At 45.4% G+C, this 114,240-nt stretch overlaps 3 protein-coding genes across 3 annotated transcripts in view; 2 read left to right on the top strand and 1 right to left on the bottom strand.

The window, feature by feature from the left end:
- Nucleotides 1–34,659: 34,659 nt before the first annotated feature.
- Nucleotides 34,660–58,481, top strand: LOC141173058 (phospholipase A2 inhibitor NAI-like). The gene is made up of 5 exons (XM_073657693.1): nt 34,660–34,815; nt 50,170–50,286; nt 51,088–51,237; nt 52,336–52,467; nt 57,600–58,481. The coding sequence occupies exons 1-5, from the start codon at nt 34,764–34,766 to the stop codon at nt 57,791–57,793; spliced, it is 645 nt and encodes a 214-aa protein (XP_073513794.1). The 5' UTR covers nt 34,660–34,763; the 3' UTR covers nt 57,794–58,481.
- A 1,877-nt stretch (nt 58,482–60,358) lies between these two features.
- XRCC1 (X-ray repair cross complementing 1) lies at nt 60,359–94,452 on the top strand. Its single transcript, XM_073655819.1, has 18 exons — nt 60,359–60,455; nt 84,685–84,742; nt 84,860–84,952; nt 85,039–85,146; nt 85,230–85,388; nt 85,473–85,547; nt 86,167–86,284; nt 87,342–87,448; nt 87,638–87,761; nt 87,957–88,185; nt 90,535–90,651; nt 90,900–90,993; nt 91,402–91,579; nt 91,682–91,739; nt 91,944–92,083; nt 92,536–92,626; nt 92,983–93,058; nt 93,501–94,452. Exons 2-18 carry the CDS (start codon nt 84,692–84,694, stop codon nt 93,612–93,614), a joined length of 1,932 nt encoding a protein of 643 aa, XP_073511920.1. The 5' UTR covers nt 60,359–60,455; nt 84,685–84,691; the 3' UTR covers nt 93,615–94,452.
- Nucleotides 94,453–112,721: 18,269 nt separating this feature from the next.
- LOC141172035 (uncharacterized) overlaps nt 112,722–114,240 on the bottom strand; it is a 19,043-nt gene continuing 17,524 nt past the window's right edge. Inside the window, exon 3 of the mRNA XM_073655818.1 lies at nt 112,722–114,240. This exon is cut by the window's right edge and continues 5,069 nt beyond it. The gene's annotated coding sequence lies outside the window, so the exon portion shown is untranslated.

The following is a 114,240-nucleotide window of genomic DNA, read 5'->3' as shown; positions in this document are numbered from 1 at the left end:
GGACCCCCCAAAAAAAATCACGTGGGGTCCCCCCTATTTTAATAGCTAGCAAAGGCTAGGCAGACAGCTGGGGGCTGATATTAATAGCCCAGGAAGGGTGCCATGAATATTGGCCCCCTCCCAGGCTAGAAACACCAGCTGTCAGCCGCCCCAGAAATGGCGCATCCAATTCTGGCACTTAGCCTCGCTCTTCCCACTGCCCTGTAGAGGTGGCAGTGGGGTAATAGGGCTGGGGTTGATGTCAGCTTATAATGCCAGCTGACATCAAGCCCAGGTTAGTAATGGAGAGGAGTCTATAAGACATCCCCATTACTAACCCCATAGTCAAAGTTACAAAAAAACACAAACACCCAGAATAAAGTCCTTTAATTGAAATAAACACACAATTCTTTATTGTTCTAAATTAAACCATACTTACCATCACGCCCATTTCAGCTGAAGCAAACGATCTCCTGCAATAAAAGAAAAATAATAAAGCAACATCATCCTTACCTTTCCATGGTTCCCACGACAGCTTCAGCTCTGCTACATCGAGATGACAGGCTGGACCGCAGCAGAACGCTGCCATCCAGCCTGTCATCCCGCGGACACTGAGAAGCGCAGGCTTGCTTGCGCTCCTCAGTGTCAGGCTGTGACGGCATGTTTCTTATTATATATGTGACTGACATGTTTCTATCTATCTAATCTATGTGTGAAGCTCTATTCTTTCTGTTCTAAATTGTCGGGTACCGGTGTATGCCGCTGCTGAATTGCCGGCTTTTCATGTTTCACTGTGAGCACTGTTCCCATCGATTTGGGCAACCACCTCCCCCAATACATTCTACATTATTGTTAGTTGTTTTCCTTCATGTAGAATTAACCTACAAGGAAAGAAAGGGTTTATTTTCCTTCCGATATTTGTGTCCCATTGACTTGCATTGGTTTCCGGTATCGGAATCGGCGATATCCGATACTTTTTGAGTATCGGCCCGATCCAATCCGATCTGATATTTCCTGATATCGGAAGGTATCGCTCAACACTAGTGACAATGAGGAACAGGAGGAGGAGGAAGGACAGGAGCTAGTTTCATGCACTATAGACGGTACTATCTGCACAGCTGTCATACAGTCTGTTCAGCGTGGATGGCCAGAGGACAGAGAGGAGGAGGAGGAGGAGAGCATGGTCAGTCATCCTCTTGGTGAGGACACGGAAGTCTTGCCTGTTAGTAGTCTGGCACATATGGCTGAGTTTATGTTACGCTGCCTTTCCCATGTCCCTCGCGTTCTCAAAATTTTGGGTGACAGTCATTACTGGTTGGTGACACTTCTAGACCCACGCTACAAGGAGAACTTTATATCTCTTATTCCTGAGGCGGACAGGTCTACAAAAATGGGGCTGTACCAGAAGGCCCTTGTTGCGGAACTATTAAAAAAATTCCCATCTGAAAACGCTGGCGGCAGAAGGCACACTTCGTTGGACAACCAAGGAGTACAGGCGAGAGAGACACAACGTCAATCCAGCAGAGGCAGGGGAACACTGTCAAAGTTCTGGGAGAGTTTTCTCAGACCCTCCTATCGCACAGACCCTGAGGCGCGGGGTACTCTCACAAGGAGTGCAAAGTTTAAAAAGATGGTAAGGGAGTACCTTGCCGACCGTACCAACGTCGTCCGTGATTCCTCTGTGCCTTATAATTATTGGGTATCCAAGCTGGATACGTGGAATGAACTGGCTCTCTATGCCTTGGAGGTCCTGGCCTGCCCTGCCGCTAGCGTTTTATCAGAGCGGGTTTTTAGTGCCGCTGGTGGAATTATAACTGATAAGCGCATCCGCCTGTCAACTGAAAATGCTGACAGGCTGACTTTTATAAAAATGAACAAGCGCTGGATTGGGTCAGACTTCTCAACACCACTGAATGATAGCAGCATAACATAAACTCAAATCCAGTGTCTTTTCTTGGGAGGTATATTGCCATGCACCTTTTCACACCCACACATGGGTATACGCTTCCTGATTTTGGCTATTTGCTTTCGTCCTTCTCCTTCTCCTCATCCTCCACCACAATATCACTAGGGTGACCGTGGTGCGTGATACAACACCCACATAATTTTTTTTATACAGTATGTTCATGAATACCCCACAGGGGTAAATGTTTGTCAGCCTATACACTTGTGCATGGGCATTACAAGTATAGGAGGCCCGCTTCTTTCTAATGAGAACATTTTTTTATGAGGTCCTCCTCCACGTCTCTTCCAAGGGGCATTGAAGTGCCTCCAAATTTTTGGCAGCCCTTGCATTCTCTGCATAGGCCAACACTATGGAAGACTCTCTCCTTTCTAATGGGAATTTGTCGTTACTGTGGCCCTTCTCTATGTGTCTTTAAATTCTTAGTGGGGTTTTTCCTAAAATTGTCAGCCGTTGGACTCACTGCATACCCTATAACTGTATAGCAGACCCTCTCCTTTCTAATGGGAACATGTCGTACTTGTTACTGTGGCCCTGCTCTATGTGTCTTTAAATTTTTAGTGGGGCTTTTCCTAAAATTGTTCAGCCGTTGGACTCACTGCATATCCTATAACTATATAGCAGACCCTCTCCTTTCTAATGGGAACATGTCGCACGTGTTACTGTGGCCCTGCTCTGTGTGTCTTTAAATTCTTAGTGGGGTTTTTCCTAAAATTGGTCAGCCATTGGACTCACTGCATACCCTATAACTGTATAGCAGACCCTCTCCTTTCTAATGGGAACATGTCGCACTTGTTACTGTGGCCCTGCTCTATGTGTCTTTAAATTCTTAATGGGGTTTTTCCTAAAATTGGTCAGCCGTTGGACTCACTGCATACCCTATAACTGTATAGCAGACTCTCTCCTTTCTAATGGGAATTTGTCATTACTGTGGCCCTGCTCTATGTGTCTTTAAATTCTTCGTGGGGTTTTTCCTAAGATTGGTCAGCCGTTGGACTCACTGCATATCCTATAACTATATAGCAGACCCTCTCCTTTCTAATGGGAACATGTCGCACTTGTTACTGTGGCCCTGCTCTGTGTGTCTTTAAATTCTTAGTGGGGTTTTTCCTAAAATTGGTCAGCCGTTGGACTCATTGCATACCCTATAACTGTATAGCAGACTCTCTCCTTTCTAATTGGAATTTGTCATTACTGTGGCCCTGCTCTATGTGTCTTTAAATTCTTAGTGGGTTTTTCCCAAATTTTGGCAGCCCTTGCAGTCACAGCATGGGCATTACCACTACAGGAGACCCGCTCCTTTATAATGGGAATTTTTTTTTTACTGAGACCCTCCTCTATGTCTCTTCAAAGGGGTATTAGGTTGCGTCCAAATTTTTGGCAGCCCTTGCAGTCACTGGATACGCAATAACAGTATAGGAGACCCACTTATTAATAATGGGAACAACAAAGCATAGCCGGCTGATGGCTCTCTAACAATAGGGAGGGCGGACTGCTGGCCTTTTAAGAATAGTAAGGGCCGTCTGATGGCCCTATAAAAATAGGCTTTATGACTTTCAGAGACCCTCCATCATAACTAAAACAGGATGTGTCTGATGATGTGTCACACACTACATAGCCAGATAAGGTTGTAATATGTTAAAATGACATTTCCCGGTGAATGCATTTGTCTTAAAAATTAACGTACAAAAAACAAACAATAGGATCTTTCTTTAGTATAAAAAACAGCGTCACCAATTTAACCTCAATGTAATCACATTGTTCAGCTCCTGCACCTCCTCCTCCATCTCCGAAAAGACCACATCAGTCACAAGCTGAAAGCACTGCAGCACTGCCTTGGCCAAGCGGCAACAGGATGTGCTGAAGATAACATGCTTAATGCTTAATTGACAAACCGCCCAGTGCTGCAGAGTTGTTGAAAGCTGTAACACAGCAGACTGATCTGTGGCTCTCACTGCTAAACATACAGCCAGGCATGGTCGTGTGTGACAATGGGCGGAACCTGGTGACGGAGAAATGACACCCAGAGTAGATACGGTTTCCCTCTATGCCAGTCCTTTCACCGAGCTAAATACAACTCTCAGCAAAAAAAGCTGTGGACTGGCTCCGTACCGTCCCTGGCCACATTCATCGGTCCACGTGTTTGTGGTTAGGCGGTTCTTCCCAGTAAGTGCACTGGGGAGGGCATGGGTAATGTTGTGGGACCCGTGCTTGTGGAAGGCCAAGACGACACCGGGAGAAACAGTGTCGGCTGGGGACCAAGTATGGACACCCGGCCGCCGCCGGCATGAGGTTGTGAAAAGCTTCCGCCTCCATGAGCCTAAAAGGCCATATTTCAAGTGCAAGCAGCTGCCCTGAAATCTGGCAGTTTAGTCTTGTGGCCTGTGGGTGGGTGGCTGGCTGCATACTTGCGCTTGCATTCCAAGTAACAGAAAACTAAGCAGATGGTGGCCTCTATCATCATCATGGCCTCACCTCGGCACTATGAACTCTCCTGAAGGAGAAGCCAGGGCCCACCGAAGGAGTCTCTGGTTCTCTGGTGGGCCCGTCCAACCCAGCTGGGAAGCAGCCCTGGCTCAGAAAAGTGTGTGGGAAGGGTCCCGGACACTCTATGGCTGCTTTTTTAATGTGGATCGGACATGCTTATGCATGTTATTTCTTAAACCACATTGCAGATCAGGCCATTGTTCATCTCTGTATTCATGAAATTAAATGCGCAAAGAAAGATGTTTGTGTGTCAAAGCACCATCGACAAGTGCGAGTTGATGTTGGACGGGCTGCCATTGCTTCTGCAACAAGTAGCATTAGAGGACTTCTTGGGAGAAAAGACACCCAGAGTAGATACGGTTTCCCTCTATGCCAGTCCTTTCACCGAGCTAAATACAACTCTCAGCAAAAAAAGCTGTGGACTGGCTCCATACCGTCCCTGGCCACATTCACTTGACCATGTGTTTGTGGTTAGGCGGTCCTTCCCAGTAGGTGCATTGGGGAGGGCCCGGGGAATGTTGTGGGACCAGTGTTTGTGGAAGGCGGATACGACACCGGGAGAAACAGTGGTGGCTGGGGACCAAGTATGGATACCAGGCCGCCACCGGCATGAGGTTGTGAAAAGATTCCGCCTCCATGAGCCTAAAAGGCCATATTTCAAGTGCAAGCAGCTGCCCAGAAATCTGGCAGTTTAGTGTTGCGGCCTGTGGGTGGGTGGGTGGCTGGCTGCATACTTGCGCTTGCATTTCAAGTAACAGAAAACTAAGCAGATGGTGGCCTCTATCATCATCATGGCCTCACCTCGGCACTATGAACTCTCCTGAAGGAGAAGCCAGGGCCCACCGGAGAAGTCTCCGGTTCTCTGGTGTGCCTGTCCAACCCTGCAGAGAAGCAGCCCTGGCTAAGAAAAGTGTGGGGGAAGGTTCCCGGACACTCTATGGCTGCTTTTTTAATGTAGATCGTACATGCTTATGCATGTTATTTCTTAAATCGCATTGCAGATCAGGCCATTGTCCAACTCTGTATTCATGATATTAAATGTGCAAAGAAAGATGTTTGTGTGTCAAAGCACCACCGACAAGTGCGAGTTGATGTTGGATGGGCTGCCATTGCTTCTGCAACAAGCTGCATTAGAGGACTTCCTGGGAGAAATGACACCAAGGGTAGATACGGTTTCCCTCTATGCCAGTCCTTTCACCGAACTAAATACAACTCTCATCAAAAAAAGCTGTGGACTGGCTCCGTACCGTCCCTGGCCACATTCACCTGTCCAGTTGTTTGTGGTTAGGCGGTCCTTCCCAGTAAGTGCACTGGGGAGGGCACGGGTAATGTTGTGGGACCCGAGCTTGTGGAAGGCGGATACGACACCGGGAGAAACAGTGGCGGCTGGGGACCGAGTATGGACACCCGGCCGACGCCGGCATGAGGTTATGAAAAGCTTCCGCTCCACGAGCCTAAAAGGCCACATTTCAAGTGCAAGCAGCTGTCAAAAAATTGGCAGTATAGTATTGCAGCCTGTGGGTGGGTGGGTGGCTGGCTGCATACTTGCGCTTGCATCAAATGGAATGGGGTAGGGACAACTGAACGCTGCACTGGGACAAAGACATGGACGGTGATTGTTGCAAGTCTGCAATGACAGGTGCATGGCAGGAGGCATCTTCACATGCGCTAAGGATCACTTATGATGGGCACACTTTTAGGCAGTGCCCTGGGAGTCAGAAATGCTTCCAGAGGTCTTCCCCATGCTGTTCCCATGTCTTTTCAGCACGTAATGCATGTGTCTGATGATGTGTCACATACCACATGGCCAGATAAGGTTGTAAAATGTTAAAATGACATTTCCCAGTGAATGCATTTGTCTTTGTTGAAAGCAATGCAAAAGTGCAAAAACGCATCAAAAACGCTACGTGTGAACATAGCCCAAGGTGTGGAGGAGTATTTTTGGTTTTGGTTATTTATTTTGCCTTATATACAAGTCAATACCCTGGAAAGGATGTTCCTTAATATATTTCCCAGGAAAATCCATTTTGGTTTTGTTTTTGTATCTTTTATTGTGAGTCCGTAAAAGTGGCGTAATACTCTGACAACGTTGTTGACAGCAGTGACCTGGGAGTCAGAAATGCTTCCAGAGGTCTTCCCCATGCTGTTCCCATGTCATTTGAGTACTGTTCCCATCGATTTGGGCAATTTTTAGGCCCTCTGCAGACCGCCGGGGGGAGCCGCCTGAAAAATGCTTGAGTTTCCCATAGACTTACATTGGGCTTGTTGCTCGGGTCGAGCACCCGAGTATTCCAATTTGCTCGACCCGAGCAACGAGCACCCGAGCAATTTAGTGCTCGCTCATCACTAGTGCCAAGTCCTGCTGGAGAATGACAATTCCATCTCCATAAAGCTTGTCGGCAGAGGGAAGAATGAAGGGCTCTAAAATTTCCTGGTAGATGGCTGCGCTGACTTTGGTCTTGATAAAGCACAGTGGACCTACACCAGCAGATGACATGGCTCCCAAAACCATCACTGATTGTGGAAACTTCACACTAGACCTAAAGCAGCTTGGATTGTGGCCTCTCCACTCTTCCTTCAGACTCTGGGACCTTGATTTCCAAATGAAATGCAAAATTTACTTTCGTCTGAAAACAACACCTTGGACCACTGAGCAACAGTCCAGGTCTTTTTCTCCTTGGCCCAGGTAAGATGCTTCTGGCGTTGTCTATTGGTCATGAGTGGCTTGACACAAGGAATGCGACACTTGTAGCCCATGTCCTGGATACGTCTGTGTGTGGTGGCTCTTGAAGCAATGACTCCAGCAGCAGTCCACTCCTTGTGAATCTCCCCCAAATTTTTGAATGGCCTTTTCTTAACTATCCTTTCAAGGCTGCGGTTATCCCGGTTGCTTGTGCACCTTTTTCTACCACACTTTTTCCTTCCACTTAACTTTCCACTAATATGCTTGGATACAGCCCTCTGTGAACAGCCAGCTTCTTTAGCAATGACCTTTTGTGGCTTACCCTCCTTGTGGAGTGTGTCAGTGACTGCCTTCTGGACATCTGTCAAGTCAGCAGTCTTCCCCATGATTGTGGAGCCTACTGAAACAGACTAAGGGACCTTTTGAAACGCATCGGAAGTCTTTGCAGGTGTTTTTTGTTAATTATTCTAATTTACTGAGATAATGACTTTTGTGTTTTCATTGCCTGTAAGCCATAATCATCAACATTAACAGAAATAAACACTTGAAATAGATCACTCTGTGTGTAATGACTCTATATAATATTTGAGTTTCACTTTTGGTATTGAAGAACTGAAATAAATTAACTTTTTGATGATATTCTAATTTAGTGAGAAGCACTTTTAGACAATAGATAAAGTTGAAACCAGAAGTTTCCATCCACTATATAAAAAGACACATCTGAATGTTTTTCTCAATATCTGACATGAAATCAGAATAAACCTTTCCTGTTTAATGTCAATTAGCATTACCATAATTTTTAATATTTACCAAATGCCAGAGTAATGAGAGAGAGAGAATGTTTTAAGGCACTTTTATTACTTACTGCAAAGTCAAAAGTTTACATACAGTACGATTACTATGCCTTTAAACAATTCTAGACTGCCCATATGATGATGTTATGTGTTTGGAGGCTTCTGATGTTTTTTGGCAACATCTGAGTTAATTACAGACACACCTGTGGAAGTATTTAAATGCACACCTGAAACACACTGCTTCTTTGTGTAGCATCATGGGAAAGTCTAAAGAAATCAGCAAGATATCAGGAAGAGAATTGTGGACTTGCACAAGTCTGGCTCATCCTTTGATACAATTAAAAATACCTGAAGGTGCCTCGTTCATCTGTACATACGATTATACACAGGTACAAACAAGATGGGAATGTCCAGTCATCATACCGCTCAAGAAGGAGACGGGTTCTGTGTCCCAGAGATGAACGTGCTTTGGTCTGACATGTGCATATCAACCCAAGGGCAAAAGCACAAGACCTTGCGAAGATGATGGTGGAAGCTGGTAAGATTGTGTCAATATCCACAGTGAAACATGTACTGTATCAACATGGGCTGAAAGGCCACTCTGCCAGGAAGAAGCCATTACTCCAAAAGAAACATAAAAAAGCAGATTAATGTTTGCATATGCACACAGGAACAAAGACCTTAATTTTTGGAGACATGTCCTTTGGTCTGATGAAACAAAAATTTTACTTTTTGGGCATAATGACTAGCGTTACGTTTGGAGGAAAAAGGGAGAAGCTTGGAAGCCTAAAAACACCATCCCAACTGTGAAACATGGAGGTGGCAGCATCATGTTGTGGGGTTTTTTTTGCTGCAGGAGGGACTGGTGCACTTCACAAAATAGTTGGCATCATGAGAAAAGAAGATTATGTGGTAATACTGAAGCAACATCTCAAGACATCAGCCAGGAAGTTAAAACTTTGGCCGAAATGGATCTTCCAAATGGACAATGACCTGAAGCATACTGCCAAAATGGTAACAAAGTGGCTTAAGGATAACAAAGTCAATGTTTTGGAGTGGCCATCACAAAGCCCTGATCTCAATTCTATTGAAAATGTATGGGCAAAGGTGAAAAGGCTGCGAGCAAGGCGACCTACAAACCTGGATCAGTTACACCCGTTTTGTCAGGAGGAATTAACCCAAATTCCGACCAACTATTGTGAGAAGCTTGTGGAAGGATATCCCAAACGTTTCACCCAAGTCATTCAGTTTAAGGGCAATGGTACCAAATACTAATGAAATGTATGGAAACTTTTGACTTTCCAGTAAGTAATAACAATGCCTTAAAACATTCTCTCTCTCATTATTCTGCCATTTGGTAAATATTAAAAATCATATTAATCCTAATTGACCTAAAATGGGAAAGGTTTATTCTGATTTCATGTCATCAGATATTGAGAAAAACATGCAGATGTGTCTTTTTATATAGTGTATGTAAACTTCTGGTTTCAACTGTATATCTATAGAGATAGATAGATAGATAAATAATAGATAGATAGATAATAGATACATAAATAATAGATGGATGGATGGATAGATAGATAGATAATAAATAATAGATAGATAGTTAATAGATAGATAAATAATAGATAGATAGATGGATAGATATCTATCTATCTATCTATATATATATATCTATATATATATACTGTATATATGTAACAGTTTTTTTTAGTATTTATTGTATAAACAATTATAAAAAAAATGCTAAAAAATTTAAATTTTTATATTTTAAAAGACCCATTTTCCACACCTGAAAATAGAGAAAGAAAATGTGAATGATATTTTTATGTGGGAAAAATTGGTCAATTGAAATTAAGAAATGTTATATATGTAACATTGTTTTTTTAAATTATTTATTATCTAAACAATTCTATAAAAAAAAATATATATATATATATATATATATATATATATATATATATATATATATATATAATTTTAATAAACCTTTTTTGCACACCTGAAAACAGAGAGAGAGGAAAAAAAATGTAAATGTTATTTTCAGGTGGGGAAAAGGAGTTGATTCAAATAAAAAAATATATATTTTTTAATATTTTAAAAACATTTTTTTATTAAATTTCTGTTTATTTCCCCTAGAGGGTTTAATGGTTTTTTGCGTGTGTTATTTTTTTATAGCAAACGGTAAAAATGCCAATCTGAAAGCCTAGTATGAAGCCCGGCCCAGATTGGTGTATCTTGAAACTCAAGGGTCCCAAGGCAAAAGCTTGAACGGGGCCCCCGATTATTGCAAGTCTTTAATAGTACTGTTTTTTTTCATATAGGCCAAAGGTTTTCCTAAAATTTCTGAACAGCCCCCCCATAGTTTATTAATGTGCAGCTACACTACAGTACCTGCCTCCAGCACCACATAACACCGGTCCGGTTATGTTGGTGTCTGCAAGCACTGACTAAAAGAAACCCTGTCTTTATTGCCCATAGCAACCAATCACAGCGCAGCTTTCATTTTGCCAGAGCAGCTTAAGAAATTAAAGCTGACCTCTGATTGGTTGCTAAGGGCAACAGCGACATGATAAATGAGGCCTAGTATGACGAGATTGATGTGAATGGCGATTTCTAGCCATTACTTATCCTATCCTAATTACAGCATCCATTCTCCTCCTCGGACATAACTGACAGAATAACTATCCGAAGACTGACCTCAAATCATCCCCTTTAATTGTGGCCAAAGGCAGCAGAGGTGTTTTTAGTGTTCACTTTCCCCTGTCAAAGGGGAATTCACATCTTACTCTTAGGATATGCCATGTCTTAAAGGGGTCCACAGAAAACAAGTTATCGCCTCCCCACAGGATAGCCGATTACTAACTGATCGTGGGGGTCTGACCAAAGAAAGAGAAATTTTTATCCCCGTTGGGTCACTTTCATCCCCGTTACAAAATGGAGCAGCAGATTGTATGGCTGACTGTCTCCCCATTCACTCACTATGGGGCTGCCAGAAAAAGCATGTACCCCTCTGGTATGTGCCCCTCAAGTATGTGCCCCTCCGGTTTGTGCCCTTTCGCCCCTCGAGCATGTGCCTCTCCTCTCGTATGTGCACCTCTGCTCCATTCCAATGGGGATAAAAGTGCCCCATTCTGCCCCTCGGGTATGTGCCCCTCCAGCATGTGCTCCCCCCGCCCCTCAGGTATGTGCCACTCCACCTATTGGGTATGAGCCCCTCCGCCCCTCGAGCATGTGCTCCCCTTGGTAAGTGCCCCTTCATCCCTCGGGTATGTGCCCCTCCAGCATGTGCCCCCCCGACCCTCGGGTAAGTGCCCCTCAACCCTTCAGGTATGTGCCCTTCTGCCCCTCAAGCATTTTCCCCTCAAGTATGTGCCCTTTCGCTCCACTCCAACAGGGATAAAAGTGTCCCGTTCTGCCCCTCGGGCATGTGCCCCTCCGCCCCTTAAGTATGTGCCCTTCCGCCCCTCGAGCATGTGCCTCTCAAGTATGTGCTCCTCCGCTCCATTCCAACAGGGATAAAAGTGTCCCATTCTGCCCCTCGGGCATGTGCCCCTCCACTCCTCGGGCATGTGCCCCTCCACTCCTTGGGCATGTGCTCCTCCGCCTCTCGAGCATGTGCCCTCCCCCCTCAGGTATGTGCCCCTCAAGCACGTGCCCCTCCGCCCCTCAAGCATGTGCACCTCCGCTCCTCGGGTATGTGCCCCTCCACCCCTCGAGCATGTGCCCCCAACCTGCCCCTCAGGTATGTGCCCCTCCGACCCTCAAGCATGTGTCCCTCGGTGCAAGTTCCAGAGGTCAGACCTTCCATGATTGATAAGTTATCAACTAACCTGTGAATAGGTGATTAGTACTAGATTTCCTAAAGGAGTAAGCGTAGTTAGATTTGATCAATTAGAAGGGTGAGTATCTATAGGAAATTGCTCACCAGATGCGGTTGTACAAACAGAGGCACAACTCCCGCTTGAAGTATGGATGAATTTGCGAAAGATTGTGGCCGACCTGGTGAGGTGGGATTGAACCCTGATACAGGCGTATCCCACAGTGAGGATGCCAAAAAGGAGAACCAGGTGATGGCGCTGTCTTTGCCACTGAGTGAGATGAAGGTGCAGGAACTTCAGGTTACTTGTAAGTAAAAATTTTTATCCACACTAATATAAAACAAATAAAAACTATATACACAACGTGTTTCGACTGCTTGCAGCCTTCTTCATGTGCAAACAGTCGCGTTGTGTATATAGTTATTTGTTTTATATTAGTGTGAATAGGACAATTTTACTTACAAGCAACCTGAAGTTCCTGCACCTTGATCTCACTCGGTGGCAAAGACAGCGCCATCACCTGGTTCTGCTTTGTGAATAGGTGAATAATTGTTTTCACCGGACAACCCCTTTAATGGTATTACATAGCCCACAAAATATATTAAATTAATAACAGACACTAACACAATGGAAGTGTAGCGCCCCGAGTGCTCGGTTGCTACAGGGGTATTGCACCTTACCCAGAGGTGTGATATTCCACTCCCAGGTAAGGATGGAGTGTGGACCAGGGCTCAGTTAGCTGCATGCACACACATACACACACCCCATTTTGGGGGGACAGCTCGACGGTGCTCCCAGCTGCGGGCACAACTGACCATGTCCCTGGCTGGAGTGGGGAGGGGGGAAGAGAACCCAGTGGTGTAGGAGCAGAAAGGGGGCGGTTTCTGGAGCACAGGAAGGAGCTCATTGGGTGCAGGTCACCTGAGCTCAGACACAGAGAAGCAGATAAAAGGTGGGAGCCATCTTAAGTCGGAGAGTAGGAGGAGAAGTTCAGTCAGAGCAGAAGGGAGAGAGAGCTGACAGGGAGCCGCGGCTCAGCCTGAGCTCAGCTCCCCGAGGCAGGCCTAGAGAGAAGGCCGGGGCCAGAGAGGAGAAGAGGAGAAGGAGAAGGAAGGAAGGAGAAGAGACAGAGGAGTGGAAGGGCTCCAGAAACAAGAGTGCAGAACGGTCAGCAACCATTGCATACCCCATTATATCGGGTGAAAGGGTCAGGTTGTGGAAAGGTACCGGATCCCTAAGTTGGTGGAGGCGAATCTACCCTCAGCCAAGAACCGGAGGTTGTGACCATTTATTGGTGCGACCCCCCCCCGCTAAACCTGCTAGGAAGGCACCATATAGGATAGCGGGAAGTGAAGGCCAACGCTTACCCGACACGGTCTGCGGTAGCCGGACAGAAGTCAGGACACTGGTGGGGCACGAGAGGCCAGAGAAAGGACAGAAGGGGGTCCTGTGGAATTCTCCTGAATTGCCTGGGGGTTGACCGAGCTCCTCACCTGGTGGACACAGCACGGCTCAGGCAGTCCTTGCTGACAGAAGTGACTTGGATAACAACTGTGAGTAAAAGACCCTGGACTGCATCATTGGACTCTGTGTGATTTCTGCTGCTCCGGCACCATCACCCCCAGCATCCACCTACACTGCCCTGAGGCTACACTCTTCCCGTGGGGAGTCATCCTACCCCTGTGCTGCACACCAACACCAGCCTCAGCGGTCTGCCTTGCAGCGGCGGTTATCCCTGACCGCAATCCACGGGTGGCGTAGTCGGACATTTAAAGCACTGATTGATAGACTGCCACAATCTGGTCTGACCACCCTGAGCCACGGGATCGGGTTGCCACTACTACCCCCAGCATCGTACAGAAGCCCGGTTCCGGGTACCCCAAGGCCCAGGGGGCGAGTCAGCTTTGGCGTAGTCGGCAGGATTCTGACCAACCCGCCACAAACGGATATTGCGTGCCTGAAAAAGACTTTATACATGCCTGAGTGAAGTTTCCTGCCATTCGGGGCCATTTCCCGCCAATCAGAGCCGTTTCCCGCCATCGGGCGCCATCTTCGGGACACCGCGCGGGACGAAGAGGGGCGTGGACGTCAAAAACGCGCGAGACCTGAAGCCCCGCCCTACGCTGAGACGCTGCGCAAGGTCCTGGAAGGAGATCCAGCGGACGCCGACGTCATCGCCGACCGACGCAAGGTCCTCGCCCAGAGCATCGCGAGCGGAGCCGCGGCCTACAGAAGAGGATCGCCGGAAGGTAGGCCACGGTTAACCAGGGGGGGAGGAAGACATCAGGAATGGAGACCAAGATGGCGGACCGGCAGCAGACTAAGCTGCCCAGTATCGGCAGTGCCCCAGCCGTCGTGGGTCCCGACCAGCGCCAGGAGAAGACGCGTGACGCAGGAGCTGGAGCAGGTAAGAGGAGTCTCCCTGTCCCAGATGCTGCCAGAGTCAGCCTGCTCCCCGGCCCCCTGGTGGAGCCGCCGATCCCGGGCGTCATCAACAGCGGCCCTCTCCAGGCCCCGCCGCAAGGCCTACTGCACCGCGGCGCAAGGGGCGGGTATGCCCTCAACATTCACCGGATGGGCGCAGAGAGTCACACTGCTGAGGACCCGGACGGGTCTGAAGATGATTACCAGCAGGAACAGTACCAGGAGCATTGCTACCCAGATGACCCGGATGGGTCTGGAGAGTATGGCGAGGAGGAAGAGCGTGCACCAGGAGGACACAGTTATTAAAATGTGAGTGCACTGTAGATAGTTGCCGTTAGGGTACAGAAGAGAAAGTTTACCCCGGATGGGGATTGTTGCCTGTATGTCGTTTGAATAATCAGCTGAGGACTGGGAGCAGCCAACTTAGTGAACTATCCGGCCGAGGACTGGGAGCGGTCAATTCTGTAAATAGTTGCACTTCCTAAAGTGCCCCCTACTGGTTTTATAAGAGACTACAACAACAACTGACCTCAGAACAAAAACCCGTTAGAGGTGGCCGAACACGAGGTCCAGCAGCTGGATCAGCTACGCCCTGCAGCCACCACAGGGCCTTCGTTGAGGGTTTACGAACGGGTCCCTCATGTTTGTGTTTACAAGTTTGCATTTTATAGAAAGATGGACACCTGGTCGCCAAGCGCACTGCGACCAGTTAACAAAAGTTTTACATGAAGAACGTTTATAAGAAAAATGTTTTATATGTGACAGATGTGGTTATAAAAGTGAAAAGAGTTTTATAATGTTTTATATATGAGAAGAAAGTCTTATAATATTGCTGAAAGAGAAAATGTGCCATTAACGTTAAAAGAGAAAAATCGCCTCCCATAAAGGGATGAGTAATAATGGTTTATAATTTTATATATGGATGCATTCTAAAAACTTGCATGTTTTTGAATTGTCTTTTGCTCTGTTCCAGCCCGAGGACGTGCTGTGGTTTACCAGGGGGGAATGTAGCGCCCCGAGGGCTCGGTTGCTACAGGGGTATTGCACCTCACCCAGGGGTGTGATATTCCACTCCCAGGTAAGGATGGAATGTGGACCAGGGCTCAGTTAGCTGCATGCATCACACACACCCCATTTCCGGGGGACAGCTCGACAGTGCTCCCAGCTGCGAGCACAACTGACCATGTCCCTGGCTGGAGTGGGGAGGGGGGAAGAGAACCCAGTGGTGTAGGAGCAGAAAGGGGGCAGTTTCTGGAGCACAGGAAGGAGCTCATTGGGTGCAGGTCACCTGAGCTCAGACACAGAGAAGCAGATAAAAGGTGGGAGCCATCTTAAGTCGGAGAGTAGGAGAAGTTCAGTCAGAGCAGAAGGGAGAGAGAGCTGACAGGGAGCCGCGGCTCAGCCTGAGCTCAGCTCCACGAGGCAGGCCTAGAGAGAAGGCCGGGGCCAGAGAGGAGAAGAGTAGAAGGAGAAGGAAGGAAGGAGAAGAGACAGAGGAGTGGAAGGGCTCCAGAAACAAGAAGGCAGAAGGGACCCTAAGAGTGCAGAACGGTCAGCAACCGTTGCATACCCCATTATACCGGGTGAAAGGGTCAGGCTGTGGAAAGGTACCGGATCCCTAAGTTGGTGGAGGCGAATCTACCCTCAGCCAAGAACCGGAGGTTGTGACCATTTATTGGTGCGACCCCCCGCTAAACCTGCTAGGAAGGCACCATATAGGATAGAGGGAAGTGAAGGCCAATGCTTACCCGACACGGTCCGCGGTAGCCGGACAGAAGTCAGGACACTGGTGGGGCACGAGAGGCCAGAGAAAGGACAGAAGGGGGTCCTGTGCCATACTCCTGAATTGCCTGGGGGTTGACCGAGCCCCTCACCTGGTGGACGCAGCACAGCTCGGGCAGTCCTTGCTGACAGAAGTGACTTGGATAACAACTGTGAGTAAAAGACCCTGGACTGCATCATTGGACTCTGTGTGATTTCTGCTGCGCCGGCACCATCACCCCCAGCATCCACCTACACTGCCCTGACGCTAAACTCTTCCCGTGGGGAGTCATCCTACCCCTGTGCTGCACACCAACACCAGCCTCAGCGGTCTGCCTTGCAGCGGCGGTTATCCCTTACCGCAATCCACGGGTGGCATAGTCGAACATTTAAAGCACTGATTGATAGACTGCCACAACCAGGTCTGACCACCCTGAGCCACGGGATCGGGTTGCCATTACTACCCCCAGCATCGTACAGAAGCCTGGTTCCGGGTACCCCACGGCCCAGGGGGCGAGTCAGAAGGTGAATAAAAAATTTATTGTAGCCACAAAATATAACATTAAAGACAATTAATTCAAAACTTCACTCTCTGCAGCTTAGCAAAGCTTAAAGGAGTGGTACAGCCTTAGGCGGCAGTAACTCTATGTGACTCACGTGCACCGCCGGGAACGGGCGGTCATGGTATGTGATTTGCATACTTCCGGCCACATTCCAACTAGACTTGTCCTGCCTCACTCAATTCACTTGCATAGAGCAAGGCCGTGCCCATCTAGTCGGCACATGACTGCATCCGTGCAAATCACATACTTGCGGTCATGCGCCCGCCGCTCCCAGTGCCGGCACTGAAAAATTCTCATAGCACGCAGTGACTGCAGACTTGTACCCTAAGGCCAGGCACCCCCTTTATTTAAATATTTAATTTGAAACATTGTCATAGCGAAAAATTAAAATCCATATGACATCTCCAGAGTCGGGACATATCACCCTCACATTGAACCTATGGGACTAACTATAACTGACGAAGAGAAAAAACTAATTAAAACAGGGGAAGTAAGAGAGAGATCAGACATTTCCATCTCCATTGAAGTAGGGGCCCCTGCAGTGACCAGGTAAGTACAGCAGGGAGATTTGCTGGGAAGAAGACAACGAGGCTGAGATTCGTTTACGCAGAGGTGGAGAAGTACTATTCCAAACCAAAGAGCTTCCTCTGATCAAAGAATCTTTCGCAGACCAGTGGGAGCCAGTGAGGAATATTGGGGCTAGCATCAATCTGATAATTATGCGAGATATATGCGATGAACAGAATGCATTCACTCACATCACCGTAAGGCTGGCAGAACTCCTCCAACTTAATAACGGACTGATGGATGACGCTATCCAGGCCATGTTTCATCATTTCCAGGGTCGGACTGGCCCAGCGGGACACCGGTACATTCCCCGATGAGCCCCAGGTCCTAGGGAGTAGGGGACTGCTGGCTTCATCTAAATGTGCGCCCGATGTGAAAATGGGGGGCCAGCCAGGCCAAGGGACATTGGGGGTCAGCCAGGCCAAGAGACATGGGGGGGGGTCAGCCAGGCCAAGGGACATGGGGGGGTCAGCCAGGCTAAGGGACATGGGGGGTCAGCCAGACCAAGGGACATGAGGAGCCAGCCAGGCCAAGGGACAGGGGGGGTCAGCCAAGCCAAGGGGAGCCAGCCAGGCCAAGGTACATGGGGGGTCAGCCAGGTCAAGGGACATGGGGAGCCAGCTAGGCCAAGAGGCTTGGGGGGCCAGCCAGGCCAAGGGACATGAGGGGCCAGCCAGGCCAAGGGACATGGGGGGCCAGCCAGGCAAATGGACATGGGGAGACCAGTCAGGCCAAGGGGCTTGGGGGGCCAGCCAGGCCAAGGGACATGGGGAGCCTGCAAGGCCAAATGGCATGGGGGGCCAGTCCATCACTGAGCACCGTATTACCCTGCCCACATCACTGATTCCAATCTTTCTGTGAACACTTTATATTGACAGAAAGCAGCTGATCAGTAGGGGGGTGAAGTTACACAGAATAGCAGGACTAGGAGGCACAAGACACTTAGTCCTGTATTGATAATCTGAAACATCGACACACAGCCTAGTAAGTGATACATCACTTTTAATCAGGGTCGCAGCCCGTACATCATGATGATCTCAGATTCCTTTTAACCCCTTCACGTCACGGCCAATTTCCGTTTTTTGTTTTTTTTTCCTCCCCTTCTTCCAAAAGCCATAACTTCATAGATGAGTGTTTTTTTGCGGGACAAGTTGCATTTTTGAATGACACCATTCATTTTATCATGTAATGCACTAGAAAGTGAGGACACAGATATCAAACATATATACTGTATATATAGTTTATTTTTATTTAAGTGGTGAAAATAAACTTAAAACTTGAATTGCCATTTTCTGAGACCCATAACGTTTTCATTTTTCGGGATCTGGAGCTGTGTGAGGGCTTATTTTTTACGTCTTAAGCTGACAATTTTACTGATACCATTTTTGGGTAGACACCATGTTTTGATCGCCTCCTATTCCATTTTTTTGTGTTGTTGCGGAGGTCAAAAAACAGTAATTCTGGCTTTTCAATTATTTTTCTATTTATGCCATTTACCAATCGGATTAATTTATGTTATATTTTGATAGATCTGACTATTATGAACGCAGTGATTCCAAATATCTGTGTATTTTTTTTTTTTGCTTTATTTTTAATGGGGCAAAAGGGGAGTGATATGAACTTTTATATTTTTTTCCACATTTTTATATATTTTTTTTAATTTTTACTGTATTTCTTAGTCCCCTTAGGGGACTTGAACCTGCCATCATCTGTTCGCTTGTACTATACAAAGCAGTGATAATTTTCTATTACTCATTTTTTATTATTTTTTTATCATTATTTTATTTATTTATTTTTTATTATTATATTTATATTTGTTATATTTTTTATTATTATTATTTTTTTGTATTATATTTTTTATTATTATTATTATTTTTCGTATTTTATTTTTTAGATATATTTTTATCATTATTTTAATATTTTTATTCTATTTTTTATTATTATTATATTTTTACATTATTATTTTTTGATATTTTTTTGTATTATTTTAATATTTTTATTATTATTATTTATTATTATTATTGTTATTATTATTATTATTATTATTATATATTTTATATATTTTTTATTATTTTTATTTTTTTGTTGTGCAGACCTCCTCTGCTAAATTTAGCTTTCTCTTCAGGTAAACGATACTCACCAGCTATCGTATCAATACCAATGCTTAGATACTCAATAGAGGAAGATAGGAGCCCACTCTTGTCCCATGCAATAGCAAACTCTTCTGATTGTTGTATTTTTACTGCATTTTTTTTTTGCATTTTCCCCTTTATTTGATACATTTTTAGTGCAAATTTGAAGCAGTGATTTTTTAATGCATTTTATTAGCATAGAAAAGGTTTTGATTCTGCGCTTAAAATCGCAACTGCGTCTTTAACATGCGTTTTTTTTTCCAGGCTCCCCATAGAAGTCTGCTGGATTGCACACAAGGATTCAGGAGCAAAGTCCATCCTTATTGATCCCATGTACTGATTTATGTATTGCACTAAGCATGGCGGCGTGCACTGCGGTCCCTCCGTGTGTTTCATATATCAATTTCACATGAATCTCTAATGGATTCTCATATCCTGGTACTGAATAGCTAACGAGATCACTTCTGAACATCACATAACGTTTCATGCCGAAAGACCTCATTATTTGACCGCACCGAGATCAGACAAACAGGACGCGGTCGTTTAATGTGATGATGTCATGTCATCTGCGCTCATGCCACTAGAATAACCGATGATGTCATCGGTGTGTGGCCTCGGCAGCGTCTCCACCCTCTCTTCGTAAATCTTTATCTGTATTTGTTTTTTCCCCTCATTACCCTTAATTACTAATTCATCACATCCTATAATAGATTTTTTCGTTAAAAAAAGATCTGTTTCTTCCCATAAATATGTAATTTTTTTCTACCTGATGTAAAAGCCGCTTTTCTCCTGAATCCGGCGTTATTTTTCTTTTGTTCCTGCGCCTCTCCGTTCCTGAGATATGACCCCTTTTTCACCTGTAGATAAATCTAGTCTTGATGGCCAAGTGGGCGTAGTGTTTTTCAGGAACACACCCGTTTGACTAATAAGACTAAAGACTAAAGAAGGCCATAACTCAGGAACGGAGAGGAGCAGGAACAAAAGAAAAATTTCGCCGGATTCAGGAAAACAAGGGGGGGAAATTACATATATCTGGGAAGCGACAGGTTGTCTTTAACCCATTCCTGAAATCAAAAAATATTGTGATGTGGAGTATGTGTTATGTGGGGAATGGCGGGGGACTACCATTATTAATATTGAGCCTTTAGAGAGTAAAGGATACGCTACAACCTATTCACAGGATAGGTGGCAAATGGGGATCCAACTAACCGGACCTCGAACAGTCACAAGAAAGGGTCCCTGAATGAATATGGTGGTGTTAAACAGACCAATGTATCATTCACTTTTTATTGCACTGCCTCAGTGTCACTTCTGCCAGAACGGAAGGGGAGGGATGCACTCTAACTAGGGAAAGATTAAAGGGCCACCCCTGAATCTTGCCCTGAGCTCCCTGACATTCCTAGATGGGTTCTTTAACCCTGGGCTGCGATCATGTTCCTATCCCTGTCTTGCCCTAAGTGTGGCCATGGCTAGTGCGTGGGGCAGCAGGAGCGCTAGTCCTGTTCTATAATACAGACACAAAGGGAGACAGGCAAGAGTAAAGAAAAACAGCAATGATTCTCAGGCTAAGGAATCTATAATATAATCGGCCAAGGGTCCCTCTGTCTGAAGCCTCGATAGACTACGCATGCGCGATGCGCAGTCTGGCTCCTGACAGAAAAACGCTTGGAGCCGTTACAGGTAAGAGGAGTGTGTATGGCGCCGGAGATCATGGTATGCGTAGACACTGAACGCATACCGCGATCTCCGGCGCCATACTTAGAAACTTACCTGACCGGGAGGAGCGTTGATGCGGCGAAACTCTTCGCGCCGGAGACCGGGGCAGGAGTGAAGGCGTCGGAATCGGCGCATGCGCATTGCGCTATCCGGTGCCATTTTACTGAAGACAAATTTACAGTGTGTCTTCAGCAAAATGGAGCCGGACAGCGTGGTGCTCCGGCGCCGCACTCCTCCCCCGGCCCCCGGCAGAACAGGACGCAGCAGCAGCACAGGGAAGAAAGGTGAGTATAAGTTTATTTTTTTTGTATGTGTGCAGCGTGAAAGGGATGAGGGGTGCCATACATACCAGGATTGGGGGATGAGGGGGCCACACATACCAGGATTGGGGGTGAGGGGGCCACACATACCAGGATTGAGGGGTGAGGGGGCCACACATACCAGGATTGGAGCATGAGGGGTACCATACATACCAGGATTAGGGGATGAGGGGTACCATACATACCAGGATTGGGGCATGAGGGGACCACACATACCAGGATTGGGGGATGAGGGGGCCACACTTACCAGGATTCGGGCAAGAGGGGTACCATACATACCAGGATTGAGTGATAAGGGGACCATGCATGCCAGTATTTGGGGTGAGGGGACCATACATACCAGGATTGGGGGTGAGGGGACCATGCATACCAGGATTGGGGGATGAGGGGGCCACACATACCAGGATTGGGGGGATTAGGGGACCATGCATACCAGGATTGGGGGTAAGTGGACCATGCATACCAGGATTGGGGGATGAGGGGACCATGCATACCAGGATTAGGGGATGAGGAGTACCATACATACCAGGATTGGGGGATAAGGGGGCCACACATACAAGGATTGGAGGATGAGGGGGCCACACTTACCAGGATTGGGGCATGAGGGGTACCATACATACCAGGATTGAGGGATGAGGGGACAATGCATGCCAGTATTGGGGGTGAGGGGACCATGCATACCAGGATTGGGGGTGAGGGGACCATGCACACCAAGATTGGGGGATGAGGGGGCCACACATACCAGGATTGGGGGGATGAGGGGACCATGAATACCAGGATTGGGGGTAAGTGGACCATGCATACCAGGAATGGGGGATGAGGGGACCATGCATTCCAGGATTGGGGGATGAGGAGTACCATGCATACCAGGATTGGGGGATGAGGGGTACCATACAAATCAGGATTGGGGGGCGATGGGACCATGCATACCAGGATTGGGGGATGAGGGGACCATACATACCAGGATTGGGGGTGAGGGGACCATGCATACCAGGATTGAGGGATAAGGGGGGCACATATACCAGGATTGGGGGATTAGGGGTACCATACATACCAGGATTGGGGGATGAGGGGTACCATACATACCAGGATTGGGGGATGAGGGGGGCCATGCATATCAGGATTGGGGGTGAGGGGACCACGCATACCAGGATTGGGGGATGAGGGGTGCCAAGCATACCATGATTGGGGATGAGGGGACCATGCATACCAGGATTGGGGGTGAGGGGACCATGCATACCAAAATTGGGGGTGAGGGTACCATGAATACCAGGATTGGGGGATGAGGTGTACCATGCATACCAGGATTGGGGGATGAGGGGTACCATGCATACCAGGATTTTGGGATGAGGGGTACCATGCATACCAGGATTGGGGGATGAGGGGTACCATGCATACCAGGATTGGGGGATGAGGAGTGCCATGCATACCAGGATAGGGATGAGGGGGCCATACATACCAGGATTGGGGATGAGAAAGCCATGCATACCAGGATGAGGGATTGGGTACCATACATACCAGGATTGGGGGATGGGGGGTGCCATACATACCAGGATTGGGATGAGGGGTGCAATGTATATCAAATTTGGGATGAGGGGTGCCATGCATACCAGGATGAGAGATGGGGTGCCATGCATACCAGGATTGGAATGAGGGGTGCCATGTATACCAGATTTGAAATGAGGGGTGCCATGTATACCAGATTTGAAATGAGGGGTGCCAGGGTGCCATTCATACCAGGATTGGGGATGGGGGGTGCCATGCATACCAGGATTGGGGATGGTGGGGTGCCATGCATAGCAGGATTGGGGATGGTGGGGTGCCATGCATACCAGGATTGGGGGTGAGAGGTGCCATGCATACCAGGATTGGGGGATGAGGGTTGCCATGCATACCAGGATTGAGGGATAAGGGGGGCACATATACGAGGATTGGGAGATGAGGGGTACCATACATACCAGGATTGGGGGATGAGGGGTACCATACATACCAGGATTGGGGGATGAGGGGGGCCATGCATATCAGGATTGGGGGTGAGGGGACCACACATACCAGGATTGGGGGATGAGGGGTGCCAAGCATACCATGATTGGGGATGAGGGGACCATGCATACCAGGATTGGGGGTGAGGGGACCATGCATACCAAAATTGGGGGTGAGGGTACCATGAATACCAGGATTGGGGGATGAGGTGTACCATGCATACCAGGATTGGGGGATGAGGGGTACCATGCATACCAGGATTTTGGGATGAGGGGTACCATGCATACCAGGATTGGGGGATGAGGGGTACCATGCATACCAGGATTGGGGGATGAGGAGTGCCATGCATACCAGGATAGGGATGAGGGGGCCATACATACCAGGATTGGGGATGAGAAAGCCATGCATACCAGGATGAGGGATTGGGTACCATACATACCAGGATTGGGGGATGGGGGGTGCCATACATACCAGGATTGGGATGAGGGGTGCAATGTATATCAAATTTGGGATGAGGGGTGCCATGCATACCAGGATGAGAGATGGGGTGCCATGCATACCAGGATTGGGATGAGGGGTGCCATGTATACCAGATTTGAAATGAGGGGTGCCATGTATACCAGATTTGAAATGAGGGGTGCCATGCATACCAGGATTGGGGATGGGGGGTGCCATGCATACCAGGATTGGGGATGGTGGGGTGCCATGCATAGCAGGATTGGGGATGGTGGGGTGCCATGCATACCAGGATTGGGGGTGAGAGGTGCCATGCATACCAGGATTGGGGGATGAGGGTTGCCTTGCATACCAGGATTGAGGGGTGAGGGGTTCCATGCATACCAGGATAGGGATCTGGGGGGGCCATGCATACCAAGATTCGGATGAGGGGCCATGCATATCAGGATAGGGAAGAGGGGTACCATGTATACCAGGATAGGGATGAGGGGTACCATGCATACCAGGATTGGGGGATGAGGGGTGCCATGCGTTCCAGGATTGGGGGTGAGGGGTGCTAAGCTAAGAGGTTAGTATTTATACCAGAGGGGAGTGGAGAAATCAGAACTGCTGAGATAACTCAGCACAGGAGAGCTCTAGGAGACAAACAGAACTGTTTACTTCTTGCAACAACAGAGCAAGTGAAATCTGCACAGCTTAACCCTTGCAACACCAGAACAAAGGAAATTTGCACAGTTAACTGGAAGGCAAAGCAGATCCAACCAGTGCAGGTGCAGCCAGACGCCGCGATCTTCTGACCCCTGAACTAGAGGAGACCACTCTCTGTTGTGACACTCAGCATCTAGAAGATATAGAGCAGTGGTCTTCCATGTGCGCTTCTGCTCCATTTACACAGGGGACTTTGTGGTGCCACTGTTCTTTTTATTGGTGGTGGTCTTAGTGGTCTGGACATAAATTTATCACCAAACCTGTTGATAAATCATCAATGTATTAAGTAGTAAAATTCCTTTTAACTTCCATAACTTGGGTTATATATTGTAAAATTGGGATCTTTCCTGCAAAGACGACTTGTGTTGCATGTCGTAAGTGCATTTATGGCCATGTAAAATTTTAGGAAAAAAATCCGACCAGAGAGGAAATTGGACTGTGACCTACTGTTTGCAGACTGTGCAGGCTCAGAGTCTATATCTGGAGAGTAATTCTTTTCTTCCGTCATGGGTATAAATTATGCATAGTTACTATGAGCTGCCTTATGATTATTTCCTATGTATTAGGATTGTCTGCGGTGCACTGTGTGGCTGATGGCTCCATGGTTATCTATTATAAAAAAACCAAAGTAGATGCCTTCTTATCAACAGCCCTCATGGTGCGCACTCAGATTTAGAGGGTCCTCATTAACAGTACCCCATTATGTCAGAGCTGAGGAGCAGAGGGCAGAAAAGTCACCACTGCTCTACTCGGGGCCGGCGTCAGCACCCGGGCAAGTCCTGGGGCCCTGGACCATCAGGGGGGCCCACTCACCATTGGGGCCCGGGATGCTCCCCAGAAGCTGTGCAGGACCGCTGGCAGTGCTTGATTGCCGGCACTTCACTAGACATGTCTGTGCGGCTGTGTCTGGTAGTAATGACGCGGCAGGGTCGGCACTGCACCTTTAATTGTGCTTGTGTGTCGCCCCTGCCGTGTCATTAGTACCAGACACAGCCGCACAGCGCACTGCACGCAGCCATGTCTGGTAAAGTGCCGGCAATCAAGCACTGCCAGCGGTCCTGCACAGCTGCTGGGGGGCAGCCCGGGCCATGACGGCGAATGGGCTCCCCTGATGGTCCAGGGCCATGTCTGTGACACACACGCCGGCGGTCCTGCACAGCCACATGTCAGAGGAGCTGGATGGGACACAGGCCAGGGGCAGGTGATAGAGGCTTGTTGCCAGCTTCCCCAATCCCCATATTAAAAATATTTCTAATGTGTGTGTGTGTGTTTCTGATGTGAATGTCTGTGTATGTCACTGTGTATATATGTCTGTTTTATACGTGTTTTTAAGAATTTGTGTTCAAATATGTATGTCTGTATATATATCTGTGTATATGTTTGCATGTGCATGTCTGCGTATTGTATGTGTGCATATTTGCGTACTGCGTGTATGTGTGTGTGTGCATGCCTGCGTACTGTGTGTGTGCATGTCAGCATGTGTGCGCATGTCTGCATACTGTGTGTGTATGTGAGTGTGTGCATGCCTGCGTACTGTGTGTGCATGTGTGTGTGCATCCCTGCGTACTGTGTGTGTGCATGTGTGTGTACTGTGTGTGTGTGCATCCCTGCGTACTGTGTGTGTGCATGTGTGTGTACTGTGTGTGTGTGTGCATGCCTGCGTACTGTATGTGTGCATATCTGCATGTGTGCGCATGTCTGTGTAGTGCGTGTGAGTGTGTGCATGCCTGCGTACTGTGTGTGTGTGCATGTCTGCGTAGTATGTGCATGTCTGCGTACTGCGTGTGCATGCCTGCGTACTGTGTGTGTACCTGTCTGCATACTGTGTGTGTACATGTCTGTGTACTGTGTGTACATGCCAACGTACTGGGTGTATGCATGTCTGCGTACTGTGTGTGTGTTTGTGCATGCCTGCGTACTGTGTGTGTGCATGCCTGCGTACTGTGTGTGTGCATGCCTGCGTACTGTGTGTGTGCATGCCTGCGTACTGTGTGTGCATGTCTGTGTACTGTGTGTGTGCATGTCTGCATTTGTGAAGGATGAGGGGGGCAGGCTGGGCCCTGTGTTGTATATATATATTTCTCTGCGGTATCTGCGCATCATGTATGTATGTGTTAACGGGGCCACTGAGACTCTTTCGCCCGGGGCCTACGAAAACCTGGAGCCGGCCCTGGCTCTACTGACCCCATAACTGCAGAGTCCAGACCTCTTCTAGTATCAGCACAAACACTGCACTCCCACCGAGAGCCTCAGACATGTCTTTTTTTTAATAATTAGGCAAAAATAGACACTGTGAACACAATGCACTAACCTATCCAGCTGAAACACATGCCCCCTACGGTTCTACTGGGGATGGGTTCATTACAGCTGCAGGTGTAGAGCTGCTGGGGCAATGACTCTGCAGCCATCTCTCATCAGTCTATGACTATTAATAAAAACAATATCTAGGTCTAAGTCAGGAATCAAATATGAATATCAGCAATATTAATGGAGGCCAGTGGGTTCCAATGCCCCCCTTTGATGTTAATATAAGTGGATACCTACGACTAGGTGAGCAGTGCCCATAACTATTATTATTAATACAGAAAGTAGCCAGTAGGGGGCAGGCTTCACCTAACTGCCAGACAAGACTGTGGGGGGCATTGTACTGTGTGTGGGAGACTCTGGGGGCAATATACTGTGTGTGAAGAACTGTAGGGGAATTATACATGGTGTGAGAAACTTTGGGTGCATTATACTGTGTGTGGGGCTTTACAAATATGTGGGGCACTGTGGGAGCATTATACTATGTGGAGGACTGTGGGAACATTATACTGTGTGGAGGACTGTGAGGTCATTATATTGTGTGGAGGACTGTGAGGACATTATACTGTGTGGAGGACTGTGAGGACATTATACTGTGTGGAGGACTGTGAGGTATTTTCTGTGTGGAGGACTGTGAGGGCATTATACTGTGTGGAGGACTGTGAGGACATTATACTGTGTTGGGGACTGTGAGGAAACTATACTGTGTGGAGGATTGTGGGAGCATTATACTGTGTGGAGGACTGTGAGGGCATTATACTGTGTGGAGGACTGTGAGGACAATATACTGTGTGGAGGACTGTGGGGTATTATACTGTGTGGAGGACTGTGAGGACATTATACTGTGTGGATGACTGTGGGGTATTATACTGTGTGGAGGACTGTGGGGGGACATTATACTGTGTGAAGGACTGTGGGGACATTATACTGTGTGGAGGACTGTGGGAAGACATTATATTGTGTGGGGGACTGTGGGGACATTATACTGTGTGGGCATTATACTGTGTGGAGGACATTATACTGTGTGGAGGACATTATACTGTGGAGGACTGTGAAGACATTATACTGTATGGAATACTGTGGGGGCATTATACTGTGTGGAGGAATGTAGGGACATTATACGGTGTGGAGGACTGTAGGGATATTATACTGTGGGGGCATTATACTGTGTGGAGGACTTTGAGGACATTATACTGTGTGGAGGACTGTGGGGACATTATACTGTGTGGAGGGACTGTAGGGACATCATACTGTGTGGAGGGACTGTAGGGACATTATACTGTGTGGAGGACTGTGAGGACATTATGCTGTGTGGAGGGACTGTAGGGACATCATACTGTGTGGAGGACTGTGGAGACATTATACTGTGTGTGGGACTGTGGGATATTATACTGTGTATGAGCGACTGTGGGGGACTGTTGTGTATTACACTGAGAGTAGGGGACTGAGGGAGGCATCATTCTGTGTATTGGGGACTGTGGGGGCATTATACTGTGTGTGGGGACTGGGGGAGCATAATATTGTGTGTGGAGGAGACTGTGAAGGCCACTGGCGGACAAAAAACAGGAAAGGGCCCCTGTGCAAGAACAGTATATGCAGTCCAATAGCTCATCATAATGCACAATTCCACCTGTTTTGGAGATGGAAATGGACCCCCTTAACTTCTGGGCCCCTGTGTGGCTGCACAGGATGCACCAATGATATGTTCGCCCCTGGTGGGGGCGTTATATTTGTGTGGGGACATCATACTGTATGTGGGGAGTATGTTGGGAGCATTGTGCTCTGTGTAGGGGGCTATGGGGGCATCATACCGTGTGGGGGACTGTGATGTTGGCATAGTGTAGGGGGACTGTGGGGGCATTATACCAAGTTGGGGGTGAATATGGGGGCATTCTACCGAGTTGGGGGTGACTGTGGGGGCATTCTACTGAGTTGGGGGTGACTGTGGGGGCATTATACCGAGTTGGGGGTGTCTGTGGGGGCATTATAGTGTGTGGCGAAGACTGTAGGGGTATTATATTGTGTAGTGGGGACTGTTTGGGCTTCATAATGTGCGGCAATGACTGTGGGGGCATTATAATGTGTGGAGGGACTGTGAGGACATCTTAATAAGTGGGGGAACTGTGGAGGGAATCGTAATGTGTGAGGAGGCATCATGCTGAGTGTGGGGGGCACTGTGATCATCCTCCTGTATGTGGTGAGCACATTGGAGGCATCATATTTGTGGTGAGCATTGTGGGGGGCATCATACTGTGTGGGAGGCCATTGTGGGCATCATAATCTGTCGGGGCCATAAAAGTGGTATCGTCACGTGCGGGAACAATAATGGGCTTCACTAGGAGCTGGGCAAGGTTAGGGAAGTGGCTTAACGTAAAATAAAAATTAGAGCGCTATGTGTTCCTCTTTCCTAACTTCCAAAGTTGGGGGAATGGAGTGGAAGATTAGCTGTACAGCGGTAGGCAAAATAAAAGTAAATGCAGTCAGAGACAGAGAAGTTCAGTTCATAAAGAGTTTCTATTGTTTTATATCGTTAGTGGACACAATAAATGCAAAATCGTTATATCCAGACGCAAAACACAAATTAACCCCTGCCTGGCTGAGCTCTAATTAGAAATTAGCTTCCCTGACCATACAGCTGGCACACTACCACCAGAGGAACAAATATAAAGAAACAAAGTAGGAACATCATTTTTTTAAGTGACTTTTCCTTCTTTGTCCATTTTTAATCAATGCGCTTCACTTTTGTTTGTAACCTTTTTTGCCACCTTTTAGTGCAGAAGGTAGCATTTTCCACTAACATGTTGCAAAATATCAAAAATGTGATGAATCAGCCAAAAACAACTTTAAAAAAAACAAAAGCTGCAAATTAAAAGAAGAAATAGGGGCAAATGAAAAACAGGCCAAATACATCAAAAACTAGCCCAAAAAAATGTTGCAAATGCAATAATGAATCAGACCCAGTGTGTTCTGGAGATCCTTGCAGACACCCTTGCAGTCTTCCTTACAGTCTCCCTTGCAGTCTTCCTTGCAGTTTCCCTTGCAGTCCCCCTTGCAGTCTTCCTTGCAGTTTCCCTTGCAGTCCCCCTTGCAGTCTTCCTTGCAGTCCCCCTTACAGTCTCCCTTGCAGTCCCCCTTGCAGTCCCCCTTGCAGTCTTCCTTGCAGTCCCCCTTACAGTCTCCCTTGCAGTCTTCCTTGCAGACACCCTTGCAGTCTTCCTTGCAGTCTCACTTGCAGTCTTCCTTGCAGTTTCCCTTGCAGTCCCCCTTGCAGTCTTCCTTGCAGTCTTCCTTGCAGTTTCCCTTGCAGTCCCTCTTGCAGCCTTTCTTGCAGTCTCCCTTGCAGTCCCCCTTACAGTCTCCCTTGCAGTCCCCCTTGCAGTCTTCCTTGCAGTCCCCCTTACAGTCTCCCTTGCAGTCTTCCTTACAGTCTCCCTTGCAGTCTTCCTTGCAGTCCCCCTTACAGTCTCCCTTGCAGTCTTCCTTACAGTCTCCCTTGCAGTCTTCCTTACAGTCTCCCTTGCAGTCTTCCTTGCAGTTTCCCTTGCAGTCTTTCTTGCAGTCTCCCTTGCAGTCCCCCTTACAGTCTCCCTTGCAGTCCCCCTTGCAGTCTTTCTTGCAGTCTCCCTTGCAGTCCCCCTTACAGTCTCCCTTGCAGTCCCCCTTGCAGTCTTCCTTGCAGTCCCCCTTACAGTCTCCCTTGCAGTCTTCCTTACAGTCTCCCTTGCAGTCTTCCTTGCAGTCCCCCTTACAGTCTCCCTTGCAGTCTTCCTTACAGTCTCCCTTGCAGTCTTCCTTACAGTCTCCCTTGCAGTCTTCCTTGCAGTTTCCCTTGCAGTCCCCCTTGCAGTCTTCCTTGCAGTTTCCCTTGCAGTCCCCCTTGCAGTCTTCCTTGCAGTCCCCCTTACAGTCTCCCTTGCAGTCCCCCTTGCAGTCCCCCTTGCAGTCTTCCTTGCAGTCCCCCTTACAGTCTCCCTTGCAGTCTTCCTTGCAGACACCCTTGCAGTCTTCCTTGCAGTCTCACTTGCAGTCTTCCTTGCAGTTTCCCTTGCAGTCCCCCTTGCAGTCTTCCTTGCAGTCTTCCTTGCAGTTTCCCTTGCAGTCCCCCTTGCAGCCTTCCTTGCAGTCCCCCTTACAGTCTCCCTTGCAGTCCCCCTTGCAGTCTTCCTTGCAGTCCCCCTTACAGTCTCCCTTGCAGTCTTCCTTAGTCTCCCTTGCAGTCTTCCTTGCAGTCCCCCTTACAGTCTCCCTTGCAGTCTTCCTTGCAGTCCCCCTTACAGTCCCCCTTACAGTCTCCCTTGCAGTCCCCCTTGCAGTCCCCCTTGCAGTCTTCCTTGCAGTCTCCCTTGCAGTCTTCCTTGCAGTCTCCCTTGCAGTCTTCCTTGCAGTCCCCCTTACAGTCCCCCTTGCAGTCTTCCTTGCAGTCTCCCTTGCAGTCTTCCTTACAGTCTCCCTTGCAGTCTTCCTTGCAGTCCCCCTTACAGTCTCCCTTGCAGTCTTCCTTGCAGTCCCCCTTGCAGTCCCCCTTACAGTCTCCCTTGCAGTCCCCCTTGCAGTCCCCCTTGCAGTCTCCCTTGCAGTCTTCCTTGCAGTCTCCCTTGCAGTCCCCCTTGCAGTCTTCCTTGCAGTCTCCCTTGCAGTCCTCCTTGCAGTTTCCCTTGCAGTCCCCCTTGCAGTCTCCCTTGCAGTCCTCCTTGCAGTCTTTCTTGCAGTTTCCCTTGCAGTCTTCCTTACAGTCTCCCTTGCAGTCCTCCTTGCAGTCTTTCTTGCAGTCCTCCTTGCAGTCTCCCTTGCAGTCCCCCTTACAGTCTCCCTTGCAGTCCTCCTTGCAGTCTTCCTTGCAGTCTCCCTTGCAGTCTCCCTTGCAGTCTTCCTTGCAGTCTCCCTTGCAGTCTTCCTTACAGTCCCCCTTGCAGTCTCCCTTGCAGTCTTCCTTGCAGTCCTCCTTGCAGTTTCCCTTGCAGTCCCCCTTGCAGTCTCCCTTGCAGTCCTCCTTGCAGTCTTTCTTGCAGTTTCCCTTGCAGTCCCCCTTGCAGTCTCCCTTGCAGTCCTCCTTGCAGTCTTTCTTGCAGTTTCCCTTGCAGTCTTCCTTACAGTCTCCCTTGCAGTCTTTCTTGCAGTCCTCCTTGCAGTCTCCCTTGCAGTCCCCCTTACAGTCTCCCTTGCAGTCCTCCTTGCAGTCTCCCTTGCAGTCTCCCTTGCAGTCCCCCTTACAGTCTCCCTTGCAGTCCTCCTTGCAGTCTTCCTTGCAGTCTCCCTTGCAGTCTCCCTTGCAGTCTTCCTTGCAGTCTTCCTTGCAGTCTTCCTTACAGTCCCCCTTGCAGTCTTCCTTGCAGTCTCCCTTGCAGTCTTCCTTGCAGTTTCCCTTGCAGTCTCCCTTGCAGTCCTCCTTGCAGTCTTTCTTGCAGTCTCCCTTGCAGTCTTCCTTGCAGTTTCCCTTGCAGTCTTCCTTGCAGTCTTCCTTGCAGTCCCCCTTACAGTCTCCCTTGCAGTCCCCCTTGCAGTCTTCCTTGCAGTCCCCCTTACAGTCTCCCTTGCAGTCTTCCTTGCAGTCTTCCTTGCAGTCCCCCTTACAGTCTCCCTTGCAGTCCCCCTTGCAGTCTTCCTTGCAGTCCCCCTTACAGTCTCCCTTGCAGTCTTCCTTGCAGTCCCCCTTACAGTCTCCCTTGCAGTCCCCCTTGCAGTCCCCCTTGCAGTTCCCCTTGCAGTCTTCCTTGCAGTCTCCCTTGCAGTTTCCCTTGCAGTCCCCCTTGCAGTCTTCCTCGCAGTCCCCCTTGCAGTCTCCCTTGCAGTCCTCCTTGCAGTCTTTCTTGCAGTCCTCCTTGCAGTCTCCCTTGCAGTCCTCCTTGCAGTTTTCCTTGCAGTCTTCCTTGCAGTTTCCCCTGCAGTTTCCCTTGCAGTCTCCCTTGCAGTCTTCCTTGCAGTTTCCCTTGCAGTTTCTCTTGCAGCCCCCCTTGCAGTCTTCCTTGCAGTTTCCCTTGCAGTCCCCCTTGCTGTCCCCCTTGCAGTCTTCCTTGCAGTTTCCCTTGCTGTCCCCCTTGCAGTCTCCCTTGCAGTCTCCCTTGAAGTTTCTCTTGCAGTCCCCCTTGCAGTCTTTCTTGCTGTCCCCCTTACAGTCTCCCTTGCAGTCCCCCTTGCAGTCTTCCTTTCAGTCTCCCTTGCAGTCCCCCTTGCAGTCTCCCTTGAAGTTTCCCTTGCAGTCCCCCTTACAGTCTCCCTTGCAGTCCCCCTTTGCAGTCCCCCTTACAGTCTCCCTTGCAGTCCCCCTTGCAGTCCCCTTTACAGTCTCTCTTACAGTCCCCCTTGCAGTTTCCCTTGCATTCTCCCTTGCAGTCCCCCTTGCAGTTTCCCTTGCAGTCCCCCTTACAATCCCCCTTGCAGTCTTCCTTACAGTCTCCCTTGCAGTCTCCCTTGCAGTCCCCCTTACAGTCTCCCTTGCAGTTCCCCTTGCAGTTTCACTTGGAGTCTCCCTTGCAGTCCCCCTTGCAGTCCTCCTTGCAGTCTCCCTTGCAGTCTTCCTTGCAGTCTCCCTTGCAGTCTTCCTTGCAGTTTCCCTTGCAGTCCCCCTTGCAGTCTTCCTTGCAGTTTCCCTTGCAGTCTCCCTTGCATTTTCCCTTGCAGTCTTCCTTGCAGTCCCCCTTGAAGTCTCCCTTGCAGTCCCCCTTGCAGATAATAGATAGATGGATAGATAATAGATAGATGATATAATAGATAATAGATAGATAATAGATAGATAATAGATACTAGATAGATAATAGACAGATAATAGAAAGATAGATGATAGGTAATAGATAGATAATAGATAGATGATAGATAAATAATAGATAGATAATAGATAGATGATATATAATAGATAGATGATAGATAATAGATAGATAATAGATAGATGATAGATAGATGATAGATAATAGATAAATGATATAATAGATAGATAATAGATATATGGATAGATAGATAATGGATATATAATAGATAGATAATAGATGATAGATAGATAATAGATAGATAATAGATAGACAGATGATAGATAATAGATAGATGATAGATAGATAATAGATAGATAATAGATAAATGATAGATAATAGATAGATGATAGATGATAGATAATAGATAGATGATATAATAGATAGATAATAGATATATGGATAGATAGATAATGTATATATAATAGATAGATAGATAATAGATAGATAATAAAGATGATAGATAGATAATAGATATATAGATAATTGATAGATATATAGATAATAGATAAATAGATAATAGATGGATGATAGATAATAGATAGATGATAGATAGATAATAGGTAGATGATAGATAATAGATAGATAATACATAGATAGAGATAGATAATAGATAGATAATAGATAGATAATAGATAGATAATAGATATATAGATAATTGATAGATATATAGATAATAGATAAATAGATAATAGATGGATGATAGATAATAGATAGATGATAGATAGATAATAGATGGATGATAGATAGATGATAGATAATAGATAGATAGATAATACATAGATAGATAGAGATAGATAATAGATAGATAGATGATAGATAGATAGATAAGAGATAGAGAATAGATAGATAGATAATAGATAGATAATAGACAGATAGATAATAGATAGATAGATGATAGACAGATAATAGATAGATAATAGATAGATAATAGATAGATAGATAATAGATAGATGATAGATAGATGATAGATAATAGATAGATAATAGATAGATGATAGATAGATAATAGATAGATCATAGATAGATAATAGATAGCTGATAGATAGATGATAGATAATAGATAGATGATAGATAGATGATAGATAAATGATGGCTCATACCCCAGTGTATTGATATGTGATTGGCAGCAGCGTGATGGGGTGTGATGGGCTGCAGTGCAGATCTGTCCATACACTGTTCTTGTATTTGTGACTAGTTTCTATCTTGCTCTCAGTTATGGGGGCCCCGTGTTGGGCCCTGAGCCTGTAGCTCCCGGCTTCCATTGCTCTCCCCTCCTCTCTCGCCCCCCGCCATCCTGCGTATAAAGCGCCACACCCTGAGGACGGACGGGCAGAGCATCCCAGCACCGCACAGCAGCAGCATGGTGGCCGGCGTCGCCCTCCTCTGCCTGCTGGCCGGCTTACTGGACGGAGGTGAGCGCTGGTGTGTGCAGTGATGCAGCAGAGCTGAGCCGCACAGGAGAGCCGCACACTCAGCTCTGCTGCATCGTGTGTCTGTAGTGCGCGGTCCCCACTCCCGGGCTGATCCTGCGTGACTGTGTCTGGGTGATGTCTGCCTGTGACGCGGCACATTGGAAGGAATTGGGAACCAGACAGGACCACGGACAGGGACTGATGAGGACGAGCCTATATATGGCGGCAACATACTCTGCAGCGCTGTACTGAGAGACAGTCACTCCCGTCATCCCTGTCCCCATGGGGCTCATTTTCCTGAATGATTATGGAGCTTATGACGAGACTAAATCAGCGTAGAGATCCTCATTCCTCAACATCATAACACACCTCAGCTGCTGCAGAACCTCATAACACACCTCAGCTGCTGCAGAACCTCATAACACACCTCAGCTGCTGCAGAGCCTCATAATACACCTCAGCTGCTGCAGAACCTCATAATACACCTCAGCTGCTGCAGAACCTCATAACACACCTCAGCTGCTGCAGAACCTCATAACACACCTCAGCTGCTGCAGAACCTCTTTACACATCTCAGCTGCTGCAGAGCCTCATAATACACCTCAGCTGCTGCAGAGCCTCATAATACACCTCAGCTGCTGCAGAACCTCATAGCACACCTCAGCTGCTGCAGAACATCCTAATACACCTCAACTGCTGCAGAACATCCTAATACACCTCAGCTGCTGCAGAACCTCATAATACACCTCAGCTGCTGCAGAACATCCTAATACACCTCAGCTGCTGCAGAACATCCTAATACACCTCAGCTGCTGCAGAACCTCATAATACACCTCAGCTGCTGCAGAACATCCTAATACACCTCAGCTGCTGCTGAACATCCTAATACACCTCAGCTGCTGCAGAACATCCTAATACACCTCAGCTGCTGCAGAACCTCATAATATACCTCAGCTGCTGCAGAACATCCTAATACACCTCAGCTGCTGCATAACCTCATAATACACCTCAGCTGCTGCAGAACATCCTAATACACCTCAGCTGCTGCAGAACATCCTAATACACCTCAGCTGCTGCAGAACCTCATAATACACCTCAGCTGCTGCAGAACCTCATAATATACCTCAGCTGCTGCAGAACCTCATAATACACCTCAGCTGCTGCAGAACATCCTAATACACCTCAGCTGCTGCAGAACCTCATAATACACTTCAGTAACTTCTAATCTTATTAGACATTTACTTGCATATTTTTAACCCTTCATAGCATATAATTAAAGGGGCGGCGCTGTACAGGAAAGGGCCGCGGCTTTACATAAGTGCAGTGACCCCCTCATTGTTAGGATGTTTGGGGGTCCTGGTGGTCAGACCCCCACTTATTTACACAGTAATGGCATCTTTTTTTAGCCTTTTGTCCGTGGTGGGTAGGTATACGCTGAGTGCAGGCGATGGCTGGGCAGCTTCCATTGCAGGTAGAAAGCTGGAGTGTAATGAATCTCTTTCCCTAAAATCCATGGCGGTGACCTCAGCCCCATTAGTGACGTAGCAGACGGGAGTCGGAACAAGTAATTGACTTCTTGATTCCCTTCCAGCCGCTCAGTAACGTTATATACTCGCTGTATATCGGGACTGGCCGGATTACGCATCGTTGCTGGACTGGGGGGCAGGGCTCACATTATCCAATGCTAACAGATGGGGGTGACCGGGCGACCAGCAGTCTCAGCCCATGGCCTCCAGCATGCCTGACTAGAGTAAAAACTTCCTGTCCTCAGGTACAAAAGAAAAATCAGCTTTGGATCACAAACTGCAGATGTAACATCCGATGCATAGACAGAGAAGGGGGCTGCTGTATGTCTGCTTATTCCTAAATCTGAGTCAGCCCCCTTCTCTGTCACATCCGATGCATAGACAGAGGAGGCTGCAGTTTGTCTGCTTAGTCCCATACCTGAGCCAGCCCCCTTCTCTGTCACGGACAATGCATAGGCAGGGAAGGGGGCTACTGTATTTCTGCTTATTCCTAAATCTGAGTCATCCCCCTTCTCTATCATATCTGATGCATAAACAGAGGAGGCTACTGTTTGCTTATTTCCATATCTGAGCCAGCCCCCTTCTCTGTCACATCCAATGCATAGACGGAGAATGTGGCTGCTCATTCCCATAGCTGAGCCAGCCCCCTTCTCTGTCATGGCATAAACAGGGAAGGAGACTGCTCTATTTCTGCTTATTTCCATACCTGAGATAGCCCCCTTCTCTGTCATATCCTATGCATAGACAGAGAAGGAGGCTGCTGTTTGCCTGCTTTTCCCATATCTGAGCCAGCCCCCTTCTCTGTCACAGATGATGCATAGACAGGGAAGGGGGCTACTGTATGTCTGCTTATTCCTAAATCTGAGCCAGCCCCCTTCTCTATCATATCTGATGCATAAACAGAGGATGCTATTGTTTGCTTATTTCCATATCTGAGCCAGCCCCCTTCTCTGTCACATCTGATGCATAGACAGAGGAGGCTGCTGTTTGTCTGCTTATTTCCATACCTGAGCCAGCTTCCTTCTCTGTCACATCCAATGCATAGACAGAGAAGGTGGCTGCATATTCCCGTAGCTGAGCCAGCCCCCTTCTGTCATGGCATAAACAGGGAAGGAGACTGCTTATTTCCATATCTGAGCCAGCCCCCTTCTCTGTCATATCCAATGCATTGACAGAGAAGAAGGCTACAGTTTGTCTGTTTATTCCCATATCTGAGCCAGCCCCCTTCTCTGTCACATCCAATGCGTACCTTTCTTAACTAAAATATATTAGAAGGTGGAATAAATTACTATTTAAGACACACTCGTACAAGATACATTTTTGCAACCTCGACCACCCCTTAAAAAAATGTTTGCACTTGGGCCAGTTATGATATAACCAAATCTGTAAAGCTGTGTTCACACTAAGATTTTTTTTTGCTGAGTTGAGCAGACACTCTCCAGCAAAACTTGTGGTTTTGGAAAATTTTTGCTCCGAAAACTCAGCCAAAAAAAACCTTAGTGTGAACACACCCTAACAGACGCAGGTCCCATCTCTGCGGAGAATGAGGGTCCCCTGATCTGCTTAGGCGGTGGTCACCACATCCAGGCGGAGAGGTGGCAGGACACCTACCCTGGTAGCCAGACTAGATGTCTTTAGCATCAAGTATTATTGATAATTTGCTACAATGTATCAGTCTGCTTTGTTTACAATGTATAAGTCTTTGTTTACAAATATTGTTTACACTGGATACAATTGTAGCAAAAGCTCAATAGAAAAATGTGTGGAATATACAGGTTTGCAGCCTCAGATTGTTCCCATTCCTGGAAATAGTGAATATTAGAAGCACAACATTTGTTAAAAAGTTGCAATTTTTGCCCAGAATTTTTACATCTGAGCTTGGATGGATGAGCTCATTCTATGAATCAAATGAAGAGGGGAAAAAAATCCATTTAGCTGCATTTCTTGGATTTATTACCAAGGGCGTCCTCGTTCTCAGTCACTTCTGGGCATTGTGGAAGACGCCGGAAATATTAATTGCAAAGGAGCCTTCTAAAAAAACAAATCCGGGAAAGCGCGGCCCCCCGCAGGACCCATAGTCTGCCATGTTTCTCCAGGAAAGCGGTTTTGTGCCTTTAAAGGGGACATCCACTTTATAAGCCTCTTAACTTGATCACGAGCCAGTGGTACCCATCACTCCAACCTAGGGACAGTCCAAGTAACTCGGGAAAGTTGGCAAGTAGGTGGCAGTCCATTCGAAAGGGGCCATTACAGTGCCCCTTTTTCAATATCGGTGTGGGTTCCCCCAAAGATTAACAATTTATCACCTGTGATATCTTGTCCAGTTGGGAATAATCATTTAATGAACGGATAAATAAATTCTAAGAGGGTTGGGACCAGTTACTGTAAACCAGGGGGAGTCAGGGTAAGACAAGCAGACTTGGACTTTGGCAAACAACTTGGTGGTTACAGTCTTTGAAACACAACTAAGCTATTAGAGTGTTTGCCATACAATTTGCCAGTTATAGTCTTTGGCACACGGCTGTGCAGTTTCAGTCTTTCTCACATAGCTTGGTACTTAGAGTGTTTGGAAAATATTTTAGTGGTTACAGTCTTTGGTAGACGACTTGGCGGTTACAGACTTTGGTAGACGACTTGGCGGTTGCAGTCCTTGGTACACGACTTGGCTGTTACAGTCTTTGGTAAACTACTTGGTGGTTACAGTCTTTGGTACACGACTTGGCTGTTACAGTCTTTGGTAGACTACTTGGTGGTTACAGTCTTTGGTACACGACTTGGTGGTTACAGTCTTTGGTACACGACTTGGCGTTTACAGTCTTTGGTACACGACTTGGCGGTTACAGTCCTTGGTACATGACTTGGTGGTTACAGTCTTTGGTACACAACTTGGCTGTTACAGTCTTTGGTAAACTACTTGGTGGTTACAGTCTTTGGTAAACTACTTGGCGGTTACAGTCTTTGGTACACGACTTGGTGGTTACAGTCTTTGGTACACGACTTGGCGGTTACAGTCCTTGGTGCACGACTCGTCTGTTACAGTCTTTGGTACACGACTTGGTGGTTACAGTCTTTGATAAACTACTTGGTGGTTACAGTCTTTGATACACGACTTGGCGGTTACAGTCCTTGGTACACAACTCGGCTGTTACAGTCTTCGGTACATGACTTGGCTGTTACAGTCTTTGGTAAACTACTTGGTGGTTACAGTCTTTGGTACACGACTTGGCGGTTACAGTCTTTGGTACACGACTTGGTGGTTACAGTCCATGGTACACGACTTAGTGGTTACAGTCTTTGGTAAAATACTTGGTGGTTACAGTCTTTGGTACACGACTTGGTGGTTACAGTCCTTGGTACACGACTTGGCGGTTACAGTCCTTGGTACACGACTTGGCGGTTACAGTCTTTGGTGCACAACTTGCCGGTTACAGTCCTTGGTACACGACTCGGCTGTTACAGTCTTTGGTAAACTACTTGGTTACAGTATTTGGTACACGACTTGGTGGTTACAGTCTTTGGTACACAACTTGCCGGTTACAGTCCTTGGTACACGACTCGGCTGTTACAGTCTTTGGTAAACTACTTGGTTACAGTATTTGGTACATGACTTGGTGGTTACAGTCTTTGATAAACTACTTGGTGGTTACAGTCTTTGGTACACGACTTTGGTTACAGTCTTTGATAAACTACTTGGTTGTTACAGTCTTTGGTACACGACTTGGTGGTTACAGTCTTTGATAAACTACTTGGCGGTTACAGTCCTTGGTACACGACTCGGCTATTACAGTCTTTGGTAAACTACTTGGTTACAGTATTTGGTACACAACTTGGCGGTTACAGTCTTTGGTACATAACTTGGAGGTTACAGTCTTTGATACACAACTTGGTGGTTACAGTCTTTGGTACACAACTTGTCGGTTACAGTCTTTGGTACACGACTTGGCGATTACAGTCTTTGATAAACTACTTGGTGGTTTCAGTCCTTGGTACACGACTTGGCTTTTACCATCCTTGGTACATGACTTGGCGGTTACAGTCCTTGGTACACGACTTGGCGGTTACAGTCCTTGGTACACAACTCGGCTATTACAGTCTTTGGTACACGACTTGGTGGTTACAGTCTTTGATAAACTACTTGGCGGTTACAGTCTTTGGTACACGACTTGGCGGTTACAGTCCTTGGTACACGACTTGGCGGTTACAGTCCTTGGAACACGACTTGGCGGTTACAGTCTTTGGTACACAACTTGCCGGTTACAGTCTTTGGTACACGACTCGGCTGTTACAGTCTTTGGTACACGACTTGGCGGTTACAGTCTTTGGTACATGACTCGGCTGTTACAGTCTTTGGTACACGACTTGGTGGTTACAGTTTTTGGTAAACTACTCGGTGGTTACAGTCATTGGTAAACTACTTGGCGGTTAAAGTCTTTGGTGCACAACTTGGCGGTTACAGTCTTTGGTACACGACTTGGCGTTTACAGTCCTTGGTACACGACTTGGCTGTTACAGTCTTTGGTAAACTACTTGGTGGTTATAGTTTTTGGTACACGACTTGGCGGTTACAGTCTTTGGTACACGACTTGGCTGTTACAGTCTTTGGTAGACTACTTGGTGGTTACAGTCTTTGGTACACGACTTTGTGGTTACAGTCTTTGGTACACGACTTGGCGGTTACAGTCTTTGGTACACGACTTGGCGGTTACAGTCCTTGGTGCACGACTTGGTGGTTTCAGTCTTTGGTACACGACTTGGCTGTTACAGTCTTTGGTAAACTACTTGGCGGTTACAGTCTTTGGTAAACTACTTGGCGGTTACAGTCTTTGGTACACGACTTGGTGGTTACAGTCTTTGGTACACGACTTGGCGGTTACAGTCCTTGGTACACGACTCGTCTGTTACAGTCTTTGGTACACGACTTGGTGGTTACAGTCTTTGATAAACTACTTGGTGGTTACAGTCTTTGGTACACGACTTGGCGGTTACAGTCCTTGGTACACGACTTGGCGGTTACAGTCTTTTGTACATGACTTGGTGGTTACAGTCCATGGTACACGACTTAGTGGTTTCAGTCTTTGGTAAAATACTTGGTGGTTACAGTCTTTGGTACACGACTTGGTGGTTACAGTCCTTGGTACACGACTTGGCGGTTACAGTCCTTGGTACACGACTTGGCGGTTACAGTCTTTGGTACACAACTTGCCGGTTACAGTCCTTGGTACACGACTCGGCTGTTACAGTCTTTGGTAAACTACTTGGTTACAGTATTTGGTACACGACTTGGTGGTTACAGTCTTTGGTACACAACTTGCCGGTTACAGTCCTTGGTACACGACTCGGCTGTTACAGTCTTTGGTAAACTACTTGGTTACAGTATTTGGTACATGACTTGGTGGTTACAGTCTTTGATAAACTACTTGGTGGTTACAGTCTTTGGTACACGACTTTGGTTACAGTCTTTGATAAACTACTTGGTGGTTACAGTCTTTGGTACACGACTTGGTGGTTACAGTCCTTGATAAACTACTTGGCGGTTACAGTCCTTGGTACACGACTCGGCTATTACAGTCTTTGGTAAACTACTTGGTTACAGTATTTGGTACACAACTTGGCGGTTACAGTCTTTGGTACATAACTTGGAGGTTACAGTCTTTGATACACAACTTGGTGGTTACAGTCTTTGGTACACAACTTGGCGGTTACAGTCTTTGGTACACGACTTGGCGGTTACAGTCTTTGATAAACTACTTGGTGGTTACAGTCCTTGGTACACGACTTGGCGGTTACCATCCTTGGTACATGACTTGGCGGTTACAGTCCTTGGTACACGACTCGGCTATTACAGTCTTTGGTAAACTACTTGGTTACAGTATTTGGTACACAACTTGGCGGTTACAGTCTTTGGTACATAACTTGGAGGTTACAGTCTTTGATACACAACTTGGTGGTTACAGTCTTTGGTACACAACTTGGCGGTTACAGTCTTTGGTACACGACTTGGCGGTTACAGTCTTTGATAAACTACTTGGTGGTTACAGTCCTTGGTACACGACTTGGCGGTTACCATCCTTGGTACATGACTTGGCGGTTACAGTCCTTGGTACACGACTTGGCGGTTAGAGTCCTTGGTACACAACTCGGCTGTTACAGTCTTTGGTAAACTACTTGGTTACAGTCTTTGGTAAACGACTTGGCGGTTACAGTCTTTGGCACACGACTCGGCTATTACAGTCTTTGGTACACGACTTGGTGGTTACAGTCTTTGATAAACTACTTGGCGGTTACAGTCTTTGGTACACGATTTGGCGGTTACAGTCCTTGGTACACGACTTGGCGGTTACAGTCCTTGGAACACGACTTTGCAGTTACAGTCTTTGGTACACAACTTGCCGGTTACAGTCTTTGGTACACGACTCGGCTGTTACAGTCTTTGGTAAACTACTTGGTTACAGTCTTTGGTACACGACTTGGCGGTTACAGTCTTTGGTACATGACTCGGCTGTTACAGTCTTTGGTACACGACTTGGTGGTTACAGTCTTTGATAAACTACTTGGTGGTTACAGTCCTTGGTACACGACTTGGCGGTTACAGTCCTTGGTACACGACTTGGCGGTTACAGTCCTTGGTACACGACTTGGCGGATACAGTCCTTGGTACACGACTTGGCGGTTACTGTCTTTGGTACACAACTTGCCGGTTACAGTCATTGGTACACGACTCGGCTGTTACAGTCTTTGGTAAACTACTTGGTTACAGTATTTGGTACACGACTTGGTGGTTGCAGTCTTTGATAAACTACTTGGTGGTTACAGTCCTTGGTACATGACTCGGCTATTATAGTCTTTGGTAAACTACTTGGTTACAGTATTTGGTACACGACTAGGCGGTTACAGTCTTTGGTACACAACTTGGCGGTCACAGTCTTTGGTACATAACTTGGTGGTTACAGTCTTTGATACACAACTTGGCGGTTACAGTCTTTGGTACACAACTTGGCGGTTACAGTCTTTGGTACATGACTTGGCGGTTACAGTCTTTGATAAACTAGTGGTGGTTACAGTCTTTGGTACACGACTTGGCGATTACCGTCCTTGGTACATGACTTGGCGGTTACAGTCCTTGGTACACGACTTGGCGATTACAGTCCTTGGTACACGACTCGGCTGTTACAGTCTTTGGTAAACTACTTGGTTACAGTCTTTGGTACACGACTTGGTGGTTACAGTCTTTGATAAACTACTTGGTGGTTACAGTCTTTGATACACAACTTGGCGGTTACAGTCCTTGGTACACAACTTGGCGGTTACAGTCTTTGGTACACAACTTGGCGGTTACAGTCTTTGGTACACGACTTGGCGGTTACAGTCTTTGATACACAACTTGGCAGTTTCAGTCTTTGGTACACGACTTGGCGGTTACAGTCTTTGGTACACGACTTGGCAGTTACAGTCTTTGATACACAACTTGACGGTTACAGTCTTTGGTACACGACTTGGCGGTTACAGTCTTTGGTACACGACTTGGCGGTTACAGTCTTTGAAACACAACTAAGTTATTAGAGTCTTTGACATAGACATACAACTTGCCAGTTATAGTCTTTGGCACATAGCTGTGCAGTTTCAGTCTTTCTCACATAGCTTGGTAGTTATAGTGTTTGGCAATCAGCTTAGTGGTTACAGTCTTTGGTACACAACTTGGTGGTTTCAGTCTTTGATACACAACTTTGTGGTTACAGTCTTTGATACACAATTTGTTGGTTACAGTCTTTGGCACACAGCTCGAAAGTTACAGTAAATGATGACAACACTACTTTTAAGAACTTGGACACGAGGAAGACAAGGTAACAATCTATCTCTCACTTTCCCAGAAAAATATTGCATAACATATAGTCAATGCACTGCACAGTATATAGACTAGGCTTCTCTGGACAACCGAGCTGCAGGACCCTGCACTATACCATCTCACCTCGTCACTGACCAGAGACCTTACGGTGCCTTTTTTTTTTTACAGACATAATGATCTGCAATTAAACATGTTAAAGGGTTTCTTGCAATTACACAACATTGTTCTTAAGGTATTTAATTCAGCGTAAAAGTATCAGGAGGTTGCTCCGTATTTTATGTAGATTTTTGGAACAAGTGGCGGATACGATGGTGATCGATAGATCGCGGAGAGGCCCGGGCTGATAGCACTGAATGTACTTTTGCCCAATGCCCAGGGGATCCTGAATGCATCTCAGTCTACTTTTTTGACCAGTCAGATGCTTGGAAAAAGTACAATTAGTGCGGACAACGATTAATCATCATTCTGCAGATTCCGGAAAGCTGCATTGCTCGTCTTCGGCTGCCAAAATATAGCTGAGCTTCCAGCAAAGGCACGGGGAGTCACCATGTCAGGACTGAAGCTAGAGGATGAGAGGGACTGGCATACTGGCTTCACAGATTAAATTAAAAGGATTGTCCAGGTCCACGATATTGAAGCCCTGTCCTGCAGCAACCCCATCGATCAGCTGTGATGTACACTATAAACTGTAGTATCCATTCTTAGGTCAACTCCCAATCACTTCAGTAGTATGTGACATTGACCACTGTACAGAGCTGTGCTGTCCAAGCACCATTTACGTCATACATACCAGCTGCCTACTAACAGCTTATCTGTGCAGGTGCCAGAGCTCCAGTGATCCTCAGGATGAATCATCAATATCTTAGTCCTAGAGACCCCTTTAAGATAAGGCTGAATGCGTTTTGCTTTAGTTGCCTTTTTTTTTGTAGAAACAACACCACTCTTGTCTATAGGCCGAGTTCCATCACCATATACGCCATACATACCCGCTGCCTACTAACAGCTTCTCTGTGCTGGTGCCGCACCTCCAGTGATCCTCAGGATGAGTCATCAATATCTTAGTCCTAGGTGACACCTTTAAGATAAGGCTGAATGTTTTTTTGCTTTAGTTGCCTTTTTTTCCTAGAAACAGTACTACTCTTGTCTATAGGCCGAGTCCCATCACCATACACGCCATACATGCCTGCTGCCTACTAACAGCTTCTCTGTGCAGGTTCCAGAGGTCCAGTGATCCTTAGGATCAGTCATCAATATCTTAGTCCGGCTGGACGACCCCTTTAAGATAAGACTAAATGTTTTTTTGCTTTAGTTGCCTCTTTTTTTCTAGAAACAACACCACTCTTGTCTATAGGCCGAGTCCCAGCACAATATACGTCATACATACCGCTGACTACTAACAGCTTATCTGTGTAGGTGCCGCAGCTCCAGTGATCCTCAGGATGAGTCATCAATATCTTAGTCCTAGATGACCCCTTTAAGATAAGGCTGAATGCGTTTTGCTTTAGTTGCCTTTTTTTTGTAGAACCAACACCACTCTTGTCTATAGGCCGAGTCCCAGCACAATATACGTCATACATACCGGCTGACTACTAACAGCTTCTCTGTGCAGGTGCCGCAGCTCCAGTGATCCTCAGGATGAGTCATCAATATCTTAGTCCTGGACGACCCCTTTAATTTAAGGCTGGGGATGAGCTGCAATACCAGAAATAACCTATAGATAAAAGTGGAGCTATTTCTGTAAAAAGAATTACTGGTGCGGGACTGGAGGGGGCGTCAGAGCCTGACATAGAGTTTCAAAGAGCACAGTTTTGCCTGGAGTATTCCTAAAAGGGGGACCTGTTACCAGTCCTAAAATGTCCATTTTAGTAAATACCTGTATTCCTCATGAAATAACAACTTCGGATCATCATTTTTTTTATTACTAATTTTTATATTTTGTCCCCCTGTTATTCCTCCTGAAAATGTATGAGCGTTACTGTTTCACTTCTCAAGGAGGAGCGTCTCTACACTGTCAGCGCTGATTGGACACTGTCAGAGTAGTCAGGGACACTCCCCCTTCCCATTGATAAAAGACATGTGTCAATTTATTCATAAACTTTCAGGAGGAATAATAGAGGAATGGCACAAAATAGAATTTGGAGAAAAGATGCAAGAACGAAAGAGAAAAAGCCCTGTGATCCCCTATGACAACACTTCTTACACATTTAATATAAAAATCACTTTATGACTGTTCTGATTACGATCTGCTCAAACGTATCAGCAACAAAAAAAAAAAAACATATTTATTTTAGTGATTTCCATCCGGCGCTGACTTATTTCACTGTGTTTAATGTCAGGGGTAAAGAGATTTTGTTCCAAAATACCAAAATAGTCGCCGGGATGAAAGGAGCACCTGCAAAATAGGTCAGCGAGCGGCGGGGATGACGCACGGGGCAGAGCAGTGTGTGTACAGGAATAACAAATCGCTTTATGGAAGTGACATCTGGTGCCGAGACGGTAAATACCGGGCGTCAGCCGCGGCACAGTGAGCAATGATTCAAGGGCATACAGGTAGCGCGACTGCACAGCAGAGTTATCATAGGGACACATCTACTATTACATAGAGGTGATCTATAGTTTATTATAATGCTCCATGTACAGAGTAGTTATCCTCACTCCTAAAGCGCAGGCCCCTATCACGGACATTTGGGCTGACGATCTGGCCTCCTACTTCACGGAGAAAATAGAAAATATCCGTCAGGAACTCAGCTCTCAGTCACCAAGTGCCGTGACCTCCCCACATCTCATCTGGATCACTCTCCACATTTGACCCAGTCACAGAAGAAGAAGTCTCCAGGCTCCTCTACTACATGCACCACTGACCCCATTCCCTCACACCTACTCCAGACTCTCTCTACAGTCCTCACTACTCACCTAACTAAAATTTTCAATCTCTCTTTTGGTATCTTCCCCTCCTCCTTTAAACACTCCATCATTACTCTATTATTAAAAAAAAAGCCCTCTCTCGACCCTTCCTGCACAAACAACTACAGACCAGTCTCCAATGTTCCCTTCATCTCTAAACTCTTGGAGCGCCTGGTCTACTCCCGCCTTACCAGTTACCTCTCCACTCACTCTCTTCTAGATCCATCACAGTCTGGCTTCTTCTGCCCCCTACATTCTACAGAAATTGCACTCATCAAAGTAACCAGTAGCCTTCTGACAGCAAAACATAATGGTGACTACTCTCTGCTCATTCTTCTTGACCTCTCTGCAGCTTTCGACACTGTTGACCACCATCTCCTTCTCTCTATGCTCCACTCAACTGGCGTAAATCACACTGCTCTCTCCTGGTTCTCCTCCTATCTTTCTGACCGGTCCTTCAGTGTATCGTTCTCTGACTCTACTTCTTCTCCTCTTCCTCTCACTATTGGGGTCCATCAGGGGTCAGTCCTTGGCCCTCTTCTCTTCCTCTCACTATTGGGGTCCCTCAGGGGTCAGTCCTTGGCCCTCTTCTCTTCCTCTCACTATTGGGGTCCCTCAGGGGTCAGTCCTTGGCCCTCTTCTCTTCCTCTCACTATTCAGGTCCCTCAGGGTTCAGTCCTTGGCCCTCTTCTCTCAACTTGGCCCCGATTGGACAGACCATCAGCAAATTTGGCTTTCAGTATCATCTTTATGCTGATGACACAACTTTACACTTCATCCCCTGACCTTACCCCCGCTGTACTACAGAACACCAGTGACTGTCTGTCCGCAATTTCCAACATCATGTCCGCTGTCTATCTGAAACTCAACCTTTCCAAAACTGAACTTATTCTGCTCCCACCGTCTACTCACCTCTCTAAATCTGACATCTCTCTCTCCGTGTGTGGCACTACAATAACACCGAGCCAGCATGTGCGCTTTCGGGTGTTGTGTTTGACACCAATCTTTCCTTCACCTCCCATATGCAATCTCTTGCCCGCTCTTGTTGCTTGCAATTGAAGAATATCTCTAGAATCCACCCATTTCTCACCTTGGAAACAACAAAAACCCTCACTGTTGCCCTGATCCACTCCCGCTATGACTACTGTAATTCTCTATTAATTGCCCCCCCCTCACTCGATTTTCCCCTCTCCAGTCCATCCTTAATGCAGCAGCCAGGGTCATCTATCTGGCTAATCATTACTCAGACGCGTCCACTCTGTGCCAGTCATTGCACTGACTGCCCATACATTAAAGGATTCAATTTAAATTGCTTGTTCTCACCCACAAAGCTCTCCACAGTGTGGCACCCCCCTACATCTCCTCCCTCATTTCTGCTTATCGGCCTACCCATTCTCTATGCTCCGCAAGCGACTTTCGACTAACATCTGCACTAATCCGTACCTCCCACTCCCGGCTCCAAGACTTCTCTCGAGCTGCACCTATTCTCTGGAATGCTTTACCCCAAGAAATTAGGACGAACCACAACTTACACAGTTTTAGGCGCTCCCTAAAAACACATCTGTTTAGGGCGGCCTATCATGTTCCCTAATCGAAGTCCTTTTATATTTTTATAGCCCATTCATTATTTCTCCAAACATAAGTCTCCACCGAACCCAAAAGCACCACAGATACTGGCTGGTGATGAGCTCATGCGGCCTTTATCTATCCCTCATCCCCTCAAGATGGCTGGACCATCCTTGTAAATAAGCCATTGTACTGTGTGTCACCCCCACCTCATTGTAGATTGTATGCTCTTACGAGCAGGGTCGTCATTATTTTAGCTTTAATTATTGTATTATCTTTAGCTATGTTACTTATGACTGTTGTGGATGAACCTCTGAATTGTAAAGCGCTGCGGAATATGTTGGCGCTATATAAATAAAGATTATTATTATTATTGTTTTTATTATCATAGGGACACATCTACTATTACATAGAGGTGACCTATGGTTTATTATAATGATCCCTGTACAGAGTAGTTATCATAGGGACACATCTACTATTACATAGAGGTGACTTATGGTTTATTATAGTGATCCCTGTACAGAGTAGTTATCATAGGGACACATCTACTATTACATAGAGGTGACCTATGGTTTATTATAATGACCCCTGTACAGAGTAGTTATCATAGGGACACATCTACTATTACATAGAGGTGACCTATGGTTTATTATAATGATCCCTGTACAGAGTAGTTATCATAGGGACACATCTACTATTACATAGAGGTGACCTATGGTTTATTATAATGATCCCTGTACAGAGTAGTTATCATAGGGACACATCTACTATTACATAGAGGTGACCTATGGTTTATTATAATGATCCCTGTACAGAGTAGTTATCATAGGGACACACCTACTATTACATAGAGGTGACCTATGGTTTATTATAATGATCCCTGTACAGAGTAGTTATCATAGGGACACACCTACTATTACATAGAGGTGACCTATGGTTTATTATAATGATCCCTGTACAGAGTAGTTATCATAGGGACACATCTACTATTACATAGAGGTGACTTATGGTTTATTATAATGATCCCTGTACAGAGTAGTTATCATAGGGACACATCTACTATTACATAGAGGTGACCTATGGTTTATTATAATGATCCCTGTACAGAGTAGTTATCATAGGGACACACCTACTATTACATAGAGGTGACTTATGGTTTATTATAATGATCCCTGTACAGAGTAGTTATCATAGGGACACATCTACTATTACATAGAGGTGACCTATGGTTTATTATAATGATCCCTGTACAGAGTAGTTATCATAGGGACACATCTACTATTACATAGAGGTGACCTATGGTTTATTATAATGATCCCTGTACAGAGTAGTTATCATAGGGACACACCTACTATTACATAGAGGTGACCTATGGTTTATTATAATGATCCCTGTACAGAGTAGTTATCATAGGGTCACATCTAGTTCCTCTCTAAATAATGCTATTTTCTATGAGTTTCTGTGTTTATTCTGTGACTTATGGAGAAGAAAACCCATATTTTTCTTTTTTTTCAGCCTTTTCCTTGAACTGCTACCACTGCTCCTCCATTGGAATTGACTGTAACACCAACGAGAAGCCGTGTGAAAAAGCCTCTGACATCTGCCTGTCCACCATCACTGAGATCATCACACGTAAGTCCGACGTTCCCTCCCTACAAATTCCCCCCCTGGAGGGCCCCATTTTCTTGCATGGACGTCCATTCATTTACATGGCCTCCACATTATCTGTGTAGAGGTCGCAGCAGCAGAAATGAGCAGCCGCGGTGATCGCCCTAGGGGTCTGCGTGCTGGAAAACCCATGAGAAAGGGGGTCTGAAACACCATTGTGTGAATGGAGTGGTAATGAGCATGTGTGACCACTGCTCCTTTCACTGCCTATAGAAGTGGTGGTCGCACGTGCTCACTACTGCTCTGTTCACACAGGTAAAATTGGGCTGCCCCTTTTTCCTGGGCAAGTGGGGTCTCAGCAGCCAGACCCCCAGTTATCATCTGTTTAGCACATTTATTTAATTCCCGCTGGTCTCCTGAGTATTCCGTTTTTTGAATTTTTTAAATCTGCCATACGGTTCCAGAGAAATAGGCCTTTTTATTTAGTGCTAGTTTTCATGGTCTTTACCAAAGGGGCGTGACTCAGATAAAGCCACACCCACGAGGATCCTGAAAGCCACGCCTCCATAAGAATTAATAATAAAAAGTCCCATATCTCGGGAACCGTATGTCGGATTTAAAAAGTTTAAAAGAAATAAAACTCAGGGAAGCAGCAAGAATAAAATAAGAGCAAAAACTGGAGACTTTTATCTCGGGGACAGGCCCTCTTTATCTTCCTGAGGCATACCCAGACCCCGGTCGGAGTCATACTATGCTAGTTTTTTACAGATCTGCACATTTTTCTGATGAGATAACATTTACATTTTTTTTTTCCAAAATAACCAGAAGGTAAAGGAGCAACAAAATCGATTGTGAGATCCTGTGGGACCAAGGATATGTGCAACGTGACTTACAGCATCTCCCTGAACGCCACCAACCTGTTTGCCACAACCAAGTGCTGCGAGAGAGACAAGTGCCCGACAGGTAGCCTGGAAGGTGAGTGCCTCCCGCCTATGGGATAGCCTGGAAGCACCAGTCAGGACGGGGGTCTCCTCTCCATCCCAAACATGGCGTCATATGGTGCTAACTAATTAACATTTTACACTTGTAAGACTTAATACACATTAAGTCCGTTCCCCTAAGTTGTGCCTAAAGTGGAGTAATTGGTAGAATAGCGGGGAAAGCAGATGATTAGTTTAGCATGCGGGTAAGTTATTGTACCAGTTTTGATAGTGGGTACTACCAGATGGCCAGTCCAGCTGTATATCATTTGGCATGGCTCACCAAAAAGTGCCCATTCTTTTAGATCCCAATTTATATATGTGTTAATGGCAGCCAGACTGCGTCATATTACCCCCAAGGAGAGCCATTAATAAAGTGCAAGTAGCTTTCTCCCACCAGTCACTAGTGGGCACAAACGAGAGGTAGTATAAAGTAGTGTTAGCGCGGGTCGGCAGTGCACAGTTATTTTTCATCCCTTCCCTTATACACATGCACGCTCAGTTTGGTCAAGCATGCATGTGTCCTGTATGAGGGGCTGAAGAGAGCATTGGGCATGCAGAGATTCAACATGCCTGATCCTATTATCCCACATTATTCTACCTCCAGAAGAAAAGTCCACTATACAGTAAGTGGCAGCCCAGTCCTGCTGAAATCGTTGGTTTTGGTTAATGCTAGGCCACTTTCACATGCCCAACATTTGCATCTCCTGAGCTGAACTCAACAGCCTCACATATACCTATGGGTTCGGGTCAGGAGACCCACGGCCGGTCTGGACATTGCGGACCATGACTACTTTAATTGGCATAGTGAGTGATCAGTGGCACTGGTGGACAAAGACAGAAGAGGCTCCTGTGCAAGCACAATATTTGGGCAACCTTGGAGCTCAATCATAATGTACAATTCCACCTGCAATGGAAGTGAAAATGGGCCCCCTTATACCTCTTGGGCCCCTGTGTGGCTGCACAGGTTGCATCAATGATATGTCCACCCGTTCATCAGTGGTAATGATTGGTTTCCCAGGTAAAGAAACATCACCTGTTTTATAGGAAATAATGTAAATGGCCATCTGTGTCTCTCTGTATACTTTGCCAGTACCAAAATTCATGAACGAAAACAAGGTGGAGTGTGTGACATGCAATGAACCCAACGAGAAGTGCAAGAATGCAATCAAAATCAAGTGCACCGGAGAAGAGAAAAAGTGTGCAAGCTACACCGCCATAGACGGTAAGTGCCTGCACCTCCATCATCTCTACCCATGCCCGCTGCGCTACCCCGTTATAACATCCCGCTAGTCATATATGTCCTTGAGGCGACCTCCCGCTGTGCTACCCCATAATAACCATCCCAATAGTCATATATGTCCTCGAGGCGACCGCCTGCTGTGCTACTCCATAATAACAATCCCACTAGTCATATATATGTCCTCGAGTCCACCTCCCACTGTGCTACCCCATAATAACCATCCCACTAGTCATATATGTCCTTGAGGCGACCGCCCACTGCACTACCCCATAATAACCATCCCGCTAGTCATATATGTCCTTGAGGCGACCTCACGCTGCGCTACCCCATAATAACCATCCTGCTAGTCATATATGTCCTTGAGGTGACCTCCCGCTGTGCTACCCCATAATAACCATCCCATTAGTCATATATGTCCTTGAGGCGACCTCACGCTGCGCTACCCCATAATAACCATCCTGCTAGTCATTTATGTCCTCGAGGTGACCTTCCGCTGTGCTACCCCATAATAACCATCCCATTAGTCATATATGTCCTCGAGGCGACCTCCCGCTGCTCTACCCCATAATAACCATCCTGCTAGACATATATGTCCTCGAGGTGACCTCCCGCTGTGCTACCCCATAATAACCATCCTGCTAGTCATATATGTCCTCAAGGTGACCGCCCGCTGAGCTACCCCATAATAACCATCCTGCTACTCATATATGTCCTCAAGGTGACCGACCACTTCACTACCCCATAATAACCATCCAGTTAGTCATATATGTCCTTGAGGCGACCTCCCGCTGCGCTACCCCATAATAACCATCCCGCTAGTCATATATGTCCTCGAGTCCACCTTCTCTGTCACATTACTAAAAATCCTATCCACGCTTGCTAATCTCTATCTAGGAATCAATGTGACCGCCATTACAGATACCAAGGGGTTTGTTCCTCAACTTTCCCAAACTACATAAAACTCTAAACTTTTCTAGTTAGGCAGTGATTTGGGCTAGGAAGTCTGCCATATTGGCTGGATAACATTTTTAGCTCCCATATGACCAGGGGTGTACTTTATTTGTGCACGGGTGTCCATTGCTAACCTAGAATGGGCAAGCTCCTGCTCTAACTGCCAGGATGAGAGAAAGCTCCGATCTCGGCTGTTTCACCCTTTGATCAGGAGCGATCAGGACGTGATCAAAGGGGACGTCCTGCTTTGATTAGATCACAATGACACAATGGAGGATTGGGGGCTCCCCTGTGCATATTGTTTCAGCAAAGAGCCGCAACACACAAGTCACAAAAAATCCAGAGGGTTTGGATTTCTTGTGACTGGTGTGTTATGGCAATGTCAGCGAGGTAACATTTATAAGCCTCAGAGTTTATAAAGCTGTTTGAAAAAGGACCTGTCTAATGTTTACATTAGCAACCAATCACAGTGCAGCTTTCACTTCTTACAGAGCTTTTAAAAATTGAAAGCTGTACTCCGATTGGTTGCTATGGACTTCAATGACAGGTCCTCTCTTTTCATAAATTTGCCCATAGCAACAGCCTGCGCGATAGTGACAGAGCAGTGTTAATTGGTGTAGAGGACTATGATAACATATTACAAGTTAAAAATAATAAATAAAAATCTTATAATGCATTAAAAAATGTAATAAACAAGGTACACACCGAAAAATTACAGACACCTGGATTATTTAGTACAAAATGAACGTTCTTACAAATAGAAGGGGTTATCAAGCCATTCTTTTTTTTAACAACTAGACCAGGCTCAGTCTCGCTGACACTCCGCAGCACCGTCAAATCTCCTTGTTTCCTCTTCCGACGTGGATGGCGTGTAATGGCTGAATCCAATCAGGTCCTAGTTGTTAAAGAAAAAGAAAAAAATAAAGAGGGCTGGACAACCCCCTTTAAAAAAAATTACACATATAGTGGTGTGAAAAAGTGTTTGCCCCCTTCCCGATCTCTTATTCTTTAGCATGTTTGTCACTTAAATGTTTCAGATCACAAAACAAATTTAAATATTAGACAAAGATAACACAAGTAACCACAAAATGCAGTTTTTAAATGAAGGTCTTTATTATTAAGGGAAAAAGAAATCCAAACCTACAGGGTCCTGTGTGAAAAAGTGATTCCCCCATCCTCCTTAAAACATAAATTAACACTGTGGTTTATCACATCTTTGGGAAGCTGAGTTCAATTTCCCTAGCCAGACACAGGCCTGATTACTGCCACAACTGTTCTCAATCAAGAAATCACTTAAATAGGATATGCCTGACAAAGTGAAGTAGACCAAAAGATCCTCAAAAGCTAGACATGCTGCGAGCCAAAGAAATTCAGGAATAAATAAGAAACAAAGTAATTGAGATCTATCAGTCTGGAAAAGGTTATAAAGCCATTTCTAAAGCTTTGGAGCTCCAGCGAACCACAGTGAAAGGCATTATTTACAAATGGTGAAAACATGGAACACTGGTGAATCTTCCCAGGAGTGGCCGGCCGACCAAAATGACCCCTAGAGCGCAGAGACGACTCATTCAAGAGGTCACAAAAGACCCCACAACAACACCCAAAGAACTGCAGGCCTCACTTGCCTCAGTTAAGGTCAGTGTTCATGACTCCACCATAAGAAAGAGACTGGGCAAAAATGGCAGCATGGCAGAATTCCAAGACGAAAACCACTGCTGAGCAAAAAGAACATAAAGAGTAGTCTCAATTTTCCCAGAAAACATCTTGATGATCACCAAGAATTTTGGGAGAATACTCTGTGGACTGACGAGATAAAAGTTTAACTTTTTGTATGTTCCATTACATCTGGCGTAGAAGTAACACAGCATTTCAGAAAATGAACATCATACCTACAGTAAAATATGGTGGTGGTAGTGTGATGGTATGGGGCTGTTTTGCTGCTTCAGGACCTGGAAGAATTGCTGTGGTAAATGGATCCATGAATTCTGCTGTCTACTAAACAATCCTGAAGGAGAATGTCCGGCCATCTGTTCATGACCGCACGCTGAAGCGCACTTGGGTTATGCAGCAGGACAATGATCCACCTCTGAATGGCTTAAGAAAAACAAAATTAAGACTTTGGAGTGGCCTAGTCAAAGTTCTGACCTTAATCCGATTGAGATGCTGTGGCTGGACCTTAAAAAGGCAGTTCATGCTCGGAAACCCTCCAATGTGGCCGAATTACAACAATTTTGCAATAATGAGTGGCCAAAATTCCTCCAGAGCGTTGTAAAAGACTCATTGCCAGTTATCGCAAACGCTCGATTGCAGTAGTTGCTGCTAAGGGCGGCCCAACCAGTTATTAGGATTAGGGGGCAATCACTTTTTGTACACAGGGCCCTGTAGGTTTGGATTTCTTTTTCCCTTAATAATAAAGACCTTCATTTAAAAACTGCATTCTGTGGTTACTTGTGTTATCTTTGTCTCATATTTACATTTGTTTTGTGATCTAAAACATTTAAGTGTGACAAACATACAAAAGAAAAAGAAATCAGAAGGGGGGCAAATACTTTTTCACACCACTGTATTAGCTATCTGGTTTAACAGGTGTTCTAGCAAGAAGGAATAATAATATTTAATTACAATAATATATAATTAGTATAAAATATTTAATAATATATATATAATCTTTTATATGCACACTCCTTAACATTGAAATTGCAACACCAGGAAGTTAAAGTCATGGAATGATGGAAATTACAGGATGGAGAGACGTGTTACTGATCTGCAAATGATGGTAAAATGGAAACATTTTCAAAATATTTCAATTTATTCAGCATGGAGTATGAGCCACATGCAGAAATCCTGGCACTTCCAGCCTCGGTTGCTATCACAGAGAATAATAATAGTCGTCTGAGGAAGGTTCTGCCCTTAAATGCACCTGGGTGAATCATCAAGATCCGCTGCTGGCAGCTCCTTTTTTAATCACTGACCAATGATGTCCCAGATGTACTCGATGGAGACAAGTCCGGAGACGCTGCAGCCATGGGAGCACATTTTGGTGACTCACAACATGCGGCCTTGGCTTTGTCTTGTTGAAAAATGGCTCCGAGAACATTTTGAAAAAATGGCTGCACCACTGGTTCCACGACAAAATCAATATAACGCTGTTAGTGCATCTGGAATGAAGACTATAGGGATTCGGCTACCGAGCATTATGCCACCCCACACCTTAATCCCGACAGTAGGACCGGTGGGACATTCCCCCGTCTCTTCATGGCATTGCCCCCATGGTCTCGTCAGATTAGAAGAATGGCGCGTAGTGATCCCCTCTGTACTGCAAGTGAATTTGGACATCAAGTACCAAGAATAAGACATCACACAGCATTTACACAAACCATCAGAAGGCATCTGCACTACATCGGGCTACGAGTCAGATGTCTAGCTATAGATGTCCATTGACCTCATATCACCACTATCATGGAGGCAGGAATGAAGGTCAGTCCTCTTGGACATTTGTTTTGGACACAGTGATTGCTAGAAATTGGTCTGGAGACCACATGGAAATTGAGATGAAGAGGCCTAAAGCGGGAACCTAAAAGTGTCCAAGTAGCCATTTTTCAACACGACAAATCCAGATTGCATGTTGCTGGTGATACACTTACATCGTCTCCGGACTTGTCGCCCATTGAAAACGTCTGGGATATAATTGCTCAGCAATTGTAAAAGGCAGCTGCCAGCAGCAGATCTTGATGATTCACCCAAGTGCATTCAGTGCAGCAGAACCTTCCTCAGATGACCATTAATAACCTGATGGATAGCAGTCAAGGCTGTAAGTGCGAGGATTTCTGCGCTTATATTCCGTACTGAATAAATCGAGATATTTTTGAAAATTTCTAGCAATCCTGTGATTTCCACGACTTTTCCTTTTTGGTGTTGCAGAATGTTGAGGAGGGTATTTTATTAATACGATGATATTATATTTGTCATATAATTAAGAATGATAATAATAGAATAAAAAAATTTTGCTCAAAAATTTTTTTTTCTCTATTTGCATCCCCAAAAAAACAAGTATAAATGTCACAGTAATTTATATGTATCCCTATATGACAATGAAAGAAGAATTAATCAGAAATGTCCATTAGACCATCATATGACCGCTATACTCTTTGTCTTTCCAACAGCGAAGACAAAGGTGTCGCACTCGGCTCAAACGTGCGTCACGGAGAACGTGTGTGCAATGAAGAACGTGACCGTCCTGCCCTTCGACCAGATTCTCACCAAACAATTCGACTGTTCTAACCAGGCGCCATCGCTGCTCCCCGGTCTTCTGTTCCCTGCGGCCATTGGGATCGCGATGCTCAAGCTGCTGTCATAATATTCCACCCCATATATCACCCCCCATTCCCTACAAGTGGACCCTTCCCGGGCGAGAATGCATTGCGGAGACGTATATACCGTATACAAATGGGGCAATGCATGTGTAACCGCAGGTATATCTCTATAACAGCTCTGAATCATGTATACACGTATGTGCAGAAATTATATTATTATATGGGTCGTGTACAACAGCAACTGCATGGCTACCAAGCTACCCGGACACATTAGTGCACCCTCCGATCCCCGCCGCCATATTACGTAGCAAGTGATATACTCTATATATCCTCAATACGGGATATTCTAAACAGGAGGTCAGCAGCCTACTATGATCCAATCACTGTGGAACTACAACTCCCAGCAGGCAAGTTGTGGTTCCACAACAGCAGGAGCGATGCAGGATGCTGCACTCAGGAGTACAAGCCCCAGCACTCCTACACTGTAATTGAAGATCTCCTTCATATAAGTCTCTCATGAGCATGATGGGACTTGTAGTTCCATGAATAAAAAATAAAAAACACCCTTTCCACCCTCCCTGATTTCTGAAATTGTTACCCGACCGGTGAGACGTGTCTTGTGTTTGGTATACGCTATATACACCACGATCCTCTGTGATTCTTGAAATCTTGCTGTAATTGCATTTCGCTGATTGTTTTTTTTTTTTGGGAATTAAATTAATAATTAAATCATTTTTTTTTTTTTTAATAAAACCTGTCCGGACTCTTTGACTTGTACACTGTTCGATAACACACTTGGGAGGGAACATTGATCACAAGTCCCGAAAACAGCAGTGCTAGTATTAATCCAGAGCAGTCTGCACATTTTTAGCTTTGGAAGTGTCTCAAAAAGCAGATAAAGGACTAGAAAGCAGCAATAACGTAAAACCCGCCAACATAATGTTGTGTAGGTCCCCCTCTATCGGCACACAATGGTCGATCAGGAATGGAAGAATATGACAAAGAGAGACAGTGATCACTTGTCTCCCGATCACAATTCTATCGATCATCTCTGGGATGTGCCGCAAAAAAGTCCGATACATGGAGGCTGCACCGAACAACTTACAGGGCTGCCAGATGCACCATGACATTGGCATACTGACCTATAGCCAGAAGAACACAAGTAGAGATGACATTGCTATAAAAGCAGCGATTTCTGTATGAAATGGTGGTGATCCTCATCTGTAGTTTATTTTCCTACCCTCTCTGAGACTGTACATGCTTTCCGCATGAAACTAAATATATTAAATGGTAATGGTCCTCATCTGTAGTCTGTTTTCCTACCCTCCCTGAGACAGTACATGCTTTCCGCATGAGGCTGTAAATGGATGAAATGGTGGTGGTCCTCATCTGTAGTCTGTTTCTCTACCCTCCATGGGACTGTACATGCTTTCCGCATGAGACTGTAAATGGATGAAATGGTGGTGGTCCTCATCTGTAGTCTGTTTTCCTATCCTCCCTGAGACTGTACATGCTTTCCACATGAGACTGTAAATATATGAAATGGTAATGGTCCTCATCTGTAGTCTGTTTTCCTACCCTCCCTGAGACAGTACATGCTTTCCGCATGAGGCTGTAAATAGATGAAATGGTGGTGGTCCTCATCTGTAGTCTGTTTCTCTACCCTCCCTTACACTGTACATGCTTTCCGCATTAGACTGTAAATGGATGAAATGGTGGTCCTCATCTGTAGTCTATTTTCCTACCCTCCCTGAGACTGTATATGCTTTCCGCATGAGGCTGTAAATGGATGAAATGGTGGTGATCCTCATCTGTAGTCTGTTTTCCTACCCTCCCAGAGACGGTACATGCTTTCCGCATGAGACTGTAAATATATGAAATGTTCATGTTCCTTATCTGTAGTCTGTTTTCCTACCCTCCCTGTACAGTCTCAGGGAGGGTAGGAAATAAACTACAGATGAGGACCACCACCATTTCATCCATTTACAGCCTCATGCGGAAAGCATGTACAGTCTCAGGGAGGATAGGAAAACTGACTACAGATGAGGACCACCACCAATTCAAATGATCACAAGTCCCTTAAAAAAAGAAAGTTACAATGAAAAAAAAGTAAAAAAAAAAACTAGATTGAAAAAAATAAATAAAAAAATGTAAAATAAGATTAAAATATTTATATTTGGTATAATATTTATATAATATTGTGTACACTATATCATTGTTATATATAATTTTATATATAATATTATATATATATATATATAATACAGAAGTTGATTGGCATAAAAAAAAGATTGACACATTTGTCATCACCGCGTTCTTAAAAAAACGATTGATAAAAATATAACATTATTTCCCCATTTTTTATTAGCCCCTCCAAAAATGCAATAGGCAGTGATCAAAATGTCACATATGCCCAGAAAGGTAATCATAGAAAGTACATCATCACACATCAGTAGTCGTCAGTACTTACAACGCTCAGGTAGACAGAATAATAAAAAGTTTAAGGTGTACAAAGATGGCCGACAGCATCTAACAGCATTGGTGTACAAAGATGGCTCCCGACAGACTTCCGGTAGTGTGGGAGGAAAAACATGGCCGCGACCGACTTCCGGTGCGCCTTCTCCAGCAGAAAGAGGATCACTTCCGGGGCGGGAGGTTTGGTCGCGGAGTGAGACGAACCGCAAGTGTCCTGAAACCCAGTGTACAGTATGTATTATCTGTGCGGTTATATGTGTGCGTGCTCGGGGTTACCGCACTGTGTGCATGACATGTTACAGGCTCTCCGGCGTTATATCTGATGGCCACAGAATATATTACTCACAATGTTATTACATATGGATGGACATAACATCAGCAGGACTGACACGTCTGAGGGACTCCTCCAGCACAATAATGAGCACAGCTCTGGGGTATACTACAAGATGTACATTACCTCAGAGCTGCACTCACTATTCTGTTGGTGCAGTCACTGCGTACATACATTACATTACTGATCCTGAGTTACATCCTGTATTATACTCCAGAGCTGCACTCACTATTCTGCTGGTGCAGTCACTGTGTACATACATTACATTACTGATCCTGAGTTACATCCTGTATTATACTCCAGAGCTGCACTCACTATTCTGCTGGTGCAGTCACTGTGTACATACATTACATTACTTATCCTGTACTGATCCTAAGTTACCTCCTGTATTATACTCCAGAGCTGTACTCACTATTCTGCTGGTGCAGTCACTGTGTACATACATTACATTACTGATCCTTTACTGATCCTGAGTTACATCCTGTATTATACACCAGAGCTGCACTCACTATTCTGCTGGTGCAGTCACTGTGTACATACATTATATTACTGATCCTGAGTTACATCCTGTATTATACTCCAGAGCTGCACTCACTATTCTGCTGGTGCAGTCGCTGTGTACATACATTACATTACTGATCCTGAGTTACATCCTGTATTATACTCCAGAGCTGCACTCACTATTCTGCTGGTGCAGTCACTGTGTACATACATTACATTACTTATCCTGTACTGATCCTAAGTTACCTCCTGTATTATACTCCAGAGCTGTACTCACTATTCTGCTGGTGCAGTCACTATGTACATACATTACTGATCCTGAGTTACATCCTGTATTATACTCCAGAGCTGCACTCACTATTCTGCTGGTGCTGTCACTGTGTACATACATTACATTACTGATCCTGAGTTACATCCTGTATTATACTCCAGAGCTGCACTCACTATTCAGCTGGTGCAGTCACTGTGTACATACATTACATTACTGATCCTGAGTTACATCCTGTATTATATCCCAGAGCTGCACTCACTATTCTACTGGTGCAGTCACTGTGTACATAGATTACATTACTGATCCTGTACTGATCCTGAGTTACATCCTGTATTATACTCCAGAGCTGCACTCACTATTCTGCTGCTGCATTCACTGTGTACATACATTACATTACTTATCCTGTACTGATCCTGAGTTACATCCTGTATTATACTCCAGAGCTGCACTCACTATTCTGCTGGCGCAGTCACTGTGTACATACATTACATTACTGATCCTGTACTGATCCTGAGTTACATCCTGTATTATACTCCAGAGCTGCACTCACTATTCTGCTGGTGCAGTCACTATGTACATACATTACATTACTGATCCTGAGTTACATCCTGTATTATACTCCAGAGCTGCACTCACTATTCAGCTGGTGCAGTCACTGTGTACATACATTACATTACTGATCCTGAGTTACATCCTGTATTATATCCCAGAGCTGCACTCACTATTCTACTGGTGCAGTCACTGTGTACATAGATTACATTACTGATCCTGTACTGATCTTGAGTTACATCCTGTATTATACTCCAGAGCTGCACTCACTATTCTGCTGCTGCATTCACTGTGTACATACATTACATTACTTATCCTGTACTGATCCTGAGTTACATCCTGTATTATACCCCAGAGCTGCACTCACTATTCTGCTGGTGCAGTCACTGTGTACATACATTACATTACTGATCCTGAGTTACATCCTGTATTATACTCCAGATCTGCACTCACTATTCTGCTGGTGCAGTCACTGTGTACATACATTACATTACTGATCCTGAGTTACAACCTGTATTATACTCCAGAGCTGCACTCACTATTCTGCTGCTGCATTCACTGTGTACATACATTACATTACTGATCCTGTACTGATCCTGAGTTACATCCTGTATTACACTCCAGAGCTGCACTCACTATTCAGTTGGTGAAGTCACTGTGTACATACATTACATTACTGATCCTCAGTTACATCCTGTATTGTACTCCAGAGCTGCACTCACTATTCAGTTGGTGAAGTCACTGTGTACATACATTACATTACTGATCCTGAGTTACATCCTGTATTACACTCCAGAGCTGCACTCACTATTCAGTTGGTGAAGTCACTGTGTACATACATTACATTACTGATCCTGAGTTACATCCTGTATTGTACTCCAGAGCTGCACTCACTATTCTGCTGGTGCAGTCACTGTGTACATACATTACATTACTGATCCTGAGTTACATCCTGAATTATACTCCAGATCTGCAGTCACTATGTACATACATTACATTACTGATCCTGAGTTACATCCTGTATTATACTCCAGAGCTGCACTCACTATTCTGCTGGTGGAGTCACTGTGTACATACATTACATTACTGATCCTGAGTTACATCCTGTATTATACTCCAGAGCTGCACTCACTATTCTGCTGGTGCAGTCACTATGTACATACATTACATTACTGATCCTGAGTTACATCCTGTATTATACTCCAGAGCTGCACTCACTATTCTGCTGGTGCAGTCACTATGTACATACATTATATTACTGATCCTGTACTGATCCCGAGTTACATCCTGTATTATACTCCAGAGCTGCACTCACTATTCTGCTGGTGCAGTCACTGTGTATATACATTATATTACTGATCCTGAGTTACATCCTGTATTATACTCCAGAGCTGCACTCACTATTCTGATGGTGCAGTCACTGTGTATATACATTATATTACTGATCCTGAGTTACATCCTGTATTATACCCCAGAGCTGCACTCACTATTCTGCTGGTGCAGTCACTGTGTACATACATTACATTACTGATCCTGTACTGATCCTGAGTTACATCCTGTATTATACCCCAGAGCTGCACTCACTATTCTGCTGGTGCAGTCACTGTGTACATACATTACATTACTGATCCTGTACTGATCCTGAGTTACATCCTGTATTATACTCCAGAGCTGCACTCACTATTCTGCTGGTGCAGTCACTGTGTACATACATTACTGATCCTGTACTGATCCTGAGTTACATCCTGTATTATACTCCAGAGCTGCACTCACTATTCTGCTGGTGCAGTCACTGTGTACATACATTACATTAATGATCCTGGGTTACATCCTGTATTATACTCCAGAGCTGCACTCACTATTCTGCTGGTGCAGTCACTGTGTACATACATTACATTACTGATCCCGAGTTACATCCTGTATTATACTCCAGAGCTGCACTCACTATTCTGCTGGTGCAGTCACTGTGTATATACATTATATTACTGATCCTGAGTTACATCCTGTATTATACTCGTGAGCTGCACTCACTATTCTGCTGGTGCAGTCACTGTGTACATAGATTACATTACTGATCCTGTACTGATCCTGAGTTACATCCTGTATTATACTCCAGAGCTGCACTCACTATTCTGCTGCTGCAGTCACTGTGTACATACATTACATTACTGATCATGAGTTACATCCTGTATTATACTCCAGAGCTACACTCACTATTCTGCTGGTGCAGTCACTGTGTACATACATTACATTACTGATCCCGAGTTACATCCTGTATTATACTCCAGAGCTGCACTCACTATTCTGCTGCTGCATTCACTGTGTACATACATTACATTACTTATCCTGTACTGATCCTGAGTTACATCCTGTATTATACTCCAGATCTGCACTCACTATTCTGCTGGTGCAGTCACTGTGTACATACATTACATTACTGATCCTGAGTTACATCCTGTATTACACTCCAGAGCTGCACTCACTATTCAGTTGGTGAAGTCACTGTGTACATACATTACATTACTGATCCTGAGTTACATCCTGTATTACACTCCAGAGCTGCACTCACTATTCAGTTGGTGAAGTCACTGTGTACATACATTACATTACTGATCCTGAGTTACATCCTGTATTATACCCAGAGCTGCACTCACTATTCTGCTGGTGCAGTCACTATGTACATACATTACATTACTGATCCTGAGTTACATCCTGTATTATACTCCAGAGCTGCACTCACTATTCTGCTGGTGGAGTCACTGTGTACATACATTACATTACTGATCCTGAGTTACATCCTGTATTATACTCCAGATCTGCACTCACTATTCTGCTGGTGCAGTCACTATGTACATACATTACATTACTGATCCTGAGTTACATCCTGTATTATACTCCAGAGCTGCACTCACTATTCTGCTGGTGCAGTCACTATGTACATACATTACATTACTGATCCTGTACTGATCCCGAGTTACATCCTGTATTATACTCCAGAGCTGCACTCACTATTCTGCTGGTGCAGTCACTGTGTATATACATTATATTACTGATCCTGTACTGATCCCGAGTTACATCCTGTATTATACTCCAGAGCTGCACTCACTATTCTGCTGGTGCAGTCACTGTGTATATACATTATATTACTGATCCTGAGTTACATCCTGTATTATACTCCAGAGCTGCACTCACTATTCTGCTGGTGCAGTCACTGTGTATATACATTATATTACTGATCCTGAGTTACATCCTGTATTATACCCCAGAGCTGCACTCAATATTCTGCTGGTGCAGTCACTGTGTACATACATTACATTACTGATCCTGTACTGATCCTGAGTTACATCCTGTATTATACCCCAGAGCTGCACTCACTATTCTGCTGGTGCAGTCACTGTGTACATGCATTACATTACTGATCCTGTACTGATCCTGAGTTACATCCTGTATTATACTCCAGAGCTGCACTCACTATTCTGCTGGTGCAGTCACTGTGTACATACATTACTGATCCTGTACTGATCCTGAGTTACATCCTGTATTATACTCCAGAGCTGCACTCACTATTCTGCTGGTGCAGTCACTGTCTACATACATTACATTAATGATCCTGGGTTACATCCTGTATTATACGCCAGAGCTGCACTCACTATTCTGCTGGTGCAGTCACTGTGTACATACATTACATTACTGATCCCGAGTTACATCCTGTATTATACTCCAGAGCTGCACTCACTATTCTGCTGGTGCAGTCACTGTGTATATACATTATATTACTGATCCTGAGTTACATCCTGTATTATACTCGTGAGCTGCACTCACTATTCTGCTGGTGCAGTCACTGTGTACATACATTACATTACTGATCCTGAGTTACATCCTGTATTATACTCCAGAGCTGCACTCACTATTCTGCTGCTGCAGTCACTGTGTACATACATTACATTACTGATCATGAGTTACATCCTGTATTATACTCCAGAGCTACACTCACTATTCTGCTGGTGCAGTCACTGTGTGCATACATTACATTACTGATCCTGAGTTACATCCTGTATTATACTCCAGAGCTACACTCACTATTCTGCTGGTGCAGTCACTGTGTACATACATTACATTACTGATCCCGAGTTACATCCTGTATTATACTCCAGAGCTGCACTCACTATTCTGCTGCTGCAGTCACTGTGTACATACATTACATTACTGATCCTGTACTGATCCCGACTTACATCCTGTATTATACTCCAGAGCTACACTCACTATTCTGCTGGTGCAGTCACTGTGTACACACATTACTGATCCTGAGTTACATCCTGTATTATACTCCTGAGCTGCACTCACTATTCTGCTGGTGCAGTCACTGTGTACATACATTACATTACTGATCCTGAGTTACATCCTGTATTATACTCCAGAGCTGCCCTCACTATTCTGCTGGTGCAGTCACTGTGTACATACATTACATTACTGATCCCGAGTTACATCCTGTATTATACTCCAGAGCTACACTCACTATTCTGCTGGTGCAGTCACTGTGTACATACATTACATTACTGATCCTGAGTTACATCCTGTATTATACTCCAGAGCTGCACTCACTATTCTGCTGGTGCATTCACTGTGTACATACATTACATTACTTATCCTGTACTGATCCTGAGTTACATCCTGTATTATACTCCAGAGCTGCACTCACTATTCTGCTGCTGCATTCACTGTGTACATACATAACATTACTTATCCTGTACTGATCCTGAGTTACCTCCTGTATTATACTCCAGAGCTGCACTCACTATTCTGCTGGTGCAGTCACTGTGTACATACATTACTGATCCTGTACTGATCCTGAGTTACATCCTGTATTATACTCCAGAGCTGCACTCACTATTCTGCTGCTGCATTCACTGTGTACATACATAACATTACTTATCCTGTACTGATCCTGAGTTACCTCCTGTATTATACTCCAGAGCTGCACTCACTATTCTGCTGGTGCAGTCACTGTGTACATACATTACTGATCCTGAGTTACATCCTGTATTATACTCCAGAGCTGCACTCACTATTCTGCTGGTGCAGTCACTGTGTACATACATTACATTACTGATCCCGAGTTACATCCTGTATTATACTCCAGAGCTGCACTCACTATTCTGCTGGTGCAGTCACTGTGTATATTATATTACTGATCCTGAGTTACATCCTGTATTATACTCGTGAGCTGCACTCACTATTCTGCTGGTGCAGTCACTGTGTACATACATTACATTACTGATCCTGAGTTACATCCTGTATTATACTCCAGAGCTGCACTCACTATTCTGCTGCTGCAGTCACTGTGTACATACATTACTTTACTGATCCTGAGTTACATCCTGTATTATACTCAGAGCTACACTCACTATTCTGCTGGTGCAGTCACTGTGTACATACATTACATTACTGATCCCGAGTTACATCCTGTATTATACTCCAGAGCTGCACTCACTATTCTGCTGCTGCAGTCACTGTGTACATACATTACATTACTGATCCTGTACTGATCCCGACTTACATCCTGTATTATACTCCAGAGCTACACTCACTATTCTGCTGGTGCAGTCACTGTGTACATACATTACATTACTGATCCTGAGTTACATCCTGTATTATACTCCTGAGCTGCAATCACTATTCTGCTGGTGCAGTCACTGTGTACATACATTACATTACTGATCCTGAGTTACATCCTGTATTATACTCCAGAGCTGCACTCACTATTCTGCTGGTGCAGTCACTGTGTACATACATTACATTACTGATCCCGAGATACATCCTGTATTATACTCCAGAGCTACACTCCCTATTCTGCTGGTGCAGTCACTGTGTACATACATTACATTACTTATCCTGTACTGATCCTGATTTATCTCCTGTATTATACTCCAGAGCTGCACTCACTATTCTGCTGGTGCTGTCACTATGTACAAACATTACATTACTGATCCTGAGTTACATCCTGTATTATACTCCAGAGCTGCACTCACTATTCTGCTGGTGCAGTCACTGTGTACATACATTACATTACTGATCCTGAGTTACATCCTGTATTATACCCCAGAGCTGCACTCAATATTCTACTGGTGCAGTCACTGTGTACATACATTACATTACTGATCCCGAGTTACATCCTGTATTATACTCCAGAGCTGCACTCACTATTCTGCTGGTGCATTCACTGTGTACATACATTACATTACTTATCTTGTACTGATCCTGAGTTACATCCTGTATTATACTCCAGAGCTGCACTCACTATTCTGCTGGTGCATTCACTGTGTACATACATTACATTACTTATCCTGTACTGATCCTGAGTTACATCCTGTATTATACTCCAGAGCTGCACTCACTATTCTGCTGGTACAGTCACTGTGTACATACATTACATTACTGATCCTGTATTGATCCTGAGTTACCTCCTGTATTATACTCCAGAGCTGCACTCCCTATTCTGCTGGTGCAGTCACTGTGTACATACATTACATTACTGATCCTGAGTTACATCCTGTATTATACTCCAGAGCTGCACGCACTATTCTGCTGGTGCAGTCACTGTGTACATACATTACATTACTTATCCTGTACTGATCCTGAGTTACATCCTGTATTATACTCCAGAGCTGCAGTCACTATTCTGCTGGTGCTGTCACTATGTACATACATTACATTACTGATCCTGAGTTACATCCTGTATTATACTCCAGAGCTGCACTCACTATTCTGCTGGTGCAGTCACTGTGTACATACATTACATTACTGATCCTGAGTTACATCCTGTATTATACCCCAGAGCTGCACTCACATTCTACTGGTGCAGTCACTGTGTACATACATTACATTACTGATCCTGTACTGATCCTGAGTTACATCCTGTATTATATTCCAGAGCTGCACTCACTATTCTGCTGGTGCAGTCACTGTGTACATACATTACATTACTGATCCTGAGTTACATCCTGTATTATACTCCAGAGCTGCACTCACTATTCTGCTGCTGCATTCACTGTGTACATACATTACATTACTTATCCTGTACTGATCCTGAGTTACATCCTGTATTATACTCCAGATCTGCACTCACTATTCTGCTGGTGCAGTCACTATGTACATACATTACATTACTGATCCTGAGTTACATCCTGTATTATACTCCAGAGCTGCACTCACTATTCTGCTGCTGCATTCACTGTGTACATACATTACATTACTTATCCTGTACTGATTCTGAGTTACATCCTGTATTATACTCCAGAGCTGCACTCACTATTCTGCTGGTGCAGTCACTGTGTACATACATTACTGATCCTGAGTTACATCCTGTATTATACTCCAGATCTGCACTCACTATTCAGTTGGTGAAGTCACTGTGTACATACTTTACATTACTGATCCTGAGTTACATCCTGTATTGTACTCCAGAGCTACACTCACTATTCTGCTGGTGCAGTCACTGTGTACATACATTACATTACTTATCCTGTACTGATCCTGAGTTACATCCTGTATTATACTCCAGAGCTGCACTCACTATTCTGCTGGTGCAGTCACTGTGTACATACATTACATTACTGATCCTGAATTACATCCTGTATTATACTCGTGAGCTGCACTCACTATTCTGCTGGTGCAGTCACTGTGTACATACATTACATTACTGATCCTGAGTTACATCCTCTATTATACTCCAGAGCTGCACTCACTATTCTGCTGGTGCAGTCACTGTGTACATACATTACATTACTGATCCTGTACTGATCCTGAGTTACATCCTGTATTATACTCCAGAGCTGCACTCACTATTCTGCTGCTGCAGTCACTGTGTACATACATTACATTACTGATCCTGAGTTACATCCTGTATTATACTCCAGAGCTACACTCACTATTCTGCTGGTGCAGTCACTGTGTGCATACATTACATTACTGATCCTGAGTTACATCCTGTATTATACTCCAGAGCTACACTCACTATTCTGCTTGTGCAGTTACTGTGTACATACATTACATTACTGATCCCGAGTTACATCCTGTATTATACTCCAGAGCTGCACTCACTATTCTGCTGCTGTAGTCACTGTGTACATACATTACATTACTGATCCCGAGTTACATCCTGTATTATACTCCAGAGCTGCACTCACTATTCTGCTGGTGCTGTCACTATGTACAAACATTACATTACTGATCCTGAGTTACATCCTGTATTATACTCCAGAGCTGCACTCACTATTCTGCTGGTGCAGTCACTGTGTACATACATTACATTACTGATCCTGAGTTACATCCTGTATTATACCCCAGAGCTGCACTCAATATTCTACTGGTGCAGTCACTGTGTACATACATTACATTACTGATCCCGAGTTACATCCTGTATTATACTCCAGAGCTGCACTCACTATTCTGCTGGTGCATTCACTGTGTACATACATTACATTACTTATCTTGTACTGATCCTGAGTTACATCCTGTATTATACTCCAGAGCTGCACTCACTATTCTGCTGGTGCATTCACTGTGTACATACATTACATTACTTATCCTGTACTGATCCTGAGTTACATCCTGTATTATACTCCAGAGCTGCACTCACTATTCTGCTGGTACAGTCACTGTGTACATACATTACATTACTGATCCTGTATTGATCCTGAGTTACCTCCTGTATTATACTCCAGAGCTGCACTCCCTATTCTGCTGGTGCAGTCACTGTGTACATACATTACATTACTGATCCTGAGTTACATCCTGTATTATACTCCAGAGCTGCACGCACTATTCTGCTGGTGCAGTCACTGTGTACATACATTACATTACTGATCCTGAGTTACATCCTGTATTATACTCCAGAGCTGCACTCACTATTCTGCTGGTGCAGTCACTGTGTACATACATTACATTACTTATCCTGTACTGATCCTGAGTTACATCCTGTATTATACTCCAGAGCTGCACTCACTATTCTGCTGGTGCTGTCACTATGTACATACATTACTGATCCTGAGTTACATCCTGTATTATACTCCAGAGCTGCACTCACTATTCTGCTGGTGCAGTCACTGTGTACATACATTACATTACTGATCCTGAGTTACATCCTGTATTATACCCCAGAGCTGCACTCACATTCTACTGGTGCAGTCACTGTGTACATACATTACATTACTGATCCTGTACTGATCCTGAGTTACATCCTGTATTATACTCCAGAGCTGCACTCACTATTCTGCTGCTGCATTCACTGTGTACATACATTACATTACTGATCCTGAGTTACATCCTGTATTATACCCCAGAGCTGCACTCACATTCTACTGGTGCAGTCACTGTGTACATACATTACATTACTTATCCTGTACTGATCCTGAGTTACATCCTGTATTATACTCCAGATCTGCACTCACTATTCTGCTGGTGCAGTCACTATGTACATACATTACATTACTGATCCTGAGTTACATCCTGTATTATACTCCAGAGCTGCACTCACTATTCTGCTGCTGCATTCACTGTGTACATACATTACATTACTTATCCTGTACTGATTCTGAGTTACATCCTGTATTATACTCCAGAGCTGCACTCACTATTCTGCTGGTGCAGTCACTGTGTACATACATTACTGATCCTGAGTTACATCCTGTATTATACTCCAGATCTGCACTCACTATTCAGTTGGTGAAGTCACTGTGTACATACTTTACATTACTGATCCTGAGTTACATCCTGTATTGTACTCCAGAGCTACACTCACTATTCTGCTGGTGCAGTCACTGTGTACATACATTACATTACTTATCCTGTACTGATCCTGAGTTACATCCTGTATTATACTCCAGAGCTGCACTCACTATTCTGCTGGTGCAGTCACTGTGTACATACATTACATTACTGATCCTGAATTACATCCTGTATTATACTCGTGAGCTGCACTCACTATTCTGCTGGTGCAGTCACTGTGTACATACATTACATTACTGATCCTGTACTGATCCTGAGTTACATCCTGTATTATACTCCAGAGCTGCACTCACTATTCTGCTGCTGCAGTCACTGTGTACATACATTACATTACTGATCCTGAGTTACATCCTGTATTATACTCCAGAGCTACACTCACTATTCTGCTGGTGCAGTCACTGTGTGCATACATTACATTACTGATCCTGAGTTACATCCTGTATTATACTCCAGAGCTACACTCACTATTCTGCTTGTGCAGTTACTGTGTACATACATTACATTACTGATCCCGAGTTACATCCTGTATTATACTCCAGAGCTGCACTCACTATTCTGCTGCTGCAGTCACTGTGTACATACATTACATTACTGATCCAGAGTTACATCCTGTATTATACTCCAGAGCTGCACTCACTATTCTGCTGCTGCAGTCACTGTGTACATACATTACATTACTGATCCTGACTTACATCCTGTATTATACTCCAGAGCTACACTCACTATTCTGCTGGTGCAGTCACTGTGTACATACATTACATTACTGATCCTGAGTTACATCCTGTATTATACTCCTGAGCTGCAATCACTATTCTGCTGGTGCAGTCACTGTGTACATACATTACATTACTGATCCTGAGTTACATCCTGTATTATACTCCAGAGCTGCACTCACTATTCTGCTGGTGCAGTCACTGTGTACATACATTACATTACTGATCCCAAGTTACATCCTGTATTATACTCCAGAGCTACACTCCCTATTCTGCTGGTGCAGTCACTGTGTACATACATTACATTACTTATCCTGTACTGATCCTGAGTTACATCCTGTATTATACTCCAGAGCTGCACTCACTATTCTGCTGCTGCATTCACTGTGTACATACATTACATTACTTATCCTGTACTGATTCTGAGTTACATCCTGTATTATACTCCAGAGCTGCACTCACTATTCTGCTGGTGCAGTCACTGTGTACATACATTACTGATCCTGAGTTACATCCTGTATTATACTCCAGATCTGCACTCACTATTCAGTTGGTGAAGTCACTGTGTACATACTTTACATTACTGATCCTGAGTTACATCCTGTATTGTACTCCAGAGCTACACTCACTATTCTGCTGGTGCAGTCACTGTGTACATACATTACATTACTTATCCTGTACTGATCCTGAGTTACATCCTGTATTATACTCCAGAGCTGCACTCACTATTCTGCTGGTGCAGTCACTGTGTACATACATTACATTACTGATCCTGAATTACATCCTGTATTATACTCGTGAGCTGCACTCACTATTCTGCTGGTGCAGTCACTGTGTACATACATTACATTACTGATCCTGTACTGATCCTGAGTTACATCCTGTATTATACTCCAGAGCTGCACTCACTATTCTGCTGCTGCAGTCACTGTGTACATACATTACATTACTGATCCTGAGTTACATCCTGTATTATACTCCAGAGCTACACTCACTATTCTGCTGGTGCAGTCACTGTGTGCATACATTACATTACTGATCCTGAGTTACATCCTGTATTATACTCCAGAGCTACACTCACTATTCTGCTTGTGCAGTTACTGTGTACATACATTACATTACTGATCCCGAGTTACATCCTGTATTATACTCCAGAGCTGCACTCACTATTCTGCTGCTGCAGTCACTGTGTACATACATTACATTACTGATCCAGAGTTACATCCTGTATTATACTCCAGAGCTGCACTCACTATTCTGCTGCTGCAGTCACTGTGTACATACATTACATTACTGATCCTGACTTACATCCTGTATTATACTCCAGAGCTACACTCACTATTCTGCTGGTGCAGTCACTGTGTACATACATTACATTACTGATCCTGAGTTACATCCTGTATTATACTCCTGAGCTGCAATCACTATTCTGCTGGTGCAGTCACTGTGTACATACATTACATTACTGATCCTGAGTTACATCCTGTATTATACTCCAGAGCTGCACTCACTATTCTGCTGGTGCTGTCACTATGTACAAACATTACATTACTGATCCTGAGTTACATCCTGTATTATACTCCAGAGCTGCACTCACTATTCTGCTGGTGCAGTCACTGTGTACATACATTACATTACTGATCCTGAGTTACATCCTGTATTATACCCCAGAGCTGCACTCACTATTCTACTGGTGCAGTCACTGTGTACATACATTACATTACTGATCCCGAGTTACATCCTGTATTATACTCCAGAGCTACACTCACTATTCTGCTGGTGCAGTCACTGTGTACATACATTACATTACTGATCCTGAGTTACATCCTGTATTATACTCCAGAGCTGCACTCACTATTCTGCTGGTGCATTCACTGTGTACATACATTACATTACTTATCTTGTACTGATCCTGAGTTACATCCTGTATTATACTCCAGAGCTGCACTCACTATTCTGCTGCTGCATTCACTGTGTACATACATTACATTACTTATCCTGTACTGATCCTGAGTTACCTCCTGTATTATACTCCAGAGCTGCACTCACTATTCTGCTGGTGCTGTCACTATGTACATACATTACATTACTGATCCTGAGTTACATCCTGTATTATACTCCAGAGCTGCACTCACTATTCTGCTGGTGCAGTCACTGTGTATATACATTACACACTGTGTATATACATTACATTTCTGATCCTGAGTTACATCCTGTATTATACTCCAGAGCTGCACTCACTATTCTGCTGGTGCAGTCACTGTGTACATACATTACATTACTGATCCTGAGTTACATCCTGTATTATACTCCAGAGCTGCACTCACTATTCTGCTGCTGCATTCACTGTGTACATACATTACATTACTTATCCTGTACTGATCCTGAGTTACATCCTGTATTATACTCCAGAGCTGCACTCACTATTCTGCTGGTGCAGTCACTGTGTACATACATTACATTACTGATCCTGAGTTACATCCTGTATTATACTCCAGAGCTGCACTCACTATTCTGCTGGTGCAGTCACTGTGTACATACATTACATTACTGATCCTGAGTTACATCCTGTATTATACTCCAGAGCTGCACTCACTATTCTGCTGCTGCATTCACTGTGTACATACATTACATTACTGATCCTGAGTTACATCCTGTATTATACTCCAGAGCTGCACTCACTATTCTGCTGGTGCAGTCACTATGTACATACATTACATTACTGATCCTGTACTGATCCTGAGTTACATCCTGTATTATACTCCAGAGCTGCACTCACTATTCTGCTGGTGCATTCACTGTGTACATACATTACATTACTTATCCTGTACTGATCCTGAGTTACATCCTGTATTATACTCCAGAGCTGCACTCACTATTCTGCTGGTGCAGTCACTATGTACATACATTACATTACTGATCCTGAGTTACATCCTGTATTATACTCCAGAGCTGCACTCACTATCCTGCTGCTGCATTCACTGTGTACATACATTACATTACTTATCCTGTACTGATTCTGAGTTACATCCTGTATTATACTCCAGAGCTGCACTCACTATTCTGCTGGTGCAGTCACTGTGTACATACATTACATTACTGATCCTGAGTTACATCCTGTATTATACTCCAGATCTGCACTCACTATTCTGCTGGTGCAGTCACTGTGTACATACATTACATTACTGATTCTGAGTTACATCCTGTATTATACTCCAGAGCTGCACTCACTATTCAGTTGGTGAAGTCACTGTGTACATACATTACATTACTGATCCTGAGTTACATCCTGTATTATATCCCAGAGCTGCACTCACTATTCTGCTGGTGCAGTCACTGTGTACATACATTACATTACTGATCCTGAGTTACATCCTGTATTATACTCCAGAGCTGCACTCACTATTCTGCTGGTGCAGTCACTGTGTACATACATTACATTACTGATCCTGAGTTACATCCTGTATTGTACTCCAGAGCCGCACTCACTATTCTGCTGGTGCAGTCACTATGTACATACATTACATTACTGATCCTGAGTTACATCCTGTATTATACTCAAGAGCTGCACTCACTATTCTGCTGGTGCAGTCACTGTGTACATACATTACATTACTGATCCTGTACTGATCCTGAGTTACATCCTGTATTATACTCCAGAGCTGCACTCACTATTCTGCTGGTGCAGTCATTGTGTACATACATTACATTACTGATCCTGTACTGATCCTGAGTTACATCCTGTATTATACTCCAGAGCTGCACTCACTATTCTGCTGGTGTAATCACTCTGTACATACATTACATTACTGGTCCTGTACTGATCCTGAGTTACATCCTGTATTATACTCCAGAGCTGCACTCACTATTCTGCTGGTGCAGTCACTGTACATGCATTACATTACTGATCCTGAGTTACATCCTGTATTATACCCCAGAGCTGCACTCACTATTCTGCTGGTGCATTCACTGTGTACATACATTACATTACTGATCCTGAGTTACATCCTGTATTATACTCCAGAGCTGCACTCACTATTCTGCTGGTGCAGTCACTGTGTACATACATTACATTACTGAACCGGAGTTACATCCTGTATTATACTCCAGAGCTGCACTCACTATTCTGCTGGTGCAGTCACTGTGTGCATACATTACATTACTGATCCTGAGTTACATCCTGTATTATACTCCAGAGCTACACTCACTATTCTGCTTGTGCAGTTACTGTGTACATACATTACATTACTGATCCCGAGTTACATCCTGTATTATACTCCAGAGCTGCACTCACTATTCTGCTGCTGCAGTCACTGTGTACATACATTACATTACTGATCCTGAGTTACATCCTGTATTATATTCCAGAGCTGCACTCACTATTCTGCTGGTGCAGTCACTGTGTACATACATTACATTACTGATCCTGAGTTACATCCTGTATTATACTCCAGAGCTGCACTCACTATTCTGCTGCTGCATTCACTGTGTACATACATTACATTACTTATCCTGTACTGATCCTGAGTTACATCCTGTATTATACTCCAGATCTGCACTCACTATTCTGCTGGTGCAGTCACTATGTACATACATTACATTACTGATCCTGAGTTACATCCTGTATTATACTCCAGAGCTGCACTCACTATTCTGCTGCTGCATTCACTGTGTACATACATTACATTACTTATCCTGTACTGATTCTGAGTTACATCCTGTATTATACTCCAGAGCTGCACTCACTATTCTGCTGGTGCAGTCACTGTGTACATACATTACTGATCCTGAGTTACATCCTGTATTATACTCCAGATCTGCACTCACTATTCAGTTGGTGAAGTCACTGTGTACATACTTTACATTACTGATCCTGAGTTACATCCTGTATTGTACTCCAGAGCTACACTCACTATTCTGCTGGTGCAGTCACTGTGTACATACATTACATTACTTATCCTGTACTGATCCTGAGTTACATCCTGTATTATACTCCAGAGCTGCACTCACTATTCTGCTGGTGCAGTCACTGTGTACATACATTACATTACTGATCCGGAATTACATCCTGTATTATACTCGTGAGCTGCACTCACTATTCTGCTGGTGCAGTCACTGTGTACATACATTACATTACTGATCCTGAGTTACATCCTCTATTATACTCCAGAGCTGCACTCACTATTCTGCTGGTGCAGTCACTGTGTACATACATTACATTACTGATCCTGTACTGATCCTGAGTTACATCCTGTATTATACTCCAGAGCTGCACTCACTATTCTGCTGCTGCAGTCACTGTGTACATACATTACATTACTGATCCTGAGTTACATCCTGTATTATACTCCAGAGCTACACTCACTATTCTGCTGGTGCAGTCACTGTGTGCATACATTACATTACTGATCCTGAGTTACATCCTGTATTATACTCCAGAGCTACACTCACTATTCTGCTTGTGCAGTTACTGTGTACATACATTACATTACTGATCCCGAGTTACATCCTGTATTATACTCCAGAGCTGCACTCACTATTCTGCTGCTGCAGTCACTGTGTACATACATTACATTACTGATCCCGAGTTACATCCTGTATTATACTCCAGAGCTGCACTCACTATTCTGCTGGTGCTGTCACTATGTACAAACATTACATTACTGATCCTGAGTTACATCCTGTATTATACTCCAGAGCTGCACTCACTATTCTGCTGGTGCAGTCACTGTGTACATACATTACATTACTGATCCTGAGTTACATCCTGTATTATACCCCAGAGCTGCACTCAATATTCTACTGGTGCAGTCACTGTGTACATACATTACATTACTGATCCCGAGTTACATCCTGTATTATACTCCAGAGCTGCACTCACTATTCTGCTGGTGCATTCACTGTGTACATACATTACATTACTTATCTTGTACTGATCCTGAGTTACATCCTGTATTATACTCCAGAGCTGCACTCACTATTCTGCTGGTGCATTCACTGTGTACATACATTACATTACTTATCCTGTACTGATCCTGAGTTACATCCTGTATTATACTCCAGAGCTGCACTCACTATTCTGCTGGTACAGTCACTGTGTACATACATTACATTACTGATCCTGTATTGATCCTGAGTTACCTCCTGTATTATACTCCAGAGCTGCACTCCCTATTCTGCTGGTGCAGTCACTGTGTACATACATTACATTACTGATCCTGAGTTACATCCTGTATTATACTCCAGAGCTGCACGCACTATTCTGCTGGTGCAGTCACTGTGTACATACATTACATTACTGATCCTGAGTTACATCCTGTATTATACTCCAGAGCTGCACTCACTATTCTGCTGGTGCAGTCACTGTGTACATACATTACATTACTTATCCTGTACTGATCCTGAGTTACATCCTGTATTATACTCCAGAGCTGCACTCACTATTCTGCTGGTGCTGTCACTATGTACATACATTACTGATCCTGAGTTACATCCTGTATTATACTCCAGAGCTGCACTCACTATTCTGCTGGTGCAGTCACTGTGTACATACATTACATTACTGATCCTGAGTTACATCCTGTATTATACCCCAGAGCTGCACTCACATTCTACTGGTGCAGTCACTGTGTACATACATTACATTACTGATCCTGTACTGATCCTGAGTTACATCCTGTATTATACTCCAGAGCTGCACTCACTATTCTGCTGCTGCATTCACTGTGTACATACATTACATTACTGATCCTGAGTTACATCCTGTATTATACCCCAGAGCTGCACTCACATTCTACTGGTGCAGTCACTGTGTACATACATTACATTACTTATCCTGTACTGATCCTGAGTTACATCCTGTATTATACTCCAGATCTGCACTCACTATTCTGCTGGTGCAGTCACTATGTACATACATTACATTACTGATCCTGAGTTACATCCTGTATTATACTCCAGAGCTGCACTCACTATTCTGCTGCTGCATTCACTGTGTACATACATTACATTACTTATCCTGTACTGATTCTGAGTTACATCCTGTATTATACTCCAGAGCTGCACTCACTATTCTGCTGGTGCAGTCACTGTGTACATACATTACTGATCCTGAGTTACATCCTGTATTATACTCCAGATCTGCACTCACTATTCAGTTGGTGAAGTCACTGTGTACATACTTTACATTACTGATCCTGAGTTACATCCTGTATTGTACTCCAGAGCTACACTCACTATTCTGCTGGTGCAGTCACTGTGTACATACATTACATTACTTATCCTGTACTGATCCTGAGTTACATCCTGTATTATACTCCAGAGCTGCACTCACTATTCTGCTGGTGCAGTCACTGTGTACATACATTACATTACTGATCCTGAATTACATCCTGTATTATACTCGTGAGCTGCACTCACTATTCTGCTGGTGCAGTCACTGTGTACATACATTACATTACTGATCCTGTACTGATCCTGAGTTACATCCTGTATTATACTCCAGAGCTGCACTCACTATTCTGCTGCTGCAGTCACTGTGTACATACATTACATTACTGATCCTGAGTTACATCCTGTATTATACTCCAGAGCTACACTCACTATTCTGCTGGTGCAGTCACTGTGTGCATACATTACATTACTGATCCTGAGTTACATCCTGTATTATACTCCAGAGCTACACTCACTATTCTGCTTGTGCAGTTACTGTGTACATACATTACATTACTGATCCCGAGTTACATCCTGTATTATACTCCAGAGCTGCACTCACTATTCTGCTGCTGCAGTCACTGTGTACATACATTACATTACTGATCCAGAGTTACATCCTGTATTATACTCCAGAGCTGCACTCACTATTCTGCTGCTGCAGTCACTGTGTACATACATTACATTACTGATCCTGACTTACATCCTGTATTATACTCCAGAGCTACACTCACTATTCTGCTGGTGCAGTCACTGTGTACATACATTACATTACTGATCCTGAGTTACATCCTGTATTATACTCCTGAGCTGCAATCACTATTCTGCTGGTGCAGTCACTGTGTACATACATTACATTACTGATCCTGAGTTACATCCTGTATTATACTCCAGAGCTGCACTCACTATTCTGCTGGTGCAGTCACTGTGTACATACATTACATTACTGATCCCAAGTTACATCCTGTATTATACTCCAGAGCTACACTCCCTATTCTGCTGGTGCAGTCACTGTGTACATACATTACATTACTTATCCTGTACTGATCCTGAGTTACATCCTGTATTATACTCCAGAGCTGCACTCACTATTCTGCTGCTGCATTCACTGTGTACATACATTACATTACTTATCCTGTACTGATTCTGAGTTACATCCTGTATTATACTCCAGAGCTGCACTCACTATTCTGCTGGTGCAGTCACTGTGTACATACATTACTGATCCTGAGTTACATCCTGTATTATACTCCAGATCTGCACTCACTATTCAGTTGGTGAAGTCACTGTGTACATACTTTACATTACTGATCCTGAGTTACATCCTGTATTGTACTCCAGAGCTACACTCACTATTCTGCTGGTGCAGTCACTGTGTACATACATTACATTACTTATCCTGTACTGATCCTGAGTTACATCCTGTATTATACTCCAGAGCTGCACTCACTATTCTGCTGGTGCAGTCACTGTGTACATACATTACATTACTGATCCTGAATTACATCCTGTATTATACTCGTGAGCTGCACTCACTATTCTGCTGGTGCAGTCACTGTGTACATACATTACATTACTGATCCTGTACTGATCCTGAGTTACATCCTGTATTATACTCCAGAGCTGCACTCACTATTCTGCTGCTGCAGTCACTGTGTACATACATTACATTACTGATCCTGAGTTACATCCTGTATTATACTCCAGAGCTACACTCACTATTCTGCTGGTGCAGTCACTGTGTGCATACATTACATTACTGATCCTGAGTTACATCCTGTATTATACTCCAGAGCTACACTCACTATTCTGCTTGTGCAGTTACTGTGTACATACATTACATTACTGATCCCGAGTTACATCCTGTATTATACTCCAGAGCTGCACTCACTATTCTGCTGCTGCAGTCACTGTGTACATACATTACATTACTGATCCAGAGTTACATCCTGTATTATACTCCAGAGCTGCACTCACTATTCTGCTGCTGCAGTCACTGTGTACATACATTACATTACTGATCCTGACTTACATCCTGTATTATACTCCAGAGCTACACTCACTATTCTGCTGGTGCAGTCACTGTGTACATACATTACATTACTGATCCTGAGTTACATCCTGTATTATACTCCTGAGCTGCAATCACTATTCTGCTGGTGCAGTCACTGTGTACATACATTACATTACTGATCCTGAGTTACATCCTGTATTATACTCCAGAGCTGCACTCACTATTCTGCTGGTGCTGTCACTATGTACAAACATTACATTACTGATCCTGAGTTACATCCTGTATTATACTCCAGAGCTGCACTCACTATTCTGCTGGTGCAGTCACTGTGTACATACATTACATTACTGATCCTGAGTTACATCCTGTATTATACCCCAGAGCTGCACTCACTATTCTACTGGTGCAGTCACTGTGTACATACATTACATTACTGATCCCGAGTTACATCCTGTATTATACTCCAGAGCTACACTCACTATTCTGCTGGTGCAGTCACTGTGTACATACATTACATTACTGATCCTGAGTTACATCCTGTATTATACTCCAGAGCTGCACTCACTATTCTGCTGGTGCATTCACTGTGTACATACATTACATTACTTATCTTGTACTGATCCTGAGTTACATCCTGTATTATACTCCAGAGCTGCACTCACTATTCTGCTGCTGCATTCACTGTGTACATACATTACATTACTTATCCTGTACTGATCCTGAGTTACCTCCTGTATTATACTCCAGAGCTGCACTCACTATTCTGCTGGTGCTGTCACTATGTACATACATTACATTACTGATCCTGAGTTACATCCTGTATTATACTCCAGAGCTGCACTCACTATTCTGCTGGTGCAGTCACTGTGTATATACATTACACACTGTGTATATACATTACATTTCTGATCCTGAGTTACATCCTGTATTATACTCCAGAGCTGCACTCACTATTCTGCTGGTGCAGTCACTGTGTACATACATTACATTACTGATCCTGAGTTACATCCTGTATTATACTCCAGAGCTGCACTCACTATTCTGCTGCTGCATTCACTGTGTACATACATTACATTACTTATCCTGTACTGATCCTGAGTTACATCCTGTATTATACTCCAGAGCTGCACTCACTATTCTGCTGGTGCAGTCACTGTGTACATACATTACATTACTGATCCTGAGTTACATCCTGTATTATACTCCAGAGCTGCACTCACTATTCTGCTGGTGCAGTCACTGTGTACATACATTACATTACTGATCCTGAGTTACATCCTGTATTATACTCCAGAGCTGCACTCACTATTCTGCTGCTGCATTCACTGTGTACATACATTACATTACTGATCCTGAGTTACATCCTGTATTATACTCCAGAGCTGCACTCACTATTCTGCTGGTGCAGTCACTATGTACATACATTACTTTACTGATCCTGTACTGATCCTGAGTTACATCCTGTATTATACTCCAGAGCTGCACTCACTATTCTACTGCTGCATTCACTGTGTACATACATTACATTACTTATCCTGTACTGATCCTGAGTTACATCCTGTATTATACTCCAGAGCTGCACTCACTATTCTGCTGGTGCAGTCACTATGTACATACATTACATTACTGATCCTGAGTTACATCCTGTATTATACTCCAGAGCTGCACTCACTATTCTGCTGCTGCATTCACTGTGTACATACATTACATTACTTATCCTGTACTGATTCTGAGTTACATCCTGTATTATACTCCAGAGCTGCACTCACTATTCTGCTGGTGCAGTCACTGTGTACATACATTACATTACTGATCCTGAGTTACATCCTGTATTATACTCCAGATCTGCACTCACTATTCTGCTGGTGCAGTCACTGTGTACATACATTACATTACTGATTCTGAGTTACATCCTGTATTATACTCCAGAGCTGCACTCACTATTCAGTTGGTGAAGTCACTGTGTACATACATTACATTACTGATCCTGAGTTACATCCTGTATTATATCCCAGAGCTGCACTCACTATTCTGCTGGTGCAGTCACTGTGTACATACATTACATTACTGATCCTGAGTTACATCCTGTATTATACTCCAGAGCTGCACTCACTATTCTGCTGGTGCAGTCACTGTGTACATACATTACATTACTGATCCTGAGTTACATCCTGTATTGTACTCCAGAGCCGCACTCACTATTCTGCTGGTGCAGTCACTATGTACATACATTACATTACTGATCCTGAGTTACATCCTGTATTATACTCAAGAGCTGCACTCACTATTCTGCTGGTGCAGTCACTGTGTACATACATTACATTACTGATCCTGTACTGATCCTGAGTTACATCCTGTATTATACCCCAGAGCTGCACTCACTATTCAGCTGGTGCAGTCACTGTGTACATACATTACATTACTGATCCTGAGTTACATCCTGTATTATACTCCAGAGCTGCACTCACTATTCTGCTGGTGCAGTCATTGTGTACATACATTACATTACTGATCCTGTACTGATCCTGAGTTACATCCTGTATTATACTCCAGAGCTGCACTCACTATTCTGCTGGTGTAATCACTCTGTACATACATTACATTACTGGTCCTGTACTGATCCTGAGTTACATCCTGTATTATACTCCAGAGCTGCACTCACTATTCTGCTGGTGCAGTCACTGTACATGCATTACATTACTGATCCTGAGTTACATCCTGTATTATACCCCAGAGCTGCACTCACTATTCTGCTGGTGCATTCACTGTGTACATACATTACATTACTGATCCTGAGTTACATCCTGTATTATACTCCAGAGCTGCACTCACTATTCTGCTGGTGCAGTCACTGTGTACATACATTACATTACTGATCCGGAGTTACATCCTGTATTATACTCCAGAGCTGCACTCACTATTCTGCTGGTGCAGTCACTGTGTACATACATACATTACTGCTCCTGATTTGCAGCGTTGTCGGGTCTCGCTTTCTGGCACGTGCAGTGGGTAGGTGCTGTCGGACTCTGGAGCGCGGCAGGAGACCGGTTGGTTGAGCGGCTCTTGGCTTTCTGTGTCCTCAGGGCGGAGATGCCGGAGATCAGGCTGAAGCACGTGGTGTCCTGTAGCAGCGCGGACACTGTGAGTATCTGCACACGTGGAGGTGCGGACGGCTCTGTGCCTTTATTTAAAGAGCCAGCGTAGGTAAATTTCATCCTCTCGGATCCAATTTATATTCTTCCTCCTCCTTCGTCTTAGACTCACACTGCAGAGAACCTCCTGAAGCCCGACACCTACCGAAAATGGAAGGCGAAACAAGCTGGGGAGAAGCAGGTGTCAGTCATCCTCCAGGTGCGGGCTGTAGCATTTGCGGAGGGGGCTCTCCCGCTCGTCCTTCTCCTCCCGAGGGTCCGACCTCACTGTCTCTGTCTCTGTAGTTCGAGAAGGAAGAGCAGCTCCACAGCATCGACATCGGAAACGAAGGCTCGGCGTTCGTGGAGGTGCTGGTCGGCCATTCTACGTCGGTCAGTGAGCAGGAGTACGAGGTCAGGATCGAGGGGGGGCTTGTGAATGGGGTCTTACATACTGTGTCACTTGGCTCAGTGATCTGTTTCGCCTCCTCCATCAGGTGATCCTGGGAATGTCGTCCTTTATGTCACCCAGCGAGAGCAAGAACGGCAGCAACCTGAACCGTATGCGGATGTTCGGGTCGGACAAGCTGGTGAAGACGGCGGCGGAGAAGAAGTGGGACCGGGCGAAGATCATATGCACCCAGCCTTATACCAAAGTAAGCGGGGGTCCACAGGGCCCACGGGGGTCTGCAGTGTCATGTGCCGCAGTTCGCCGCTTTATCTCTCTCGTCCTTTTTTAGAATCTGGCGTACGGACTCTCATTTATACGTTTCCACTCGCCTCCGGACAAAGATGACCCCGCTCCCTCCTCTCCGGTCAGTATCTGTCGTTACTTTAGCGCTTTATTTTTTTAAAGGCGTAATATCGGCGGACCCCCCCGCCCGTCATTATCCCATACCGGACACCCCCGCTGATCGGTTCAGGTGTAAACGCTAAACGGAGCTGAATTTGACGTGTAGCAGCCGCTGCCGAGTGCTGCAGATCAGAGGATGGGATGTGGTGTCCGCTTCTCCGCAGCAGACGCTGCTCACTGTTTACATCCTGATGTCAGGTGTCGGACCCCCGCCCGTCTGATATTGATCACCTGCCCCCTTTTAACCTGTTCAGGGGCAGCACAAATTCATTGTATATGTAAGGCCGGGGAGCAAGTTGTTGCTTGGATGACAAAGACCACCAAGGACCCCCAGAAGGCAGAAGTGATCTATATCTGCCACTTCTTCTCTTTTCCACCTGGCGTACATGTGCCGTCCACCATAGTTTAGCTGCAGGGGCTTGGCAGACCCCTTTCAGCTCTGCCCGGATGTCTCAGTTATGGCGATCACACGGGGGGGGGGGGTGCTTTGTTGGAAAAGATGGATATATTTTGATTATTATTATTATTGAACTTTATTATTATTTTTTTTTATTTGGTTCTTTCCTAATTTTTATGTCCAGAAAGTCACCAAGCTGGGGCAGTTCAAGGTGAAAGACGAGGAGAGTTCGTCCCCCTCCATGCGTCCTGGAAGTCTTTTCTTCAGTCGCACGAGCAAAACGGAAATAACGCCCCCAAAAGGTAAAGAAAGATCATAAAATGTATGTCATGTCCAGTCGTTTCTATGTAGTCTTCCCCCCCCGATTCATTCATTGTTTGTGGAAGTGCTGGAGACAGTCAGGGGCGCCCGTAAGAAAGTCAGGGGCGCCCGTAAGAAAGTCAGGGGCGCCCGTAAGAAAGTCAGGGGCGCCCGTAAGAAAGTCAGGGGCGCCCGTAAGAAAGTCAGGGGCGCCCGGGGAAAGGCAGGAGTGCTCCAACTCCAATCTCAGGACCACGAGACACTCAGCACTCAGATCTCTCATATAACCTTATGGATAGGAGGATAACTTAATATTTTAAGATTTTGTTAACCCCCTAATGACCAGGGATTTATTTATTTACTATTTTAATCCTCTAGCCACACAGCTGTCCATGGGCTTTTTTTTTTTTTTCTTGTGGGACGAGTCGTTTTTTTACAATGTTGCCATTCATTTTGGCATAAATGGTAAAAATTATTATTATTTTTTTTTTATTCACGCCGAGCTTGATGTTTTTATTGATAAAATTTTGCTTTACATACGACGTTTTGATCGCTTTTTATTGCATAAAAAAAGTGTAAATTCCGATATTTGTTTTTTTCTTTCACCGTATAATATACATATTAAATAATATATGTTGGAAAGATCAAAGTTTACTAAATATATATAATATATATATATATATTTTTTTTTTGCATATATAAATTTTTTTTTTTAAATAAATATATTTATTTATTTAAAATAAATATATTTATTTTGTATTTATTTTAAATAAATAAATATATTTATTATTTCTTTTTTTTTAATTTTCTAATGTCTTTTATTTTTTATTACTTTTATTTTTTTAGTCCCCCTAGGGGGACTTGAACCTGCGATTGTTCTGTGGCTTCTACTGTATACTGTAATACCATGATATTGCAGTATATAGTGAAATTATGCTTCTCCTATGTACCAGTTGGGCAGTTACGGGGACATTTACATGGCCCATAGTCGGCTCTCCTAAAATACGCAGCGTCTCCATGTTCCTTTACAGTAACTGTCCCATTTATTTTCCCGTGTAGCCCCGCAGACGAGCTACGCTGCAGCGACATTACAGGGGTCCAGCTCTACTGAAACGAACGCTGAAAAACCAATGACTAAGACGCCCCCAAGCAGCACAACCCCAAAGGTAACCTACCCCCCGTGTGCCTCATCATTCCATCCAACACAGGTGACTTTCCCCTTTCCAGCCCAGCTGAGGCCTATGAGGCAGCACCACACCCTACTTAAACTCCTAGCACATTGCTGGGAATTACCAGATATTGTAACTGGTCTCCCTCCCAGTATGGCAGTTTTCACTATCTTCCGTCACTTTTAGGACCCATCTTCTGGAAAACGCAAGTACGAGTTCAAAAAAGAGCCCTCGAGTCACCCTCCCACCAAGGTATCCCCATCCCACTCCAAAGAGACCAACTCGCAGCCCCTGCCTAAAAAAATGAAAGGTAATGAAAATGTTCCTGACTGCATTGTTATGTTTTGTCCAGGATTGGAAAAAAATACTGCTTTTATTTTTATTTCCAAAAACCAGCACCACCCCCCGTTTACAGGTTGTGTGTGGTATTACACCTCAGCCCTATTTAATGAGCCGAGCTGTAATACCTGAGACAATCCATGCACAGGTGTTTCTGTCGTTTTAGCTGAGCCGCAGCCTGCACCATCTGTAAAGAAGACCCCTCCACCGGAGAAACCTTCTCACAAGAAGACCCCCGCCAGCTCCCAGCCCGTAGAGCTGAACCGGGTCTTACAGGGGACAGTGTTTGTGCTGAGTGGTTTTCAGAATCCGTTCCGATCTGACCTTAGGGATAAAGCCCTGGAGATGGGGGCAAAATACCGACCAGACTGGACCCCGGACAGCACCCATCTCATGTAGGTAGAACTGCGACACAGCATCACTTCATGATTGGTGGCGCCCAGTGCTGGTAAAGTGCTGCGTCCCATGCCCTGCTTACCCTGGTAAAGTTCTGCGTCCCGTGCCCTGGTAAAGTGCTGTGTCCCGTACCCTGCGTACCCTGGTCAAGTGCTGCGTCTCGTGCCCTGGTAAAGTGCTGCATTCCGTACCCTGGTAAAGTGCTGCGTCCCGTGCCCTGCGTACCCTGGTAAAGTGCTGCGTCCCGTGCCCTGCGTACCCTGGTAAAGTGCTGCGTCCCGTGCCCTGCGTACCCTGGTAAAGTGCTGCGTCCCGTGCCCTGCGTACCCTGGTAAAGTGCTGCGTCCCGTGCCCTGCGTACCCTGGTAAAGTGCTGCGTCCCGTGCCCTGCGTACCCTGGTAAAGTGCTGCGTCCCGTGCCCTGCGTACCCTGGTAAAGTGCTGCGTCCCGTGCCCTGCGTACCCTGGTAAAGTGCTGCGTCCCGTGCCCTGCGTACCCTGGTAAAGTGCTGCGTCCCGTGCCCTGCGTACCCTGGTAAAGTGCTGCGTCCCGTGCCCTGCGTACCCTGGTAAAGTGCTGCGTCCCGTGCCCTGCGTACCCTGGTAAAGTGCTGCGTCCCATGCCCTGCGTACCCTGGTAAAGTGCTGCGTCCCGTGCCCTGGTAAAGTGCTGCGTCCCGTGCCCTGGTAAAGTGCTGCGTCCCGTGCCCTGGTAAAGTGCTGCGTCCCGTGCCCTGGTAAAGTGCTGCGTCCCGTGCCCTGGTAAAGTGCTGCGTCCCGTGCCCTGGTAAAGTGCTGCGTCCCGTGCCCTGGTAAAGTGCTGCGTCCCGTGCCCTGGTAAAGTGCTGCGTCCCGTGCCCTGGTAAAGTGCTGCGTCCCGTGCCCTGGTAAAGTGCTGCGTCCCGTGCCCTGGTAAAGTGCTGCGTCCCGTGCCCTGGTAAAGTGCTGCGTCCCGTGCCCTGGTAAAGTGCTGCGTCCCGTGCCCTGGTAAAGTGCTGCGTCCCGTGCCCTGGTAAAGTGCTGCGTCCCGTGCCCTGGTAAAGTGCTGCGTCCCGTGCCCTGGTAAAGTGCTGCGTCCCGTGCCCTGGTAAAGTGCTGCGTCCCGTGCCCTGGTAAAGTGCTGCGTCCCGTGCCCTGGTAAAGTGCTGCGTCCCGTGCCCTGGTAAAGCGCTCCGTCCCGTGCCCTGCGTACCCTGGTAAAGCGCTGCATCCCGTGCCCTGCGTACCCTGGTAAAGTGCTGCGTCCCGTGCCCTGCGTACTCTGTTAAAGCGCTCCGTCCCGTGCCCTGCGTACCCTATTAAAGCGCTCCGTCCCGTGCCCTGCGTACCTTGGTAAAGCGCTGCGTCCCGTGCCCTGCGTACCCTGGTAAAGTGCTGCGTCCCGTGCCCTGCGTACCCTGGTAAAGCGCTGCGTCCCGCGCCCCGGTAAAGCGCTGCGTCCCGCGCCCCGGTAAAGCGCTGCGTCCCGCGCCCCGGTAAAGCGCTGCGTCCCGCGCCCCGGTAAAGCGCTGCGTCCCGCGCCCCGGTAAAGCGCTGCGCCCCGCGCCCCGGTAAAGCGCTGCGCCCCGGTAAAGCGCTGCGCCCCGCGCCCTTTGTACCCTGGTAAAGTGCTGCGTCCCGTGCCCCGGTAAAGCGCTGCGCCCCATGCCCTTTGTACCCTGGTAAAGTGCTGCGTCCCATGCTCTGGTAAAGCGCTGCGTCCTATGCCCTTTGTACCCTGGTAAAGTGCTGCGTCCCGTACCCTGGTAAAGTGCTGCGTCCCGTACCCTGGTAAAGTGCTGCGTCCCGTACCCTGGTAAAGTGCTGCGTCCCGTACCCTGGTAAAGTGCTGCGTCCCGTACCCTGGTAAAGTGCTGCGTCCCGTACCCTGGTAAAGTGCTGCGTCCCGTACCCTGGTAAAGTGCTGCGTCCCATACCCTGGTAAAGTGCTGCGTCCCGTACCCTGGTAAAGCGTTGCGTCTAGTACCCTGGTAAAGCGCTGCGTCCAGTACCCTGGTAAAGCACTCCGTCACTGGTAAAGCGCTGCGTCCAGTACCCTGGTAAAGCACTCCGTCACTGGTAAAGCGCTCCGTCCCGTGCCCTGCGTACCTTGGTAAAGCGCTGCGTCCCGTGCCCTTTTAAAGCGCTGCGTCCCGTGCCCTTTTAAAGCGCTGCGTCCCGTGCCCTTTTAAAGCGCTGCGTCCCTCACTCCTGGCGAAGCGCCGCATCCTGTACCCTGCCCAGGGCTGTGCAGGAAACTACAGAACGACTCCTTTCAAGTCGGTGGTGCTGACTGTCACTCCAGGTGTCAGGTTGGCAGCGCTGCAGCCAATCAGTGAGCTCATCGGCTCATACATTTTTTTTTTTAGTTGTGCATTTGCTAATACCCCAAAATATGGTCAAGTCAAATCTGCCGGAGGAATCATTGTGCGCAAGGAGTGGATTCTGGACTGTTACAAGAAGAAGCAGCGCTTACCGTATAAACAGTAAGTCACTTTTTCCTTTTGGCTCCAAATTCCCTGCATGGAGGTAAATGATAAAATCTTGACTTCCTGAAGGCACCACTAGGGGGAGCTCGGTGTATAACCAGTGTACAGTAAGCTTTGGGGGATACCTGCAGGCAGGAGGCGGCTCGCAGGGCTCCAGTCCGGTGGCCGTGGACTACTGACATGGCTACAGGACCTGCTGCTGCCATCGATTCACTCATCTCTAGTCTTGAATCTGTTCTTTTCAGATATTTGATGGTCGGGGCCGACAGCAGCAGCGAAGAGGATGAAGACAGCGAAGACGACTCCCCTCCCCGACAGAAAGCTCAGCCGCACAGAGCGGTAATTATTCCGTCCCTTAGGGACACATTCACACATCCACTTGTCACAGACTGGCCACGGCTCTACGGACTTTCACTCCACAGCATATTTCAGGCTGTTGGGTTCGGTACTCGGATGTGTGACTTCCGGCCTTAGGATTAGAAAAACATAGCTGCTATCTTCTAAAAACAGCTCCACCGTAGTCCACAGGTCATATGTGGTACTGCACGTCAGTCATATTAAAATGAATGGAGCTGAGACGCAAAAATAAACCCAACCATGGACAACCGTTTTTAGAATAAAGCAGCAATTTTTACTCCTTTACTGCCCCTTTAAGAGTCAAAGTCAGGAGATCTTTAGAAGTCATATATACTGAGAGTAGTAGTAGGAGATAATAGGAGCTGTAATATTTTTTTGCATCTCTTCCAGAATCCGGACTCCGGACGGACCAACCACAAGAATCAGTCGTCCAGCCCCGCAAAGGCCAAACCTGCAAGAACCACAGTCAAAGAGGATAGCGAGGAAGAAGAACCCAGCGTCACAAGAAGAGAGAATCCCCCGAAAGAAGAGGATGAGTACGGGGGGTCTACAGATGAGGAGGAGGCGGGTGAGTGGCTGGACCAGTTTTCCTATTTAATAGTCCCCTTAGGAAGCTGCGATCGTCTGGTCGCTTAGCAGGGCTAACTCCATCTTGTACGTTTTTTTACAGGCGGAGGTCGGTTACAAGATGACGACTCGGATGGAGATACAGAAGACGAACTAAGAAAGTGGGTGTCATAGAAGTGAACGGCGTGGCGGTCATAGAAGTGAACGGAGCGGCGGTCACGCTTGCTCACTAGCTCTCATTTTCCTTTTCCCGCACTAACTACATTTACGGCCGTTTGTAGACCGGAGCAAAACTCTTGGTTTGGTGCATTGTGCCGCCTGTGAAATGCCGCCGTCCCCTTTACGTGTCGTCTCGTTATTCTCAGGGTGGAGGAACAGAAGCAGGCGGCAAAGAAAGAAGCGCGCTCTCCGCCCGGAAGAGACGATCCCTACGCCGGATCAACGGATGAGAACACAGATGTGGAGGAAGAGCCGGAGGTCGACCTCCCGATTCCTGAGCTTCCAGGTGGGTGAGAAGCTTAGGGTGCACTGTTAAAGGGGTTGTCACCGTCACTAGACATACCGCTTGTAGAGATCATGACAATGAACCAGGCCGCTAAAGAGTTTTTATAATATGGCGCCACCCGGTGTTCGGCGTGTATAGCAATGTGCGCGTCCATGTAATGGGCGGACACGCATGCTCCGTGTTCAGCCTGCTTTTCAAGACAGGAGAAGAGCAGCTGCGATTTGTTTTGTCAGCTGCCAGAGGGGGAAGGAGACTGATTTTTCACAAATCCTGGAAAATGCATGAAAGCGGTTATCGTAGAGTTTGGAAACTTTACCCGCTTTGCTGGCATCCTGTAACGCTTCACTTTCCAGGGATTAAATCTGACTCGGTTTGGGGATGACACCATAAAAGGTCCTTGAATTAAAAGGTCCTCTACTCAACCAGCGTATATCCTTTTTGTCCACCTACAGATTTATTTGTCGGCAAACACTTCTTCTTGTACGGGGAGTTTCCTCCTGCTGAACGGCGCCTGCTGCAGCGATACATCACGGCGTTCAACGGGTAAGCAAAATTTTTACCCCCTAAATCTAAACATAAAGGCCATGAAAAATAATCACCGGTTTTCGTTCCTCTTCAAATCAGACTCCCCGGATCACACAGGGGCTGAAAGTCACTTACTCAATGGAGTCTCGTCTGTAGGCGGTAGTGGTTGCGGTAGTTGCTGTGCGCTCCACCGCGGCCCCTGTGTGATCCAGTGCTCACGTGGTCCCAAAAGGGGACTGAAACCCAGGGACGACGGCGAGGGGGATGCTTAAAGGTGTCCGCACCTCCCACCTAGCCGCCATTTATGTATGTCATAGTAAAGCCCCTTCTGTACCTATCGCAGTGTCCTACATCCCACGCGTTTCTCTCTGCAGGGAGCTGGAAGAATATATGAATGAAAAGGTTCAGTACGTGATCACGGTGCAGGAATGGGACGACAGCTTCGAAGAGGTGGGTAGAAAATGATGATGTATTAATGGGGTCATCCCGTGAACAATATTGATGCTGAAAAATTTTTTTGTGATCCCGAAAATGCAGGACCCCCTTTTCTCATGATCAGTCGAACCCCCCCCTCAGCGATCAATCATACATTTGTCACACATCCTGCTGTAGAATCATTTTTACCCCAAAGTGAACATCCAAAAAAAAACAAAATTTCAATTTTATCTTATTATTTATTATTATTATTTTTTAAGTTTTGCGCCACTTGGAATTTACTTTTTTCCAGTTCATTATTTGGCAAAGTGAACATTGACGCTCAAAAAACAAAACAGTAATAGAAAAGTTATGACTTGTGAAAAGCGGGGGAAAAAAAGGAAAATTTTCTGCATGTCGAAAGGGTTAATTTTAATGTCGTAATTTTTACGTTTTTTGGGTTTTATTTCCTCCACAGGCGCTCAACGATAACGCCAGCCTTTATTTCGTCCGTCCACGTTGGATCTACAACTGCAACGAGAGGCAAAAGTGCATCCCCCACCAGCCGTACGTGGTGGTCCCGCAGGCGTAGTGGATGACAGCCGTGTACTTATAACACTCAGGAGACACGACATGTGTCAGTTTGTAGGGGGATGTGGGTGACAACTGATCTGACTGATTACAGCACTCACAGGGGGTCGTCAGCCGCCTTTTTTAGGGCTGGTTAGTCCAGAAGAAGAGCAAATCCACTGCACAAAGAGAAAAGCGGATTGGCGCCCATATTGATAACCACCCGGCTTTCCTAGGAATGAGTCACTGGAAAATAGAAAAATAACAAAGGGGCGACTTTTTTATTTTTTGGGGGTGCGTTGTTCTGTTTTACACACTTTTGCATACGGCAGTCGGACTATAGAGATCAAGTACAAGACCCATCAGGCAATATATACACATTATATTTAGCTGAAACCGGAAAAGAAAACCCTTTAAGGGCTACGTGCGTCAAATTTTGTATTGTTTCGATGCAGTAAAAAGTACGTTTTGTGTACACAGCTCCCATGCAAATCTATCCTGATTACGCAGCCACGCTTTCCCTACTTTTTTTTTTTTTTGCTCACCTAACGAATATCTTGGATGGAAAGTGACGACACATTGTGATCTGTAACCACACAGACATAGATCCGCATGGGAGCTGCAAACAGAAACGGTAGAAGATTGTTAATGAAACCTTTTCAAGGAGGCCTCGCTTTTGTTTTGTTTTAGATGCATCGACACCCAAAAAATATATATATATATATATAGCTGCAAAGATGGAAATTTTCCTTCCTGTTGGTTCTTTGTAACATCATCGTTTCTTCCTGTTTACTTTGTATTGAGACTGAAATGTAGTAAATGGTATTTTTTAGTCTAAAACAAGTTGTCACGTTCAGATTTTCTCTTTTTTATTGTGTGTGTATTTTGTAAGGTCACGGAAAAAAAGATGATGGACGTCGGTCCCACATAGTCTCTCTAATCCCCCCCGGTCGTAACGTAATACTATGTGGTACTCGTTCACAGGCGTGGGCCATCGTGTAATGGAGGGGTAAGGTCTGCTCTATATACAGCAGTGTTTCAGAATTTATTAAATATCTGCATTTCATGAGTGGTGTCCAATTAGTTATCTACCCCAGCATGTTCTGTCAGTGCTAGGGAAAAGTCACACGGCCGTATGACTCGGACGAGGATCGTAACACAATGCTTGGACTGGCAGTCGGCTCTCTCCACCTGAGTGTGACAGCATGCGTTCCTATGCAGCTGTCACGCTTGGGTCGGCCAGTCCGAGTATTGCGTTGCGATCCTTGTCCCGAGTTATACCGCAGTGTGACTGTCCCCTAACTCAGATGAGGATTGCAAAGCAATGCTCGGTCTAGCCATCGGCTCTCCCCACTCGAACATGACAATATGTATTTCTATGCAGCTGGCACACTTGGGTCAGCCAGTCTGAGCATTGCGTTGCGATCCTTGTCAGAGTTATACCGCCGTGTCATTGTCCCCTGACTCGGATGAGGATCGCAAAGCAATGCTCAGACTGGCTGTCGGCTCTCCCCACCCGAGCATGACAGCATGTATTTCTATGCAGCTGGCACACTTGGGTCGGCCAGTCCGAGCACTGTGTTGCTATTCTCATCTGAGTTATACGGCCGTCTGACTCTTCCCATAGAGAGCTGAGCTTTTCTGTGCATGTTGAGACCTGTTTGGACATGCAACTGACACATTAGAAGAAAGCACTGGAAGTGACAGGATGGCAAGTGCAGTACAGTGCGGCTCTACAAAGAAAGTGAAGGATTTGGAGCTTCGTTACATGATTAATTTCCTTACAAAAGAAGCCTAAAGTAATCCATGAAAGATGATTGCTGTATGTGGTGATTATGCACCTTCTTACTACTAGTGTTGAGCGAACATGCTTGACACTGCTCGGTACTCGCCGGAGCATCACGTCACTCGGGATGTTCGGCGAGCACCGAGCATTTCCGGGTTACTCAGGCGGGAGCTCGGGTCTCCGCCCTGCATGTTTGGCGCTCTTTACAGAGCCAATGAACATGCAGGGATTGCCAGCCAGTCACTGTAATGCCGCAGCCATGTTGGTTGTGGGCATTACATTGATTGGCTGGCCGCACAGCGTCACCTTGAGTATTTAAAACCAGGCGCCGCCATCTTGGACACAGACGGCTGGGATCAGACAGTGTAGGGACAGCGCTGCTGATTTAGGGAGAGATATATCCTGTGAAATAGTTAGTGTAGGGTCTGTAAAGGCTGCCAGATCAAACAAACAGTCCTTCTCAGGACTAATATCCATCCCAGATATCAAGCAGGCAGGCAGGCTCGGGGGCCAGGAAAAATCCTTTTTTTTTTTCATCTAAATCCTCTTTTTTTTTTTTTCCTCCTTCACACTGTACAAATACCCGTCTTATTAATCTTTTGGTGTGTCCCCCCCCCAAAAAAAAAAACCAAAACAAAAAAAAAGTGTGTCTGTGACAGTTCAGACACAAATATATCTGTTGAAAATAGTTTGGTGTAGGCCAGAGAAATACAAGTGTGGTTTTGCAGTTCCACGGTTCAAACCTCTGTATTATCCACTTTTGGGCCATTTGTATCTAAAAAAAAAAAACAGTTTGAGTGTGTCGCTCACTGTTCAGCCGCAAATATATATATTTTAAAAAGTCTGGTATACACCAGTAAATTATAACTGTGGTTTTGCTGTTCCACGGTAAAAAATCTCTATTATCCTGCCTTTGGCATTTTTTGCTGTAAAAAAAAACTGTAATAGTGTCTCCCTGATTGTTCAGACACAAATATATCTGCTGAAAATAGTCTGGTGTAGGCCCGAGAAATAGAACTGTGGTTTTGCAGTTCCACGGGTCAAATCTCTGTATTATCCTGCTTTTGGCATTTTTTGCCATAAAGAAAAACAGTCATAGTGTCTCCTGATTGTTCATACACCAATATATCTGTTTAAAAGAGTCTGGTGTAGGCCACATAACTATAACTGTGGTTTTGCCGTCCCACAGTAAAAATTCTCTATTATCCAGCTGTTGGTATTTTTTCCGTAAAGAAAAACAGTAATAGTTTCTCTCTGGTTGTTCAGATTGTGTAAATGAGTCGGGTGTAGGCCAGAGAAATAGAACTGTGGTTTTCCTCTTCCACGGTTCTAATCTCCTTTTTATTACCCTTTTTCCATTGATAGTGCGAGTGTAAGCTATTTTACTTCATTTACAATGGGCAAGGCGCGTGGCAAGGGACATGGAAGTGGACGTTCTGGTGATGGTGCGTGTAGAGGGCGGAGCCGTGGCCAAGGTGAAAATGTGCCACAACAAACAGCCACATCTTCTCGCTCCCACTTCTTGACCGAATTACTAGGGAAGCACAGAACAACACCAGTATTGAGAACTGATCAGTGTGAACAGGTTATTAATTGGATAGCAGATAATACTTCCAGTTACCTGGGCACCACCACCTCCGGTCTGTCTTCCACACGGTCAAGTTTTAGTAGCCGTGAGTCTCGACCGCATACTCCTCCTCACCCTGATGCTCATTCCTCCCACCATGCCGAGTGTCGTCAGACAGCAACTGATCCCACAGTCTGAAGAGCTGTTCACTGGTCCATTTCCATATTTGTGCCCCTCGCCTGCTCCGCTTGAAGTGGTGGAAGAGGAGATCCCATGTAGCGATGCCCAAATATTTGAACAGCCACGGCCACAGGAAGTCGACGCTGGCAATTTGTCACAAGAGGTGGACGATGACGAGACACAATTGCCAGGAAGTGAGGAGGAGGATCGTGGTGCGCAAGTGGAAGATGAGGAGGTGGTGGATGATCTAGTAACTGACCCAACGTGGCAGGAGGACATGCAGAGCAAGGCCAGCAGCACACAGGGGTAGGGAGGCGGAGTACCCCAACAGGCAGGAAGAAGCAGTGTGGTGGCCGCACACAGAAGGCGGGCAACCGTTCCCCGTAACACCAACATGAGGGACGTTGCCAGTACAACGGGTAGGTCTTCCAGAGTCTGGAATTTTTTTAAAGACTCTGCTGATAACCCCAAAAAGGCCATATGTTCCACCTGCCAGGCCAGCATCAGCAGGGGTGACAAAACTACCAGCCTGACCACCACCAGCATGATCAGGCACATGGCAGCAAAGCACCTGACTATGTGGGGCGAACCCCAGGGTCCACGACCAGTGTCAGCGGGTGTCACCACTGCTTCTTCCACTGTTGTGCGTGCAATAGAACCCCCTGTTGTGTGTGCAAGGCAATCCCCTGTCCACACTGCATGTAAAGATGCCCCCTCCTCTCAGTCTTCACTTGTTATGGCAGTTTCTCAAGAAACAGCATCAACGTCCACGTCCCACCGCTGCGTTCAATTGTCCATATCCCAGACCTTTGAATGAAAGCGGAAATTCGCAGCCAACGCCCCATAGGCCACAGTCCTAAACTCGCACATTTCACAACTGCTTGCGTTGGAAATGCTGCCTTTTAGGCTGGTGGAGACGGAATCCTTCCGCAATCTTATGGCGGTGGCCGTCCCTCGGTACTCGGTCCCCAGCCGACACTATTTTGCCCGGTGTGCCATCCCCGCACTACACAAGCACGTGTCCCAAAACATTTGCTGTGCCCTCAACAACGCAGTTACTGGGAGAGTCCACCTGACAACGGACACGTGGACAAGTGCTTGTGGCCAGGGATGGTACATCTTCCTGACGGCACACTGGGTAAACATAGTGGAAGCTGGGACCCAGTCGGACCTCAGGACGGAACACATCCTCCCCACACCGAGGATTGTGGGCCCTATGTCAGTCAGAGTTGCCCCCACAGTGTACAGCTCCTGCGCATCATCCTTCTCCTCCTCCTCCTGTTCAGCCTCCATCTCAGATATCACCACATCAGTTACAAGCTGGAAGCACTGCAGTACTGCCTCCACCAAGCGGCAACAGGCTGTGCTGAAACTCATAAGCTTAGGTGAGAAACCTCACACTGCTTGTGAGTTGTGGACAGCTGTGAAAGAGCAGGCAGATCTGTGGCTGAGACTGCTGAACCTACATCCCGGCATGGTCGTGTGTGACAATGGCCGTAACCTGGTGGCGGCTCTGAGGCGAGGCGAGATCACACACGTACCATGCCTGGCTCATGTGCTTAACCTCGTGGTTCAGCGGTTTCTTAAATCGTACCCCGAGTTGCCTGATCGGCTCGTCAAAGTACGCCGCCTGTCAGCTCATTTTTGCAAGTCGGCTACAGCTTCCGCCGTCCCTGCTGTGTTGCAGCAGCGTTTGCAGCTTCCGTCACACCGACTGATATGTGATTTCCCCACACGTTGGAACTCTACCCTCCACATGTTGCAAAGGATTTGTGAGCAGAAGAGAGCAGTTGTGGAGTACCAGCTGCAACAAGGCCGTCGATATTCAGATCAGACTCCATACATAAGACCTCAGGAGTGGACCTGGATGTCTGACATATGTACCATCTTGACAAACTTTGAGGAGTCCACCAAGATGGTGAGTGGCGATGACGCCATCATTAGCGTCAGCATTCCACTTGTCTGTCTTTTGCAACGCTCTCTGCAGAGAATTAAAGAGGAGGCATTGCAGCCAGAGTATGATGAGATGGATCAAGAAGTCGTAGCGGGCGATTACACACAGCCCAGCCTCATCTCATCCCAACGTGCATTGGGGGACAATGAGGGAGAGGAGGAAGAACAGGAGCTTGTATCATGCGCTGTAGACGGTAGTACCTGTACAACTGTCATACCGTCGTTTCAGCGTGGGTGGCCTGAGGACGGGGGGGGGAGCATGGTCAGTCGTCATCTTGGTGAGGACACGGAAGTCTTGCCCGTTACGCTGCCTTAACCGTGACCCTCGCGTTGTCAAAATGTTGGGTGACAGTCATTACTGGTTGGTGACACTTGTAGACCCCCGCTACAAGGAGAACTTTCACTCTCTTATTCCTGAGGTGGAGAGGTCTACAAAAATGGGGCAGTACCAGAAGGCCCTTGCTGCAGAACTGTTAAAAAAAATTCCCATCTGAACACGCTAGCAGCAGAGGTCACAGTTCGTTGCCCAACCAAGGCGTACATGCGAGCGAGACGCAACTCCAATCCAGCAGAGGCAGGGGAACACTGTCAACGTTCTGGGACAGTTTTCTCAGACCCTCCCTTCGGACAGACCCTGAGGCGCGGGGTACTCTCACAAGGAGTGGAAAGTTTCAAAAGATGGTGAGGGAGTACCTTGCCGACCGTACCAGCGTTGTCCGTGATTCCTCTGTGCCTTTTAATTATTGGGTATCTAAGCTGGACACTTGGAATGAACTCGCACTGTACGCATTGGAGGTCCTGGCCTGCCCTGCCGCTAGTGTGTTATCGGAGCATGTTTTTAGTGCTGCTGGGGGAATTATAACTGATAAGCGCACTCGCCTGTCAACTGACAATGCTGACAAGCTGACCCTTATCAAAATGAACAAGGGCTGGATTGGGCCAGACTTCTCAGCACCACCAAATGACAGCAGAGTAACATAAAGTCAAATCCACTGTGTTATTTCGGGAGGTGTATTCACATGCACCGCTTCACACCCACACATGGGTATACGCTTCCTCATTTCGGCTGTTTTATGTTCTTATCCTTATCCTCAGCCTCCACCACCACTATGCCACCACGGTGACTGTGTTGCCATTATTGAAAGTTCCTCCGTCCTTATTTTTGTCAGCTTTTGCTTGGAAGGCATAGGCAAAGACTATGGGAGACCCACTCCCCAATAATGGGAATAATGTTTGTATTATGCTGTACTGCATGGCTCTTGTAAGGGGCATTAAAACCGTCTTATTAAGCTACTGTGACCTCCACGTCCCTTCCGAGGGGCATTAAAACCGTCTTGTTAAAGCACTCTGAACTCCACAGCTCTTCCAAGGGGGATTGAAATGTTGTTTTTAATTAACTCTAACCTCTACGACTCTTCGAACGGGCATTGCATTTCCTCCTAATTTTTGGCAGCTTTTGCTTGGAAGGCATAGGCAAAGACTATGGGAGATCCACTCCCCAATAATAGGAATAATGTTTGTAATATGCTGTACTGTATGGCTCTTGTAAGGGGCATTAAAACCGTCTTGTTAAGCTACTGGGACCTCCATGTCGTTTTCAATGGGCATTAAAACAGTCTTGTTAAGCTACTGTGACCTCCACCACTTTTCCAAGGGGCATTAAGACCGTCTTGTTAAGCTACTGCGACCTCCATGTCTCTTCCGAGGGGCATTAAAACCGTCTTGTTAAGCTACTGGGACCTCCACTTCTCTTCCGAGAGGCATTAAAACCGTCTTGTTAAGCTACTGTGACCTCCACCACTTTTCCAAGGTGCATTAAAACCGTCTTGTTAAGCTACTGCGACCTCCACGTCTCTTCAAAGGGGCATTAAAACCGTCTTGTTAAGCTACTGCGACCTCCACGTCTCTTCCAAGGGGCATTAAAACCGTCTTGTTAAGCCACTGCGACCTCCACGTCTCTTCCAAGGGGCATTAAAACCGTCTTGTTAAGCTACTGGGACCTCCACCACTTTTCCAAGGGGCATTAAAACAGTCTTGTTAAGCTACTGCGACCTCCACGTCTATTCCAAGGGGCATTAAAACAGTCTTGTTAAGCTACTGCGACCTCCACGTCTATTCCAAGGGGCATTAAAACCGTCTTGTTAAGCTACTGCGACCTCCACGTCTCTTCCAAGGGGCATTAAACCGTCTTGTTAAGCTACTGTGACCTCCACGTCTCTTCCAAGGTGCATTAAAACAGTCTTGTTAAACCATTTTGAACTCCACAGCTCTTCCAAGGGGCATTGAAATGTTGTTTTTAATTAACTCTAACCTCCATGACTCTTCCAACGGGCATTGCCTTTCCTTCTAATTTTAGTCAGCTTTTGCTTTTCAGTGCATAGGCGAACACTAAGGGAGACCCACTCCCCAATAATGGGTAGAAGGTTTTTAGTACGCTGTAATCCACGTCTGTTTCAAGGGGCATTGCAGTTCCCCATAATTTTTGGAAAGCCTTCCATTCACTACTTAGGCCAACAGTGCACAGGAAACCCAGTTGCTATAAATGGAAAAAACGGTTTAGTTAAGGCCCTCTGACCCCCATGTCACTTCCAAGTGGCATTGGAGTGCCTCGAAATTTTTGGTAGGCATTGCACTCACTGTATGCCCTATAACTGTGTAGCCGAACCGCTCCTTTTGGTACAGAAACATATCCTACAAGACATATCTGGTTGACTGGCCTGATATTGATGTGAATGGTCCCTGTTCCTCCTGCTCTTTCTCCTTTGCCACCACCTCATTCATCACCTGAAGCTTTCTTTTAACTGGAGTCATAGAACTGGGATAGTAGCAGGAAAACATCCAGCAATCCTCGGAGGAGGTAGGATATGCGCCAAAACGCTGACCACCTCAGGCCTAGCCGCTACTACATACAGTACATGCGCTTGCATTCCAAGGAACAGAAAGCTAAGGAGATGGATGGCCTCATGAATAATATACTCGTTGTGTAGGAGGCCGACCACTGCTGCTGTCTACCTTTTGAACTTTGTGTTGAAGCCTGATTGACCCAGGACCCGCAATCCTCTATGTCTGGAGGAGGTGTTGCATCACAGTGTCCAACTGTGTCCCGGCTTCCACAATACTAACCCAGTGTGAAGGCGTGAGATGGACCATCCCTGGCCACATTCACTTGTCCACGTGTTTGTGGTTAGGCTGTCCTTCAAATAGGGACGGCTGGGGACCGAGTATGGACACCCGTCCGCCCCCTGGCGGCTGGGGACCGAGCGTGGACACCCGGCCGCCGGGCGGCTGGGGACTGAGTATGGATACCAGGCCGCCGACGCAGCCATGACATGGTGGCCGGCGTCTGCCTCCACATGCCTAAAAGGGCCAATTTCAAGTGCAAGCAAGCAGTATGGTATTGCAGCCTGGGGGTGGGTGGGTGGCAGGCTGCACACTTACGCTTGCATTCCAAGAAAACAAAGCAGATGCTAACTTCTATCATCATCATGCTCCTCACCTTGGCACTCTCAACTCCCCTGATGGAGAAGCCAGGGCCCACCGGAGGAGTCTGGTTCTCTGGTGGGCTCGTCCAATGCTGCCCTAAAGCAGGCCAGGCTAAGAAAAGTGTGGGGGAAGTTCAGCAGAGAAATAGGGGCGGCTGGGGACCGTTTATGGACACCCGGCCGCCCCCAGGCGGCTGGAGACCGTGTGTGTACACCCGGTCGCTGGGCGGCTGGGGACTGAGTATGGATACCAAGCCGCCGACGCAGCCATGACATGGTGGCCGGCGTCTGCCTCCACATGCCTAAGCAAGCTAGCAGTATGCTATTGCAGCCCGGGGGTGGGTGGGTGGGTGGCAGGCTGCATACTTGCGCTTGCATTGCAAGGAATGGGGGAGGTACAGTTGAACACTGCTCTGGGAGAAGGACTTGCACGGGGATAGTTGCAAGTCTGCATCTTCTGATGCAGCAAGGATCACTTCTGATGGGCACACTTTTAGGCAGTGACCTGGGTGTTAGAGATGGGGTCTTCCCCATGCTGTTCCCATGTCTTTTCAGCACTGTATGCATGTGTCACACAGCACATGGCCAGATAAGGTTGTAAAATGTTAAAATGACATTTCCCGGTGAATGCATTTGTCACGGTTGAAAGCAATACAGAAGTGCATAAACGAATAAAAAATGCTACTTGTGAACATAGCCCAAGGTGTGGAGGAGTATTTTTGTTTTTAGTTATTTATTTTACCTTATACACAAGTCTTTTCCCTGGAAAGGAAGTTCCTTAACATATTTCACAGGAAAACCGTTTCAGTTTCGTTTTTGAACGTTTTCTTGTCACCCCGTAAAAGTGGCTTAATATCTCTGACCACGTTGTTGACAGCAGTGACCTGGGGGTCAGAAATGCTTCCTGGGGCGATCTCCATGCTGTACCCATGTCATTTGAGCACTGTCACTATCGTTTTGGGCACTTTTTAGGCTTTCTACAGATTGCCGGGGGTGCCGCCGCAAAAATGCTCGGGTCTGCCATAGACTAACATTGGGCTCGTTGCTCGGGTCGAGCACCAGAGTATCACGGTGAGCTCGGCTCGAGCTTCGAGCACCCGAGCATTTTAGTGCTCGCTCAACACTACTTACTACCAATTAAAGTTTTGGGCGAAGCGGTTGAAATGGGGTTTGGAATCCATTGAAGATGACCGCCGTTCAGGGCGAGCTATCGAAGCATCAAAATATGGCGTAAATTGGAGGCCATGATTTTGTAAAATCTTTGGATCAAAGTCAGTGTTATAAACTACCAGAGTGTGTACAGCCCTTTAGGAATGAAACATTCTTATCAATAAATTACCCAGAAGGTAAATAGGGTCTATTTAAGGGATGCAATAAAACATGACTTTTATTAAAAGGTGGTCTAAATTTAAAATTACTAAAGAGAACCTGTATTATTCCATTATCTAACCGGATTCCTGGTATTGGAAACCCTCTCCGTTCAGCTAGAAAACTTCAAAACACTACAAAGCCTATGCTATCCTATGTAAACTATGGCTGCAGTCCATGGGTCTACGTAGCATTAACCGGGTCCATATATTTTCTCATACAAGTATCACTAGAGCGAATAAAAGACATACATATAGTCACCCCAACAAGTTTCGCCCTAACAGGCTTCCTCATTATAGCCCCAGCCGCCTGAGGAAGCCTGTTAGAGCGAAACTTGTTGACACTATTCGCTCTAGTGACACTTGTATGCGAAAATATATGTACCTGGTTAATGCTACATAGACCCATGGACTGCAGCCATGGTTTAGATAGGATAGCTTAGGCTTAGTAGTGTTTTGAGGTTTTCTAGCTGAATGGAGAAGTTTTCCAATACTAGGAATCCGGTTAGATTATGGAAAAATACAGGTTCACTTTAGTCATTTTAAATTTAGACCACCTTTTAATGCAATAAAAAAAGCCTTTTATTAATTTTCTCTCTTAAATAGGGTCTATTTACCTTCCGGGTAAAGTCAGTGTTCTAGCTTATGAATTAGGTATTTCATTTTCCAGTACAGTTCATACATGATGTCAAAGGTCCATTCTTGGTGGGTTCGACGAATGTTGATGCCTGAGCAAAAAACATGTAGCCAAGAGAACTTAGACATGCTTAGAGAAAATCCAGGAGACTTCTTGAATTATTACGGGTGATGAAACATGGGTCCACCACCAAGATCCTGAGACCTAACATGAGTCCATCCAATGGAAGCACATCACGAGCTTCAAAGAAATTACGTGTCCAGCAGTCAGCTGAAAAGATCATGCCAAGTTTTTTGGGGTTTTATTACTAGAATTCATGCCAGACAAGACAATTACTGGAGACACCGATGCTTCAACGATGAAGGCATTATGAGAGGCAATGAAAGAGAAACAACGTGGGAAGTTGTCGACAGGTGAGTTGCTGTTTCACGGCAACGTACCAGCTCAAAAGTCTAGCAAATCATAAGCTGCTCTCAGGGAATGCGGCTTCATGAGGTTTAACCTTCCATCCTACAGTCCAGACCCAGCTTAGTGATAATTATTGAACACCCCTCGTATATGCTGGCAGGAATCACTATATCGGGCAGCAGCTAGGCAATAGCATCTCTAAAACTGCATGTCTTGTGGAGGTTGCAGTTCTGCTTCCAGTGTACAAAGGTTAGTACCGATTGGAAGTAGCCAAAGGAAGGATAATTGGTGAACCAAGGACAACAGCAATCAGAAGCGTAGACTGGACTGCAGTCTGATCCCACAAGTGACTGGTACACATTGCTGAAATTCCTGTTGACTGGGAAAGTTGTTATAATGCGCAGATCATCCAACTTGCAAGGTATGGGGTTGTGCAGTCACGATGCCTATATTGACCACTGACCATAATGGCACATGAGCATCAGAAATAAGAGCAATGGCAAAGGGGCTTGGTCTGATGGATGTGTGGCGCCCCTGAGGGTTCAGTCGCCACAGAGGTACTGCACCTCACCCAGAGGTGTGGTGTCTCCTTCTCTCAGGTAAGGAAGGAGTGCTGCCCGGAACCTCAACACCTACATCCAACACTACACTGCTCCAGGCCGGCTGGAGGGGCAACATGCAGATCGCAGCTGCTGAGCCCTGTCCCTGGCTGGAGTGGGGGGAACCGAAAGGTAGGGGGAACCAGTAGTGGGTGTGGGTAGAGGAAGAAGTTTAGGGGAGCACCACAGTTGTAGGTATATAAAGGGAAGCCATCTTAGGGTGGCAGTTCAGTCAGTGGAGAACAGTCAGGGAGCAGAGTCTCTTTAGGAGCTCTGCTCCACAAGTAGGGCCCAGTCCTAGAGGCCCAGGTGGGGAGCAGAGGAGTAAGCTCCGTTCTAAGAAGGGATCCCAGGGGGTACGGCGAGTGCAGGGCGGCACCCGTACGCCCCGCATCTGTCAGAAGACAGAGGGATCGTAGGCCGCAAGAAGGGGACCGGCCCCTGGTCCAGCCGTGTTACTCTACGTCCCGGCTGGGAAAACCAGAGGCTTCTGGCTTATATAGTCAGTTGCCGAAGCCTCATTCTAATCCTCGTGAGGGTCAAGCAGGTCCGGGAACTCTGACGCACAGGAGGGACTTCAGAGCACCCGAGCGGGATTGAGAGTTGGAAGTGCAGGGCAGGAGGGAGAAAGACCCAGCGTGAAGACGATCTAGTTAGGAACACAAGAAAGTGGGGTTCTGCCAGGTATTCCTAATCTACCTGAGGAAGTGCTGAAGCCCTGCCTGGTGAACGCAGCACGACGTGGGAGGCCGACAACTGTACAGTGCACCAGTGGAACTGTCATGAGAACAGTGAGTAAAAACTCGGATGACTGCACCGCACTGCCTCCGTCCCTTCTTTCATCTGAGCCATCTCTCCCTCACGGCACTACAGCGCCCAGCGCAACCTACACGTTCTACACTGCCCTGGAGCTAGCTCTACCTGTGGAGAGCCACACCATCCCTGCTGCCGTAACACCAGCTCCAGGGGACAGCTCCGCAGCGGCGCCACCCTTTAGCCGCAATCCCCAGGTAGCGTCACGAACACTATTCTAAAAACCCCATATAAATAGAAGCATTCCCCCCTTTTTACTGACCGCCCTGGGTCACGGACCAGGCCAGCCACCGTGATATCCTCCAGCAGCCAGAGGCCCGGCTGCCGAGTACCCCACGGCCCTGGGGGCGCGTCAGATGGAGGTTTCCATCCTTTCGTCGGCTGATGCATCACCTGGGGAAGAGATGGCAGCAGGCTGCATCAAGAGTAGTAGCCGAGACATTGTGATGAAGCGATGTTCTGGGGGATGTGACACCTACCTAACATTTCCCAGACCACATACCTCCTTCATGATAGTGGGGTTCCCTAATGACACTGCCTCAGTCAAGAGATAAATGTTAGTCAGGAGTGAAGGAACATAAGATCATGGTGATAATTTGTCTCCCAAGCTCCCAGATCTCAATCCAATCAACCATTTGTGGGACGTCCCGGAAAAACAAGTCTGATCTATGAAGGCCGCAAATATAAGGATCTGCTAACGTCTTGGTGTCAGATATCATAGGACACTTCAAAAAAACTCTTGTGGAGGCCAGGCCTTCAGGGTCAGAGCTGTTCTGTTGTCACAGAGGGAGGAGGTCTACACACTATTAGGCTGGTGATGACGATGGTATGGCCGATGGGTGAACAAAACATCTAGGCTGGGTATGTAGGTTCCAGCTCCTGAAATCTACAAGTGTTGTGACCTTACCTTTAGAGGATGCTTCCAGTTTAATGCCATACCAAATCGCAAGTCAGGAACCACTCTGATATTGGAATTTATTTTTTCACCACCGTCTCTAGTTGACATGATAGTTTTCTAGTAGAGATGGTGTGAATTGTCACAGTACCCTGGGGACCGGCGACCACGTCAGTAATCTGTGGCCGTTAGATGTGAGCCCTGTGAACTACCTCCTACCTCTGCCAGCATTTACGTCTCTTCTTCCAATTAACCAGCCTGGTGTGACGTCATATCACGTTGAGCCGGCTAATCGAAAAAGGAGTCGAGGATAAGGGCAGATATTGGTCAGTTCACAGAGCTCTCGTCCTGGCAGGGGCGAGAGGCCAAGCAATCAGCCCCTTCCGATAGAGGTCTCTAGGGGAAATGCCAACCAGAGGAATAAAGAAAGCTTCGCCAAGCATCGACTTATCCAAACGTGATTTTTTTTGTTTCTTTTTTTTTTATTCTCTTTTGCTAATGCATTGTTAGTAATACCACATGGAGAATTAATCTAACAGGAGCATACTACAGAAGGCTTTATTACAAAAGAGCCTGGTGAAGTGTTACAGCAGAGAGTACATTTGGAAGGTTGGTTGAGCGAGACAGAACTTTTACAAAGTTAATAGTCCATTCGTTAGCAAGTGTTAGTCCTCAACCGCATAAACAGATGCCGTGTCGCTTTTTCCGCATCCACTTATGGACTAGCAATTGTTCTGAAGCTTCCCTTTGGTTGGGTAAGTAACAGATGGTGTAGCTCTAGCTTTCTGGGTAGCTTCATCACCCTCCGGCTGTGGAGTCTCTACCCCATTTATACTTTCTTTCCATTGAGGACCTTTTTTTTTTTTTTTTATCCCTCAAAAGGAGTTTTCGCCCACATGAGGTCCCAAAGTCAACACAAAACATGGTCTTCATCTGAGAAACGCGTCGAGATTATTTAGAGAGAGATGATGCTCCTCTCTGCGAAACTAAGCGTGGGTAACAATATTCTGCTCAACAACGAGGAGATCTCTAATGTCTGTCTTTTCACAATACGAGCATTTCTCTAGCACGTTGGGCTTTCGGAGCAGAAAGTCTTCCATTAATTCAACCGTTTTGGTTTATCACAGAAGGAAAAAATCAGGTTCTTACAGATCGAGACACACGGTTAGCAAGTGAGGTAATGTCTTTTTTTTTTTTTTTTTTTAACGAGAAGAGACCACTTTTTTTTTCTCCCCACCCCCAACCCCTTTTTACTGTACACAATCCAAATTTAACATTTCCATGGAAGACAAAGAAGGTTTCTCAAAAAAGGAAAGAACAATCACAAAATGGGTAAATATGCACAATGGAGAGGACAGATACATCAGATTTCAGTATTCGGGGAGGATTTCTACAAGACGACGACCTCTGATTATTGCAAAATACATACAGACACTGCACTTTTCACCCTGAGGACAGAGGTTCAGAAACAATTTTTCAGAGCATCCCCTTGTGGTGAGTGACGCTCAGTGACTTTCCTTCTGCGGTAACATGCTACGTGTAGGAGCAGTCGTATGTATGCAAACAATCTATTCCCCAATTTTCTCTACATTCGCCGCTAGTTTTGTCGTCTGAGCTTATTGAAAAATACAAAAAAACAAAACACAGAGGTGCAAGGCAAAATATGCTTCATGCCTCCTTGCAGGCTTTGGAGTCAACTCCTGATGATTTGCTCCTATAGGTTGGCTTAAATTGGATCCAGAAGGGGGTTGCAGAAAACCCTTAACAGCCTTACTCGCCCTACTCTGGTCCAGCGCTGAGTCTCCGCCGCAGCTCTCAGTCTGTTATTATCTGTAGTACTGATGCCATGCAGAAGGCGCTGCAGCCAATCCGTCAACTCGAGCAGAGCCAATGAGCTCACTGATTCTCGTAGCGCTGTTGGTGCTGCGTATAAAAAAAAGACATCGGAAGCAGCAGCGGAGACTCAGAGCTTGAGCGGGGGAAAATGAGTAAACAACAGTTTGTTTTCCACTTCAGCTGGGAGAACAGGGGTTTATCGAAGCCAGAAAACCCCTTTTAATGGGCTCCTTACCATACTAATAAGCTCCTAGAACTCAACATTCACAGGTTTTTTTTTTTAAACAAATCTGCTCAAAAACTTCTTGGAAAACCTTTACTAAAAAAAAAAAAAAAAAACCTTTGAAAAATTCTCCAAAAAGTAGCATTTTCTGCCATGTAGATAAATGACTGCTGTGGCCAATCACTGGATGTATAGGGTAATGTGTTGACACTGTTTAAGTCAGTGATTGTCAGAAGCAAGTCTGGTGAGTTGTGGGGAGGACCAGAAAGGCGATTTGTATAGTGAATATTACACTTTTTCTTATTTTATACAATTCTCAGCGGTTTGAGAAAAAAAAAAAAAAGTCAGCCCGAGGATGGTTGTAGACTTGCAGATGATCTGTAGTGGTAGAAAGCAAGAAAATTAGATGTAACACAACCTCTTTGCTTGCGAGATGTGTAACAGCTGCTTATCTTGGCTCAGACAGCTTTGAACTATCACTGGTCAGCAGTGTACTTTTAGATTTGCAGCACCCTGTAAAGGGAGATGCTTTTTCTTTACCAATCCTTTCTGCTGACCTCTAGTGGTCAATCGCAGTTAGAGTAAAAGCTATTTTAAAATAAGACTTTATGCGGATAGTGTTCTCTTGGGATAAAGGGGAAAAAAAACCTGACACATATAGCTAACGAGGTCATGGCTTTAAAAATTTTTTTTTAGAAACAGATATTAAGGATTTTGCTCCAGAGCTGCACTCACTATTCTGCTGGTGCAGTCGCTGTGTACATACATTACTGATCCTGAGTTCCATATGGTATTATACTCCAGAGCTGCACTCACAATTCTACGGTCTTCAAGGGTAAAATTTACACGTTTCAGCATCTTCACAGAGCTAGTTCTGGTGATTTATATTTTAACAAGGGTCATCACTACATACTTTTCACTCCTACAGTGGGTATAGAAAGTATTCAGACCCCTTTACATTTTTCACTCTTTGCTTCATTGCAGACATTTGGTAAATTAAAATTTTCTCATTAAAGTACACTCTGCACCCCATCTTGACTGAAAAAAAACAGAAATGTAGAAATTTTTGCAAATTTATTAAAAAAGAAAAACTGAAATATCACATGATCATAAGTTTTCAGACCCTTTGCTCAGACACTCATATTTAAGTCACATGTTGTCCATTTTCTTGTGATGGTTCTACTCCTTCATTGGAGTCCAGCTATGTTTAATTAAACTGATAGGACTTGATTTGGAAAGGCACACACCTGTCTATATAAGACCTCACAGCTCACAGTGCATGTAAGACCAAATGAGAATCATGAGCTCAAAAGGAACTGCCCAAGGAGCTCAGAGACAGAATTGTGGCAAGGCACAGAACTGGCCAAGGTTACAAAAGAATTTCTGCATTACTCAAGGTTCCTAAGAGCACAGTGGCCTCCATAATCCTTACATGGAAGTTTGGGACCACCAGAAGTTTTCCTAGACCTGGCCGTCCAGCCAAACTGAGCAATAGTGGGAGAAGAGCCTTGGTGAGAGAGGTAAAGAAGAACCCCAAGATCACTGTGGCTGAGCTCCAGAGATGCAGTAGGGAGATGGGAGAAAGTTCCACAAAGTCAACTATCACTGCAGCCCTCCACTAGTCGGGCCTTTATGGCAGAGTGGCCCGACGGAAGCCTCTCCTCAGTGCAAGACATATGAATGCACGCATAGAGTGTGCTCAAAAACACATGAAGGACTCCCAGACTATGAGAAACAAGATTCCCTGGTCTGGTGAGACAAAGATAGAACTTTGTGGTGATAATTCTAAGCGGTATGTGTGGAGAAAACCAGGCACTGCTCATCACCGGCCCAATACAATCCCAACAGCAAAACATGGTGGTGGCAGCATCATGCTATGGGGGTGTTTTTCAGCTGCAGGGACAGGACGACTGGTTGCAATTGAAGGAAACATGAATGAGGCCAAGTACAGAGATATCCTGGATGGAAACCTCTTCCAGAGTACTCTTGACCTCAGACTTGGCCGAAGGTTCACCTTCCAACAAGACAATGACCCTAAGCACACAGCTAAAATAACAAAGGAGTGGCTTCAGAACAACTCTGTGACCATTCTTGACTGGCCCAGCCAGAGCCTTGACCTAAACCCAATTGAGCATCTCTGGAGAGACCTGAAAATGGCTGTCCACCAACGTTCACCATCCAACCTGATGGAACTGGAGAGGATCTGCAAGGAAGAATGGCAGATGATCCCCAAATCCATGGCTGTACTAGCTCAAAAGGGGGCTTCTACTCAATACTGAGCAAAGGGTCTGAATACTTATGACCATGTGATATTTCAGTTTTTCTTTTTTAATAAATTTACAAAAATTTCTACATTTGTTTTTTTTCAGTCAAGATGGGGTGCAGAGTGTACTTTAATGAGAAAAAAATGAACCTTTTAGAATTTACCAAATGGCTGCAATGAAACAAATTTAAAGGGGTCTGAATACTTTCCGTACCCACTGTATATATGCAATGACTCCACCAGCAGAATAGTGAGTGCAGCTCTGGAGTATAATACAGGAGGTAACTCAGGATCAGTAATGTAATGTATGTACACAGTGACTGCACCAACAGAATAGTGAGTGCAGCTCTGGAGTATAATACAGGATGTAACTCAGGATCACTAATGTAATGTATGTACACAGTGACTGCACCAGCAGAATAGTGAGTGCAGCTCTGGAGTATAATACAGATTGTAACCCAGGATCTGTATAAAACAAGTATATATTACATGGTTTGACTTTTATATATCTTCTATATATGAACTATTAATAGCTAATGCAGAATTTATTTTTTATTTTTACACTCCCGTATCATTATAATTAGCATAACATTGAATAAAAAAACTTTCCAATGAAAACAAGAAACCAGTTTTTTTTTCTGGCTGTTATGGGCAGTAAGTCCTATTCTGTTTTGTCAAGGACCACGGGCACAAATCATCATGTGACTCCATCGACTGCAGTAATAAACGCAAAGCGACAAAACGGAGCGAATGCAAAGGATCTTTTCGCCTTTGGCAACACAAATGAATAACCCCCCCTTCCTAATACGTTAGATTTGTGTGTCTTTTTTTTGCAGGTTAGACAAGTCATATGTACAACTATGTATTAGTAAAAAAAAAATATATATATGAACCTTATAATATTCACTCACGTAACACCTCAACAATTCAGAATTTTTTTTTCTTTTTTATACCCCCTTGGATGTGAGGTTTAATCGCCGTCTATAAACCTTAAAAGGCAGCCATTTTATTTGCCGGAGCCCATACACCACAATGTCAATCTACCAAGAGCTAGTGATGGTATTGAGGCACGAGGATGAGAATTACCCGACTGGTTCCTAGCGAATTGATCAGATTGGGGCAAAAAAAAAAAAAATGGCTGCCTTAACTGTCTGCAGACAAAAAGGTACATACATAAATGAGTATTAGTCATAATAATACTGCTGAAATGGGAAGCACTTATGTGATTAATGATGCAAAGTAACATGATTGAGCCTTTTTTTTTTTTTATTATTATTTTGGGGGAGGGCAGATCTTATTAACAGTCCACAAAAATAAAAATATACAGGAAAAAAAAAAATTAAGCTTCCTATGACGAGTCCACCCAATGCCCGAAAAGGTGTCGCCGCTACATAGACGATGTTTTTTATAGAAAACTCCCCATTAAGCGGTTACGCTTTCTAGGACTAGGATTACCCAATGGAGGAAAGGCATAACAACGCTCCAGTATTGAGAAATTACTTAGGCTACTATCATCTTTTCCGGAAGATTCATCAAAAGATCCAAAAGTCGCTCCATTGACTTATAATGGGTCCATCGAGAATGTATTGCGAGTCCTGTCGTGTTAAAAGGGCAAGAAGAGCACTATATCCTGCACTACAAAAGGTGTGAAAAGCCAGACGGAGCCTTAAATCTCCAAGAAGTAACAGAGTTAGACTTATTAAAGGTCATTTGTTTTGCAGGAATATAGGGAAATAATTACATATTATACCCTTCCTTTACCGAGTTTTCTATTCCTATCGATTTCTTCTAGAATAAGGCTGTGAAAAATTAACTGGTTTTGTAGTTTTAATCAAGTTTAAACAAAGATTTATAGGGCCATGAGCTATCTGGACATTACACAAAAAGGCTATTGATTTTATGGTTGCAATACCTTATATCTCCAGCTGGGGTGCTGCAGGGAAACGAAACACTTTTTGAGAGGATCTTTCAGCTGATCGCTAGGTATTTTCAGCAGTGAAACACAATGTCACCAAATTGTCAAGTGATCGCTTTGCGAATAGGGTGGGGAGGGCTGTCCAAACCATTCAGCTTTTATCTCAAGAGAACTTAATAGCCTCTATGGACATCTGACACTTTCCAATAAATAAGTGAACCTTCACTTTTAATTGGCAGAATATATTTAAGAGTCAGAATGACAAAAAAAAAGAAAGTAGTGATTCCTCACTAATCTCCCATTTGCTCCTGTCCTGACGCTTCTGGGGGTCCCGTCATCCTGGTCACTCTTAACGCATAGAAAATACCTAAACAGCTAATTATTGGCCACGTTGATGATCCGCCTCTGCCACAGATTGTCCAGGGGTCATCTTCTGTATGTCGGGAAGAGACCAGAAAGTAAAAACCAACACTTTTGATTTTACTAAAAATCTTCTTAAAAGTGGACAACCCCTTTAAAAGAACTGCTAACAATAGAAAAGGGGTTGTGACAACCTAGCACTGGAAAGGGTCCGTCGCATTAGTTAGTTCAGCCAAATTTTAATATCTTATGCTTTGTTTTTATTTTTCCTGTTTTTATGCAAATGAGGTCATAATTGCCAACATTTCTGGGGGGGTGGTGGAATATTTAAAGTGTTACTTTCGTTTTCATTTTTAGTCCATAA

This window comes from Phyllobates terribilis, unplaced genomic scaffold (genome assembly GCF_046119375.1).
Source record: "Phyllobates terribilis strain yellow unplaced genomic scaffold, ASM4611937v1 Scaffold_12__6_contigs__length_324123572, whole genome shotgun sequence".
NCBI lineage: Eukaryota > Metazoa > Chordata > Amphibia > Anura > Dendrobatidae > Phyllobates > Phyllobates terribilis.
This window is presented reverse-complemented; position numbering and strand designations above follow the sequence as displayed.

Coding starts and splice junctions, on each gene's coding strand:
- LOC141173058 (XM_073657693.1), top strand. CDS start 34,764: ATGGTGGCCGGCGTCGCCCTCCTCTGCCTGCTGGCCGGCTTACTGGAC. Junction 50,287..51,087: donor CATCACTGAGATCATCACAC/GTAAGTCCGACG, acceptor CAAAATAACCAG/AAGGTAAAGGAGCAACAAAA. Junction 51,238..52,335: donor CCCGACAGGTAGCCTGGAAG/GTGAGTGCCTCC, acceptor ATACTTTGCCAG/TACCAAAATTCATGAACGAA.
- XRCC1 (XM_073655819.1), top strand. CDS start 84,692: ATGCCGGAGATCAGGCTGAAGCACGTGGTGTCCTGTAGCAGCGCGGAC. Junction 90,652..90,899: donor CAGCGCTTACCGTATAAACA/GTAAGTCACTTT, acceptor TGTTCTTTTCAG/ATATTTGATGGTCGGGGCCG. Junction 91,580..91,681: donor TACAGATGAGGAGGAGGCGG/GTGAGTGGCTGG, acceptor GTTTTTTTACAG/GCGGAGGTCGGTTACAAGAT.